At 42.8% G+C, this 135845-nt stretch overlaps 4 protein-coding genes across 6 annotated transcripts; 2 read left to right on the forward strand and 2 right to left on the reverse strand.

The window, feature by feature from the left end:
- The first annotated feature begins 37602 nt into the window (after positions 1-37602).
- On the forward strand, positions 37603-50265 carry Rpf1 (ribosome production factor 1 homolog). Its single transcript, XM_004653648.2, has 9 exons — positions 37603-37846; positions 39509-39565; positions 40566-40646; positions 44340-44435; positions 45353-45506; positions 48036-48118; positions 48920-49101; positions 49245-49371; positions 50105-50265. Exons 1-9 carry the CDS (start codon positions 37619-37621, stop codon positions 50144-50146), a joined length of 1050 nt encoding a protein of 349 aa, XP_004653705.2. The 5' UTR covers positions 37603-37618; the 3' UTR covers positions 50147-50265.
- An 846-nt stretch (positions 50266-51111) lies between these two features.
- Gng5 (G protein subunit gamma 5) lies at positions 51112-58345 on the reverse strand. Its single transcript, XM_004653650.2, has 3 exons — positions 58192-58345; positions 54983-55122; positions 51112-51338 (listed from the first exon to the last, which is right to left on the reverse strand). The coding sequence occupies exons 1-2, from the start codon at positions 58270-58272 to the stop codon at positions 54997-54999; spliced, it is 207 nt and encodes a 68-aa protein (XP_004653707.1). The 5' UTR covers positions 58273-58345; the 3' UTR covers positions 51112-51338; positions 54983-54996.
- A 215-nt stretch (positions 58346-58560) lies between these two features.
- Positions 58561-96179, forward strand: Spata1 (spermatogenesis associated 1). Of its 2 annotated transcripts, XM_045138311.1 has the most exons (15): positions 58561-58598; positions 61990-62166; positions 65618-65724; positions 67347-67464; positions 70053-70106; positions 70191-70416; positions 75325-75436; positions 76904-76961; positions 78337-78445; positions 79824-79949; positions 86220-86398; positions 88618-88716; positions 90026-90113; positions 94636-94706; positions 95454-96179. In XM_045138311.1, the coding sequence occupies exons 2-14, from the start codon at positions 62131-62133 to the stop codon at positions 94656-94658; spliced, it is 1335 nt and encodes a 444-aa protein (XP_044994246.1). In that variant the 5' UTR covers positions 58561-58598; positions 61990-62130; the 3' UTR covers positions 94659-94706; positions 95454-96179. The 2 variants fall into 2 exon arrangements, with proteins under 2 accessions (XP_044994246.1, XP_044994248.1); XM_045138313.1 differs by lacking the exon at positions 88618-88716.
- Ctbs (chitobiase) lies at positions 93666-109438 on the reverse strand. Of its 2 annotated transcripts, XM_004653753.3 has the most exons (7): positions 109290-109437; positions 107036-107174; positions 105094-105302; positions 102000-102171; positions 99569-99666; positions 98651-98812; positions 93666-94024 (listed from the first exon to the last, which is right to left on the reverse strand). In XM_004653753.3, exons 1-7 carry the CDS (start codon positions 109416-109418, stop codon positions 93824-93826), a joined length of 1110 nt encoding a protein of 369 aa, XP_004653810.1. In that variant the 5' UTR covers positions 109419-109437; the 3' UTR covers positions 93666-93823. The 2 variants fall into 2 exon arrangements, with proteins under 2 accessions (XP_004653810.1, XP_044994249.1); XM_045138314.1 differs by lacking the exon at positions 98651-98812 and having other exon boundaries at positions 109290-109438.
- Between the last annotated feature and the right edge of the window lie 26407 nt (positions 109439-135845).

Consider the following 135845-nt stretch of genomic DNA (forward strand, 5'->3'; position numbering starts at 1 on the left):
CAGCTTCAAGGACCCACTGGCCCGTCACCCCCAGTGACACACTTCCTCCAGTAAGGCCCCACCTCCCAAAGGCCCCACAACCTTCCCAAACAGCACCGCCAGCCGAGTAGTAAGGATTCAGACACATGAGGCTATGTGGGACATTTTACATGCAAATAACCACAGTGATAAAAGTAGAGAAGATGACTGACTAGAGCTAGAATATTTTTTTGTGGCAAGGATCCTGTTTCAGTTTATTAATAACAATGTCTATGGCTAAGAGCACATTGATTAGTACAAAAGCTTAAAATTAAGAAAATTCATATATTCACAAGGCTTTTTCTTTTGATTTCTGAATATATTTATCCTCCCTTGAAGCATGCACTCATTACATATTCAATAGATATATATTGAATGAGCAAATACTGAAAAACGTCTGTATTAAGCCATGGGACCATTAAGGACTTTTCTTACCATGGTAAAAGGCATACTCTTCTGAGCTCCTGTCAGTTACAGTGGGATATCTTCAGCACCATCACAGACTTTAAAAATTGATAGACTTGGAAAGATTGCTCAGTGGTTAAAGGCACTTGCTTGCAAAGCCTGTGTCCCAGGTTTGATTCCCCACTACCCACATAAAGCCAGATGTGTAAGGTGGTGTATGTGTCTGGAGTTCTACTGCAGTGGCAAAGAAGTTCTGGTGAATGCCCATTCTCTCTCTCTCTCTACTCACTCTCTTCTCTCTCCCCCCACCTTTCAAATAAATAAATATATAGAAGAAATTATCTCTATATATGGAAATAGTGTTGGAAAGGTTCACTCATCCTGGCTCCCTTAAAATACATGAAAAGACTCAAGCTAGAGAGACTTCCTAAGCATATGATATGAAAAGGTCTCTTTTAAGAACTGATAGATAACCTTGCTAATAAACAGCAATGAATAGGGAAAAAAGCTGAGTTAATGACTGCTTTGAGAGAGAATTCTATGCTATCCAAGTTGCAGCTCATGGACCACTTGTGGCCCAATATAGGTCCCACATTTGTGCGGGGGTGGCAACATCATGCCGTGTCAAACAGCTAGAAACCCCGGCAACAGATCTCACAAATCTAAAAGGCCCTTAGCAAGCTGGGCGTGGTGGCGCGCGCCTTTAATCCCAGCACTTGGGATGCTAAGGTAGGAGGATCGCCATGAGTTCAAGGCCACCCTGAGACTCCACAGTGAATTCCAGGTCAGCCTGGGCTAGAGTGAGACCCTACCTCGAAAAACCAAAAAAAAGAAAAAGAAAGAAAGAAAATAAGAAGAAGAAGGAGGAAGAGGAAGAAAATAAATAAATAATAATATAAAAGGCCCTTAGCAGCAGCACACAGGGCAACCACTGTCCACTCTTGAGCTTTGCAGTGACGGTGTTAAAGCTTCCCAAGCATTGTTTACAAAAATCAGATGAACAGCACTGGACAGTAATGGTCGCCTTTAATGTTCTAGGAAAATAAAGACAGCACAATGTAAACAAAGGCTTTGCTGGAAAGTAGGGCTGGTGTGAAAGCTGGTTCCTACACAGAGAAGAAAATGAGGTTTTTCTCATCCAAAGTGCTTCCTAGTCAAAACCTTGTCAACCTAGATGCACAGTCAAGGAGAGACTCTCTCACTTACACAAACTGTCCCTAAATGTCCTAAATTGCTTTCTATACAACACTCAAATTTATAAAATGTGATTTTTCTACCAACAGAAAGTGTTAATTAATAGCATGTTTGCATTTTTGCTCTGAAATGTGATCATTTGTTTGTTTGTTTTTTTTAAATTTTTTTATTTATTTATTTGAGAGCGACAGACACAGAGAGAAAGACAGATAGAGGGAGAGAGAGAGAGAGAATGGGCGCGCCAGGGCTTCCAGCCTCTGCAAACGAACTCCAGACGCGTGCGCCCCCTTGTGCATCTGGCTAACGTGGGACCTGGGGAACCGAGCCTGGAACCGGGGTCCTTAGGCTTCACAGGCAAGCGCTTAACCGCTAAGCCATCTCTCCAGCCCTCATTTGTTTTTTAAATAAAATTTTCTTCTGGGGCTGAGATGACTCAACAGTTAAAGACACTTGCTTGCAAAGCCTGCCATCTTGAGTTCAACTCCCCAGCCTCCTACATAAAGCCTGATGCAAAAAATGGTGTATGCATCCAGTCTTTTATTTGCAGTGGCAAGTGACCCTGGTGCACATACACACACACATGCACAGACACCAAATAATACATTCAATAATGCTTGGAAAAAATCTCCTTGTTGATTACTCTAAAATAGGATGTTGAAATACTATTTCCTACTTGAGTTCAACATGTTTACCATAAAACTCATTCCTGATTCTTTTTTAAATTTTTTTGCTTATTTTATTTATTTGAAAGAGACTGAAAGTGTGCGTGGTGGAGGGGGGGGAGAGAGAGAATGGGTGTACCAGTGCCATCAGCCACTGCAAATGAACTCCAGATGCATGTGCCATCTTGTGCATCTGGCTTACAGGGGCTCTGGAGAATCAAACCTGGGTCCTTTGGCTTTGCAAGCAAGTTTCTTAACTGCTAAGCCATCCCTCCAGCCCTGATAACCTTTTCAAAAAATATTTACTTTTACTTTTAAAATAAAATAGGGGAAGCTAGATGTGGTGGTACACACCTTTAATCCCAGCACTCGGGAGACAGAGGTAGGAGGATCACTATGAGTTTGAGGCCACCCGGAGACTACATAATGACTACCAGGACAGCCTGGGTTAGAGTGGGACCCTATGTCGAAAAACCAAAAAATTAAATAAAATAGGGGGCTAGAGAGATGATTCAGCACTTAAGGCATTTGCCTACAAAGCCTAAGGAATGGGTCTGATTCTCCAGTACCTATGTAAAGCCAGATGCACAAAGTGGCATCTGGTGTTCATTTGCAGTGGCTAAACACCCTGGCTTGCCCATATTCTCTCCTTCTCTCTCTCTCTCTCTCTCTCTCCCCTCTGTCTCTCTCTGCTTGCAAATAAATAAATAAATAATTTTTTTTAAATGCATAAAAGCAAAGAAAAAGAACATGAGAGAGGAGAAACGGGCATGCCAAGGCCACTTGCCTCTACAAAAGAACTCCAGATGCACGTGCCACTTTGTGCATCTGGCTTTACGTGGGTACAGGGAAATTAAATCTGGGTCATTAGGCTTTACAAGCAAACGCCTTTAACCACTGAACTATCTCCCCAGCCCCTCATTATTATTTATCTTAATCATAGCAAATATTTCTGCATGCTAGTAACAAGTTCTAAGCTCATAAGAACATACATATTCCACAACAGAAGGTATAATGATAATAAAATTAAACACCCTTCCTAGCAAGCAATCAACTGCATTTGCTTCCTTTCCCTCTTCCATTCTATTCTTGACACTGCAGCCTATTATAAAAAAAAAGATCTCAGAATGTTTCAAATCTACATAAGGCTTACAATTCCAAATCCTAACAGAGCCCCTATGACCTTGCCTGCCTTCTTCCCTGTGACTGGGCCCCAGCCATACTGATCTCCTTGTTCAGATAGTCTGGCACACGCTCCTTGGTCAGGACTTCTGCGCCTGCTGTTATCTGTGTGGGGGACATTCTTCCCTCACATGTCCCTGTGGTTTGACCTCACTGCTCATCCACCACTTCACTGAAGCGTCCTCAGCAAGGCGTTTCTGGTCAGTCTGTCTCCCATTGCTTGCTTATTTCCCTCTGTGGTCATATCCCAGTGCTTTCCCCAGTTTCAGTTGCTCCTCAGCATTCCTCACTCTCTGGTGTAATCTTTATTTCCTTCAGTAGCTGTCTTGTCAGTCCCCCTCCCACTGGAAACTCAGCTGGAGGGCAGAACTGGTTCTGCTTTGTTCTCTGAAACATCTGTCTTTGGTTCCTGAAAGTGTGCCAGGTAGCCATTCATGGTGGAATGTGCCTATACTCCCTGTGCTCTGGAGGCAGAGGCAGACGCAGAGGCAGGAGGATCTAGAGATCAAGATTAGAAACCTGGGACACATAACAAAACCCTATCTAAAAGCACAACAGGGCTTAGCTGTTAAGGCGCGTGCCTGCAAAGCCTAAGGACCCATGTTCGATCTCCCTCCAGATCCCACGCAAAACAGACCCACAAAGGTGAAGCAACCACAAGGTTGCACATGCCCACTAGGTGGCGCAAGCGTCTGGAGTTCTACGGCAGTGGCTGAGGTCCTGGCCAATTCTCTGTCTCTTTAAAATAAAAATAAAATAAATAAAAACACAATAGCTGGGCATGGTAGTGCAAGCTTTAATCCCAGCACTCTGGAGGCAGAAGAAGTAGAGGATGGCTGTGATTTTGAGGACAATCTGAGACTATATTCCAGGTCAGCCTGGACTAGACTAAGACTATACCTTGGCGGGGGGAGGGGGGGGTCACAATAGTCCAGCATGGTGGTGGAGGGGAGACAGGGTAATCCCTAGGGCTCGCTCACTGGTCAGCCATCCTGAACAAAGGCGGCAGCTCTGGCTCTGAGACAGAGAGACCCTGCCTCAAGGGAACAAGAGGAAGAGGAAAGCGGATCACACGATCCACGTCACCATGGGCATGTGCTGTACATACACAGACTCACACCGCACGCACACACACCAAAAGTAAAACAAAATAAAGGCACATTAAATTAACTTTAAAAACTACCTGGTACCTAACAGATATTTGTTTAATGAATTAAATGAAACCAATTTACTGAACCAAGAATAAATATTTAGAAGCAAAAAAAAAAAAACAATGGTGCTTGATAAAATTAGAAGACCTGAGCTAGAGAGATAGCTTAGAGGTTCAGGCATCTCTGTCTGGAAAGCCTAAGGACTCAGATGTACAAGGTGGTGCATGTGTCTGGAGTTTGTTTGTAGTGGCTAAAGGCCCTGGCATGCCCATTCTCTCGACAGGTAGATAGATAGATAGATAGATAGATAGATAGATAGATAGATAGATAGATAGATAGATAGATATCTGCTTCTCTCTCTCTCTTTCTCTCTCTCTTTCTCTCTCTCTCTCAAATAAATAAATAAAAATAAATTCATTAAAAAAATAGAAGACTGTATGGATGGAATCTTCATATTTTTATCTCCCACAGAACATTTCAAAGTTGATATAGTAATTAATGAAAGTAGTGCTTTGCTCTTGACCTATGTCTCTGCTCATTTTCATCAGTTAAAAGTCACAAGGAGAGCCGGGCGTGCTGACGCACGCCTTTAATCCCAGCACTCGGGAGGCAGAGGTAGGAGGATCACCGTGAATTTGAGGCCACCCTGAGACTCCATAGTGAATTCCAGGTCAGCCTGAACTAGAGTGAGACCCTACCTCGTAAAACCAAAAACAATAAGTCACAAGGAGACCAGCACTTGGGAGGCAGAGGTAGGAGGATCACTGTGAATTCAAGGCCACCCTGAGAATACAGAGAGTATTCCAAGTCAGCCTAGGCTAGAGTGAGATCCTACCTCAAAAAAAAAAAAAAAAAAAGTCATAAGGAGAGAGAAAGGAAGTATGAACAAAAAATCACAGATAAGAGAAATCCTTCTGGAACTGAGCTGATAACCTCCTCCATGTAGACCAGCTGACAGAAAACTGGAAGAAACCATTCTGCATGCAGTTCAATGGGATAAAGAGATACCACCAGTGAAGATACTCAACAGTGGACACTGCAAGTCCTGTATTTTGCCACCCAGGCCAAATGAGTGAATGGGTGCAATAGTGGCATGTCTGTCATGGTGGAAACCAACTGCCCTCTAATTGGACTGGTGGCCCACTCCAAGGGAGGTAATACATCCCTGATACTGAAAACTTAAAACATGGGTAGTCATGAACCCTAGGGGTGTAACATCTGCTGCTGTCTGGCTAAATGTATATACTATGCTCATCAAACTGCCCAGTAAGCATTTCTCTTAATGTCAATACCCATATATTAATGCTATTCTCACTTTCGGTAGAGAACCTTCTCTTTTCAGATGGCAGTGACCTTGGGATGACTCAGAAGGCATCATGGTGCTGGAAAGAAGTGACAGGAGTGCTCAGTACTGCAATATCTCTATCACACCTTCCAAGGCTCAGGGTCTATTGCAGAAGAGGTGGTGGAAAGAATGTAAGAGCCAAAGGAAGGGTAGGACTCTTTATACAAAATGGCCTGGATATCCATGACCTCACAGTGCCTGACACTACCTACACAAGACCATCATAATAGGAGGAAAAGATCATGACATCAAAATAAAAAAAGAAACTGATTGAGAGGGGGAGGAGATATGATGGAGAATGGAGTTTCAAAGGGGAAAGTGGGGGGCGGGAGGGCATTACCATGAGATATTGTTTACAATCATGGAAGTTGTTAAAAGATCACAGATAATATCTAATGGGACAAACAGTTCCTGAAAAGACAGTTGATTTTATCAGTGGAAATTATCAAATGTGAACAACAAGGAGACTTTCCCCTGTGAGGCACCCTATTTGCTTTAAGTGGTTGAAAGTGTGTGTGTGTGTGTGTGTGTGTGTGTGTGTGTATGCACACACACACACACACACACACACACTAGTAGATAGTTTTCCTTACACAAGGAGGCAGTGTTATGCAGAAAAGCCAGCCTCCTTCCTGAGACTGAATCACCCAGACATGAATCACGGGCTACACCCAAAGCCAGCTGAGAAAGGATCAGCACAATGGTCCTTGTGATCATTGGTCCAATGTCCCTCGACTTATCTTCTAAGAGAAAGCTGACGTCTGGAGAAGCCCAACCCCACCTCACAAACCCCACTGAAAAGTGGTCTGTTGAAGTAACTGGTAAGCATATAGCTTTGTTTCAGGTCAGGATTTTATCTTCCACAGGAATTTCTATTTCTATTAGGGTTTCTTTCAAGGAAGCTGTTATCACAGGAAGGTCTTAGTTTGGTTTGTTTTGTGGGGATTTTTCGGGGGAGGAGAAAGGATGGTGAGACAGGGTCTCTTGAAGCATAGGCTAGCCTGCAATTCAAACTCATTATGTAGCTGAGGATGACTTTGAATTCCTGACATCTTACTTCTGCCTCTCAAATGCCAGGCTTGTGGGATCACAGGCTTGTGCCACCACACTTTGTTGATAAAGGCAAGGTTAAGCAGTTGATTCCTATCGTTTAAATTCTACCACGTCTAATTGGTAAACTTGGTTCAGCAAGAATTCAGCTCCCCGCTTTATGTAAATAGAGTGGAGAGATTTCCCAGCTATGTGTGTGGTAGGGACTGGGGAGCTCCTGTCTCCTAGTCATGAGGATCTTTGGAATTCTCAGAAAGCAGGTGCTTGTGAGCAATCACAGTTCCCGCTCAACGAAGTCATAATCAACAAGAGCAATGAGTTTCGTTTGTAAAACCCACTCTCAGTTACTTCCTGTGTGAAGGACTTGGGTAGATTTTCCACGTGAAATGTTAATACCAGAGTAGGTTTCTCCTTCTTTCAATGCTCACCCAAACCTACCTCCGTGTATTCCCAAGCAGTGGGTGCTCCACAAAGGAAGGTCATTTTAAGGGCCTCCTGCCTAATACAAATCCCCGGTGACAGGGAGTTCTGCAGGACACTGTGTCTAAAGCTGATCTAGTTATTCGCTCTTGGCTTGGGGGAGCTGTCACCATAGTCTATTTCTCATGAAAGGAAAAACTGACTGCTGGTGTAATTGTGCCCTGAAAAGACAGTTGATTTTATCAGTGGAAATTATCAAATGTGAACAACAAGGAGACTTTCCCCTGTGAGGCACCCTGTTTGCTTTAAGGAGGTCAGATGCAATTTTAGGGTTATTCTTTGTGTGGGTTCATGGGTTCTGCGATGTGTGTGGAGATTAGAAGACAGCCACAAATATCACTCCTCAGGAATCTCCACTGTTCACCTTTTTTCCTTTCTCTTTGAAACAGGGTCTCTCATTGAGCCGAAGCTCGCCAATTAAGCTACACTAACTGGCCAGCAAGCCGCGGGGTCCACCTGTCTTCAGCCTTCCAGTGTGGCGATTACAAGTGCTCACTATCGTGCCCAGCATTTTGATAGGGGGTCTGGGGGCTCTAACTCAAATCCTCATGCTTGCAAAGCAAGTACTTTACCAACTGGTGGTTTGAATTAGGTATCCCCACAAACTCATGGGTTCCGACAGCTTGGTCCCCAGCTGGGAGGTGGAGCCTTGCTAGAGCAGGTGTGTTATTGGGAGTGGGCCCTCAGAGGTGTTATAGCCAGCTCTCCCTTGCCAGAATTTCGACTGCTCTGATGCTGCTGTTTCCACCTGCTGTGGCAGACGTGATGTCCAGCCTCTGCTCATGCCATGCTTTCCCCTGGCATCATGGAGCTTCCCCTCAAAACCATAAGGCAAAATAAGCAACTTGCCTGCCATCAGCTGCTTGAGGTCAGGTGCTTGGTGGAGAAATGAGAAGGCAGCTGCACCACCAGCTGCGCCAGCTCTTCATCCGGAGCTTGGCTGACCCAGGAGCTTGCGCTTTCCCACGCTGGTTCCGCACAAGGCATGATAAGTATAGAGCCCTGCTTGGATGCTTCCCATATGTCTCACATCCCCTCCTTTGTAATTAAAAATCTTTCATGACAGCTGGGCGTGGTGGCGCAGGCCTTTAGTCCCAGCACTCGGGAGGCAGAGGTAGGAGGATCACTGTGAGATCGAGGCCACCCTGAGACTTCATACTGAATTCTAGGTCAGCCTGGTCTAGAGTGAAACCCTACCTCGAAAAAATAAAAACAAAATAAAATTTAAAAATCTTTCATGATACTTGTTAAAATAGGCTTCATCGAGACGTGATAAGGAAAACATGTTCATGATTATCACAACATGGTCCACTGCAACACAGTGCTGCCGTGTGGAAGAGACTGGGCTCGACTCCAAGTACGGCAAGGGCAGGTGGGACTCTATCTAAGGAGTAGAGTTTAGAAATGTATATGTAGGTGTAAAATGTAAACATAAGGGTCGGTGGATGGAAAATTACAAAGAGGAATGATCAGGAGGCTAGGGAGGAGTCTGACTAAACCAACCAAGCTGAAGACATGGCCTGGAGATAGGGCAGGATGAGCTATGGAGGATAATCAGATATAAAAGCAGGGATTCTTGCCAAGCGGCCTTAGCAGGGCTGCTGGCTAAAATGAGGTAATGCAGGAAAGTGTACACACAGACCTGACCCAAGATTCAGAAGTCTGACTAAAGTCAGAGTCTTTGTCATCATCTGTGCTGAATCAGTGTTGACATGAATTCACACTTGATGAGAAGTAGAAGCCAGGCGTGGTGGCGCACGCCTTTAATCCTGGCACTCGGGAGGCGGAGGTAGGAGGATCACCATGAGTTTGAGGCCACCCTGAGACCACATAGTGAATTCCAGGTCAGCCTGAGTTAGAGCAAGACCCTACCTCAAAAAAAAAAAAAAAAAATATATATATATATATATATATATATATATATATATAATGTGTGTGTGTATATATATATATATATATATATATATGCATATATGTACAATATTTGAGGCTGAAGAGACAGCTTTGTGATTAAAGGCCTGAAGCTGTGGTTTGATTCCCCAGCTTTCCTACAAAAAGCCAGATGCAGAAAGAGGAACATGCATCTGGAGCTCACTTGCAGCAGCAAGAGGCCCTGGCATGCCAATACTGCCTATCTATCTCTCTCCCCTCTTTGCTTGCAAATAAATAAAAATATGTTTTTTAAAAAAGATTTGTTTAGGGCTGGAGAGATGGCTTAGCAGTTAAGCGCTTGCCTGTGAAGCCTAAGGACCCCGGTTCGAGGCTCGGTTCCCCAGGTCCCACGTTAGCCAGATGCACAAGGGGGCGCACGCGTCTGGAGTTCGTTTGCAGAGGCTGGAAGCCCTGGCGCACCCATTCTCTCTCTCTCCCCCTATCTGTCTTTCTCTCTGTGTCTGTTGCTCTCAAATAAATAAATAAAAATTAAAAAAAAAAAAAAAAAAGATTTGTTTGGCCAAGATGATGGCCCCTCGGATGGCAGTGGCTGCCTCATTAGAACACTTGGCACCCAGGTCGACATGACCACTACCGTTGTAGTCCCCAGTGGCGACAAAAGCCTTGAACCTGGCCCGCCGGCCAGCGCAAATCTGCTTTTGCACTGGCATGATCTTCAAAACCTTATCCTTAAGGGACGCACCCAAGAAGAAGTCAATAATCTCACACTCCTTGATGGGCAGGGAGAACAGATAGATCTCCTCCAGGGACTTGATCTTCATGTCCTTGACCAGGCGTCCCAGCTTGGTGACGGGGATCCACTCCTAGTCTTTGGCTTTCCTCCAGGAGCCCCGTGGCCTCAGCCCCACCACGGCCATCCCTTTGAGACCATATATCATATTCTTCTATGAAACAGAAATGAGAAATCTTAGCTATGTGCTCTTGACTAACAACAGGAACAAGAAAGAGGGGGGCTTATGAAGGGACCTGATACTCTTTTGTTTCAGCATATACACTAAACTTCAAAATATACACTGTGGGGCATCCTGGTGACTGTGATGTGGGCCCAGGTTGGCTACCCCAGCCACTGTGATAGCCACTGCTACCTCTTGCATTGAGCGACCATGAATATGTGACTATGGCATTATGTTCATATCAGATCCCAGGCACTTTCCAGAAACATAATTTTGTATAGTGTACACTGAACTCTCACTAACAGCTCCCTGGCTGGAAGTAATATTTAATAAGAGCTTTATCCAACAAGTGCAGTTCATTTCTATCTCTAGTCAGTGATTTTTTAAAAAGATGTTTTTAATATTTTTATTTTTTTAGTTATTTATTTATTTATTTGAGTGAAAGAGGGAGGGGAGAGAGAGAGAGAAATAGGTGTGCCAGGGCCTCCAGCCACTGCAAATGAACTCTAGACACATGCACCACCTTGTGCATCTGGTTCACATGGGTCCTGGGGAGTCAAACCTGGGTCCTTTGGCTTTGCAGGCACACATATTAGCCACTAAGCCAGTCCAACAAGCATGATTGAAAGGCAGACTTTCTTTGAAGTACCTGCATTTAGAATCATCCATATATAAGCAGATCAAACAGGACCCGAGGAAGGCTCAGAGCCCCTTCCATACCTGCTGTCGCCAGCCTCGGAGCCCAGAGACACCTCTGTTCAGCCCTCAGCTCTGCAGAAGTAAGTTGAACCCACTACTTAAGACTACTTAGGTCCTTGTAGAGTTAATTCTCTGAAAGTGCAGGATCAAACGTATTCAAATTGCATTAAGATGTCTTAGTATATTATATTGTTTTGAAAAAATTCATCTTTATTGATTTGTGTGTGTGTGCATTTACACATGCACATTTGCACAGACCAGGGTCTCTTGCTTCTGCAAAGGAATGCCTGTCTTATTGTTTTTGTTGTTGGTGGTAGTGGCTGAGGAATTGAACCTGGCAGGCAGACTTTGCAAGCAAGCACCTTTAACCACTAAGCTAACTTCCCTGTCCCAAGGTTCCTTATTTTAAGAGAATGAGTGTACCTGGACCTCCTGCCACTGAAAATGGACTCAGATGCATACACAACTTTGTGCATCTAGCTTTACGTGGGTACTGGGGAATCAAACCTGGGTCATCAGGCTTTGTAAGCACCTGTGACCACTGGGCCATCTCTCCAGCCCTCAATCAAACATGGTAGTAAGTGTCAGAGTAGGACCCAAACCTAGTTCTGACTACCCCCAGATCAATGCTCCTAAGTAGCTGCAAAAGATGACGTGTGTGTGTGTGTGTGTGTGTGTGTGTGTGGCATGCACAGGTGTCACACCCCATGCACACATGTGCAGAGGCACAAGGAGAATGTCACTATCCTCCTCTCCTGCTCTTCTACCTGGTACTCATGAGATAGTCTCTCACTGTACCTGGGGCTGGCCATTTTTTGGTTAGACTAGCAAGCCCTAGTGATCCTCTTGTCCCCACACACCCCTACTCGGTGCTGGGGGCACAGTCATACCTAGCCCCACCTGGCTTTATATTTGGGTACTGGGGATCAAACTCAGGTCATCGTATTTGGACAGCAAGTCATTTTCCCCAGTGAGCTATCTCCCCAGCTCCACAAAAGATGACTTGTGTGAAAAATAATAGGACTAGAAGGAAGAGTGGTGTCTAACACACTGCAAAGGAGGGATCTGTGAAGTGGATTCAATGTTCAAGAAAGGGAGAGACTCAGAGATGACTCACAGTTGAGGTGTGAGGAACTTGGAAGATGGTGACAATGTTCAAAGAAAATATTGATGTTAGGCAAAGCTCGGTGTCTAAGAGAACAAAGAACCTGTCCTGGGACTGCGCTCGTTCCTGGGCCCACGGAGCAGAGAGCCATGTGAGTTTGCATGGTTTCTCCATCAGTCTCCAAAGCCCACATAAAGGGCAGACTGGAGCTCCATACTTGGCTCTCTTGGGCAGGTTGTTCTGATCTCATTTTACTACTGGAACAACTGGCACAGTTTGCAAGGTGAATTGAGAAGGAAAAACTAAATACAGAAGGCCATTTCTTAGACAAGAGAATGGCCTTTCTCTAGAATGTTCTGATCTATTCTCAGCCTAGTACAACCCACCCAGGGCTCTGTGTGATAGCTACCACTATTTCACAACAGGAAATAGATTATAGGTATTGCCAGAAAGAAAACAAATGAGTTTTCCCTTGTTTATGAAAACTTCTGCTTCCTCCACTATACCAATTACTCCTATCAAAAGGTGAAGAAGCTGGGCGTGGTGGCGCACGCCTTTAATCCCAGCACTCGGGAGGCAGAGGTAGGAGGATCGCCATGAGTTCGAGGCCACCCTGAGACTCCATAGTGAATTCCAGGTCAGCCTGGGCTACAGTGAGACCCTACCTTCAAAAATCAAAAAAAAAAAAAAAAAAAAAGGTGAAGAAACTCATAATTAATAGTATCAAATGGCAAGTTGTGTGACCTAAGTTCACACAGTTCCCTCCTTTATAAACTAAATGAGTTGACTAGATTTAATTAAATTTCACTCAGTTTTAACTAACACTGAATGGATAACAGGATTCATTCAAACATTTTTATTGTTCTATTAGTCAAAGAGGAAGCCAGACATGGTGGTGTATTCCTTTAATCCCAACACTCAGGAGGCTGAGATAGGAAGATCACATTGAATTCAAGGCCAGCTTGGACTACATAATGAGTTCCAGGTCATCCTGGGCTAGAGTGAGACCTTGCCTCAAAAAATTAAAAAATAAAAAAAAATAGCATGGGGTTGGGGAGATGGCTCAGGGGTTAAAGGCACTTTTTTTGCAAAGCCTGTCAACCTGGGTTCAATTCCCCAGTACCCAAGAAAAGCAAGATGTACAAAGTGGTGCATATGTCTGAAGTTCATTTAGTAGCAAGAGACATTGGTGTAGAGCTGGGCATGGTGGCACATGCCTTTAATCCCAGCACTCAGGAGGCAGAGGTGGGAGGATTGCTGTGAGTTCTCAGCCACCCTGAGACTACATAGTAATTTCCAGGTCAGCCTGGATTAGACTAAGACCCTACCTCAAAAAAAAAAAAAAAAAAAAAGGGAGGGAGAAAGAGATTGGGGCACCCCATAAAATCTTTCTGTGTCTCTGTCTCTGTCTCTGTCTCTCTCTCTCTCTCTCTCTGCTAATAAATAAGTTAAAATATATATTTTTAAAAAGGAGGAAAGAAAGGACAAAAGGTCTGGGCCCTTATGGTGTTTCATCTCTGGTTGTCAACTTGGCCGGATTTAGAATCACTTTGGAAACAAATCCAGAGGCATGTCTGTGGGGGTTTCTAGATTAGGCGAGCGTTGGTTGAGTGGGAAGTCAGATACTATTGATGTATCAATCATGAGATTCTTTGCCTTTTGATGGGGGTGTCAGTGTAGTAGAGGAAGCAGAAGTTTTATAAAAAGGGAGAACTCATTTGTTTACTTTCTTGGATACCTATGATCTATCTTTTGTGGTGAAATCTCGGTAGCTTCACACCCTTACTCTGGGCAGCACCACTCCATGGGCTTGGGTCAGGACTGCTTTAAAAGGAGGGAGCTGGCGGAGAGCGGAAGTCACCACTCTCTGCTTCCTCCCTGGGGCCTGAATGAGACCAGATGCCTCAAGCTGTTGGCATGCCTTCTCCCCAAAATGGACAGTAACCTCAAGCTGTAAGTTGAAATAAACCCTTTGTCCTTACATTGCTCTTGTCAGATATTTGTCACAGCAATAAGAAAAGTAACTGATACAAACCCAAAAAGACCACAAAGCCCAAAAGCAGCATGGGAGCTCATGTCACAAAATTCCCTTCTCTTATAAACTGATAAAATGAGGTGGTGTCGATTCATGATGAATAAAGAGCTGGTTAGATGAGCCCTGAATCCTGACTTGCAATAATGGTTTTTCCCCACCGTATGATGGTGCTCTTCTAATTGACTAGTTTGGGAAATGTTTACCTTGCATGAACTCAGAGTGAGCTACAAGAGAAAAAAAAAAAAAATCTAAGTCTGGCTGACCTGAAAAAAAGATTTATGTGTTGAATTTAAGTTCTTATAAAATGAAATCCCATAGCACTTCAACTACAACATAAAAGTAGTGGACGAGGGGCATGCTTTTTATAGTACAGTATATAATAGCGAAAAGCCTCCGACAGAACTTCTGGTCCCAGTGCTGCAGACACAGCATCGCCTCTCAAAAGCCACTCTGAGGTCAAAGCTTCTGAGACAATGGCACCTTCACCACCTGGCAAGGGCACCCCACACATCTGTAGTTGGTGTGCATGTTGGTTTTGAAACTTGCTGGACAAAAAAAAGAAGGTGCCAGCGGGTGCTGGCCAAGTGCTCTGGCACCATCTGAGCTCCTCATCCTTAACTCACCATCTTCTCACATCTAACTTAAGAAGGATGCAAAAAGGAGAAGAATAGCAAATGTGAAACTCAAAAATGGAAACTCTAAGCCGGCCATGGTGGCACATGCCTTTAATCCCAGCACCTGGGAGGCAGAGGTAAGAGGATCGCCATGAGTTCAAGGCCACCCTGAGACTACATAGTCAATTCCAGGTCAGCCTGGACTAGAGTGAGACCCCACCTCAAAAAAAAAGGGGGGTGGAGAGATGGCAAAAAAAAAAGGGGGGTGGAGAGATGGCGTAGTGGTTAAGCGCTTGCCTATGAAGTCTAAGGACCCCGGTTCAAGGCTCGGTTCCCCAGGTCCCACGTTAGCCAGATGCACAAGGGGGCGCATGCGTCTGGAGTTCGTTTGCAGAGGCTGGAAGCCCTGGAGTGCCCATTCTCTCTCTCTCCCTCTACCTGTCTTTCTCTCTGTGTCTGTCGCTCTCAAATAAATAAATAAAATTTAAAAGAAAATGGAAACTCTAGTGAAAGTGTGCTTGGCACTGACAATGAGCTGTGAGCAAAGTTGACCATAACCACTCGAAGAGCTGATTCTCACAACAGCAAGAGGTCCTGGCATACCCTGTCTCATTTTTTTCTCTCTCTCTTACTCTCTCCTTACAAATAAATACAAATATATTTTGAAAGAAATGAAAAATCAACCTCTAGGCTGAGCTGTGGGGTTCAGGACTTGCCTGGCTGGTACCCTGGGATTCCCTAGAGACAGGCATTAATGACCTTGAGGGAGGGGAAAGTAATAGATACAACTAATTCATTGCTTTGATAGATCAGAATCTGTTTATCCTCTAAACTAAAATCTGTGAGTAACCAACTCTTCTCTGATCGGACATGAGGTCCACTCAGTGGGAGAGAACTCGTATCTGGTGCTGGAAACAAAGTCAAAATCCCTTTGTCAGGAAACTCATAGGCTCTAGAGAGAAGCTTCCACTGCTCTCTGGAGAAGAGTGGGCTTGCACACCAAAAAAACAAAATCTCTCAAGTTTGCATACCCCCTTTAACTCAAGATGCTCTCAGTCTTGTTTGGAAAAATCTGATTTATTTTACAGATGGCAGAGAAAACGGAGAAGAGCCAAGATCCATTGATAAGACGAGAAGTTAGCTGACCTCCCACTATAAGATGTGCCACCTCTCCATCTCTGATTCTGTGACAGCCCAGGATAAACTGCAGAGGAAGTGATGACATGAACACTTCTCTGACTGCTAGACTGACAACCAGCCCCAGACTGATGGTGACAAACATGATGATCAATCAAAACAGAAATCTAGATGCTACAGAGAACTCAATACTAAATCAGACTGCCAACAGGCCTTCCATGGCTCAGGGAACATGGAAGAGGGGGCGGAAAGATTGTAAGAGCTGGAGTGGGCAGGAATATCCTGAGGCACATCCCCTACTAAAACACAGGGACTGAGTGAGTCCTTCATGACCCCACAGTGAATACCATAATCCCACTGAGGAGGGTCTCCAGAGTAACAGGAGCTGGGTTGAGGGGATAAAAGAGAATAACCTCTTATAGTTAACATAAAATAAACATTTTAAGGACAGGCATGGTAGCACATGCCTTTAATCCCAGGATTTGGGCGGCAGAGGTAGGAAGATCGCCATGAGTTCAAGGCTGGTCAGCCTGGGCTAGAGTGAGACCCTACATCAGAAAACCAAAATAGGAGCTGGAGGGATGGCTTAGTGGTTAAGGTGCTTGCCTGCCAAGCCAAAGACCCGTGTTTGATTCCCCAGGACCCACATAAGCCAGATGCACAAGGGGGCTCATGCATCTGGAGTTCATTTGCAGTGGCTGGAGGCCCTAGTGTGCCCGTTCTCTTTCTCCCTCTTTCTCTGTCAAATAAATAAAAATAAAAATAATTTTTTTAAAAAAAAACAAAATACATAAAATTTTTTAAAGAAATGAAAAAATCACATGGCCATTCATTAGTTCAGTCAGCCATCAACAAACATTGACTAGCTCCTCTTTCCCAAGCACTATGAACAAAATGGACAAAACTTCCTGTTCATAGTGCTCATAATCTCTTTCTCTATTTCAAATGCTCAATTTCATACATGTTTTAGTGAATGTTAAATAACATGAGGCATATAAGACCTAAGAAAAATATGCTTACATTGTTAATTAAATGTTGAATTTCCTTTAATATCCCCCTTTTATATTTGGCTAGTCATGAAGTAGAGGTAATTGCTAAGAAGTATTTTTTCCTAAGACATACATGTAAAATAATAAAAGTGAAAGAGGCTTGTACAAAGAAAAGAGGGAGAGCCTGCCTCTGACAACCCTCATTGCGTAGATCCCTCTTTTAGAGACTTCACATTTCTGTGCCAAGCATTAAATTTTTAAAGACCCAATGAAATGGCATCTCAAAAGCCAGCACTAAAACAACTAATAACTGAGTACAAACTTACTTCAAGGTGGTTCAGAGATGACCCTCTTGAGTTCCGCCTTGGGGTTTCCATGTTGGTTTAAGTTCACCTGGAGCCAGCACAGGGTCGCTGACCCCAGTCAGGGCCACTTCATCTGCATAGTGACCTGGGTGGTGCTGCTGTAGAGGGATAAGATGGGCAAACCCAAGTGTTTCATAATGAAGTCAGGTACAAAGCATGTCCTTGCCTCTGGGAAGTGAAGTTACAAGGGTAAAAGCTTGTGAGGGAAGTCAACAAGAGCATGAAGGAATGACAGAACATATGGAGACATAAACATCAAAGCCTGGCTAATTATGAAAGCAGGTCTGCAAATCTGCAAAGAAAGGAATGTCATCCTTGGATAAATCCACTTTTCAGGCTTCTCTTATGAGCCAACTGGGTAAAAGAAGAAAGGAGGTGATTATTATTTGAGGAAGTAATGAGGGAGGAAAGGAAGGAGGGAGGAAGGGAGGGAGGGAAGGGAAGGGAAGGGAGAGAAGAGAAAGAGAATGGAAGGAAGGACAAAGTCAGTGGAAAAGGAAGGAAAGAGGGAAGGAGGGAGAGAGAAGAGAATGTAATGAAGAGAAAGATGAAGGAAAGAAAGATGGACGGGAGGAAAGGGAAGTGAGAAAGGAAAGAAGGGAGAAAGGGAAGGAAGGGAGAAAGGGAAGGAAGAGAGGAAGGGAAAGAAGGAGGAGGGAGGGAAGAAGAAAGGAAGGAAGGGAACAATGACTATATAACACCTCCTTGCCAGTGACCCCAAAAGCCAAAGCCAGAGTAGAGTGTGGACTGGCTGCATCCTGAGCATCTTGCCAGAACACGGCTTCGCTGTTCTGACAGTCTTCCAGGTGATTTGAAGCAGGTGTGGAGACTGTCATTTTCAGAGCATAGGCATTGCTGGAGTGACCGTGACCTAGAAGCACCACTGTGTAGCAATGAAAACAAACAGCCCATCACACTTGGCAGTAATGTACACACCCATCTGTCAGTAAAGTGCAGCACCAAAAATAAAAAGAGTTGTAAAAATAATAAATGATAATGTAGGTGGTTTCGTGATTATTATTAAAAGATTGGGCATTACTAGATGTTTTATTTTCCTTTTGCATCCTTTCTTTTTCTTCTGTCTGCATCCTGACTCCCAATTCAAGCACAGAGCTGTGTGTTTACAGCCTGTGAAATAGCCCCGGGACAAAATGGAAAGCAGCAATGGTCTGCAAGTCTTTCATTTCTCTTTCAAGGTCTTAAGAGAACACGGTGTTTTGTGGAGGGGCCGAGTTTTTTTTTTTTATTATTATTAGTTTTCTATTCAGCAAATACAGCCAGTTTGGTACCATTATTAGGCTCATCCATGACCTACCCCCTCCCCATTAGCCCCTCCTTGTTGAAGTATATGGGTCATGCCTTGTGGAGTTAGCCCACAGTTATTGGTACGACAAATGTCTCTGCATATCCTGACCCAACATGTGGCTCTGACATTCTTTCCAGAGGGGCCGAGTTTTGATATCAAACATAGACAAGGTGGCTTGGCCTGATAGAAAGTGAAAAGCCTTTCATAAGTACACAGACACTCCTTCTGTTCCAGACAGGTGGTGGAAGAAGGGAGTAGAAGTTCTGAGGACAGAGCAAACCTGGGCCTGTTTCTTGCCAGCACACTGGCCCAGCAGCAAGACCCAGAGAGCTGAGGGCTGCATGCTGTGTTCTAGGAAGCAAAAGAATTTTTAGCAGGCAGAAGTTCATCCTCCTCACAGGTGATGTATAGATTAAGGTTCTTAGCAAAGGACACCTGGTTTCAACAGACTGTTGCCTCAAGCTAACGTGAAATTTGCCGGGAGTTTACGGAGAGGTTGAGGGATTCCAGACAATCTGGGAAGGGCTGCCTTCATGAAGGAGAAAGAAGGGGCAAGTCTAGGAACCTGGGCCCTAGCAAGCACAGACTGCCCCTTCACGGTGCCAATGCTTGGTGCCTCTGGCCCGCTCTTGTCCCATCTTTCAATCATTCCTCATAAAACTTAAACTCCTGGGAAAGCCTTGCTCAGATCTCTTGCCAACCTTCCTTCAGCCAAAGGAAGTAAGACAATTTCTTTGCCACTTATCAGAAACTGTAGGTATTGGGAGACAGGTAACCCCTCAAAGGAAAAGTGGGTGTTTTTACCAAAGAAGAAGGGAAGGAGAGGAGGGAGGAAGGAGAAAGGAAGGAAAGGAAGAATGAAAGAAAGAAGAAAGGAGGGAGGGAGGGAAGAAGAGAAAGAGGGAGAGACAAATAATAGATGTTCGGGAGTCATAAAAAATATATGCTCACTACAGATGGTGACTTAATACATTTACAAATCTTACATACTTTACCATCTTTTTTCCGTGTCTGTAGTGTGTGTGTGTATGCATGTGTGTTCACAGATGTGTGAGCACATGGGCGGTTGCATGTGTATGCACTTGCATCGAGGCCAAAGGCTGCTGTTTGATGTATTCTTAAATTGCTCTCCACCTTATTGTTTGAGGTATGGTCACATACCCTTCCTTATTCCTTCCTGCTTCCGAGTCTATGACATTTTAGCTCATAAGTCATTTCCTTAGGAAAGTCTTCCCCAAACGAGGCAGGTGTCCCCTTGTTACACATATAGGGGACCCCGCACACTTCCTAACACCCATTGTAATAATGACACATATTTATGTAACTATTTTTTAAATGTCTATCTTCTCCATTAGTCTTAAAGGAGAGTCAAAGTTTTTTAGTTACCTTTACACTCCTGATACTCAGTCCAGTAGCCAGCAATGAGAAGGTACGTACACAAGCAATATTTGATTAATTAACCAGTGAGTGAATAGATAAGTATACTTACCTGCTTTTAAATCCCCAGCAGAGGCATCTCTGATTTCTTTGCAACAAATGAACATAGGGCTTATGCTTGCCTCAAACACTGGACGGACATGCCTTCACTCTTGATTTCTCTGAGAAATCTTCTGATTATAATAATGAACTAATAATAATAGTTGTTTGGTGAGACAATACTGAGTGCCAGACAGATCATGCCCCGAGCTGTCCATTTCGCCTGCCCTAGGCTAAAGGCCACCTGTTACAGGAGGGAGCGGGGAACCTAGAGCAGTTACGGGACTGCCCAAGACTGCATGACTGCCTGGAGTGAGCATGGACTGGAACCCAAGATCTGGATGACTCTAAAACCTTTCCTCTACCAGTAACCGTGCGCTGCTTCCCAAAACTCTGGATCTGTCTCTTTTCTAGATATCATGGCATTCATTGAGCATGTGTTGGTAAATGCCACCTTCTGACTCCAGAGGCTCTGCTCTTCCCCAGTGCTATTTAACCAGATAGAGATCTGCGGTGTCACACTTGTGTAGATTCTGCACTCTTGCTTGGATTCTGCGTGAGATTTTGAGTTGCTGGCAGAGAGAGGCTTCATACTGTCTTATGATTCCTTGGCTTTCTCACAAGGTCTATTGCCTGGTTGTGAATAAATATGTGTAATATGAATGCATGAGCACTGAAATAATCTTAATTGTTTATTGTCGGTCTAGTCCCCAAGATATGACCAGTGCTTCAGGCACCTAAACTGTCTGACAGTTTATATGTATGAAATGTGCATATTCAGTAAGCACATGTCCTTGTTTGGGAAGATTCCAATTTTTTTTTTTTTTTTTACTTTTTAAATTGACAGTGTTGTGCTGGGAATTGGGGATTTTATTGTTGTTGATTTTTGGTTCAATTTTCTGAGGCAGGGTGTCGTAGTCAGGTTCACGTTGCTGGTAGAAATCACCCAACCAAGAGTAGCCTGTGGGGGGGAAAAAAGAGGTTTATTTTGGCTTAAAGGCTCAAGGGGGAAGCTTCATGATAGCACGAAAAACGATAGCATGAGCAGAGGGTGGACATCACCCCTGGCCAACATAGGGTACACAATAGCAACAAGAGAGTGTGCCAAACACTAGCATGGGGAAACTGACTATAATACCCATAAGCCTACCCCCAACAATACACTCCCTCCAGGGGGCTTTAATTTCCAATTGCCATCAGTTGGGCAGACTAACATCCAGAACACCTAAGTTTATGGGGTACAGATGAGTCAAACCACCACACAAGGTTTCATTCTAGCCCAGGCTAGCCTGGAAATCACTTTGTATCCCAGTTTGGCATTGAACTCAAAGCAATCCTCCTATCTCAGACTCTGGAGTGCTGGGATAATAGTTGCAAGCCACCACACACAACTCATGCTGGGAATTGAACCTAGGACTATATACATGCCTGGCAAACAAGTGGTCTACCATTGAGCTATAGCCCAAGATCCTAAACCAAGTAATTTTAAATTCATTATCTCACCTCATGAACTCATAAAGATAACTACTTTCCACTTTTCTACACTTGGGAATGCCTGAGCGAAATCTCCATAGTTTAATTACAGAAGCAGAGAATGATGTATCACATAATTTTCCTCAATTTTACCAAAGTTCTAGATCTATGCAATAAAATGCATGAGTTGAAATAATTAAATCAAAAATAGATGCTGCTTTTACATTCACTACTCCAAACTTCAGACATGGTCTCTCATGAGGTGTTCAAATCACACTTCAAGTGCTTTGCTTCTGAAAACACATGGCAGAGTCAAGAGAGGAATGTGAGTTACATGAAGATAGATGTGTGAGATGTGTTCTTCTAGGCAATGTGGACCTAAGAGCATGTCATATGCCTAGTTAAGAGATAAGCAGCTGGGCATGGTGGCTCAGATCAATAATACCAGGACTCAGCAGGCTAAGGGAGAAGAATTTCCCTGAGTTTGAGGCCAACCTGAGGCTACAAAGTGAGTTCCAGGTCAGCCTGGACTAGAGTAAAACCCTACCTCAAAAACAAATGAAAAAAAGTGATAAGGAATGTCATAAGAATTATGATTGGTAGTTTGATCTGAAGGTTATTTTTCTCTCTGAATTTCCATTCTCCCACTGGAAAAAAATGAAGGTAAATGCTGCTTTGGATCCATTTATAGAAATTTTATAAGGTCTCAAATAATAAACTAGAAAAATTATAAAAAATCTCTAATGTTAGATGACTCATAAATCTTGATATTTTTAAATACATAGTTCACATAGATAATACTGAAGATGATCAGAAAGAAATGGTTCTATTATAGGACTTTTTAAAAAAGATTTTATTTTTAGTTATTTATTAGTGACAGATAGATGGAGAGGGTGAGAGAGAAAACAAGAGTGAGAATGGACATGCCAAGACCTCCAGCCACTGAAAATTAACTCTAGACCCATGTGCCACCTTGTGCATCTGGCTTACGTGGGATGTGGAGAATCAAACCTGGGTCCTTAGGCTTCACAGGCAAGTGCCTTAATGGCTAAGCCATCTCTCCAGCCCTATTACAGGATTTTTAAAGAGCTTCTCCAGATATAACCACAGCCATTTCAGGATAATATTTGTGATTCTTGATTACCTTGGGGAAAAAAATAAACAGCATGAAGAAGTAAGATGAGTAACCTTGTGTTTTTCTCAAATTTGATTCCAGAAATATTAACTTTACATGAACTATTCACCTTCCATCTTGTGTACCTAACTCATTTGGATGATTTGAATTTTTGATATTCTGGTTTTCACTGCATTTTGACAAGTACTGATGATGTCTATTCACTCTAGACAATTTATGCAAAACCCAACTTGAATAGCTGATTTTCACTTAATCCCCATAGAGTTCCTAGAACTGCCCTGATTAAAATTTAAAATATAATTACAGGTAGCACATTGAGTCAGTCAGTTTAGTCAGAGCTGAGCTCCGTGAATGCCTACTTCCTGCAGCACACTGCATTAAGTGCTCTGGAGGAGGGTGGGGGTGGATGGGAACAGTCACCCATGAAATGATTTAAGGATTATTATTATTAAAATAGTATATCACTGAGTTCAAAGTACTTAGGCAGAAACTCTCTATCTATATAAAAGTTCAATAAATGGAGAGTGGGAGCATACCTTCCCTGTTTTTTTTAAAATCTATCCTATATATTTAGCAAATGTATTTTGAAGCTCTCTAGTTTTGTGGGCATCTTGATGAAAGAAATTAAACTGTTGGTCGACCAATGAACAGGCAACCTGAGGTAGTGCAGAACAGTTCCCTAATTTTTCTTACCTGGAAATTCTAAAAGGTATTTTTGTTAAATGAAAGATCAGGGAGAAATGTACAGAAATCTTTTATTTTGAAATAATTTTAAATTAAATTTACAGAGAAGACTCAGAAATAATACAGCCAGCTCATTTATACCCTCCCCACAATTCTCCTAATGTTACATTGCCAAAGCAAGAGTTTCAACACTAAGAACCAAGGCTGAAGAGGATGCTCAGTGGTTAAGGCTCTGGCTTACAAAGCCTGACCACCTGGATTTCATTCCCTAGTACCCATGTGAAGCCAGATGCACAGTGGCACATGCATATGGAGTTCATTCTCTCTGTCTATAACTTCTCTGCTTACAAATAAATAAATAAATATTTTTTAAAAACTAAGAACCAACATGGGTGTATTACTATTATATATGCCTTAGACTTTATCTGAATTTCATCTTTTTCACTAATGTTCATTTGTTTTTCTGTTCTAGCATACAACCCAGGATATAACATTGTACTTAGCATTAAGATACTTTAATATACTGCTGTTGAGTCAGTACATTCAATTCACTAGTCAAGTGAAAAATATTAGAGGTTTAGAAAATTTATATCCACCATGGTGAATATGACACTTCAATATGTTGTGGGTAAAATTAGTAATTTTTAATAATTTATGATTTTAAAAATTTGAATGATGAAATGTGTCAACTTTTGGAAAACAGGATGAACCAGTATTTCCAAATGGCCAATAAGCACATACTGTTACAAAGTTATACACGTGTAAAAGAGCCATTCAAAATTTAAGACCAAATAATAGATTTTAATGTGACACAATATGAAAAATTCATTGATATGACTCAAATTCCACATAACAGTTAACTTTTAAGAAGCTTATCACTTGGGGCTGGAAAGATGGCTCAGCAGTTAAGGCACTTGCCTATAAATCCTAAGGACCTGAGTTTGATTTCAGTACCCATGTAAAAGTGGCACATGCATCTGGAGTTCATTTACAGTGACTGGAGGTCCTGATGCTCTCGCGCTCTCTCTCTCTCTCTCTCTCTCTCTCTCTCTCCCTCTCTCTCTTTCTCTCACTCACTCTTACTTTTATTGACAACTTCTATAATTTTAAACAATATCCCATGGTAATTCCCTCCCCCCCCCCACTTTCCCCTTTGAAACTCCACTCTCCTTCATGTCCCCTCCCCCTCTCAATCAGTCTTTCTTTTATTTTGATGACATCATCTTTTCTTCCTATTATGATGGTCTTGTGTAGGTAGTGCCAGGCACTGTGAGGTCATGGATATCCAGGCCATTTTGTGTCTGGAGGAGCACGTTGGAAGGAGTCCTACCCTTCTTTTTTGGCTCTTACATTCTTTCCACCACCTCTTCTGCAATGGACCCTGAGCCATGGAAAGTGTGATTGAGATATTTCAACGCTGAGCACTCCTCTGTCACTTATTCTTAGCACCATGGTGCATTCTGAGTTATTTAAAGGTCACTGCTATCTGAAAAGCTTCTCTAACCAAAAGTAAGAGTAGCATTAATATATGGGTATGAACATTAAGAGAAATGCTTACTGGGCGGTTTGGTGTGCATAGTATATACATTTAGCCAGACACCAGAAGGTGTTACATCCCTAGGGCTCATGACTATCCCTGTTATAGCTTTTCAGTATCAGGGATGTATTCCCTCTCGTGGAGCAGGCCTCCAGTCAAATTAGAGGGTCTTTGGTTTCCCCCATAACAGATATGCTACTATTGCTCATTTGGCCTGGCTGGCCAAATATAAGACTTGCAGTGTCCACTATTGGGTATCTTCACGGGTGATTTCTCTCTCTCCCATTGAGCTGTGTGCAGTGTGGCTTTTCCAGCTTTCTGTCAGCTGGTCTACATGGAGGAGGTGTTCAGCTCAGCTCCAGCAGGGTGTCTCAGTCACTCCTTATCTGTCTCTCTCTCTCTCCTTATATTTTATTCACTTATTTATTTATTTTTTATTTATTAGAGAGAGAGAGAGAAAAAAAATGGGCATGCCAGGGCCTCTAGCCTCTGCAAATGAACTCCAGATGCATGCATAACCTTGTGCATCTGGCTTACATGGATACTGGGGAATCAAACCTGGATCCTTAGGCTTCACAGGCAAGTGCATTAAGCACTAAGCCACATTTCCAGTCCTCTCTCTTCTTATAAATAAACAAATAAAATATTTTTTTAAAAAATAAGCTTATCACTTCAAATTTTGAGGTACTACCAAAGAATATAATTTTATTGGAAGAAAAGTTTTAAATACTTTTCCTGTGTCCAACCACATAATTGCTTGAGGCCCAATTTTCTTCATATTCTTCAACCAAAATGGTGAAACCCTGGGACAGAAGCATGTATGATTCCAGCTACCTTCTACTAAGCAGCATAAAAAGCATCTAAACAAGACGTCACTGAATACTCCACTTCCTTAATTTTTATTTGTTTTGGAAAATATAGTTGTTTTCATAAAGTATGTAAACCACCAAATAATGGTTATTTTATGCATATTTCCTTTTGACTAAATTTCAATTGTAATTTAATTTATATGGATAGATGTAAACCACAAAACCAAAGCTCTCAGGGGAGGATCATCAATAATTTTTAAGGGTGTTCTGAGACAAAATGTTTGAGAATAGCACATCTAGGTTAAGAGTTATACTTTAAGACCTTACATACTAAATATTTGTATCTCTGGCCTGAGTGATCTGATCACAACATATGGGTTTTGACAGGGGACTTCCCAGTATAGTCATGAGTCAATGGTGGAGATGTTCTGAGAAATGTGTTTGCTTGGGCTATTTCAGCATTTTGCAAACTTTATAGAGCATACTTTCAAAAACCTCAATGGCATGGGTCACTTGCTCAGTGAGAACTTTTGATGCAATCAAGACACGTGGTAAACATGGCATGCAGGAGGGTGCTGCTCATATTGTGTGGCTCAATGTGTCTACAGCAAACTTGTTTTCACAAACAGAAGTACATTGTAATGATAAGTATAGTACAGTAACCTCATGTTGCAGTCAGGTCGCATTGCTGGTAGAAATCACCCAACCAAGAGTAGCTTGTGGGAAAAAGGTTTATTTTGGCTTACAGACTGGAGAAGAAGCTGCATGATAGCAGGGGAAACGATGGCATGAGCAGAGGGTGGACATCACCCCCTGGCCCACACAAGGTGTACAACAGCAACAGGAGAGTGTGCCAAACACTGGCAAGGGGAAACTGGCTACACAACCCATAAGCCCACCCCCAACAATACACTCCCTCCAGGAGGCATTAATTCCAAAATCTCTACAAGCTGGGAATCTAGCATTCAGAACACCTAAGTTTTGGGGGGACACCTGAATCAAACGAGAACACCTCACAAACCAGTTGCTCAATAGTTTGTTAGCATTATTAAGAATAATCCATAACTGTTTTGCTATACTTTTATCTGACTAGCATCTAGGTGGGTTTGTTTACACCAGCATTTTCCACAGACATGTGACTAAGGTGTTGTGCTACAACATCACTAACCAATAGGATTCTTTCAGCTCCATTATAATCTTATAAGACCACATGTATATATGCAGACTGCCATTGACAGAAACATGTGGCACCGACAAGTTACTTTTCCTGAAGAGACGTGAATAAACATTCACCCCAGATAGAACACCAATGACAGACCCAAGAAACAATTCCACCCAGGTCAAAATTGAACCAATGAGTTTGTTTCATATCCTTACAGGAGCATGAGGGAGAGGACACGTAAAGGAGCATGGCCAATTCAAAAACAGCTGTATCATGAGAAGGTCCAAGTCCATCATGGGGCCTCGCCTGCAGGTAAGTTTCTACCTCCCAAGACCAGCTAGGGGGCATGAGGGAATGGTGGGTGTAATCTCAGGGGAGTGTCTGGTGACATTCCCTCCTTCCATTTGAAACTGTTAACTCTAGTACTATTACGACAGACCTAGCCATCATTATGTTATTGTGTTTACTTTATTGTCATGACTACTGGCAAAGGTTATCTCTTTTCCATGATGGTGATATGACTGGGAGGAAAACGCTGTCTTCTCTGGTCGAAAAAGATGTTCTACAATAGGTACCATGACTTTATATCTACTCTGGTTCTAGCCCTTCAAAGAAAACTCTAGAAGTCATAATTCTATATTTGACCTTAATTATTCGAGGTATCAGTCATAGAACCTCTCAAAATTATGCAGTTATTTGTGAACTCTACTTGTTGCTTTCTCACCACTGGAGTTCCCAAAGAGCAAGAAGTGGCTCCTTTTTGATGGCTAGAGCCAGAAGTTGGATCATAAAGTGACTTAAATATTTTTGAATGAATGAATCGACAAGACAGATACTGGAAAGCCATCCCAGGATGGCATAGCTCCATGCCCCTCCATGTCTCCTAAAGGTAACAAAACCGGTGAATGTGCAGGTCCCAGTAAGATAGCGCCATTCCATGTAAAATGGTACAATGGCCTATGCACATCCTCTTACCTCTATTTACACTACCCTATACAATGTTATGCAAATGGTTGTCCTATTGCATTTTTGTGGGATAATTAGAAGGAAAAAACAGTTTGCACATGTCCACTATAGGTGCAATTTCTTTTCTTTGTTTTCTGAGGTAGTTTTCACTGTAGTCTAGGCTGACCAGGAATTCACTATGTAGTTTCAGGGTGGCCTTGAACTCAAGGTGATCCTCCTACATCTGCCTTCCAAGTGCTGGGATTAAAGGCACAATTTTTTCAAGTATTTTTGATCTGTGGTTATGTTAGGAGGGTATGGGGGCAAAGTTATATTGTTTAATCTTAGATCTGTGGCAACAGGATAATGAGCCAACAAATGGTCACAAAACATGATCTCATGGCCAAGTCAGAAGACAGTGAGAAATCCTGGTTCAAACCAGATACAGATGGGAATACACACTGAAGTGGGGGCAGGTTTAAACTTTACAAAATAGCCGACTTCAAACTCACCAGTCAAAAGGGAGAGGGATATATAATGTGGCTAGATGACATTAAAAAAATATTAAAAGAGCGGGGCATGGTGGCACACGCCTTTAATCCCAGCATTCACTCAGAGGTGGGAGTTTGAGGCCACCCTGAGATTACACAGTGAATTCCAGACTACCTTGGGCTACAGTGAGACCCTACCTTGAAATTCTTTTTTATTTAAAAGAAGGTTAAGGGACTAGAGGGATTGCTTAGTGGTTAAGGCATTTGCTGCAAAGCCCAAGGACCCAGGTTCGATTCCCCAGGACCCACGTTAGCCAGATGTACAAGGGGGTGCATTCATGCCTCTGGAGTTCATTTGCAGTGACTGGAAGCCCTGGGGCTCCCATCCTCCCTCCCTCGCTCTTTCTCTATTAAATAAATATAAAATATTTTTTAAAATATTTTAAAAATTGGACTGGAGAGATGGCTTAGTGGTTAAGTGCTTGCCTGTGAAACCTAAGAACCCCGGTTCGAGGCTCGATTACCCAGGACCCACGTTAGCCAGATGCACAAGGGGGTACACACATCTGGAGTTCATTTGCAGTGGCTGAAAGCCCTGGCGTGCCCATTCTCTTTCACTCTCTGCCTACCTGCCTGCCCGCCCCTCCCTCCCACCCTCTCTCTCTCTCTCAAATAAATAAATAAAAAATAAACAAAAATTTTAAAAAAAGATTTAAAAAATGACAGCCTGAGACCTTGTCTGCCAATCCTCTCTCTCAGATTTACATGAGTATGACTTTACTTTAGTAAACAGTGCTTCCTCAGACTTTGTGTCATGTGGAAATCTTCTGAACTGGAAAACAAGAACTGGGGAAGCCCTGTTAACAATGGCTGTACTCTGAAGATGTGGAATTGATGCACATCAATGTTTGACTACATTGAAATTTGAATGATGGATGTTCTGTCTACAGAAACAGCAGCCAGAGAAGCATATACATTCTATTTATTTATTTAGCAGGGAGAGAGAGAGAGAGAGAGAGAGAGAGAGAGAGAGGGAGGGAGGGAGAGGGAGAATGGGAGCACCAGGGCCTCCTGCTGCAGCAAAAGAACTCTAAATGCATCTGCCACTTTTGCATATGGTTTTATGTGGGCATGGGGGAATCAAACCTAGGTTGTCAGGCTTTGCAAGCAAATGCCCTTAACTACTGAGTTATTTCTCCAGCCCTTTTAAATATAGAGGGAGGAAAGAGAGAGGAGGAGGAAGAGGAAGAGGAGGAGAGAGGGAGGGAGGGAGAAAGCATGGGTGCATGAGTGCACCTGCCACTGCAAACAAACTCCAGTTGCATGGGCCACATTGTGCATCTGGCTTTAGGTGGGTGCTGGGGAATTGAACCCAGACTGTCAGGTTTTGCAAGCAAGTATCTTTAACTGCTGAAGCATCTCTCCACCCCTGAAATATATTCTTAACAAGCCCCATAGCTTTCACCCACCCAAAAGCTAAGAATGTTATCAGACAGCACGTGAAACATAACAGAGATTCCCCAATTTTGCTGTAACCTACCTACCTGTGGTATCCACCAATTTATTTTATAAATGAAAGCCTCGATTCATAGCTGTCTTTGTTCTTTAACTAATAAAAGTTTATGTAACTGCTTCCATGTCAGAACATGTTATGTGGGGCAACCTCAGTCCATGTTCCTGGACCATGGTCACTAAGAATAAACTCTCTTCTCTTGGAGGTGAGCTGTTTTGCTTCAGCAATGGCAAGATTAGGGTTTACTGAAAATATAAATGCCTGAAGGAAATTATTTGAAATCATTTCCAAAACACAATCTGAGGGCCTATATATAGACTTTCTAATATAATTTTAGTTTTGCATTATGTCTATTTCACAGTGTGAAATATAGAGATGACGGCACTCAGCATGCAATCTCTCCCTAGGGTTTTGTCAGTGTAATTCAGTTTTGCATGGGAGGTGGTGTGACTCTAAAATCTCACACAACTGCATTGAATCTTTTCCTGCTGTGTAACTTCTTTCCTTTAAAGTATATATTTAAGATGCACAACTTGATTTGATGTACCCATATATACTGTATTGTAAATAAGCACATCAGTTTACCTATTACCTCACATAATTACTGTATGTGTATGTTTTATGTTTGGTGCATGTATGTGGTAAGATTTCTTAGGATTCTAATATAACATAAAACTGTCACCTTTAGTCAGCATGCTATATACTGAACCTTCAAAACTTACTCGCCTGTATAATTCAGAATGTGTACCATGCTACAGTTTGGATTAAATGTCCCTAAATGTTCCCAAACACACACATATTAAAGACTTGTTCACAAGCCTGTGGTTTTATCAAGAGGTGATCGCACTTTTAACTGTTGCTGGGGGGAGTTAAGTCACTGGATGTGTGCTCCTGAGGAAGATCCTGGAACTCAACCCTTCCCTCATTCCATTCCCCAGTAGTTAGAAGCAAGTTGTTTCACCATAACTTCCCTGTCATGGTGTGCTCCTCAGCACATGCTCAAGCAATAGGATCGAAACCTCTGAAATGGTAAGCTAAGCTAAACCTTTCTTCATTTTTATTGTCTCAACTGCATTGTTACAGTAACAGAAAACTAACAGATATCCTTTGATGAGCATCTTCCCCATCTTCTACCCCTAGCACCTAGTAATCTCCATTCTACTTTCTATTTGCCTTGAGTTTGACTGTTTTAGATTCCATATATCAGTGAGATCAGGTGGTGGTACTTTTTTCTGTGTGTAGTTTATTTCACTTCAGGTCCATCCAAGTTGCCACAAATTTCTGGGTTTCAATCATTTTTAAGGCTGAATAATATTCCACTGTATGCATATAATACACTTCATGCATTCATCCACCGATGAACATCTAAGTTATTAAAAGTCACTTCCCATATCTTGATTACCATAATTATCATTTTGAAATTCTAATTTCTGTTCCTTTGGATAAATACTCATGTGGAATTGATGATTCATAAAGTAGTTCATTTTTCTTTATTTCACAGGAACTTCTGTACTATTTCCATATTTAAGCAAATTTTCATTCTTACAAGTAGTGACCAAGGCCCTTTTTTTTCACATCTTTGCCATACAGTATGTTATCCTTTGTTTACATGGCCAGGTTGCCAGGTGTGTGGTGATGACTCACTGTAGTTTTGGTTAGTATTTCCTTGATGACTAGTAATGGTGAGCATCCTGAAATGGATTATTATATGTGATGGAATCATATTTGTGCCTCTAGGGTAGAATTTACTAATAGAGAGAGCTCAAATCACTATAATCATTTATTTCTGAATTAACTCTTAGTTATCTATAGTAATAGAAGCTAACAGATACACTTAGAATGCAGTAGGCTACTTTTTAATTTTTTAGAATTATTTATTTATTTATTTGAGAGAGAGGGAAAGAGGTAGAGAGCTAGAGAGAGCCAGGCATGGTGGCACATGCCTTTAATCCCAGCACTCGAGGGGCAGAGGTAGGAGGATCACCATGAGTTTGAGGCCACCCTGAGACTACATAGTGAATTCCACGTCAGCCTGAGCTAGAGTGAGTTCCTACCACAAAATATAAAAAGAGAGGGGTGGGGGGAAAAGGGTATGCAAGGGACTCCAGCCACTGCAAATGAACTCCAGAATCACAGGCCACCTGGTGCATCTGGCTTTTGTGGGTCCTGGGGAGTTGAACCTGGGTCCTTAGGTTTGTAGGCAAATGCCTTAACTGCTAAGCCATCTCTCCAGCCCATGCAGTAGACTATTTGGCATAGACAAATACTTGTATACATTAACTGTAATTTTATGTATGTCACTGTACAATATACCTAAGTCTTTATCATAAAATTTTTGAAATGTTAACCACTCTTCCATATTTTAAACAAACTGTTTTATTAAAGTATAAATCCAATATATTGTTGGACAAAGTTGGGTATTATTTTACTGTGTATTTTTAAATTGTGGTGTGGGAGATTACCTTGTGGTTGATTTCTCTTGGATTTCCTATGGTCTGCCATCATGGCAGCCTTCATTTCTTGTCATTATTTACCCACTCCTCACCTTCCACTGATTGAAGTTGTTTATATAAAACTGCAAATAATCCTTTTCAGTAAAACATTTCATCTCCAAAGTAAGTAAAATAAACTAGATCAAATTGCCTGAGCAACCTTGGTTAGGTTCCTTGAAGTCACTAGGAGTCTAAGAGTTGTACTGAGGGTCCCTAAAATGATAGAATCAAAACAAACCAGCAAGAACAAACAAACAAAAACCCCACATACTAAAAGTAAGTATCTTATTTTAAAAATTACATATACCAGCTGGGTGTGGTGGCACACGCCTTTAATCCCAGCGCTCAGGAGACAGAGGTAGGAGGATCACTGTGGGTTCAAGGCCACCCTGAGAATACACAGTGAATTCCAGGTCAGCCAGTAATTCTGGAATCCAGGAGCTAGAGTGAGAACCTACCTCGGAAAACCAATAATAGTAATAAAAACGTATACCTAAAGGGAGTACATAGAAAGGAAGGGAGGGAAAGAAAGGAAGGAGGCACTTAGAGGATGTACTGCATATACAACGTAGGTGGTAATATAACTGGCTCTAGCATACAACATGGACTCATAGATTATATAAAGTTTACAACATGGGCTCACAGTTTATATAAATTAAAGAAGATTTTGTAGCAGATAGATGAATCAAGAACTGCAAAGTATTCCTGTCACTTCAGTCCACCCTAAGTATTTATCATGTAGGATGTGAGCATTCTGTAGCTTAACGAGTATTGGTACAATCAACTTATTAAAAAATATGGTTTGTAGCTCACAGTTTTAGACGTTCCAGTCCACAATCAAGACATAGACTTCAGTGTGGGCTCTCTGGTACGGATGCCATGTGGCAGTCATGGAGAGTGCATGGTAGAGCATAGCATCTGTTCACCTCTTAGCCAGGAAGCAAGAGAGGAAGAGACTAATCTCATTCTCCCTTTTCAGGGCTTGTTGCCAGTGACTCTCCCACAAGGCCCTAGCTCCTAAAGTCACCACCATTTCTCAGTAGCACCAAGCTGGATCACACCTTTAATGCACAGTTTAAGGGGCTATTCCAGACCCAAACTAAATTAAGTAGCCATTAATATCTATCTTCTGAATTGACTAATGTTTTTGGAACTTCTTAAGGGTAAGGATTATTTCTTATTTTTACTTATTTATTTGCAAGCAGAGGGAGAAAAAGAGGGAGGGGGAGAGAGAGAGAGAGAAAGAAAGAATGGGTGTGCCAGGGCCTCCAGTGGCTGCAAATGAACTCCAGACACATACTCCACTTTGTGTTTCTAGACTTATGTGTGTATTGGGGATCTGAACCCAGGTCATTAGGCTTTGCAGGCAAGTGCCTTAACTGCTAAGCCATCACTCCAGCCCAAGGGTAAGGATTTTGTTCTAAACATAGAAATCCTTTCATCTAACCCATATAACTGACACTATCAAAAATGCATGAAGGAATAAAAAGGAAATCTCTATACCAAGCATATTGTAGGGTATTCCAAATAAATTTAAGACAGTTATTTCAATCTACTTCCCAATCATCATTTCTTGAGGAAAGGATCTATTACATGTAGAGATCACATACTAAAGCTGGTGAAAGAAAAATGAGCCAGTTCAACTTGTTTACTGAAGAAAAGGTTCTAGAATATGGCGGCATTCTGATGAGAAACTCATTCAGAATGTTTCACCTCTCCATTGTACAAATCGTGTTTACAGCCAGAAAGTAGTCATATACAGAAAGTCTGATTGGCTGCAGTTGGTATTTGCCTCGTTTATAGTCATGTTTTTAGAGCTTTCAGCCTCTACCTGGAAGCTCAATGGTTATGATTGGCTATGACTCAGCTGCTTGGTTTCAAGTGTGTACTTTTTGGTTATAATGTGCTAATACGACAAGCTAGTTTGTTGTTTATTATAATCAGAGGCCACTATAGACCAAATCTACTCTACAAGCCTAAAAGCAGGTTTATGCCAAATTAATTTTGGTTCAGTAAGTTAGAAGAGGCTTTCAAAATACTTTTTTGTTGGGGCTGGAGAGATGACTCAGTGGTTAAGACACAGGTTTGGTTCCTCGGTGCCCAGGTAAAGCCAGATGCACAAGATGGCGCATGCGTCTGTTCGTTTGCAGTGGCTAGAGGCCCTGGTGCGCCCATTCTCCCCCTTCTTCTCTCTCCCCTCCCACCTCTTTTCTCTCTAATTATCTTTTCAGTCTGTATTTTTTCAGTCTATCTCTCTTCCTTTTACCTTTTCTCTATCCACCCCTCTTCCTCTTCCCTATTTTTTGGTCTGATTAGCTTTTCTTTAAACTACTGGCACACAAAATTTTATAATTTATTGCAGCCAAATCATAAGTTAGTGATCTTGAAACTCAACATCTTTAAATTCACTTTTCATTTTTTATTGCATTTTAAAATTTGATCTGATTTTGGATCTAAATATGATAGTTTTCGTCTTAATCTCAACTTGGACTTGTGGACTAAAAGCAGGTTAAACTGTGTTTGTCTTCTGGGATACAAGTTATGACTTTCTACATTCTAATTCTTTTAAAGAAGTTAGATGTACAAAGACTGAAGTATGAACACCAAGTATTATCAAAACACTTGATGTAGATACTGTACCATAATGTGTGAAATCAAGGCAGTCTTTAGAAACTTGACTGCAAACAGTAAACCAAAAATGCTGCTTTTGTCATTTCATAAAGGATACTTTCACATTCTCTCTTTCTCTCCTGTTGTGGATTCAAACATCCCAACTACTTGGTATCAAGCCAATTACTTACAAATGTCTTAAACTTAACAATATCTAAAAGGATATGTGGCACACAGTTTTAATCCCAGCACTTTGGAGGCAGAGGTAGGAGGATCGCTGTGAGTTCAAGGCCAACCTGAGAGTGAATTCCAGGTTACCCTGTGCTAGAGTGAGACCCTACCTCAAAATAAATAAATAAATAAATAAATAAATAAATAAATAAATAAATAAATAAATAAATGAGAGATCTTGCTGGTCATGATAGTGGACAACTTTAATTCCAGGCTGAGGTAGGAGGATCGCTGTGAGTCTGAGGTCAGCCTGGGACTACAGACTAAATTCCAGGTCAGCCTGGACTACAGTAAGATCCTACCTTGAAAAAACAAACAAACAAAAAAAAAAAAATCAAAAACTGAGATTTTTGATCTTAAAGTTTCATCACCAGAAGCCTTTCTATGAAAATTGATGGTGTTTCAATCTTTCTGATGGCTTAGGTCAAAAGTTTTGGAGTCAGCAGTGTGTGGTGGTGCATCCCTTTCATCTCAGTACTTGGGAGGCTCATGAGTTCAAGGCCAGCCTTAGACTACATACTGAATTCCAGGTCAGCCTGAGCTATAGCAAGACCCTACCTTGAAAAATCAAAATAAATAGTTTTGAAGTCCTACTTGACTCTTTTTTTCATGGTACCCATTTAATCAACAGGAACTTTATCTTCCAGAAGTCTGAACATTTTTTTTTCTACCATTTTCATGAAACCCACTCTAGTTAACTATCGTTTCACCCTCCTGAGCCCCACCCACCTTCCCATAGTTTCTTCTTGTTGTTCTGGCTTTAAAGCAGAATCTCAGCCTGAACAGCCTGACCTGGACTGGAAAGCACTCTGTAGCCCAGCCTGGCCTTGAGCTCAAGGCAATTCTCCCTCCTCAACTCCCACCTGCTGGGATTAAAGGTGGGACCATCACACCCCACTGCAGTTTCTTCTTAAAGAGGTAGAGTGCTGTTTTTTTTGTTGTTGTTGTTTTGTTTTTTTAAGAAAGGCCAACAGACTGGCCTTTATTTATTTATTTGTGAGAGAGTGAGAATGAGGGAGGGAGTGAGAGACAGAAAGAAAAAGGGGAGAGAACTGGCATGCCAGGGCCTCCAGCCACTACACTCGAACTCCAGACATATAATATATATCACCTAGTGTGCATGTTGCAGCTGGTGCACTTGCATAACCTTATGCAAGCGTCTTAACCGCTAAACCATCTCTCCAGCCCAAGAGTGCTGTTTTTTAAATCAAGTCAAGAAGGCTGAGGACAACTTTGTGAAGGTCACTTGCCTAACTCCCACAAGTCCTTTTGTTCTTCAGGACTGTAAAAATAAAATGGAAAAAAAAAATGTAAAACTTTGAAAGTGTGGTAGAAAATAAGCTAAACGTTGAACTGATTCACTGAGTTGCTGAGGAGCTAAAACTTATCTTTATGTCAGCAAATGGAAAAATCCCAAGCAAGGAACTGTCCACAAAGGGCCCAAAGGGATGATAAGGAAAAACAGTTTAGGCTAAAACAAAGTAAATCGGAGTTCACTGTTAGGGTGGCCTAACTACAGAAATGATTGATATGCAAATTGCCACATCTTGTTTGTTCACTTACCCCTCCCCATGGCTATGAAGACTATAAAATGGAAATAAAACTCTCGGATCAGAGCCAGGCATGGTGGTGCACGCCTTTAATCCCAACACTTGGGAAGCAGAGGTAGGTGTATTGCAGTGAGTTCGAGGCCACCCTGAGACTACACAGTGAGTTCCAGGTCAGCCTGGACTAGAGTGGGACCCTACCTCGAAAAACAACAACAACAAAAAAAAAAACAAACACATAGCTCAGGGTAGGAGCTTCTTTGGAGGGCGACCTCAAACTCTTTGGCCCCCAGGGAAATAAACTTTTTGAAGTGATCTTTCCGGAGAATTTCTGCAACAAAAGACAGAACAAATCAGTTTTTACTTCAAAATCTTCCAGAAGATCTGAATCCCACAGGAAACAAAATCCTAAGCGTTTACAGAACTTTACAGGATCTAATTTCAATCTTTCTATCCCCTCCTTTTTTAATCTTTTGACATTACTGGTGTTTAGTATACCAGCCAGGTTTTCTGCTGAGCGGGGACCTCGGAGCTGGCTGTTTCCTTCCTCCAAGTTTCCCCCTCATAACCAGCTTTTTTCATTTTTCTTTCCAGTAAAATGCAATTATATGACACTGACACTCGTTTTCACTGTTCGAGGCTGGAGAGAGGCTTAGCAATTAAAGTGCTAGCCTGGAAAGCCAAAGGACCCAGGTTCGATTGTCCAGAACCCATGTAAGCCAGATACACAGGTGGCGCATGCGTCTGGAGTTCACTGCTCCCACAGGTAAGAAAGCCGCCTACAGTAGCTTCAGCCCTCAACTTGAGCATGTCCTTAACGCGACTAACACCAAACAAGAGCCTTTTTCCAAGACCTGGCGACCCCGGAAGCAAAAGCGCTGAGGAAAGAGGGAAGAAACGCACTTCCGGTTCCGTACAGACGCAGACAACATGGCGAAAGCCAGGGAGAAGAGCGGGGACGGCGGCCAGAAAAGGTTGAAAAGAAAAGCCGCTGCCCAAGAACTTCCAGAGCCTGCGGTGGCTGACGATGGGGCGACGGAAGGCGGCGTCCAGCCCCCGAAAGCGGCTGCCTTTCCCCCGGGCTTCAGTATTTCGGAGATTAAGAACAAGCAGCGGCGACACTTGATGTTCACGCGGTGGAGACAGCAGCAGCGGAAGGTACTGAGCGGCTGGCGCGCCTGCGTGCCGGGGCGGCCGGAACCGAGTTGTGTGCGCGCCGGGTGCACCCGGACGCGTTCCGCGGGGCTCGCCCCGCCCTGGCGACGCTGGGTTCCGGCGTGGGCCTGGGCGGCTCTTCCGGGACCCGCGCTCCCTCTCCGTCTCCACAGTGCCGGCTCCTCGGCCTTGCCCAGCCTCCCTCCCTGCCCGCGCTGCTTGCTTCCGAGGCTGCGTAAGCCGGGCGATAGCTGCACACCCAATCCACAATGCTCCTGCTCGGAGTCCTGCGGCAACTCCGAATGAAGTTAGTTTTGTTTGCTTTTTACAGCCCGGTTCGGGGAGGTCCCCGAAATGCAGGGGTTTCCACGGCCTTAGTGCTCTTTTGCGCATACGTTGAAATCTGAAGAAGGCCTTGGCTTATTCCTGTTTATTGCAAGAGCCTACACATTTCAATCTCTCCGACTCTTACTTGAGACCCTAGACTAATTCTTTCTGTTTGTAAAACTTTCTGCTGACAACTTCCATACACACGATGTACCCCGCCCTCCTTCACGGAACCCCTTCCAATATCCTGGACTGATTCTCAGTAACGGAGTTACTATTGCAGAGTTGTCGCTGGAGTCCATACAAGGGTCATCTGACCTACTCTGCCTTGCAGGGATAGGGAAGGACTGTCCTAGAAAACCTTTTTGACGGTGATTTCTAATCTGAGACTTGATGGGTTGAGCATTAGTGGGTGGGGGTGGTATTTCCTATTGTGTGTCAAGCATTTTATCTAGAAGTAAACGATACAGATTTTTTTTTTTTTTTTTTTGGTTTTTTTGAGGTAGGGTCTCACTCTGGTCCAGGCTGACCTGGAATTAACTCTGTAGTCTCAGGGTGGCCTTGAACTCACGACGATCCTCCTACCTCTGCCTCCCAAGTGCTGAGATTAAAGGCGTGAGCCACCACGATACACATTTTTAATAAATTATCCTAACTACCCTTGCATGTTCCTACTTACTTTCAAAGCTTATTTTGATTATGAAACAGGATGAAATACTCATCTTTTGTTAGTGCTTTCCAAAAGGACTAACCATTATAACCACAGCGTATAGGATGTACCTGCTATTAGCTTGTTTGGATGTTCATTTCATGCTTACACTGTTTTAATTTGAAATTTGTAATCATTTACAGCTAGTGAAAGTTTAAATGTTCAGACTTCCAGTTTCTTTTTGGTTATTTTCGAGGCAGGGTCTCACTGTAGCCCAGGCTGACTTAGAACTGTGTAGTCCCAGGCTGGTCTCCTACCTCAGCTTCATGAGTGCTGAGGCTAAAGGCATGCTGGCTGGACTTCCAATTTAGATTGTTAAATAACTCTTGATGATTAGCCTGCTCACTTGTGTTCGTCATTTAGCTCTTAAAGAAAAACTTGCCTGGCTGGGTGTGATGGTACACACCTGTAGTCCAAGCACTAGGGAAGCAGGAGTGTCAAGATTTAAAACCAAACCAGGCTACTTTAAGGAGGCTCTGTTGCACAGAAAAAGAAGTCTGGATGCTGAACAATTTAAAAACATAAGGAATTTATAAAATATTTACAGCACTAATAATTTGGGATTTCAGTATGTGTATGTGATAGAACTGATGGTTTCTCTTTTTTTTTTTTTTTTTTTAACCTTTTAGGAAAAGTTGGCAGCCAAGAAAAAACTTAAAAAAGAGAGAGAGGCTCTTGGTGATAAGGTAAATAAAAATTTTAGTCTTGTATTCTTTGTCTTGTTTAATATAAGACTACTACTTAATGTAGTACGTTATTTTGACTGTTTATTTTAGATGCATGAAAATAATGAAATGGGCTGAGGAGCTAGCTGGCTTAGTGGTTGAAGGCACTTGCTTGCAAAGCTGGTAGACCCAGGTTCAGTTCTCTAAGTCTCCACATGAAGCCAGATGCACAAAGTGGCACTTATGTCCTTTAAAGATTGTTGCAGTGTTTGCTTCACAGTAATAAAGTAACAACGTCCCTAGTAGTCTGTCAGTTCACATTTTCATATCTCTGCATGGTGTGCGTGTATTTTGAATTGTTTATAGTTACTGTGTCTTAGACTTACGGTTACTTGCTCCTTGGCACTTCATTTATATCATGCCTTGAGCTGAGTATGCCTGGTTGCAGATCATAACAGCATCCCTTGGTGTTCACGTACTGTCTTCAATAAAGGTCCTGCTGTTCGACCTTTGCTCTGCTCACTGTTTAATATGAGTAGTGGTACTAGGTATTCTTAAATGACAGCCACTCCTCCCCACCCCGCCATGCTCATTCATTCCTTACTGTAAATTCCCCAAAGTAGACTTACTAAGTCCCTTCATCGACTTTTGTCATACTGCCGAACAGTTTGCTGGAGCTGTTAACAAAGCTATACAAGTATGTACCTTTGAAAATTTCCCCTTATTTCCTCTTTTACTGTCTGACATTTTTCTTAGAGATACATAATTATTGGAACCCCAATTTTCTCTGCAATTTCTGCATAGTTTAAGGCATTTCATTCAATGTTATCCACTCTTCTAATATGTGCCTATGTCTATTCAGATTGTTAGAAAGCAGTATCATTACTCATTACTCAGCTTTGTTATTGGGATCTATATAACAGCACATGAGTTGATATGAAGACCAGATTGTATTTTAGGGTTATTTGTGCATTTCTTCTCCAGCTATAATACTTCTAAAACTTCATCTCTTCTTTCTTAGGCTCCCCCAAAGCCTGTACCCAAGACCATTGACAATCAACGAGTCTATGATGAAACCACAGTAGATCCTAATGATGAAGAGGTAATACTAGAAATCTTAAATGAATCTGAACGATTGCCCATACTCTGTTGCTGTTTTAGCATCGTGTTAGCTGCCAAAGTTATATGTTGAACCCATCCAGCTGTGATGTTGACATACGCTGTCATTCAACATAGTTCATAATGGATATTTCCAGTAATACTATAAATGTGTCTGTTTTCTACAAAAGGTATTGAATTTTATGCATAGATAAGCTTTTGGTCATTTACTCTCTAAATAGTATGCTTCTTGTTTTAAAAGATTCCTTCATACTGTATAGATTTTTGTAGTACTTGTTAGGTATTTTTGTATCTAAATACAACATTTGGTGGTATTTCTTAACGGGCTAGGAATCAAACCTACTACCTTGTGCATTATAGATGATCAGTCTTTGAGTGAACTTCATCCCCAACCTTGGTGGTATATTTTGTATCCTCATAAATTTCTTGCAAAATAATCTTCCACTTGGTGTGTTTCTCCTTTAAATATTGTGCAACAGTGCACTGAATCAGGGCATTGCCTTTGAATACTTCAAAATTTTTCATAAAAGGAAGTTAGTGGTATCATGTTTGTTTGCTTTTAAACCATCTGCATTTTTTCCTGTCTTCCAGTATAATTGTTTGTTCAATCTTTTGTGTTCTGTGTATCTGGATTGTTTTAGGACTTGAGATCCATCAGGGTACCTAATATTGTGTGTGTCTGTCTCTGTCTCCATCCCTCTCACACACACTCATAATTTTTGCCTGCCCAGATTTTATATTCTCAGATGTGAGTCAAACAGTAAACCTAGTTGGAAGGTGATAATTGAAAAAATGAAGGGAACTGGGGGCTAGCCGGAGCAAAGAGTGTATGTGATTTTTGTCTGAAGATGTATGTGTATGTAGTTTCATTTTGACCTAACTTCAGATAGAATAAAAAAGTAGCAACTCATTTACATCCATCACCTCTGTCCCCAGGATGCTATGCTGTCTCCTCTTGGCTTTCATTTATGTCTCTACAAATGGCCTGAGAGAAAGTGGCAGACATGATTCCCCATTATTCCCAAAAGCTTTCATGTGTTTAACATGTCCATAAGCAGTTTTTTTTTTTTTTAAATAGTCACACTATTGGTGTCAATGCCAGACAACTTGATACATGATATCACAAATAAGTTTTGGGTGTAACAGGCACTAAGCAGTAATCCCAGAGAATGTCTTTTATGTGAATGGCTATTTGCTTCAGGCAGTGATATACTGCAAACATGTCCTTTTCAGAGCCTCTTGCTAGGAATTGCATATTGGTTTTCCCATTACTGTTTGCTAATTCTGACCACCTATATAAAACAGTGCTTGGTAGCTTTTGCCTGTGTAAAGTTACATTTTTTTTTTTTCTTTTTGATTTCTTTAGAGGATGTTATTTGAGATCAGGCACATTCAGGGTGGTACAGCCATAGATGCTGCTCAGGGGTTTCTTTGAAATTATTTATTGGCACACACATTTGTGGCTTGTACCACTTTTTGGATTCAGCTTTGTAACTGTCTGAGGAATTAAGTACAGGTCAACAGGCTTTGCAAGCAAGTACTTTTTTTTTTTTTAACTGTGTTTCTTGGTTTATTAAACAGGTATATAAATAAAGTATCACATTAGAAGGGAACTTGTAAACCATACTCCAATAACAGTAAGATTCTGAGAGCCTCAAGTGTTGCAATTCGCCAGTATTTATTTTAGGGTGCCTTGGTGGTGCTGACATTCAAAGTAAGGGTGGTCTTGCCAGGTGCTGGAAGAGTCACTCGTTTCTTCATATTTGGTCAGACGCCACAGCATATGGAACACTGGGTGAGGTTTAGGGGAGGAAAACTACATAATATGTAGTTTATATATATATATATGTATATTATATATGTATATTATATGTATATTATATATACACACACATATATATATACACACACGTAACATATTTGGGATAGTTCCAAGTTTTTTTAATTTAATTTATTTATTTGCAAGCAGAAAAAGAGAGAGAGAGAAAGAGAAGAAAGATAGACACAGAGAGAACAGGCATATCAGGGCCTCTAGACACGCAAGCAAGTACTTTTAACCACTGAGCCAGACCTGGTTCATTTTTGTTGTTGATTTTGTAAACTTGCTTGGCATCTACTTTCTGGACAACGGCACAATGTCTGTACTGGTTTTGTTCTGTTGATTGTTGGGTTTTTTTTTTTCTTTTTTTGTTTGTTTGCTTATTTTTTTCTCAATTTTTATTAACATTTGTCATGATTATAAAAAGAATCCCATGGTAATACCCTCTCTCGCCCCCCCCCCTTTCCCCTTTGAAATTCCATTCTCTATCATATCCCCTCCCCATCTCAACCAGTCTCTTTATTTTGATGTCATGGTCTTTTCTTCCTCTTATGATGGTCTTGTGTAGGTAGTGTCAGGCACTGTGAGGTCATGGATATCCAGGCCATTTTGTGTCTGGGGGAAGCACGTTGTATGGAGTCCTACCCTTCCTTTGGCTCTTACATTCTTTCCGCCACCTCTTCTGCATTAGACCCTGAGTCTTGGAAGGTCTGATCGAGATGTTACTCAGTACTCCAGTCACTTCTTTCCAGCACTGTGATACCTTCTGAGTCATCCCAAAGTCACTGCTATCTGAAAAGAGAAGATTCTCTACCCAAAGTGAAAGTAGCATTAATATTAATATAAGGGTATAAATATTAAGAGAAGTGCTTACTGGGCAGTTTGATAAGCATGCTATATACATTTTTCCAGACATCAGTAGATGTTACCCTAGGGTTCATGACTACCCCTATTTTAAGTTTTCAGTATCAGGATGTGTGGCCCCCCCCCCATGGAGCGGGCCTCCAGTTCAATTGGAAGGCAGTTGGTTTCCACCATGACAGATGTGCCACTATTGCACCCATTGGCTCATTTGGCCTGGCTGGCCAATTATAAGGCTTGCAGTGTCCACTGTTGAGTATCTTCATTGGTGGTATCTATCTCTCCCATTGAACTACATGTAGAATGGCTTCTTCCAGCTTTCGATCAGCTGGTCTACATGGAGGAGGTTATCAGCTCAGTTTGATTGTTGTTTTTAAGCCACTGTAAAGATTGCTCCTGTGTTTACATGGCTTTTAATGATCAGCCAATAAGGCAGTGTTAGACACCTTGAGAACATAAAACATACACACACACATCTTTTTCCATCTGAGGTGTGTGTGCATACAACTGTACCTGTCCTAAAGTCTTCTCCTGCCTTCCACATTCAGAGGATTTTCAGGTCCTGGCATCAGCTGTGTAAGATCAGTCACCCCTGGGTTTGTGGAGAGATTATCTCAGTTTACCCATGGCTGTCACTTCAGAGCAGCACTCTTTCAGTTTCTGGCTGATCTGTCCCTGCTGTGAACTGGATCTGCAGCCTGACCCAGCTTTGTGCTCACCTCCCTCCTTCCTTGTCCTGCTACAGTAGGTTGGCGGATTTCACCCACCAAGACAATGGTCAAGTCTTGGTGTTCTTGCTTAGAAATAGCCATTTTTCAAGAATTAATGTGTATTAGCTTGTGCCAGGAAATGAGTTTTGATAACTTTGCCCGGTTTTCTAACCATATTCTGTAGAGGAGAAAGGAACTTACTCGTGCTGCCTGCCATAAGTACTGTCAACTAGTGTCCTGCTCAGGCCTGTGCACTGTGATACAGGAGTCTCTCCTCTGTCCTTAGGTTGCCTATGACGAAGCTACAGATGAGTTTGCTTCTTACTTCAACAGACAGACATCTCCCAAGATTCTCATCACAACATCTGACAGGCCTCATGGGGTAAGCATACTGATGTAGTCCTTGAATTCTTAATTTTCTATTTAAAATGCTCGATTCAGCAGTTAAATATTTAATTATCTTGGGTAATGCCTATGAATAAGCTAAATAAAAACGAAGTGAAACAATGTAGATTCACTAAGCAGGACTCTTCAGGATAGGGTTTTTGTTTTGTTTTGTTTTGTTTATTTATTTAACAGAGAAAGAGGGAGGGGAAGAGAGAGAGAGAATGGTTGCACCAGGGCCTCCAGCCACTGCAAAGGAACTCCAGATGTGCACACCCCCTTGTGCATCTTGCTGACATGGGTCCTGGGGAATTGAGCCTGGGGTCCTTTGGCTTTGCAGGCAAATGCCTTAACCGCTACGCCAGGACAGGTTTTGAAAACTTCACCACTGTGAGTATTTAGGCTCAGTAGTTCTTAAAGGTGCGCCATCCTGTCCATCCTAGGGTGCTAGCAGTATCTCCAGACCAGCCCATTACGAGCCAGCAGTGGACCCATGCCCGACCACCAGTCATAGCCACAGGGACATTCCCAGGTGTTGCTAGGGAACAAAAACCACACCTTAAGCCGGGTGGGGTGGCACACGCCTTTAATCCCAGCACTCGGGAGGTAGAGGTAGGAGGATTGCTGAGAGTTCGAGGCCACCCTGAGAATACGTAGTGAATTCCAGGTCAGCCTGAGCTAGAGTGAGACCCTACCTTAGAAAATTAAAAAAAAAAAAAAAAAAAAAAACCTTGTTGAGAAACCTTGCTTTAGGATGCTTAGCCTTAGGTACAAGATAAAACACTGTTCTGATTTCATTCTTTCCTGGGGCTTTGCTTGCAGTTGATAACACTTTTTATATTGATTCCTGATTGTTGAGTATGTACCACATTTTATTCTTTCTCACTTTTGATAATTTTGTTCTTTATCTTACAGCGAACAGTACGACTGTGTGAACAGCTCTCAACAGTTATTCCAGGTTCTCATGTGTATTACAGAAGAGGACTGGCTCTAAAGAAAATCATTCCCCAGTGCATTGCAAGAGATTTCACAGATCTAATTGTTATTAATGAAGATCGTAAAACACCAAGTATCCTTTGTTTTAAGAAAGTTTTCCCGTCCTTTTCCTCCTTTTTAAATATACTTGAAATATGACAGTGTTCCCTATAACCTTCACAACATTTTTCTATAAAATTATGTCTATCCAAGATTCTATCAAATGCTTTCTTTTTGTTCAGCAAATAGTTACCAGGTACATGTTACATCTAAGATACTTCTTTAATCCTTAGGAAGATGCAGAGAAAATATGACAGGCTGTCAGTAAATTCAGGTCAATAACAGGCATGCAGACTAACAAATACAGTGAGTGTAAAGCAGGTGAGAGACCTAGAGGAGGCTGTGAACCTCTGCACCTTGTACACTGCTTCCCAGGGCGTCAGGGAGGAGGGACTTCATAGAGACGCTCAGGCTGGGCCTCGCGGGTGTGGGTGGCTGAAGCAGGGTTGCAGAGCTGCTCTCTGCTCTGGGTATGGATCTCTACTGCATCTTACCGTGCAGAAATCTTAGCCCAGGATTGTTTCTGAGGCAAACACGAACCCCTATTACATGGTTGGTAGTGCTTCAGGTGCTAGTGACACTGACGCATTCTCTGTGGCTCAGATCTGTGGTAAATGTGTCTCCTTAACCCAAGTTATCTATGGAGATGAGATCCAGTAAGATTTCTTTTTCAATGGCTGCTACTTTTATTGAATAGTGGCTATGAATTCAGTTACTGTATGATGGCCAATGAGATGAGTCAAAACTACTCAGAAATTGCCAAAAATACCAACAGGGTTTTTTGTTCTACAATTTTTAAAAATATTTTGTTTTTATATTTATTTATTTTGAGAGAGAGAGAGGGAGAATGGGTGCGCCAGGGCCTCCAGCCTCTGCAAACAAACTCCAGACACATGAGCCAAACACCTTAACTGCTAAGCCATCTCTCCAGCCTGCAATTTTTTTTTTTTTAAATCGGTGAACACTCATTGTTTTAGATGTTTTAAAAGGCTGTACTCTAAAATGCTAAATAACATTTATGGCTTTTGTTGTTTTGTTTTGTTTTTCAAGGTAGGGTCTCACTCTAGCTCAGGCTAACCTGGAATTCACTATGCATTCTCAGGTGGCCTCGAACTCAGTGATCCTCCTGCCTCTGCCTACAAAGTGCTGAGATTAAAGGTGTTTGACACCATGCCTGGCTTATTAATGGCTTTTACTGTTTTTAATATAACTTAAATGTTTATTCACTTATACTAATAGTTTTCCACAAACTAAAATAAACAAACAAAAAAAAAAGCTTTATAAAATGTATTTAGTTGGCTATAATTTACCTTAATCATATTATTTTAAAGTACTTGCTGCCTCTTTATAACTGTTCCCCCCAAAATAAAATAGTGTGGTCTGTTTTATTTTCGGCATTTAAAAAGCCATCATTATAAGGCTACTGGTAACTCTTCACTCAGAAGCAGCATTCATCAATATAACAATTTTCTCTCTGCTCTACTGTATATATGTTCTTATATAGGCATACAATACTGTTTCTGGCTTTTGCATTTCTTTTTAAAAATTGGTCTTTTAACCTAAAACAGTCATCATTTTCTTCCTGCTTGTGGGCAGCAGCCACAATTTATCCATTATAAAGTAAGAGAGGCAGGGCACACTCCTTTAATCCCAGCACTCTGGGAGGGAGTTTGAGGCCAGCCTAGGACTAGAGTGAGTTCTAGGTCAGGCTGGGCTAGTCAGATCCTGCCTCAAAAATACCAATAAATAAAAAGTACAGAAGAAAAATCACTCAAGTTGTACTGCAGAAACATGAGTGGTAGTGGACAGTAAATCTGGTGCAGCCAAGATTTTGAGGCTCTCCTTGCTTGCTGTGGGTCAGTAGCTTGTGTTTCATTTGTAGTATGTCCCAGGCTGATCTCAAACTCACAGCAACCCTCGTGTATCTGCTTCCCGAGTGCCAGATTAAAGGTGTGTGCCACCACACCTGGCTAAATACAAACATGTAACAGTAGTCTTTTTAGTGTTGTAATAAGTGTTCGCTCTGAAGATGGAGGTAAAGTTATTTATGACTTGCAGTGCTACAGTGTACAGTATCATTCTTTTTCCTGCTTTAGTAGTGGTCATTAAATAGGTTTGATCTGGCGCTGTTAAGGCTTGCAAGCAAGCACCTTCTTTAACCACTGAGCCATCTCTCCAGCCCCAGGTTTATTTTGTCTTTCCACTTACTTGAAAATCCAGGATGTAAACACATAGGAGTACTTTAGAAAGTTTCATCTGCTTTTTTCAAGGTTTGGTTTGGTAGGAAGTGTCATTAACCTAGGATAAATGCATCCATGCAGTAATAGATTTCAGACATCTTTGGATATGTAGAGGACAAGGGATTTTTAAGGCAGGATCTCATTTTAGCCCAGGCTGACCTGGTGCTCACTCTGTAATCCAGGTGAGCCTTGAACTCAGTGATCCTCCTACCTCATCCTCCCAAGTGCTGGGAGTGCAGATATGAGCCACCATACCTGGCACAGAACAAGTTATTTAAGCAAGTTAAAATTTATGTTTTGGTATTTCTTGACTTGTCAAACAGATGGACTCATTTTGAGTCACTTGCCCAATGGTCCAACTGCACATTTTAAAGTAAGTAGTGTGCGTCTTCGTAAAGAAATCAAGGTAAGTTTTACGTATTCCTTATCAGTATCTATGTCCCATTACTAGATTTTTAGTGTGTGGTGTACACGTGTTTGTGTTCCTGTGTAATTACTTGTGAGTGGGAGGGTGTACATGTAACGTCTGTGTGTGGAGGCCAGAGGTTGATATCCTGTCTTCACAGTTGCTATCCACCTTGTTGTTGGAGGCAGAATCTACCTGAACCTGGAGCTCAGCCATTCAGCTAGAATTCCTAGCCAGCAGGCCCTAGGAATTGCCTGTGTTCTCTCCAGGGCTATTCTGTGCTTAGATTTGACATGGTGCTAGGATCAGAACTCAGGCTCTCATGTTCACACAGGCACCTTACTACTGAGCCATCCCCACTCCAGTCCCACATTATTTGTAGAGACTTTGTATTTGATTTCCTAATAAAAGCAAGTCTTGTCTATTCAAGTTTCTTTTTTCTTTTGGGGACTGTATGACAGAAACAGTAGCCCTCGTTACTAGGAAACACGCTGGCTTTACAGAAGAGCTCTGCAGCACGTAAACTTTGTAGTGCACTTAGTACACACAAAAGTATTAGACATCTGGGATCGTTTGTCATTTTCAAATCTGTTTTGAGCCAGCTCATACCTATAATCCCAACACTTGGAGGCCGAGTCAGAACAATCACTGAGTTGGAGGCCAGTCCACACCTTGTCTCAAAAACACAAATGGGGGGAAAAAAGTATTTGTTTTAAATTTTCAAATGTCTTATGTTTTTGTGCTTGCAATTGCATTGTAATGCTATTTTAAATGGTTATTATTTCTTTTTTACTTTTCTAGAGAAGAGGCAAAGACCCGACAGAACATGCTCCTGAGATAATTCTGAATAACTTTACAACACGGCTGGGCCACTCAATTGGGCGTATGTTTGCTTCTCTTTTCCCTCATAATCCTCAGTTTATTGGCAGGCAGGTTGCCACATTCCACAACCAGCGGGACTACATCTTCTTCAGATTTCACAGGTGAGGGACTCTTTTGCCCTTGCACTTGGTTATCAGCCTTGAAGTACATTTCCAGTATGAGCCTGCATCTTAATAATGACCTTGTCATCAGTGTTAGTGCGAGTGAATCCAATCGTTACTAACAGCAACTCTTGTCTTTGTAGATACATATTCAAGAGTGAAAAGAAAGTAGGAATCCAGGAACTTGGACCACGTTTTACCTTAAAATTAAGATCTCTCCAGAAAGGAACCTTTGATTCTAAATATGGAGAGTATGAATGGGTTCATAAGGTATGTGTTTGAAAATACATTTTAAAAAATGATAAGCTTTAAACTATAGTAGTTCAGACCTTACATACATTAAGATGGCAAAATCTGATGTGATTCTTAGCCTGATTAAACCTTGAACTTACCTAAAGTAGCCTAAACACCAGAGGTCTGTAAGTGGAACCAGCAACCTCATGAAAACTCTTGGGCTTTAGACCTATTAGCTCAGCCGCACACTGAGTGAGTAGGGCCCAGCACGCTGTCTGTAAGCCTGTGTCACGGTGCAGTTCCGCCCTGAGTACCACTGAGCACTAGGGCTGCAGAGGATTCACGAGCCTGGAGCTCATCTTAAGTCATAAGTGAAAACCTGTAAAACAGTCTCTTCTCTACTTAGTAGGCAGTAGTACATACCCTACATTTTGTTGTTTGGTTTTTTTGAGGTACAGTTTCACTATAACTCAGAATGACCTGGAATTTACTATGAAGTCTAAGGTAGCCTCAAACTCATGGCAATTCTACCTTTGCCTCCCTAGTGTTGCAATTAAAAGTGTGCGCCATACATCCGGCACCTTACAGTTTTACTTTACAATTATACACAAACATGAAATAGTAACTTCTAAAAAATTTGTTAGACCTAAAACTATTCAGGGTCTCAAACCGTTTTATGGGACTAGTGAGAAGTAATAAAGATCTGAGGAAAGTAATTTTTTCTATCTTACCTAAATTGTTCATTAAAATTTTTCCTACTCTCTTTCAGCCACGGGAGATGGATACAAGTCGAAGAAAATTCCATTTATAAAGCACTGGAAGAGGAGTACTGGACTTTGCTGGACAGGACTAACTTAGTAAATTATTTTTACCAGAACCCCCTTGTCACAGTGGAACTGACTGATTTCATAAATCTTATATTTGAATAAATGACCAAGTCTCATGAAGTGTCATTCCACCCAACAACTACAGTAATTTTGATGAGGATCTAGCTGGAAAACAGTTCTGTGTGACCTCTGTTCAGTAATACATTAAATCTGGGGTCCTGAACCTGGCATACAGTTAACATTGCAGCCCAGACTTTCAGGGTATTTGTCTTTCATCAAAAGGGTATTTAAAGATTTAAGACCAATATGATTTACCAGGACTTGAAGCAAATTTACAAAATTCCCAGAGCTAACTTTAGATTCCTTTACCTGTTGCCTAATATTGTGGCACGCAGGCTCCTTCTTCAGTTCTGAGTTTTCCTTAATGCAACTTTTTTTTTTCTTACTTGTAAGCAGAGAGAGAATGTGAAAGAGGAAACAGGCACACCAGAGCCTCTCGCCACTGCCAGTGAACTCCAGATGCATGGGGAATTGGACCCAGGGTGGCAGGCCCTGCAAGCAACTGCCGAGTCATCTCTCCAGCCCTATTGGAACTCTTATTTCCACTCTGTGGTCTGGCTTTATGTGGGTACTGGGAAACTGAATCCAATTCAACAGGCTTTGCAAGCAAGCACGTTTTAAACTGCTGGGCCATCTTCCTAGCCCTAGAAGGCATTTCCAGCCCAACTAACTTCTTAGGTAAATCTGGTAATGCTGCTAAAAGAACTTATTTAGAATATTTTTAAAATAATTCAGGATAGAAACTAAAACTTAGCATCCTCCTAACCATCAGAGTATGAAAACCTGAAATTGTTCTTGAATTCCCTAGTAACCACTCCCTATATGACATAAGTGCTTAAAAAACGGGATTGAAAATAGACTAATACACAATGAATGCATTTCATGGTAGTTAAAAGGCCAAGGATATTTATGCTGTTTTATTGTATTCTGCAGCCAGTGTATACAAAATAGCTATAACATTGTGAAGTAGAAATTCATGAAAACTCAGAGGTAGATGTTAAAGACTGACAAGTAGAAAACGGCATCTTATGGCACGTGTTACAGGGAAGCTTTTATACAGGCTTCGATTTAGTTTTCTTGAATATTCACTGGTTCATGAAAAGTAGTTTAGGAAACCTGACAAAAGAAAAAAAGGATGAATTAGGGCAAAGTGTCAAAGAACAGTTTTTACATTTTTATCACAAATACTTGAACAATTACCCTTGCTTTTCTACTTTTGATCTTTTAAATTGCTCATGCTGTCTGCCTGCTTTCTTAGTAGTGGTGCATCATGTACAGGTGGACCTCGACTTCCAACACTAGTGGGGTAGAAGCTGTACGCGTTCATGACAGTGTCCAGGCTGGATCGGCAGTTTGCCTGTTCAGTGCCCTGTGGGGTACTGTGAGCAGCACGGACCCAGACCTGCTAGCCTGACAGAAAGTGGGAGCTCAGGTGCAGCGGCTGTCAAGAGAAATAAGGTGGAGGAGCAGTAGAGGGGAACGATCTGACTTCTCTGGGGCACAAGTATCTGGGCACACACTGGACATATACCAAAAAGTAAAGCATTTAAAACTCAATGGAGGGACTGGAGAGATGGCTTAGTGTTTAAGGCATTTGCCTACAAGCCAGAGAATCTAGGTTCAATTGTCCAGAACCCACAGAAACCAGAGCACAAGGGGGCGCATGCATCTGGAGTTCATTTGCAGTGGCTGGAGGTTCTAGCAAGCCCATTCTATTCTCTCCCCCCCTTCTCTCAAATAAGTAAATAAAATATATTTTATAAAATTATTGCTGGGCGTGGTGGTGGTGGTGCGCACTTTTAATCCCAGCACTTGGGAGGCAGCGTTAGGAGGATCACCATGAGTATGAGGCCACCCTGAGACCCCGTATTGAGTTCCAGGTCAGCCTGGGCTAGAGTGAGACCCAACCTCAAAAAAAAAAAAAGACAAAAAAAAAAAAAAGAAGAAGCTAGGTGTGGTGCCACATAACTTTAAATCCAGCACTCAGGAAGAAAAGGTAGGAGGACTGCTGTGAGTGTGAGGCCACCCTGAGACTACATAGTGAATTACAGGTCTACCTAGGCTAAAGTGAAAATCTACCTCAAAAAAACAAAACAAAAAATCCCAAAAAACCTCAATGGAAATACCTAGTTCACCTTTGTAGTCATTTGAAAATTGCATTTCATAACATGTTGAAGTTTAAACAAATTCAGTTAAGGGGTGGGGGAGAGAGACATGGAAAAAAATTAACTTCACATAAAATAACAGCAAGCTAATTAATGTTTGGTTAAGAGTTCGGCAAAAATCTACCCATGTCCCAGGTAGAAGATCAAAGTATTGTACTAATTGTGTTAGCATGGTTGGTTATCAAGTATTAAAGGCTTTAAATATTCACCCTTGTTTACTACTTGTAATTTCTAGAACTTCATTTTACGAGTTAAAGTATACCTGTAGATACCAAGGAGTGTCTTCCAGTTTGGAAACTTTGAAACTAAATGAGGTAAAATGCAGGGGCTGGAGAGAGCTCAACAGTTACAGGCACTTAAAAAGCCTTACTATGGTCTGGGTTCACTTCCCTGGTACCACGTAAAAGCCAGACGTACACAGTGCCAAATACTCTGGAGTTTGCAAGGGCAAGAGGCCCTGTGTATCCATTCTCTTTTCTCTCTCAAGTAAGTCAATATTTTAGGGGGATAAAAGTTAATATAGTATAACTATGGAAAATATTGCAGTTACAGAATACTTAATGTAACAGCCGGGCGTGGTGATGCACGCCTTTAATCCCAGCACTCAGGAGGCAGAGGTAGGAGGATCGCCATGAGTTCAAGGCCACCCTGAGATGACAGAGTTAATTCCAGGTCAGCCTGGACCAGAGTGAGACCCTACCTCGAAAAACCAAAAAAAAAAAAAAAAAAAAAAAAGAATACTTAATGAATAATTAAGCCTTGGTATTTTTAAAAGAAGAATGTTAAAGTATTTATACCATGATGTTTATTTTTTAAAATATAATTTCTTTCTCTTAAGAGGAAATTGCATGACATCAGCAGTCACCTGTAAATGTATTGGTTGTGGTAATTTCATGCACTCCCTAATGCTAAATGAACAAAGGTGGGCTTTTTTTATTGTCATTTTGTTTGAATAGTAAGAACCACCTTTATTTTTTAAGCTCTAAGTATAGACTCCAGTGATTTTAAATGCACATGTTCACGATAGGCCTAAGACTGTGAATGGGAGCTTAGAAGAAATGCAGGCGCTAGAACCTCACTGGCTTACCATGAACATTTTATGAAAGTGATTTATATTATAGATTCAGTCAAGGTGTTTTATACTCTACTTTCCTTATCCCATACTACTTCAAATTATAACCAGTTTTCTTCTACTGTAATAAAGTCATTTAAACACATGTGTAGACTCTTATGAACAAAACCATTAACAGGCTTAACAATATATTAAATGAAAATAAATCACTTTGTAAATACACAAGAACTAAGTCTTAAAGAATACTTAATGATCTGTAAGATATGAAAAAACCAAAGCAAGGACATAACACTCTTACAAATACTAAATACTGTCTTTATGGAGAACATGCTACCTCAAGGTGGCTGTATTCCCCTCCTCCCTAGTCCTCATAGCCAGTCACTGTATTCCCCTCCTCCCTGCTTAGTCACTGTAGCCAATCACTGCATTCGCTGGCCCATGCTTACACTTCCTGACACTCCCAAATCCACAAAGCCTATGTAACAAGGTATTTTAGGAAGCAGCTTCCTGGACTTTTCAAGTCAGAATGTTCCTTAAGGGTGTGTGCCATATATCAAATTCTTTTTAGTTATGAAAGTTCGTCTCTGTTTATAAGCTACTACACACCCTAATGTAAAAGGATTAAAAACAAGAGTATCCTTGAATTACACTTGAAATTATCCAAAGCACATTTTTGTCACATCTCTTGGACAAACAGGTTTTTGTACCCATGATATTTGATCTGGAAGATAAAAAATTAACGACAGACAGATGCTTTCGTTTTTGTTGTTTTGTTTTAAAGGTAGGGTCTCACTCTGGCTCAGGCTGACCTGGACTTAACTATGTAGTCTCAGGGTGGCCTCTAACTCACAGCAATCCTCCTACCTCTATCTCTCGAGTGCTGGGATTAAAGGCATGTGCCACCATGCCTGGCTGATGAATCCTTTAATACGCTAGCAAATGGTTATTTTCTTAAGCCTCCAATCTATTATTTGCCTCCAACTCAAGTCCCTCATGTGTTAGCTGTCAAACAAATGAGAATAAATAGCAAAACCTGCTATTCCTTACTCTCAATGCCACTGTTTGTGGGCTCATCCCAGCTCAATGACGTGCTCTCAGTTCTCTGCTGTACAGTCCCATAGCAGGTCCACGACATCAGCACCATCAGAACTCATCCAGACCCAATGGAGTACTTTTAAGTCCTCCCTGTAAGCATCGTCAGTTTTCTGGGACAAAAAGAATCTAGTATCCGAGAACCCCAAATATCTGCCATTCAGGCCAACGCTGCGAACTGTCACACGCGGCTGTGACAGCAGTGGAGTCTGAGCCCCTCGTCCCCTTCGTGCCTGTTCAGGCTCTGCTACACCTCTTACCATAAAAGGGGAGCCATCAGTTTCGTGGCAATGAAGTCAAGGGGTGTCCCCCACAGAGACGATGGGAAATACAGACTGCTGAACAAAACCACAGCGGTGGACCCTGTCAGCGAGCAGACAAAAGGCCCAAATGCTGGTTCCCATTAGGGGGCGCTATTTAAGGAAACTTACCTCTGAAGATTTGACTACAAGAAGGAACAGACTTTCTGGGGTCTGAAGGGGTTTGTGCTTGAGGACACTCCAGTCAGCAGGGGGTCATGCTGCGCATTCTGCAGACAGAACTGTTTCAAGTCTGCAGCTGCCTGGGAGACCTACAAGGAACAGTGAGGGGGGAAATGGCGTGGTCAGGTTTTGATGGCTTTTCGCAAATCTTTGGAAATAGTTAACTACTAAGTAGCACTTCTCTTGCCTCAAAGGATCCATACCAATGGAGGAATTAACAATCACCCACATACTTAAGACACGTTAAGAAAGACTAGGTTGTGGCACGTTTTTACAATTTCCTTACTAAAATCATCAGAAAATTTGGTATCAAGTACAATTACATTTATCTACAAAGGACAGCATGTCTCGTTTCCTTTTTCTTCAGGTAGGGTCTCCTTCTAGCCCAAGCTGACCTGGAATTCACTCCAGTTCCTGGCTAGTCTTGAATTCATGGTGATCCTCCTACCTCTGCCTCCCAGAATGCTGGGATTAAAGGTGTGTACCACCACGCCCGGCTTTTTTATTTATAATCAGCTGTTCAACTTCAGACTTTAATATCCTGTTTTTATTAAAAACAGTACATGATATCAGAGGTTTATCAAAAAGATTAACGTTCTAGGAAACCATTATCTTGAAAGTAGTTATTACTGGAAAAATTTCCCTAAGCATAACACATTAGAACTTTGAAAACAAAACAGTACTTAAGAATGCATTCAGAATATTCCTCAAATTTAAACAGATTGGCGTATTTCTTGTATCTAAGCTAAAATAGGTTAAAAGGCATGCACTCCTCCACACAAGTATCTGTCATTTGTATGTCTTCTGGCTGGGTGACTGATGTAGGACATAAGCAGAGTCACCAGAGGCGTTTCATAAAACCATACTTGGGTAGGGCTACATACACACGGGCACTGCTTAGTCACACTGCAGGAAAAGAGGGTTTCTTCAAGACAGGCTATCAGAAAGGATAAACTGGGGCTTGCCATCAACCTTTCAAGTCACATGACCCAAGGGTGTCTCTACAACAAAATCAAAGAACTACAAGATGTATATCATCAATGACTCCAAGACCCCTACAGACAGCTAATGCCATTTACTTTAGTCTCACTCCTAGCTATAGCTAAGGAAGGTGACAAGTCTTATTAGTAGCATCACTGATGCTCTCGATTCCATAAGCCCCTAAGGTTAGAGCCAGATCTTGATGAAGGATCCACCATCCTGGGCACAGGGTAAACTCTGCTGGCTCCTTACCCCTCAAGAAAAGTGCAGCTCGAGGAGGGAGGGCAAGGCGAGTGTCAGTTTTCACAATGACACAGCAGTCACTTTCATTCACAATAACCAGCAGTCGGCATAAAGTGCCTGCCAAGTTTGTTTTCCATATAGATAGGAATTCCTTTTCCACAAACCTCTCCAGCATCATTATGTGCTGGCTACACTTCAGGCACTGAGAACAAGAAAGAACAGTGGGAGCCCCAATGTTCAGGAGAAAAAAGACCAGGTGCAAGGACTGACCTCTTAAATGGTAAATGGCTACTCACCTCAAAGAAAGGGAGTTAACATATATCTAGCCGAATATTAGTGGAAACAGCATTTCCAGCAGTGGGGAAATGTGAGACTCACTAACAAGCTGCTATCCCCTTTGGTATGATGATAGTCACCATCCAGGGGGTTGGAATTGCAACCCTGGCATAATTACTAGGACTCCTTTCCTGACCTACCTTTGGGACAGTCTGTTAAGCATTTGTGATAATTACTAACTGTACTCCGAGATGAAAGAATAATTAAACATAGTAAGATCATGCTTTCATAACTGTCACACACACAAAAAAAGCACCCAGCACACGGGCTTGGATAACAATGTAAAATGGAACCTTACCACATTTAGAAATGTGTTCAGAGAAACTTATTTAAAATCTCAAAATGGTCTATCCCTCCTGCCTTGAGAGAGCCCTGACATCAGGAATTGAGAACTCCAAAAACCAGATTATTTCTGTTGGTTTTAATGATTCCAATCAGAAATCCTACCCTGTCAGACTTGAGAGGTGGTCACCCAAGTAGCTTGGGTTTTCTTGGCAAAGGAAGTTTTTCCAGTGTGAGACCCTTTTTTCCTTTGTGACTGAAGCTAACCACCACTATGGTAACCACTGCCTGCACCAAACTTTTTTTTTTTCCTTCCCCAGCCCACCATTTTTTTCTCCCCAGCTCACTTTATGACAGCAACATATATGAGTGATAACAAAACGATTGACAAATCATTTCGTATTCCAGAGATACATCTGGCCAGGACTGCCTAAGCTACTGCAAATGAGGTCGGAAACAGGACATTAGAGATATGGACTGGAAACCAAGACTGATAGCAATTTCCCTTTTTCCCTCCTGTGGTTACCATAAGTAAGCTGGGGCCCAGACACTGCTGCCAAGAAAGCACACTTGTGTGATGAGTGTAAAAACCAGATCACCATGCAAATGGACAGTTTCTGGCAGGGTATGTGAATTACACTCCTGTTTATTTTTTTAATCACAGGTCTTTCAAATGTAACCTGACCTCTTGCATCAGAAAGAAGTTTTAAAGTAAGGAAGTATTTGAAACATGCCAGGTTGTCTTATCAACAAGGACAAAAGGCTTTTACCCCCAAAACAAACATTTCAAGACAAGGCCAATCCTAGCCAGCATGCCAAAATTAAGACAAACACTGGCCAATCACTTTCCGGGGGCATGTGGACTAGTGAATTGATATCCCCCGCCCGCCACCCCAAGGTCAGCTCCCAGCAAACTGTGTCCAGTAGGTTCCAAAAGCAGCTCTGCTCGCGGCTGTCCCGGCCAGGGGTAGTGTCCTTGGCGCCCCAGAAGGTTCCACAAACAAAACTTCCCCTTTGAAAGCCACGGTTCAGGTTACCCAAGAACCCCGGGTCTGTGTGCAGTGGGCGGGAGAACACGGAAGGAGGCTCTGGGGCTAATGGGAGCGGAGCGGGCTTGGGAAAGACCCGAACGACGGGGAGGCGAGTCGGAAAACACCCAGCCGGGCGTCCAGGGGGCCTGGGGAGGAAGAGAAGGGCACGGACGGCACCCGGAGGAGCCCGGCGGAGGGAGGACCCCGGAGGTGGAAGGGTCGCGGAGGAGGGAGGATCAGGCCCGGAGGACCGCGGCGGAGGGGGCACCGCCGCGGCCCGCTCACCTTCACGCGGTGGAGCCCGGCCTCCAGCCGGAGCTGCTGCACCACCTTCTTCATGGCGGCCACGCTGGAGGAGCCTGACATGGCGCGGGCGAGGGCCGGGCCGGCGGCGCGTCCGGGCGAGGGTCGGCAGTCGCGCGGGCGGGTGCGCGGAGCCGGGCTGCGGCGGCGGCGGCGGGGGGGGGGGGGGCTCCGAACTTTGTCTGCTGCGTTTCCGGTTCGGCGCGGCGCCGCCCCCGCCCCCCCTCGCCCCCCGCGCGCATGCGCCCCGCCCCCGCCCCCGTCCCCCGCGCGCATGCGCCCCGCCGCGCCCCGCAGCCGGCGCCCGCGGGAGGAAGAGGCGAGCCGCGGGTGGGCGCGACGCCGGGCGGGCGGCGTCTTCCGGTTGCCGAGAGGCGGGCCCGCCGGAGGTGAGGGCGGCGCGGAGGCGGGCCGGGGGCCTCCGGGAGCCGGCGGGCGGGGTCCAGCCGGGCGCGGCGTCCCCTCGGTCCGCGGGGAGCCGGTGGCGCCCGCGAAACTTCACTGCTGTTCCTGGAGTTTGTGAGAAAGAAACTGTGTACGTGTAGAGTATGGCAGGCACATCTATGAGAACCGTCTTCTTTCCCTACCAGAAAGTTAAATTAATTATTTTGCTGGCGACTCCGCTATTAATAGGCAAAGATGCCATTAATACTTAACAGGGGTTTTTTTTTTTTTTTTGTAAGATTAAATACACCTTATTCAATGTTCTATTTTAACAGTAGCCGTAAGAACTTATAAGAACTAGGTGGGGGGGGGTTGTTCTTGTTTTTTGTTTTGTTTTGTTTTGTTTGTTTTGTGTTTTGTTTTTCGAGGTAGGATCTCCCTGGAGCTCACGCTGACCTGGAATTCACTACGTAGTCTCAGGGTGGCCTCGAACCCAGCTTCAGTTGCTACCAATGAATACTTGGGATACTGAGTCCCAATTCTTTTATAATTTCTTAAAAATATTTTATTTGCAAGCAGAGACAGGCTGAGAGAATGGGCACCCCAGGGACTCTAGCTGCCACCTCAAAGGAACTTGAGACGCATGCACCACTTTGTGCATCCGGCTTCACTTGGGTACTGGGGAATTGAACTAGGATCCTTAGGCTTTGCAGGCAAGCGCCTTAACCACTAATTCATCTCTTCAGCCCAATTCTAACTCTTACAGGTTTATCCTTTCATATCATACCTGTTCGTTTGTTTTGGGCTTACCCAGAATTTTTATTTACTTGAGAGAGAGGGAGGAGCACATAGAAAGCGAGAATGGGTGTGCCAGGGTCTCCAGCCACTGCAGGCGAACTCCAGACACATGTGCCAACTTGAGCATCTGGCTTAAGTGGATACTGGGAAATCGAACCAGGGTCCTGTGACTTTGCAGGCAAGTGCCTTAACCACTAAGCAGTCTCTCCATCCTTACCAAGAACTTGGTACTCTAGTGCTGATCCATTTAGAAACGACAAAGTTATTATTATGGTTCAAAAGATGGCTTCTTTGGTTACCATGAAAGGAAGGGTGTGTTGGGGCACAGTTTACCATACAATAGTGAACTAGGGCTTTATTGAATTTTCTTAATTAAAAATTTGTTCTGAGTTAAAATCATATTAAATGTGCCTACACAAATTTGTAGTCCTCTAATTTGCCTGTTAATAGATTCATGTGAACTTTAATTAGTATGGACTATTATTACTTTTATTAAGTAGTCATAAATTTATCTGAAACATGCTGCTTTTAAGTTCATACAAGAGATTAATATTAGTACAAAGGCAGAAAGAAACAAATGGAATTACACAGATGTTTTCCTAAAGTACTAATCCATTTAAAGTAGTGTATAACAGTCAAAAATGATGAATCACATATAGGAAGCAATGTATGAAGCTAATTGGATTCAGAAGATTGTGTATACCAGGAAATAATCTTTTAATACCACTAAAACAATTAGTGGCGTCTAATAGGATTTCCGAGAGCTGGAGTCAGTACCAGATCAGAGGGGCTTTGAGTTGTGTTGGACGTGTACTGCTACTGTAATACAGGCCAGTGTGGAATGGTGCTTTGAAATCTAAACACAGCTTTAGTTGTGATTTTCATATAATCACTGTGTCGTTAGCCAACTTTGATAACTCCTTTGTAGACTAATTCAGTTTCCTTGTTTTTCAATTAAAAAAAAAAAAAAAACGCTTCCTTGGAAAAACCCATATAAGTCATAGTGAATTAATTTTTTAATATTTTATTTTTATTTGTTTGACAGAGAATGAGGGGGAGAGAGAGAATGGGCGCACCAGGGCCTCCAGGCACTGCAAACAAACTCCATACATGTGCACCCCCTTGTGCATCTGGCTAATGTGGGTCCTGGGGAATCAAACCTGGGTCCTTTGGCTTTGCAGGCAAACACCTTAACCACTAAGCCATCCCTCCAGCCCTGTTTTTCAGTTTTTATCATACATTTGATTCTAAATTTTATCATGCATTTTTATGAACTCCCATAAGTTCTGTTAGAGAAAACAGGAAGTCATATACAAATGATATCTGATATATTTCAAGAATATTATTTTCAGCTGGAATGATTGTTTACATTTAGGGGCATCTAAGTCCTACAAGTAATGCATATGGGGAAAGAATTTTTATCCTCCAGTATCCATTGAGATAAATTCAGCCTTGCTGGGCGTGGTGGCACACGCATTTAATCCTAGCACTTGGGAGGCAGAGGCAGGAGGATCGCCTTGAGTTCGAGGCCACCCTGAGACTGCATGGTGACTTGCAGGTCAGCCTGGACCAGCATGAGACCCTACTTGAAAAATTAAAAAAAAAACAAAATTCACCCTTTTTATTTCCAAAAGTAAAGTTCTACATTAAGTAAAATACTATGTATTTATCATTTAAAAAATATTTTTTCCCTTTAGTTTTTCAAGATACGGTCTCACTGTAGCCCAGGCTGACCTGGAATTCACCATGTAGTCTCAGGGTGGCCTCGAAATCATGGCAAATCCTCCTGCCCCTGCCTACGGAGTGCTGGGCGTCAGCACGCCTAGCTTATGCTTATTTTTTCACCCAAAGAAAGTGAATTGTTTAGAATAGTAAAATATGTCCTAGTCGTGGGCTGGAGAGATGGCTCAGCAGTTAAGGCGCTTGCCTGCGAAGCCCGAGGACTCATGTTCTACTCTCCAGGTCCCACATACGTCAGATGCACAGTGATGCAAGCATACAAGGTCGCACGTGCACACAAGGGGATGCACGTGTCTGGAGTTCACTTGCAGTGGCTCTAGGCCCTGGCATGCCAATTCTCTCAATCTCTCTCTCTATTTTTTTTTTCTTTCTCTCATAAAAAAAAAAAAAAATGCCTGGTCAGAAGTCCTGAGTAATGTAATGTACCAGTTTACCTTAATTCCTTTTTCCTTAGGATGGGGTCACATTCTCATAAAGCCGTTTTAAATTGAAAGTAAAATGTCTTTATTAATATGCCTCATCTACTGAATGTTCTAGCTTAGAACAGTACATTGTAAAGTATCTTGTTACCCTTGTGCCCCTGTGGCTGAATGAGAGCTTTGGCCTCTGGTGCCGCCCGGCGTGGCAGGAGAACATCAAACCATGTTTTGCTGCCTCAGGAAAGTTCAAACATCTAAATCTGAAGCATGATATGACCTTCACACATCATGGGTTGAGGATCCTCTATACAATTACCAGTCTGCATACCAGAGATACATCTATTTTAATTAGAATAATAAGATTGTATACATTCCTAAATTTACGTTTTGAGCCTGTATTGAAACTTTTATGTTTTATTTTCACTCTTAACATTCACAGAGAAGAAATAACTGGAATGCTATCTAAAACAAAACAGAAAAAAATCTGTTGTTATATTTATTGAACACTATTTAAATGAAGAAAGATTAAAAAACAACCATAATTCCATCTAACAATTATCCCATTGAAACACTGGTCAGTATGTCACTCAATCCAAGTCGACCCGCTTCATCAGAGGTAATTTTCTTGTTTAATTTTATTTACTTGAGAAAGAGAGAAAGGGTGTGCCAGGGCCTCTAGCCACTGCAAATAAATTCCAGATGCATGCGCCACCTTGTTCATCTGACTTTACGTTGGTACTGGGCAATTGAACCTGGGTTCTTTGGCTTTGCAGGCAGGCACCTTAACCACTAAGCCATCTCTCCAGCCCAAAAAGTTTGATAAAGCAAAAATATGTACTATGTAAAATGCTGGCTACTGAGACCACTATGGTCTTGACATCATGTGTCCTGTTATCTAGTTATGCTTCCTGCATCTCTAGCTCCTTTTCTCTGTTGTAACCTCCAATTAATTGATCCAATCCCTTTTTACTATTTCATAGCTCACTGGTCATGCCCTGAAGATCAGATCACTCTTCTACTCTTTTCAACTTAAAAAAAATTATTACTTATTTATTTATTAGAAAGAGAAGAGAGACAGAGAGAATGGGCACGTGAGGGCCTCCAGCCACTGCAAACAAACTCCAGATGTATGGTCCATCATGTACATCTGGCTTACGTAGGATCTGGGGAATCGAACCTGGATCATCCTTAGGCTTTGCAGGAAAGCGCCTTAACTACTAAGCCAGCCCTCCACTTCTTGTCCTCTTGCTTCTCTGTGCTCCTTCGCAAAGCAGCAACACTTGTTTATTCACTTCTCCACCTATACCCCTCCCCTAAGGAGCTGAGTGTGAATGGGGGAAAAAAAAACAGCATTCTAGGAACTGTTTTTCACTTGAAATACATGAACCTGTAGCTGGTATGCAGTCATACTGTGTGTCACTCATTGACTTAACTCCATTATTCTACACAAGTATGTTGTCCCTTCTCAAGCCCCCAGCAGCATCTCCCCTTCCTCTCTTAAACTGCCTCCAACTGGGCCTTTACATCTGTTGGCTTTTCTGTGCCCCACAGTTAAACATCATTCATCCCTCTGTCTTTGTTGATGTAATTACTTCAGTTTGCTTCTTGCATACACATTATCTTGGATTTCCTCCTGCACCCAGAGTTGCTCACCCCAAGTCTTCCCTCTCTATCTACATATTTTCCCCCGACGTCTTAATACTGGATTAAGTAAGATTTCAGCTCTTTACTCTCTGCTTTCACCCAAACTCCAGATTCACATACCTACCTACATACATGTGTACATACAAGCACAAACATGCATATAAAATATAGCTGGATCTTTATCCTGCCCCAGAAATTTGTACCACCTGCCACTTTTCTCAAATCAGGTGATAACAAATCTGTCCTTGTAGCACCTGAGGCCAAGTACGCGGGAGTCATGCTTGAGGTCCTTGCTCACTTCACTCTTCTCTGCTAAGCTTCACATCACATTATAGACTCTAGCTTCAGAGTATATGCACACTCTGACACTTCCATCACCTTCCTGCCAGCACATTGCTCCGAGTTCCCAGATCTCCCACATGAATTATTCCAGTGCTTCACAACAGTTTCCCTGTCTCACCCTTACAGTCTGTTCTGGCTATTATCCCAACAACCTATCTGACCAAACTTAGATATATGTAAGAGGAAGAGCGTTGTATGTGTCCTGATGGAGAAGATATAAAATACAGGGTACCACAGTAAAACAGTCTTGTCCCACATGGCTACCATATGTCATTTTTCTGAAGGCTGATTAACTGTTTATGGATAGACCAAGTGGAGAAACTTGTTCATTGTCATCTTAGAGGTAACGTCAAGCAAGCAAGCGTCTTTATTTTTTATTTTTTTATATCTTACTTGTTTGAAAGAGAGAGAACATGGGCACTCCAGGACCTACTGTCACTGCAAACAAATTCCACATACATGCATTACTTTGGGCGTGTGGCTTTACGTGGCTAGTGGGGAATTAAACCCTGACCCTCATACTTAACAAGCAAGTGCTTTAACGCCCTGTCCCTAGCCCATGACATAAATTTAAAATGTAGAATATTCTGTAATACAATTGGCCTAAATATCTCATAAAACTTAGTGCCCTGAAGAACAAAAACTAGGTCTGGAAATCTTTGAGATTATAGTTCTTTTTTTTCTTTTTTGAGGTAGGGTCTCACTGTAGTTTAGGCTGACCTGAAACTCACTGTGTAGTCTCAGGGTGGCCTCGAACTCATGGCAATCCTCCTACCTCTGCCTCCTGAATGCTGGGATTAAAGGCATGTGCCACCACGCCCAGCTTATAATTCTTAAAATATATAACAGTCCAGCTAGGGAAATGGCTCAGCAGATAAGAACCCTTGCTGCATCAGGGCCTGAGCTATCCCAATTCTGAGTGCAATTTCCCAGCACCCGTGTAAACAATTGGGTTACATGAGACCCTGCCTCAAAATTTTAAATTTTAATTTTAAAAATTTAAGTTAAAAAAAAGTGCTGAGGGCCAGGGAAATAGCCTAGCGGTTAAGGCTTTTGCCGGAGCCAAGCTTATTTCACCAGGACCCACGTTAGCCAGATGCATAAGGGGGCGCCTGCGTCTGGAGTTCCTTTGAGGTGGCTAGAGGTCAAAGTGCACCCATTCTCTCTCTCTGCCTCTTCCTCTCCCTCCAAATAAAGAAAATATTTAATTTTAAAAAAAAGCACTTGCTGAGCTAGTTTTCTTGGCTTGGAGGAGTTTTATTAGCACTCTGTAGAACGTACCTCAGGCGGGTGGCTCCTTTAAAAGTCTTCAGTGGTGGAGGTCCACAGAGCAGAGCTAGGTGCCCCTTACAGGTCCTCAGTGGCGGGGGTCCACAGAGCAGAGCTAGGTGCCCCTTACAGGTCCTCAGTGGCGGGGGTCCACAGAGCAGAGCTAGGTGCCCCTTACAGGTCCTCAGTGGCGGGGGCTTCAGTGAACGCTGGCCTATCCACAAGAGGAGCCATTGTTCTTTCTGTGGTAATAAGTTACATATTCTAAGCAAGATTCTAAGTAGAGTCACAACAATTTATCATTAACTGAAACAAAGTAGATGGTTTCTCATAAGCACAAACAACCTTTCAGTCATGCTGAACATCAAGAAGCGCTTCTTCCCAGGACTATGGGAGAGAAATATGTTCTCAAAAGTATAGTATTAGTCCTTTGTAAGCATGCAAGGTAGCAGCCCTCAAACTCTAGGAAACACTACAAGGAAAGGGACTCGGCAGGATCACTTCAGTGGAATAGAGAAGGGAGGGAGGAGGGAGTAAAGGCTTGTGATGGGAAAACTGGTCTCTAACGTCTGATACGCTTTCTGGGGGCCAAAGGTGTTGCAAGAATTTCTGAACCTAGTCATATCTGACCTTATTTCCAAGGAAAATGGTCTCTTAAGTATCAAGTCAAGAATTTTAGTTCATTTAATTCATTCAAACAGCTGTTTGTATTCCTTATTCCAGTTGTGTTTATTAAATTTACAATACTATAAGACACTAATTGATTCTTTTTCTATTTAGAAGTACTTTAATTGGTATTCTTGTCATTTCAGTTGGTGGAACTTCACGTTTTTTATGTCCCTGAAGGATCGTGGAACTATAAACTAAATACTATTTCAATAGAGGTTATTAACAAATTTATTTCTGCTGGGTTTATAAGGTAAGTGTTTGTGGTCATGTAACAAAGCACATGCAAAATAATTTTTGGGGCTGCAGAGAAAAGTGTTTTCATGAAATTTAAAATTTGTAAGTGAAGACTATTTTGTCCATGTAATGGATTCATTCTTAGTTTAACAGAGTTAATAAATAGCACTGCATGAGGCTGGGCTGTACCTCAGAGATGAAGTGCTTGTCTGGGATGCGTTACGCCCTAGGTTTACTCCTCAGCATGGCAATTCATAATCTGCGTGTGTCAAATCAAACATCGCTATAAGAACAGCTATTACTTGACCATACTACTACTACCCAGAAACTGCATGTAACCTGTGTATTGTTAGATTCTATATAAGAAGAATTAAGTGAAGTTTTCTGAAATTAAAAACCTGTTGACAAGCTGTGAATAATAGTTAAAGCAATAAATTGACAATGTCCTTTACTTATAATTGTTTGAAAGATAAAAACATGTATGCAGATGTTATCTACATTTAAATGTATCTATATTTGCATTTTTACATTCAGACATACATGACACTGTTCTTTGTCTTGGGTGGACTTCTCTTCCTAGTTTTTGTCACTGGTCTCTTCAGTCACATCAACCTCCTTTCTGTTCTAGAACATACTACATCTGAGCTATTTCAGGACCCTGTATTCTGTGTTCTTTTTGTCTAGAATGTGGTTTCTATCCTTACTTGTCTTATATACTTCAGGTTTTTATTTAAATATATTTTTGTGTGTACTCTAATTACTGTATTTTTTGTTGTTGTTGTTGTTTTTGTTTTTCGAGGTAGGGTCTCACTCTGGTCCAGGCTGACCTGGAATTAACTCTGTCATCTCAGGGTGGCCTTGAACTCATGGCAATCCTCCTACCTCTGCCTCCCGAGTGCTGGGATTAAAGGCGTGCGCCACCACGCCCGGCAAATTACTGTATTTTAAATAACAGGCATAGTCTCTTTATAAATTCCTTGCTTTTTTTTTTCTAAAACATTTAACACCGTCTTAAAGATGATTGTCTTTTTGCTATGTACTTTGCTAACTGCTGTCCTACCACTGGAAAGAGAATTTTGTGTTTTGTTGATTTTTGTACCCTTTTCATATCTCAGAACCATGTATGTGACACATAAATAAGGTCCTCAATAAATATTTGTTGCTAAAACAAGGGTTAAGTAAATATATTATATAATATGTCCTTTAAGATCCTAGAAAATAAGGACTTAGAGCAAAACCAGAATGATGGCTTTAAATGTTGAGTATTAAGGAAGGGAGAGACATAGATTCTGGCAGCTTTCAGTCACTGTAGTAATTCTGAACCATGAGCTCTACTTCTAAGCTGCCAAAATATATATTTGTGGCTGAATTATCATATCAATAAAAGTATATAAAGTCCATAGTAAAGTTTCACTGTGATCATAAAACTTGAAGGTGTATTAGCAAAACAATCATTTTATTTTTCAGTATAAAATAAGACTTACAAGCAATATTCATTATATAATTTTGAAAGACAGATATTTGATCACTTGTTGTGAAAACTACTTAGGAACTACAAAGTACCAGGCAATGTAGAAACAATGCATTAAGCTGCATCTGATATATTAAATCAGTATGTACAATGATTTTCTATTTCAGAGTATCTCCACAGCTTACTTTACAAGCCCTGAGGGAGCGCCTTGGTGAATTTCTTGGTGAAGATGCTGTTACAGAAAAGTTTTTATTTCTGAAATGCATCGGAAATAATTTAGCTGTGGTATGTTTTCTTATTTTTTCCTCTTAGTTAAAGGAAGGCATGCATTATCAAATTATGTTTCTTAAGTGCTTACCAAGTCAGTTCCTTCACCTACTCTGAGATGTGTAATCATGATGTGTAAGTCATAATGAGATGGAAACATTACTAAGTATATAGTTTGTGAAAATTGGATTTCATGGACATTTGTCAGGCATTGTAATGATGCTGGGATCTCTCTTCCCCCCCCCCTCTCACTGTGTGTGTGTGTGTGTGTGAATTCCCTAAAGAACAAATGGAGCACAAACTCAAAATGTGATCAACTAGTGTATATGTACATATGCATATATGTTAATTTAATTGATAGTTTTAAAAAATATCTTTTTTTTTTTTTTTTTCTGAGGTAGGGTCTCACTCTGGCTCAGGCTGACCTGGAATTCGCCATGGAGTCTCAGGGTGGCCTCGAACTCTCGGTGATCCTCCTACCTCTGCCTCCCGAGTGCTGGGATTAAAGGCGTGCGCCACCACGCCCGGCAATATCTTTTTTCATGAATGTGAAAATTATTTAATGATAGTAATCTTTTTTTTTCCCCCCTTTGGTTTTTCAAGGTAGGATCTCGCTCTAGCTCAGGCTGACCAGGAATTCATTATGTAGTCTCAGGCTGGCCTCTAACTCATGGCGATCCTCCTACCTCTGCCTCCCAAGTGCTAGGATTAAAGGTGTGCGCCACCACACCTGGCAATGATAATAATCTTGAATTTATACATTTCTAAAAAATCACAATAATCCTACAAGGAGATTTATTTCTGGGGCATAAAAGTATCTTATCTTAGCTAAGTATTTGTGTTCTAGAAGGAAATGGCCTTGGACCATAACTAGCCTTATTTGATGTGAAAATGACATGGCTCCAACATGTTTTGGTGTTAGCTATTTATTAAACATGCCTAATGGTAGTTTCTATGATTTAGTAAGTAGGTAGTCAAAATAGAGAACATTCTTAGCTGAAATTCCTAGTCTTTCAAAGTCATTAGATCTCAAAGTCTCTGCTATCTCATAGCTTTACATTATTTTTTTTAATTTTTAAAATATTTTATTTGGGCTGGAGGGATGGCTTAACAATTAAGGTGTTTGCCTGCAAAGCCAAAAGACCCAGGTTTGATTCCCCAGGACCCATGTTAGCCAGATGCACAAGGGGCCATACACATCTGGAGTTTGTTTGCAGTTGCTGGAGGCCCTGGCGTGCCCATATTCTCCCTCTCTCTTTCTCTCCCTCTTTCTCTGTCAAATAAATAAAATATTTAAAAAAAATTTTATTTTATTTATTTGTTTGTTTGTAATCAGAGAGAGATAGACAGGAGAAAGAGAGAATGAGCACACCAAGGCCTCTAGCTACGGCAAACAAATTCCAGATACCTGCACCACTTTGTGCATCTGGCTTTACTTGTGTGCTAGGAAATTGAATTCAGGTTGTTGGGCTTTCCAGGCAAGCACCTTAATCACTGAGCAATCTCTTCAGCCCATACATGATTTATTTTTAATCAATATTTTCTATATTTAAACTTCTAAAATGTAGTTTATTATTCAGCTCAACATGTCATTAGCACGTGTTCATTTATGAACTTATTTAACATTGAACTCAACTGTGACTTTATGTCCTTGGAAACAGTGGTCTTGTTTTATGGACTAAGAGATCTGCACTCACCTCCTACCAAGATACTGTGCACTTAGTGCTGTTTAAGTTAATTCTACAAATTACATAAATTATAGTGTCGAAATGAGGCATTTCACCTGGAATTATTAGTATAATTTGTAATAGAAGATTCTTGAATCAGCAGCTAAATTTCAAAAAGTTTTCAATCATTAGAATTCTATTTAATGTGCCATAATATTAATGTACTGATTATTGTTTTTTCTTTAGCAATAAGGAAGAAAGGTAACAATTTCTGGTGTTTGGTGTAGTGAGTATAAATAGGGTTATCTTCTACATTTTCTGGAGTCTAGCCATCGTTACTAGTTTTCTTTTTTTTTTAATTTTTAAAAAAATTTTCTTTTGTTTGTTTTCATTTATTTATTTGAGAGTGACAGAGAGAAAGAGGCAGAGAGAGAGAGAGAATGGGCGCTCCAGGGCTTCCAGCCACTGCAAATGAACTCCAGATGCGTGCGCCCCCTTGTGCATCTGGTTAACGTGGGTCCTGGGGAATATAGCCTTGAACTAGGATCCTTAGGCTTCACAGGCAAGCACTTAACTGCTAAGCCATCTCTCCAGCCCTACTAGTTTTCTTAATTGATAAACTATAGAAATATGCCTCTGGAGCTGGGTGTGGTGGTGCATGCCTTTAATCCCAGCACTCCTGAGGCAGAGATAGGACGGTCACCTTGAATTCAAGGCTACCCTGAGACTGCTGTGTGAATTCCAGGACAGCCTGGGCTAGAGCAAGACCCTACCTCAAAAAAACAAAAACAAAATAAACGAGCAATATGTGTGTGTGTGTGTGTGTGTGTGTGTGTGTGTTTGTGTGTGTGTGTGTATGCCTCTGCAAAAAGAAAAGTAGAAAAAAAATCACAGAATATTATCAAAGCTTTATTTTTTTCCCCATGTATTTATGTGTAGGTAAAAGAAAAGCAAGAATCGGAACTGAAACTCAAATCATTTGCTCCTCCATATGTATGTAACATATCTCGAATTCATACTAATTTTCAAATGTGAAATGCTTTTGTTTGTTCTAACTTTTTAACTGTCCTGTTTCAGGCTCTTCAACCAGAGCTGTATTTACTCCCGGTTATGGACCATTTAGGAAACGTGTGCTCGGCATCGTCAGCAGTGACGTTAGACGAGCCGCGCACTAGCAGCGATTTTGCTGGGACTGACGGGAGACTCCACAGACCAGCCAGCAGGGTTCTGCCAAGAGACAGCCTTGCGAGAGACCCCAGTTTCTTGGAAAACTCGTTGAAAGACTTTAACAAGACTCAGGAAGGTGATTTCAGCTCAGTGGGGAAAACAGTTTATTGTAGCAAATTTGAACACTAAGCATGTCACCAAATTCTGGTCTAATACTGCCTTACAAATATTGACAAGATAAAAGGATAGCTACAATTCAATTTGAGGATTTAAAAAAAATTGCCAGGTAGGGCTGGGGAGATTGCTCAATAGTTAAAAATGCTTCCCACACAAGCATGCAGGAGGGAAGGGGTCTCAGACCACCGAGTTCCGTTCCCAGAACCCAGATAAAGACCTTGGCATAGCCAGGGACTCCAGTCCTACAGCGAAGACTGGGGGATCCTGGGTTCACAGAACACCACCAAAGCTCTGGAAGCAATGACAAGACTCCCCTCGGGAAACAAGCATTCGGGCAGTGGAGGGGCGCCCAGCGTTCTCTGGCCTCCGCACACGCACACGGGGTACGGCGTATGCATGTGTACATTATGCACCACACATATACACCACATCACACCTGTGACACACACACTTGCCAGGCATGAAAGAAAATAAACTCAACTCAAGGACTATGTTGAAATAAAAACAAAATTAAAATAGCTACAGCTCTTAAGTAAGCTGTGCCAGCTTTATTACTTTCATGATAAGTTTCAAATTACAGAAGAAAGGAAAAAAGTGATTTACCATAAAATAAAACTCTATTACTCAGAAAGCAAAAACATCTTGTCCAGGAAAACCGACCTCATGTGTCTTTCTCTGGCTATATCCTCTTCTTTCAAGCCAGAGAAAAAACAACTCTAATGCTGAGGAACATAATTTAATTTTTTTTTAATTTTTTAAAAATTTTTTAAAATTTTTTTTAAATTTAATTTTTTGTTTAATTATACCTGGTATTTATCAATCAATCAGCAGTTTGATTCTTAAAAATTGGTAGAGAACTAAAATGCTTCAATGAAAATTAAACATATAAATGTTTAAACAAAACTAATTAGAAAAAAAATGAGCAAAACATATTTACCACATTACTTATGAAATAAACTGTTTTCAAGGCCAGAATGAATACTAAATATAAGTGGAGTAAATCCCCACAAAACTAATACAAACCTCTACTACAGCTGCAGAATATTAGTATCTAATGACATCATTCTCTAAGCTAGTTTACTACCTGTTACATGATGCCTGTGAGGAGCTCAGTGGGAATCTTTGTCTTTCTCTGAGCTTGTCTCCGTTTTCCATTCCAGATGGTCATTTTAACACTAAGGGAAGAGGGGGACCTAGGAAACACACCTTCAAAGCAGTCCTTATAGATCTAGTAGATTGTCATGATCAAAGGAACAGTTCACATCACCTTCCTGTATCCCCTTGGTTTCAGTTTAGTTCATTAGCTATCCTTAACAGTGTTAATGTCATTGTTCTTTTTATAATTTGGGTTGGTTATCTACAGGCTTTGTCCCATTACACTTGCACTCAGGCTGCTTACCATGGTAGATAAGAGCCTGTCATACTCTGTTCAGTCAAATCCAAGATGACAGATGTAGCCATGTGGATGGTTTAGTGCCCACCTGCAGAATGCATCCTTCCCCTATCTATGGCATGAATTGTGCTTTCAGGGCTCACTTACTGGGATGGCAGGCACAATAATTTTTAGCCACCGTTATTACTGACACTATTATAATCATAGCGTAAGGGGTGAGGGGTCCAGTACCATAAACTCAGGTTTCTGGAATCACAGGTAGAGACTGGAACGATAAGAACTTGCAAGGCTGAGAGTTTAAGTAGACAGTGGGATGCCATCTGGAGTATTTCAACAAGAATGCCATGACTGGATTTCAGTCCTTTAAAGACAGCTTAGACACTATGAAGAATAGTCTTTGCTAATAAAGACTCAAACTGGGGAAAAGGCCATGTTGGAGAAATCAGAACTTTATAGTAGACTTCCAAGGCCTGAGCAGTGTGCTTCAGCGCTGTGCCATTTTAGAGCAAAGGGAACTCTGAAGTTAGAGAAATGAGCACACCTAAAATCATACCTACTGCGTCAGCCCAGGGCTTGAGCTCTGTGTCCTTAAGCCCATGTTTACCACACTGGAACTAGAGGCATGTTGAATTTTCACTCTTGACAAATGCTACACACATCGTCAGTGCTCTGCAGCTTGCACAAGCCTTTGTTTATGTAACTTCTCTTTTGTCTTCTTTGTCGCACTCATAGGACAAAACTGTTTCACAGTTACTTCCTGTGGTGGTTTGATTCAGGTGTCCCCCATAAACTGAATGCTAGGTTCCCCAACTGATGGCAATTGGAAATTAAAGCCTCCTGGAGGCAGTGTATTGTTGGGCTCAGGCTTATGGGTGTTATAGCCAGCTTCCCTTGCCAGTGTTTGGCACACTGTCCTGTTGCTCATCCACCAAAATGTTGGCCAGGGGGTGATGTCCACCCTCTCTCTGCTCATGTCTTCGTTTCCCTCATGGAGCTTCCTCTGGGGTCTGTAAGCCAAAATAAACTTTTTCTCCCACAAGCTGCTCTTGGTCGGGTGATTTCCACCAGCAGTGCCAACCTGACTGCAACACTCCCTTTCTGTGAATGTGATCCTGTAATTTTTTTTCTCAAAACATTGTTGTTATTGTTTCAAAAGTAAGTGGAGAAGAACTTTGCATCATTCTTGTTATTAAGTTACATAGGTATTTCAGGAACCGTGCATCATGCTCTGTGGCACTAGGAATCACAGACACATGTCCTCTGTTGCTATGGCAATTTACTGCAGAGCTTTATGTTGTTTCTTTTCCAGGGTGGGTAAAGGGAATGGTATTTTACTGTTCCTTTTTGGCTTTTCTGTCTAGGGTATGTATTTGGTGTGTGAATTGTGTAATGTATGCATGTGTGTGTGCAGATGCTTGTGCCCCAAGTGTGTAAGTAGAGGTCACAGGACTTTGGGTGTCCTCAATTAAAAAAAAAAATATTTATTTGAGAGAGAGAGAGAGACTGGGTGTGCCAGGACCTACTCCTGCTGCAAAGGAACTCCAGACACACGCAACACCTTGTGCATCTGGTTTGTGTAGGTCGTGGGGAATTGAACCTAGGTCCTTTGGCTTTGAAGGCAAGCACCTTAACCACTAAGCCATATCTCCAGCCCTCAGCTATATATTTCTTTCCTTGACACAGTGTCTCTGCCTCAGCCCAGAGCTGGTGTCCAATCAGTAAGCCCCAGAAACTTGGTCTTGCCGCTCCACCTACACAGGGATTACAGTTGCACAGCAGCAATATTTTTATTTATTTGCAAAGAGAGTGAGCATGGGAAAATAGGTGCACCAGGGCCTCCTGCCACTGCAAACAAACTCCAGATGCCTGCACCACTTTGTGCATCTGGGTTTCATGTGGTCCTGGGGAATCAAACCCAGGCTTTCAGGCTTTACAAGCAAGCACCTTTACCCGCTGGTCCATCTCTCCAGCCCCACACCCAGCTTTTTACATGGGTTCTGGCCAAACGTAGACATCTCCCCAGCCTATTCCTTTTATATAGCCAATAGACCCAGCTTTTGCTCATGCTGCATTTACTAGATCATTTTAAAAATGTTTCCATTTGTTTGGCTTTGCTGATGTCAGTTGGGAGGAAGGAATAGAAGCCAACCCAATATGACCTCAAGTTGCAAAACATTTTGCAGCCAGTGTGGTGGCACACGCCTTTAATCCCAGCACTCAGGAGGCAGAGGTAGGAGGATCACCATGAGTTCAAGGGCCCCCTGAGCCTACATAATGAATTCCAGGTCAGCCTGGGCTAGAGTGGGACCCTACCTCAAAAAGCCAAAAGCATTTTACAATCTTTGTAGAGACTTTCCAAATACTAACTTGGCTCACTAATTTTTTGTAAACTGAAAAGAATTTATTTTTATGGAAAATAATCTACATTATCAATGTGAGGCTTATGGGTCTTTTTATGTATAGATGATGTTGAAGAATAACTGTTTTGACAGTATATATGACAAAATACTGTTTAAGCAAAGAGATTTTATTAATGAAGGTGTATTTGAGATAAATGACATTCACTGTGATGTTTTTAAAAATCTTTATTTGGAGAGAGAGAATGAGCACACCAGGGCCTCCTGCCACTGCACACAAGTTCTAGATGCATGTGTCACTTTCTGTATCTAGCTTTCTGTGGGTATTAGCGAATCAACCTTGCCATCAGGCTGTATGAGCAAGTACCTTTAACCACGGAGCCATCTCCTGGCCCTGCTGTTTTAATACCAGTATGTTCCTAAGTTGGTTCATCTTAGCATTATTTCAAAAGATGTTTTTGGCAAAAGGTTTCTGAAAACTAAGCTTAAATAAAACCCAAATGATGCCCTCTTGTATATTCATGTTGCCCATACACAGAGAAGTTCTACGATAGGAGTGTGTGTGTATGTATGTGTGTGTGTGTGTATCTGTTCGTATTCCTCTTTGGTATTGCCTAATTCAGTGTTTCCCCAACTGAGCTCACTAAGGAAATTTCTGTTCATATAAACTGATGTCTTGTGAAGTTCATTTTGAATAGTGTGCCCTTATATCCGTCAAGTATATAAGGATTCTGAAACAGGATAAAATTGTTTAATTCACAGATCAAAAACAAAATTTAGGCCTGGAGAGATGGCTTAGTGGTTAAGCGCTTCCCTGTGAAGCCTAAGGAGCCCGATTCGAGGCTCGATTCCCCAGGACTCATGTTAGCCAGATGCACAAGGGGATGCGCATGTCTGGAGTTTGCTTGCAATAGCTGGAACCCCTGGTGCGCCCATTCTCTCTCTCTTTCTGTCTGCCTCTTTCTCTCTCGGTCACTCTCAAATACATAAATAAAAATGAACAAAAAATAATAAAGGCATGTGCCACCATACCTGGCCTGGATAGATTTTTTAAAAATATATTCCTCTATTTTCTTAATAACTGAATTTTATTTGCCATGCATGACGTAAACATCAGCTGAGGGGCAAGCCACGCCCAAAGAAAGCCAGACTACACACAGTCTCATTGGAAGTTCTGAGTTGCTGGGCCCATTGGAAGAGTCGCTTGGTTATTTTAGAAGCCAAAACAGGTAATTAGTACAAATGTTGATTCTGCATGTTGGTATCTGGACTATAAGAAAAGAATATGATGTGAAGAATAATTTTATAATTACTTTTAATTAAAACAAAGATATGACTGAAATTATCAAAAATTACTTTGATGTAAGCTTTATTGTTAAATATTAACATCTCTTTCTAATACAAGAAATAGCAATAAATTCATTTCATTTCTGTTGTAACTTTTTTTTTTTTTTTTTTTTTTTTGAGATAGGGTCTTAGTCTAGCCCAGGCTGACGTGGCATCCACTATGTAGTCTCAGGTTGGCCTTGCACTCATACTGATCCTCCTGCCTCTGCCCCTGAGTGAGTGCTGGCGTGTGCCACCACAACTGCTCTGTTGTAGCATTTTGACATCAGGGACAACTTGTTGACAGAAAAAAATTCATCTTTGCTTTTGTTCGCATTTTCTTGACTCAGTTATTTGGTTATTAGTAGTTAGTATGCTGGTGTTTCACACTGGCAAAATTTTATCCAGAATTACAGTAGTTACCCAACAGTTTTTGCTTGTAGTCTTGAAATTAAGCAAGGATCTTATAAACAAGTATTCACAAAGAACTATAAACAGAATGTTTTTAAAATTTCCAATTATTTTTACCTTATCATAGCTGTCAGACTGGTTTTAGCTACAAAGTAGTGGAATATAATTTTATTTATTTATTTGAGAGATAAAGAGACCAAGAGAGACCATGCTCAGGCCTCCTGGCACTGCAAACAAACTCCAGACACATGCAGCACTTTGCACATCTGGCTTTACATAGGCACTAAGAAATTGAACCCAGAAGAAACACTATCTCACTATGTTGTTCAGGCTGGTCTTGAACTCCTGGACTCAAGTGATCCTCTGGAGAACCTGGCACTACAGAACTACAGATATAAGCCAAACCACTTGGCTTTGTATCTGACTTTAAACTTTTTTTTTTTTTTTCTGGTTTTTCAAGATAAGAGTTTTGCTGTAGCCCAGTCTAACCTGGAATTCACTATGTAGTCTCAGGGCGGCTTCAAAGTCACAGCGATTCGCCTACCTCCCAAGTGCTTGGGTTAAAGGCCTACGCCACCACACCCCGCTTGGCTTTAAATCTTTTATTTTAAGCCAGGCTGGTTATACACATTTATTTATTTATTTATTTATTTATTTATTTAAACAGAGAAAGAAAGAGAATGGGCACGTCAGGGCCTCCAGCCACTGCAAACGAACTCCAGACATGTGCATCCTCTTGGCATCTGGCTAACGTGGGACCTGGAGAATCAAACCTGGGTCCTTTGGCTTTGCAGGCAAATGCTTTAACTGCTAAGCCATCCCTCCAGCCTGACTTTTAAACATTTTTAATGTTATATTTGTGCTTATATAATACCGTAGTAAAACATAAAATACTCATGTGAAAGTTTACATTCATGGAATTATATTTTAATATGTATTTAAATTTTATTCTCTTTAAGTCCATTTCTTTGGAAAAATCAAAATGATACAGCCAGCAGTAGAAGACATGCCAAACAGGTATGCTATTAAACTTTCACTTAAGTATGGCATTGTAACATAGTGTTTATACATAAACTGAAAGATTAAATTGCAGATTAAATATATAAATTTTCTGCTTATAATACCAGAAGTATATTCCTCTAATATCAGTATTGATGGCCAAATTTTTGTTTCTGCTTTGGGGAAGAAACAATATGTCCAAATGAAAATGATTAAAAAATTTGGGCTGGAGGGATGGCTTAGCAGTTAAGGCGTTTGCCTGCAAAGGCAAAGTTTCCAGATTTGATTCCCAGGGACCCATGTAAGCCAGATGCACAAGGTGGTGCATGCATCTGGAGTTTTTTTGTTTGTTTGTTTGTTTGTTTTGCAGTGGCAGAAGGTCCTGGCATACCCATTCTTTCTCTCCCTGTCTCTCTCTCTCTGTGTCTCTCTCTCTTTGACTTTCTCAAATAAATAAATAAAACTTAAAAAAAAAAACAAACCAAAAACTAAAGAAATGTGCCAGGCTGCACATGCCTTTCATCCCAGCACTTGGGAGGTAGGGGTAGGATCACCAAGAGTTCAAGGCCATCCTGAGACTATATAGTGGATTCCAGGTTAGCCTGAGCTAGAATGAGACCCTACTTCAAAAAGTCAAACTAAAAAGAAAGAACAAGAAGAGTAATCCTTGAGGAGAGTTTACTGCCAGGTTGTGCTCTAAATGATCATATGTTCCTCAGACTAAAATGGATAGGTACACCAGTAAGCTCCTGGTTTGTGAAAACAAAAAATATTTTTAGTTTAAGCAAACAGAAGTCTACCTTGGGTAAAACCACATGGATCCTCACTCCCCTTGCTGAACGCACATTAGCAAGTTTATATGTCTGGAACCTTTTGCATAATGGCAGAGGTGGGTGTTCTTGAGGAAAGACCCTGTCAACCAGCCGCAAATCAACCTGCACTGAAATTTCTTCCTTTTCTTACCATGTGTGACTGTAGTGGGGGAAAGGTGGAGCCTAGACTTTTCAGCTGTGAGTGCCTGTGTTCACTCATAGGATGGAGTTTGGTGCTGTGCTGAGTGAGTTTGCAAATTCTCCCTACAGTTGTTTGCTGCATCCCTAAATCAAGTGTGAAAGGACTTGAAAGCTGGCGGAGTCCCCAAGGCTTCCGTGGCCCTTGCCGCATGAGCAGTAGGAGTATAAGGTGAAAGGATATGTTAAAATGCTTACCTGCTGCTTAAGGAAAATTAAAATCTCAATTTTGTGTTTCAAAATTATTACACGGATTTATACTCCTACGAGGAGTATTCAGCACAGTATGACCCAATCCAGATTGCTGGTCTGCATGAATACAGAAAATGTACAAAGAATGTATCCTCCTATCAGATTGTACTGATTCGCATGTTTGCTTACAGACAGGGGAGAAGGAGCACAGAACCTTACCAGACCTCACTGACTGTCCCTCAGTTCCTTGTCAGCCTTTTAACGCAAGAATCACTGACGCCTCTTTATTACAAATTGAGAGTGAGTACTGTGACATAAGTATAGATGATTCTGGAGAGATGAAGATATGTTAACAAGTAGTTGTTATTTAATAAACACAGAGGTTCAGTTGGGGAAAATAAAGTTCTGGGGATGGATGGTGGTCATGACTGTACAATTACAGAAAGGTACCTCACACCGCTGAACTGTGCTTAATTCACATGGTTAAACTGGTAAATTGTGTTATGGCTGGTAAGATAGCTAGCTCAGTAGAAGAGGGTTTGGCTCACAAGCAAGAGGACCTGAGTTCAGCTCTTGGTGCCCATGTAAAATGCTGACGTGGCATCTGTAACCCCAGTGTGGAGGAGGTAGAGACAGGCAGATATCTGGGGCTCACCAGTCAGCTAGTCTGGCCTACTTGGTGAGCTGCAGGCCAAGACCCTGTCTCAAAGGAGGTGGACAGCATTCCTGGGGATGACCCCTCTAGCCTCCACATGCACGCATGTGTATACATACCTCACACATATATGTGTGCAAAAAACTGTGAATTTTATGTTGATTGATCCATGTATTTAGTCACTTGTCTTATTTCACTCTGCAATGATATTTACCATGTAAGTACATAAACTTTGAGCCCAAGATAAATTTACTGAAACATGCTCAACAAAGATGGGCACAGTAGCTCATAACATAATCCCAGCATTCAAGAGGCTGAGAGAGGAGGATTTCCATGAGTTCAAAGCCAGCCTGGGCTACACAGTGAGTTCTGAGGGGGTTTGGGCAAGAATGAGACCCTGCCTCAAAAAAAAAAATCATAACAAACATATTTTCAGCCTGACTACAAGTTTCTACACAGAGAAGAGACATACTATATTATCAAATTTACTTAGAAACTGAAAAGGTTTCCATGTTCTCCATGATGGTAAGAACAGCAAAGAAAAACAAGAATTTGAGGGCAGTGGGTGGAATAAAACTTCTTCTTGCTTTTTAGATGCCTTCAAGTTTTGCTTGCTCTCCCTATCTCTCTGTCTCTCTTTTCAAACTCCAGACACATGCACCACCTTGTCAATCTCTGGCTTACATGGGTCCTGGGGAATCATACGTAGGTCCTTTGGCTTTGCAGGCAACCGCCTTAACTACTACCCTATCTCTCCAGCAATGAACTCTTTTCTATTGTATCTAGCCCTGAACTTTTTTTGCTTTGTTGGTTCTGTTTCTCGAGGCAGGGCCTCACTGCAGCCCAGGCTGACCTGGAGCTCCCTCTGCGGTCCCAGGCTGGCCGCGGTCTCACAGCCGTCCTCCTACTGCCTCCCGAGTGCTGGGGTTCAAGGTGTACGCCGCCACGCCTGGCTGCACTGCGCCTTTTATGAGTCTTCTTTGCCATTTCCGCAGTGATAAGTGTGGGTTACCATCTCTCTAGGAGAGAAGATTATTGAAAAACTGAGACAAGTAAAGGAAGAAAGAATATATCTGGAAAACATCAGGGAAGACCTACTTAACAAAGCTGAAAAGTTATTTGAGCAAAACAAGTCAAAACGACACCATGGTAAGTTTATTATGCACATTTTATAACTATAAAGAAAACTTGCATTTTGTAAAAATGATATACTTAATATAAATAAGGTGATTGTTAATATTTTACTGTTGTAATTTATGTGATACAGGATTGAGGTAAGTTCACTGTAGGACATAAAGTACCATCCAACAACGTATACAAATAGATGCATTGCAGACCAAAACTCAAGTACTCTTTACACTGGAATTCCTTTCTAATTTTCCCATTAATTTATTACATAAGCATTTAAGTGCCTACTGGATCTTGCACTGTTCTAAGTGTTTAGCAAGCACTGGTAGACAGATATATCATAACTCCTGGCTATTGTAAGCCAAGTGGGAAAATGATAACCAAGCTAGGCACTGATGATAAATTGTGTTGAGGCTATTATCAAAGAAGTCCAGGATCATGTGGATAGGAAGTCAGTGATGAATGCTTAATTGAATGGGAAAAAATTAAGGGACCTTCCAGGCTGTGATGGACGTGGCGTGACATAACGCGCTGCTTGGCTCCAGCCCTCAGGTGTGTTTCTCCATCCTCCTCACCTCCCCTCCCTTATCCTCCTCCTCACCTCCCTTTCCTTGTCCTCCTCCTCTTCACCTCCCCTTTCTTGTCCTTATCCTTCTCACCTCCCCTTCCTTATCTTCCTTCTCCTCACTTCCCCTTCCTTGTCCTCCTGCTCCTCACCTCCCTTTCCTTGTCCTCCTCCTCTTCACCTCCCCTTTCTTGTCCTCCTCCTCCTCACCTCCCCTTCCTTGTCCTCCTCCTCCTCACCTCCCCTTCCTTGTCCTCCTCCTCCTCACGTCCCCTCCCTTGTCCTCCCGCTCTCTTCCTCTTAGACACCCTCACTCTAGGAGCCACCTCTGCCTTGCCAGCGGGAATAGACGCAGGAACTTGGGAAGATGTGTCTTCTTGCCACGTGAGTGGGAGTTGTGTTGGTAGGAACGGTAGACAAGAACGGACATGAAACCAGAGAGAAGAAAATGCGGAGTTGTGGTGTGAGAGATGTTACGTGATGTTAAGCAGGCAGTAACCTACATGTTTTGTTGCATTTGACAGCTATCAAGATAAAAATTCTACGTTAAGTGGTTTTTGAGTACAGCAAAAGTTGTTTCCGTACTAGAACTGACTGAAGGCTGTAGACTTCAGATTTTGATAAAGATCATGCCTCATAATACCAAGGTGCTATCCTAGAAGTGGTGGCAATAGCGCAGCCTCTGTAAGGCTGAAAGATTTTAACAGACAGACTCGTAACCGTTCACTACAAATTACAGAACCTGGATTCTAATGTTAAATCACTTTTACCTGGGCAAGTTATTTTTCTCCTGTGCTTCTCTTTCTATATACAGAATGGAAATTATCAGTCATTTTCTACTTCAAGACAAGTATTTTGGGATAAAAGATACAAATCAAGCATTAAGTATTTAGTGAGCCTACTATGTTCCAGATGTGGTTTTCAGTACTGACGTGGCAGCAGTCAGCAGCAGACAGGGCCTGCTATCGTGGAACCTGCTTCCAGATGAGACACAGATGTGCAAGTAACTACGAAACACCAGCTGCCAGTCAGACCTGAAAAGCCACTTTAGAGAGCAGTCAGGAGTCAGGCAACATGAGACCTTTGCTAGGGTTTCCAGAGACAGCATCTCTGAGGAGATACTAAAATCTGATTCAGAGTAAGGCATATGAAGAAATTGAGAAAAAGCAATCTGGATAAAAGGAACACTCAATATCAAGGTCAAGAGATAAGAATGACCTTGTGGGGGCTGAAGAGATTGCTCAGTGGTTAAGGAGCTTGCCTGCAAAGCCTGAGGACCTGGGTTTGATTCCCCAGGACCTATGTAAACCAGACACACAAAGTGGTGCATGCATCTGGAGTGTGTTTGCAGTGGCTGTCCCTTGTGTGCCCATACATGCACATACACACACGTGCGCACACACAGAATGTGTGTGTGTGTGTGTGTCTGCTTTCAAATAAATAATGTTTTTAATAGAATGGCCTTGTGGTATGTAGGCCTTGGCATAAGACTAGTGTGGCTGGAGTATGGTCAATAAGGAGAAATGAGGCAGAAAATTAGAAAAGTAAGTCAGAGTCTGGATTTTCTTTTAAGTAGGTAAGAAACCATTTTAAGCTAGGAATTTATATGACTTAAAAATATTTTAGAGGCTGAGTTGTAGAACAGTGGTCTAGAATAAACAAAGTCCTAGGTTGGAGCCCCAGCATAGCAAAAAAGAAAGGAAGAGAGGGAGGGAAGGAAAAAAGGGACGGAGGGGAGAGAAAAGTAGAAAGAAAAAACACTGAAGGGTAGACTCTTTGTCATATGCAACTGCCTTTATGGGGGTAGAGAGACTATTTTGGAAAGATTTCTTGGCAAAAAAAAAAAATGATGACGCATTGACCAGAGATGTAGCAGTAAAGAATGTGAAATATGCCAGATGCTAGAAATATGTTGACCATAATACTGTAGAAGATGGCAAGTAGCAGGCGTGGGAGAAACAGCTACAGTCTGAGGTGAGGTTCCACACAACTACGTAACTCCTGTCAAACCACCTGATAGTGTAGAACATTTCCATGTCTGTGATAATCTAAAAGCAATAAACATAAGAGTATTCTGGTGGTATGTTAGGATGTAGACTATGTTCCTCTTACGTTTATATGTAGAATCTCACTGAAGTCCAGTGATCTGCTAGTGTGGAAGTTCTGCTGGTCTCAACCAGTGGCCTTAGATTTGAGAAACTGCCTGTATCTGTTACCTTCTTGCTGCTGTGACAAAATTCCTTATACAAGCAAAACAAAACAAAAAGGAGATATTTTAGCTCATAGTTTCAGAAGAAGTAGAGTTAGTTTATCTTGGTGTGGAAGGTATGGCAGTGAGAGCATGAGATGGCTTGTCACATTATGCCCACAGTCAGGAAGCAGAGAGATGAATGCAGGTGTTTCACTAGCTTTTCCTCTCCTCCTTTCCTTCCTCTCCCCCCTCCTCTCCTCTTCCCAGTCTAAACTATTCCAGGACATGGGCAAAATGCAGCCAGATTCCTGACCAGAATGAAACAGGAATGACTTCAAGCCCCATTCCCTAGAGTCTGTTCTTTTAAACACAGCAGACACATCACACACTTCCTTTATTTTATTTATGAGATGGAGAAAGGCAAAGAGAGAGAGAGAATGGGTGTGCCTGCCACTACAAACAAATCCCAGATACATGGGCCACCTTGTGCATCTGGCTTACACGGGTCCTGGGGAATCAAATCTGAGTCCCTTGGCTTTGCAGGCAAGTGTTTTAACTACTCATCCATCTCTCTAGCCCCCAAGCATCTTTTTAGCCCTGAAAGTCCATGAGCACACTCTCCACTGTCTGCATGTCTGTCAGCTTCCTGGTCTTCTGCACTGCCACCAGCATGGCCATCTCTACCCACAGCTCCAAACTGCCACGTTGCTCCCACTGGCCAGTGTCAAACGGCTGTACCACCGGGTCAGGTTTATTAAAGTAATGGTCTCACCTCCTCAGTACCAGTTTCCTATACTAGTTTCTTTTCTCATTTCTGTGAGGAAATACTTGACAGAAGTGACATCGAGGGAGGATTTATTTTGGCTCATGGTTGAAAAAAGGATAAAGTCCATTAGAGTGGGGGCTGGTGGCAGGAATATCGTTTCTGCAGTCAAGAAGCAGAGACGAATGCTGGGGTTCTGCCTGGCTTTTTTCCCTTTGTATTCCTTTGGGACCCCAACCCACGGCATGACACCGTCACATTCAGGATAGGTCTTCCCTCAGTTAATGGTCTGTGGAAACAGACTCATCCAGAGGTGTACCCCACGTGGTTCCAAATCCAGTCGCACTGGCAGGGCAGTCCGCCATACTACCAGTGGTGGTGTGCGCCTCCTCCTTTCTTGTCGCTGGGAACCTGAGTAGAAGCAACCTCCAGGAACAGCGTTGATCTGGCTTACTGGTGGGAAGGGCAGAGGCCTGTGGCGGGGGAGGCCTGGCAGTGCTGAGCAGGACCCCGTAACACAGCAGCAGGGCAGAGGCCGAGGGAGAACAGCAAGCTGGGCCACGTGGCAACACCTCAAGGCTGCCTCACTCCCCTAGCAAGTCTGACTCCTAAAGTTTCTGTGAGTTTCCCAAACAGCCTCTTTTCTGGGGATCAAGTGTTCAAACACTTGAATCTGGGAGGGAGGGCATTACATTCAAATACAACCCTATAGAATTTAGGGAAATATTCAGAGTAATTTTGATAAGTAATGAATATGAATCAGTTGATTTCACAAACCAAATCATTATGGCAGTTGAAAAGAATGAGAAAAAGTCTTAAATTTATCATGTCTTTCGTTTTAAAAAAAGCTACAGTAATACAGATAATATTTTTAATAAAGACATTTTTGTTACTTTTATTTATTTGAGAGCGACAGATAGAGAGAGTGGAAGAGGCAGATAGAGAGAAAGAGAGAGAGAGAGAGAGAGAGAGAGAATGGGCGCGCCAGGGCCTCCAGCCACTGCAAACGAACTCCAGACACGTGCGCCCCCCCGTGCATCTGTGTAACGTAGGTTCTGGGGAATCGAGCCTTGAACTGGGGTCCTTAGGCTTCACAGGCAAGCACTTAACTACTAAGCCATCTCTCCAGCCCCAATAAAGACACTTTTTAAACTCCATTTAAAAAAAAAACAAAACCTTGGGCCGGGTGTGGTGGTGCATGTCTTTAATCCCAGCACTCAGGCAGCAGAGGTAGGAGGATCACTGAGAGTTTGAGGCCACCCTGAGACTACATAGTGAATTCCAGGTCAGTCTGGGCCAGAGTGAAACCCTACCTTGAAAAACAAAACCAAAAACAAAGCAAAAAAAGAAAACTTGGACTGGAGAGATGGCTCAGTGGTTGAAGGTGCTTGCTTGCAAAGCTTGAAGGCCTGGCTTCATATTTCCAGTGCCCATGAAAAGCCAGAAGCACAGAGTAGCACAGGTGTCTGAAGTTTATAGTAGCAGGAAGCTCTGGTATACCCATACTCATGCTTTCTCTGTCAAGTAAATAAATAAATATAAATAAGAAAGAGTGGGGGAGAGAGAGAATGGGTGCACCAGGGTCTCCAGCCACTGCAAATGAACTCTAGACGCATGCACCCCCTTGTGCATCTGGCTAACGTGGGTCCTAGGGAAATGAACCTGGGTCCTTTGACTTTGCAGGCAAGTGCCTTAATCACTAAGCCATCCCTCTAACCCTCTCCCCCCCCTTTCTAGCAAATAAATAACAATAAAAAAAAAGTTTGTTTTGTTTTTTTAAGTAGGGTCTCACTCTAATCTAGGCTGACCTGAAATTCACTATGAAGTCTCAGGGTGCCCTCAAACTCAAGGCGATCCTCCTACCTCTGCCTCCCAAATTCTGGGATTAAAGGTGTGCGCTACCATGCCCGACTTCAAATAAATATTTTTTTAAAACTTATTATCTAACAAATAGTTCTCTCTTGGCTCTAATATATTAAACATATAAAAGATGGATGAGCTGGGCGTAATGGTGCACACCTTTAATCCCAGGCCTCAGGAGGCTGAGGTAGGAAGATCACCGTGAGTTTGAGGCCACCCTGAGAGCATATAGTGATTCCAGATTCCAGGTCAGCTTGAGCTCGAGTGAGACCCTCCTTTGAAAAAAAAGAAAAAAAAAAGGATGGATGAGAGTAGGAAAATGGTCCTTTCTTCCCTAAAACAATTTTATCATATGTAATGCCCCTCAACTTGTTCTGTAAATATTTTATGTTTCTGTATGCCCATAGATTAGAACTCACTTCTGGTCAGAGAACCCTCTTTTTGCAAGATGGTGGTGACTAGCAGCGAGAGTCAGAACTTGTCACAGTGCTGAGAATAAGTGGCTGCTGAGTGCTCAGCACCAAGAGGGACAGCTCTGCCATGCCCCCAAGGCTCAGGAGCCGCGTGGAGACAGGGAGGAGAGCCCGGGAGAGGAGGGTTCTGCAATGCTGTCTTCTAGGCTCGAAGAGGCGGGTGTTCCTGGCCTCACAGTGGTGCGCAAGACTTGTGCAGTGTTGAGTCCATCGGTTACTATCTTTCCAGGTGATGGAGGAGAAAACAAAAGACGTCAAAACAGAAACGGAACTCGGAAAGAGAGAAGGGTTCAGTGGGAGGGGCTGGGGAAGGGGAACAAAAGCAGGTACTGGAAGAGGGTTATGACTTAAATGCTTTATGTGCATGGATCAATAAATAGCTTTTTGTTAACCACATCAACATAACTTTTTGTGCTTTTGTTTTTGTTTTCTTTTGTAGCCTGTGACAGTTGGAAAAAAAAGTACTTTGAAACCAAGAGAGTCACAGCATCATTGGAAGAGGTTTTAACAAAACTTCAAGAAGATTTGGAACTTTATTATAAAAAATTGCTCATGCAACTCGAAGTCAGGGAGATCAAGATGAGACCACGAAATCTGGCAAATATCTCGGACTCTAAGGTATTGTGCCCACTTTACTAGAAAAGTCCTCTTCAGAAAACACGTTTGATAATTGTTAATATTTACTGTATTTAGGATGATTTGAGCTTCATGTATCAAAACCTTAACTCAAACATGATTAGACAGGAAAAAAAATGATGGCCTCATAGAATGAGAGAAGGGCTGCTGAGATTTATGTGGGTTCAAGGCAAAAGTGTTTCCAATCTTTCCTCCATATTGTTTTATTATTGGCTTCAGTGTAAGTCTGCTTTTTCTAATAATAGCAATAGAGTTGCCAATGGCAAATGGGGCTAAATCTCTCTCAAACAAGAGAACAAGCTCTTCCAAAATCATGGAATCTAGATCATTCTCGTGAGCCTGGTGTCAGCCAGTCATTAACTTTGAATCGGTAGCAATAGCCATGGAATGCTGTGACTTTCTCACACTAACTACATCTGCAAAGAGATGACACCATACCAATTGGAGCAGAGGCTAACAGTGTTCACAGCAGAGCTTTATTAATTAGAAGTATTGATATTCTAAAGAATTTATGAAAGTTTGATCATTTGTTTTTTTTTTTTTCTTGAGATAGTCTGGAGTCTTAGATCACAGATAAGAAGTTTATTTTATTGTTGAGTAACTCTACCAGATAATTAAACAGCAGACAAAAAAAACATCCCAGGGCCCATGTAAGAGTTTACTTTTTGAAAGTTTGATTCAACTTATGTGGAATATTTAAAATATATATTAGTTATAATAAAGTAAGAATTTTTCTTTATACATGACAAAATATTAAACTCAAACTATTTTGGACAAACTTAACATAAACTCAGTAAGCTCTAATACATATTTATTAATATTAGTTGATACTATTTTAGTGTAACCAATGCTTTTTTAAAAATTTTTTTATTTATTTACTTATTTTGGAGAGACAGACAGAGAGAGAGATTGGGCATGCCAGGGCCTCCAGCCACTACAAGTGAACTCCAGATGCATGTGCCACTTTGTGCATCTGGCTTATATGGGTCCTGGGGAATTGAACTGAGGTCCTGTGGCTTTGCAGGCAAATGCCTTACCCACTAAGCCATCTCTCCAGCCGGCCAATGTTTTTATCTTACAGTTCCATCAAGTTCAGAAAGAAAGTTTAAAATTCTTAAATAGTTTCTTTAGTAAAGACCACTGTTTCTCATAAAGTTTTCTGGAAAAGCTGGGCGTGGTGGTGCACACCATTAATCCCAGCACTCGGGAGGCAGAGGTAGGAGTATTGCCATGATTCAAGGCCACCCTGAGATGACAGAGTTAATTCCAGTTCAGCCTGGACCAGAGTGAGACCCTACCTTGGAAAAAAAAAAAAAAGTTTTCTGGAAAGAAATTAACTAAAATTATCTACCTATTTTTTGGAAAACACTCTTGTATTAAATAGGTTTTTATGTATAAAACATAGTGTGTTATTGTTAACTATTTTTAAATCTAATCTGATTCAGCTAGTAAACTAGTAAGCCAAGTCAATTCTTGCTAGTATATTAGACATAATAGTTAATGATCACTTTTTGATTTATTGATACTATCAAGTATAGTAATAATTAACTGTTTGTGGTGCTAATTTAATGATAAATTTTCCAAATATTAATTTTGTTTTGTTTTCTGAGACAGAGTCTCACTATGTAGCTGAGACTAGCCTCAAACTTGAGATCCTCTTAATTCTGTACCTAAATAATGAGATTTTTGTTATATACCATAGTGCTCAGCTCATTTCCTAAATAATGAGATTTTTATTATATACCATAGTGCTCAGATCATTTTTTTAAACAAGTAAATGGGGGCTGGAGAAATGACTAAGCAGTTAAGGCACAAAGCCTAAGGACCCAGGTTCTGTTCCCGAATACCCACATAAAAGCCAGGTGCACACAGTGGTACATGTGGCTGGGGTTTGTTTGCAGTGGCTAATGGCCCTGATGTGCCCATTCATTTTCCTCTCTCTTTCTCTCAAATAAATAAAATATTTTAAAATAAATAAATGAAGAATGATAAAACAGAAAAGAAAGTCATTCCTAAAGTGTAAGAACTCAACAGAAAGTAACACTAATTTATACTAAAATAGTAAGTTCACTTTATGCAACATTATTTTCAGGATTTTCTCTTTTGCTATTTATTGCTTCAGTTTGTGTTTCTGAGGCACTGGTTTTACCATCAACATCTAGTTATTATACTAAATAAAAGCATTTTTCTGTCTCACACAGAATTACCTTATCATCCAGATCACTGAGGTGCAGCATGCAATTGACCAACTTAAGAGAAAACTGGATACTGATAAAATGAAACTCATAATAGAAGCTAAGGTGACCTAAAGTTCATGTTTGATATATAGCCAATATTAAGTGTTGATTTCCAAATGAACTATCCCAAACATCCCTATCATCAGTATTCAGAACTAAGAGCAGGACTGAAGCATGAGTCCTTGCAGCCAGCGTGTTCCCAGGGAGCACAGGAGCACAGTGCGGCCTGAGCACTGCTCCTTGGTCTCACCTGGAAAACGCCCGGACTCCAGAGGCCCATGGAAACCTAAGGTTTCTGACCCCTGACAACTGGACCATGTCTGGAATAGCCAAAGCTCGGGGTCACTGAGCCACCTTTTAGTGTCTACCTTGAGCTCAAGTGTCCTTAACTGAAATGGAGATCAACAGAAGTTTTAAAAACTCAAAGATCAACACTTCAAAGAGTGCTTGGCACATAGTAAACACTATTATGCTCAGCTAGTTTGTTTCTAAACTGTTCAGTGATGCAGGGCTAGGGACAGTAATTTGTCTTAATGTTTTCTTTATGCTTGAGAGCAATAGATTTGAAGCTTAAGTAAAAAATAAAAATCCTCTTGCTCTAGCTTTTAAGGACACTTCAAATAGTATTATATACTAATAAAAGAAATCACCTCCTAGCATGTGTAGTTAGGTAAATATGCTTACTGAACAGAATTTAGGATCTATGTATTATTATAATCTAGTGAAAATGAAGGCACAGAGCCAACTGAGAAAAGACAGGTGTGGCTGGAGAGATGGCACAGCAGTTAAGGCACTTGCCTGAAAAGCCAAAGGTCACAGGTTCTATTCCCAGGACCCACATAAGCCAAATGCATAAGATAACACATGTGTGTGGAGTTTGTTTGCAGCAGCTGAAGGCCCTGGTGTGCCTGTTTTCTCTATCTGCCTCTTTCTACCTATCTCTCTCTCTCTCTCTCTCTTTTTTTTTTTTTTTTTTTTTGGTTTTGGTTTTTGGTATCTGGTTTTTTGAGGTAGGGTCTTGCTCTAGCCCAGGCTGACCTGGAATTCACTGTGTAGTCTCAGGGTGGCCTTGAACTTCCAGTGATCCTCCTATCTCTGCCTCAAAAGACAGTTAAGGCAGTTACAAACCTGAAAGTTAGAATGTACTGTTAGAGCCGGGTGTGGTAGCACATGCTTTTAATCCTAGCACTTGGGAGGCAGAGGCAGGAGGATTGCCATGAGTTCGAGGCCACCCTGAGACTCCATAGTGAATTCCAGGTCAGCCTGGGCTAGAGTGAGACTCTATCTCAAAAAGTAAAAACAAAGAAAAAAAAGAATGTGCTGTTAGGAGGGTAAGATCAAGTTCATTTTTGAAAAATAATTCTTTTTATAGATGAGAAAACAAGCTGTCGCAGATTTGCAAACACTGAAAGCTGAGCTGACGCCAAAGAAAATTAATCCATCTTTCCGATCTCAATTACGTATGTTCATTTAACTTATTTCTTGAAAAATACTTAAGTATTTATCTGAATGGATTTAACCACTGTTCTCCTTGGCCATGTTTTATATAAATTATAAGGTTTATGTATCAGATAAAGAAGAAATTGTAAAAAAAATGAGATTATGAAGTATAGCACAAAGCTAAATGATTTCAAATCTGTTCCTTATTGTTTTCCAGTACTTTATTTCATAATTATTTTAATGGCTTTAAAATTAAGAGCTAGTATGATTATGAAATGTAGTTACAAGGCAAACTATGTTTTAATAAGAATGTCAGGCATGGTGGCTCACACCTTTAATCCCAATACTCGGGAGGCAGAGGAAGGTGGATCGCTATGCGTTTGAGGATAGCCTAGAACTGCAGTGTGAGTTCCAGGTCAGCCTGGGCCAGAGTGAGACCCTACCTCAAAAGTACAAAACTAAATAAGAATGAATATGTTTGTATGTAAATAGATTTAGTTTTGTTCATTATATTTGATTGAAAACAATTGCATCTCAGGCTATAACAGAAATTAGTATCTAAGAAATTACTAATTTATTGTAGAAATATAAAAATAACTTAGAAATGTAACTTTTTTTAGAAATAGAAAGTAATTCAACATACACTATGTAAATGGCTTATTTTACTCTGCCATAAGTACGTAAATACAAACTACAATATTCTGCCAGGTGAGGTGGTGCATGCTTTTAATCCCAGCACTTGGGAGACAGAGGTAGGAAGATAGCCATGAGTTTGAAGCCACCCTGAGACTACATATTGAATTCCAGGTCAGCCTGAGCTGCAGTGAAACCCTACCTCAAAAAAAAAAATAAATAAATAAAAGAGCCAGGCGTGGTGGCACATGGTAGGAGGAACACCATGAGTTTGAGGCCACCCTGAGACATAGTAAATTCCAGGTCAACCTGGGCCAGAATGAGACCCTACCTCCAAAACAAAAAGAACAAAGAAAATATAGTATTTTCATAACTGATGATTGACTTATCACTAGTCTAATTTGGAAGAATGATGTGTAGAGAATATTGAATTTATGTTAATAGAAGTCAAGGATACAAATAGTCAATCTGCATTTTCAGGAAGTATTATCAATGGAGTATAATGTTCTTATCTTGGGAAAGAGAAACTGACTTCTTTACCCTTAGAAAATTCTTCCCATAAAATTAATCTATCAGAATAAGGAACAAGTTGAGGAAGCAATGTTTTTATATAATTAAAAACAAAATGCAAATGTAGAAAAAGACTAGGCTGGACATGGTGCATGTCTTTACTCCAGGCACTCAGAAGGCAGAGGTACAAGGATCATTGTGAGTTCGAGGCCACCCTGAGACTACATAGTGAATTTCAGGTCAGCCTGAGCTAGAGTGAGACCCTACTTTAAAAAAAAATAAAAGAAAGAAAGAAGGAGAGGAGAGGAGAGAAAGAGTAGGCAAGAAATGAATTACAGGTGTCCATAAACGAAGGAATATTTTAAGTATTAGTATCCTGAATACAGTCAAGTTTAACACACCAAGTTATACTTCCCTGTGTATGCATTTGTGTGTGCATGAGCTTATGCATATATGTGTATGGTGAGTAAAGGCCAGAGGACAATCTCAGGTGTTATTCTTAAGGAATACCACTCAACTTTTATTTTAATTAACTTTTTATTGACAACTTCTGTAATTATTGATGATAAACTATGATAATTCCCTGTCTCCCACTTTCCCCTTTGCAACTCCACTCTCCATCATACCCCTTCCCACCTCAATAAGTATTTTATTTTGATGTCATCATCTTTTCCTCCTATTATGATGGTCTTGTGTAGGCTGTATCAGGCACCATGAGGTCATGGATATCCAGGCCATTTTGTGTCTGGAGGAGCACATTGTAAGGGGTCCTACCCTTCCTCGGGCTCTTCCATTCTTTCCGCCATCTCTTCCTCAATGGACCCTGAGCCTTGGAAGGTGTGATATAGATATTGCAGTGCTGAGCACTCCTCTGTCACTGCAGTCAGCTGTTTCTGAGGTAGTGTCTCTCGTTGGCCTGGTGTTCACTATTAGAGTAGACTGGCTGGACAGTGAGCCTCCTGTCTGCACTTCCCTAGCTCTGGGCATATAGCTAGGCACTCCATGCCCCGTGGCTCATGTAGGTGCTGGGTTCAACTTGAGCTGTCAGGGTTGCACAGCAAGCGCGCCACGACCAGGCTGTCTCCTCAGCCCCAAGCCATCCTCTCGTGAAAAGAAACTCACGCACCAACTTCACCAGAGTTCGTTAGTTGGAAAATATTAGGTAGCTGTGTTTGCTATTCTAAAATATTACTTTTGTGTTCTCTAAGTACATTTAATATCTATGACTATCCTCCTCTCACTTTCTGCCCAGAACAAGTACATCATGGAACATAAGTAAGCAGTGTGAGGAGTCAGGAGACAGAACCAAATATTTACAGTCACTGTGGTAAATGTAAGCTTCTGGTTCAAAAATTAAGATTTGTTGGAAAAAACATATGAGACAAGCTGCTTCTAAAAGGCCAGTTTTTTATATTAAAAGGGGAATTTATTGGATTAGCTTATGATAGTCCAATAGCAGTTGCAGGCCCGAGAATCAAGGATCCTGATGGCGGCTCAGTCCACGTGGCCAGATGTTAAAGGACAGTTTTTATTTCCACTGTAAGTTATACATTTTGATTTTTCAAGGTAGGGTTTTGCTCTAGCACAGGCTGACCTGGAATTCACTATGTAGTCTCAGGGTGGCCTTGAACTCACAGCAGTCCTCCTACCTCTGCCTCCCAAGTTTGGGATTAAAGGTGTATGCCACAATGCCTGGATTGTCATATTTTAATTGTATAAAATACTAAGTGTCATTAAAATATACATGTATATAATGCTCTTTGTTTGTAGACATTTACCTACCTTTATCTTCTCCTGTCTATGAGATAAACATACTTTAAAACCAGCATTGATCTATAAGGGTATATTTTAATATCAATGAGAAAAATTTGCTATAAATTTTTGAAAGCAGTTTTTCTAATTATAGTATTCATACACAGGAATATTTATAGTAAGTTTCTTGCTTTTAAAATCTTACATATTAAAGACAGTGTGTTTTTTAAATTCAGAAGAGAATTTATTCTTTACCTGTTTGTTATGATAATTTGGCAAATACTTATATATATTTATATCTTCAAGAAACTAAATGTAGCCGGTCATGGTGGTGCACGCCATTAATCCCAGCACTTGGGAGGTAGAGGTAGGATCACCAAGAGTTCAAGGCTACCCTGAGACTACCTCAAAAACAAAAGAAAAGAACAGAAACTAAATTTATATTGATCACAGCTTCAGGTCACTGAGATGAACTTCCAGACCAGGCACAGTTATGGAGGAAGGGATTTATTGAAGCTTGCAGATCCAGGGAAAGTTCCACAGTGGCAGAAGAAGCTGGCCCTCTTTCACAGGTCCAAGCAGACAGACAGAAGCCACAGCCCAAAAGCCATACTGCACACTTCAGGAACTCCAGGCAGAACTAGGCACTTTGCATATCTTTAGATTGGAATTTCAAACCCACCACCACACCTTAAGATCTGCCCAGTGACACCTCCTCCAGCCAGGTGGCTATAGATCCAAACTACAAACTAATAAAACACTGAATATATTGGGGGCCATCTACTCAAACTACCACAGTCACTTTTCTAAACCTTAACAATCTGACAAAAGGTGTTCATCTCGGTGACAGCTTTGGCCTCAACACTTCCCACATCTCTTCAGTTTGCTGCCTGGCTACGGCGTCTCCTGAGTAGTCCAGACAGTTTGCATTCCACATCCCAAGGCCCCGCAAGCTGTGGTCTTGGACGTATGCTGCCTTTAATGAGATGCTCTGAGGGTTGTCGTACCACACTTGATGAAATTGGCCCTTGGGATCCTATACACATAAATGAGGATGGAAAGTTAAACCATTAAATCAGATGAAAAAAATGTTAAATTCAGTGATTCAAAAACCATAAAGTGAAATGTGAAATTTCTACAGCACAACACTTTGTTGCAGTGTTACTCTATAACTCTACATGTCGTCTTTCTAGATATTACTGTTCATGGCACTTAAGATTACACAATAGAGAGTACACAGATGTATTCCACCTAAGGACTTTCTCTTGTCCTAGGATTCTTCCCTTGACCACTGTAATGATGATTAACTAAGATGGATCATTGTGGAGCTGTTGAAAGTACAGACTCCAGAAGAGCCTGGCAGTGCACACCTGTGCTCCCAGCACCCAGAGGCTGAGGCAAGAGGACCATGAGTCCTAGGCCAGCCTAGACACACAGTGAGACCCTCTCTGGAAAAATAAAGAGTGAAGATTCATTCTTGTGCCTCAAGCCACATGAACTCCTGTAGGGCTCATGTGAAATCTGTGTTTGTTTTGTATTTCAGTGGTTCATTTGGTGATTCTGATATGCAACCAAAGTTAAGAAAAAAAAAAATCACTACTCTGGTCTGCTAAAACTATCTTATCTTACTTTTTGTACTCCCTACAGTTCCTGGAAATGTGCCACACTAAGAGCTCAAAGGATTGATTGTGTTTACAATAAATTGACCAAGTCAAAAGGTAATGGCAATGGAGGAGCAAAGTTACGCCTTCCCAAGGCTCACAGAACTGACCCTAAAAGCTGTTAGAGGGAAATCCATGGGTCCCATAACACATGAGACACACTAGACTCCAGTCTACACACACAGTGCCACTTTCAGGAAGAATACAAGTGAATGGGTAAGAGATAAAAGGAAAAAGAGCAGATCTAGGCAAAAAGAAAATGAATAAGAAAAAAGATAAGAGAACTATGACTACAAATAATTCTTCTTTTTTTTTTTTTGGTTTTTCGAGGTAGGGTCTCACTCTAGCCCAGCTGACCTGGAATTCACTATTTAGTCTCAGGGGGGCCTCGAACTCATGGCGATCCTCCTACCTCTGCCTCCTGAGTGCTGGGATTAAAGGCGTTCACCACCACACCCGGCTAATTCACTCTTTTTTTTTGTTTGTTTATTTGTTTTTGGCTTCTGAGGTAGGGTCTCACTGTAACCCAGGCTGACCTGTTATTCACTGTGGAGTCTCAGGCTGGCCTTGAACTCAAGGTGATACTTCTGCCTCCCAAGTGCTGGGATTAAAGGTGTGCGCCACCAGCCCGTCACTCATTTTTATATAGACCTGGGAAAGTTCTTGACAGCAATTCTTAATGGATGCCACTAATACTTTTATGGTAGCACTTTTGGAATTAGAACTGTTTTGTGTTTAAGTACAGCGGACTCATTACATCCAGGCATGACTTATTCTTGTGCCTCATTCTTGTTGCACTTCCAGAACTATACAGAGTCATGCATACTCTAGTGACTGCTGCAATTCCTGACAGAAGTGCAACCTGGAGAACCCGTATCACAGTGGACTCAGGAGCAAGCAGACTTAAAGACGTACACTTGAACTTGCCATCACTCTGGCTGGAACTTTGAACTTCTAAAAAATATTGTTAAGAAATTTGAAATGCCTGGAAATAGTGAAGGATCACATGGAAAACAGACTGATTGAATCCTGGTTAAAACACACGTGTTTCAGAATACCAAGTCCAAGGTGAAACTGCTACCACTGAAACAAAATGACAAAGCAAAGTGATTCTTTTAACACACCCAAAACTTGATTTTACTGTATAATTTTACAATGAATAACAAAAAGGGACATAGCAGTAATAAGAAGGCTTTTTAAGGTGCTATTAAAAGGTCTCTTCTGCTCATAAAAATGTTTTCTGAATTCTTTGGCCAGTAAACTTCATAGAAACTTACTGTATACTCAGGACTCTTTAGAGGAGAGGAGTTCAAAGTTCTAAACATATAGAAATGATACAGAAAAAGGGATGCTAGTGATACTCATTTTATCAGCCTGTGCTGTGTCTTGTGTTGAATGTCCTGCTGAGCTCCATTAATATATACAACTAGGGTTGGACAGACGGCTTAGTGGTTAAGCGCTTGTGTGTGAAGCCTAAGGACCCGAGTTCGAGGCTTGATTCCCCAGGACCCACGTTAGCCAGATACACAAGGGGGCGCATGTGTCTAGAGTTTGTTTGTTGTGGCTGGAGACCCTGGAGTGCTCATTGTCTCTCTACCTCTTTCTCCCTCTCTGTCCCTCTCAAGTAAATAAAAATTTAAAAAAATGTATATATATACACACATACACCCACACACATAGACAACTAATACATGATCATCAAAAGTATGGTAAAGTATGTCTAAGAAATAAAATAAGCATAATAACCTCACAAAATAATTTGGGGGCTGGGTTAGTAGCTTATGCCTATAATCCTAGCACTCAGGAGGCTGAAGTAGGAGGATTGCCAGGAGTTCAAGGCCATTCTGAGTGCCTGGGTTATAGAGAGTCCCAGGTAAGCCTGGGTTAGAGTGAGACACATCCAAAAAAAAAAAAAAAAAAAAGATGGATGGATGGATGGAAAGAAGGAAGGGGAGGAGGGAAGGAGGGAGGAGCCTGGGGGTGGAGAGAGCGCAGCAGCGAGGACCTGCCATGCAAGCACACAGACCTGAGTCGGACCCCACGCCCATGAGAAAAAGCCACACGTGCCCTTGTAACCCTGCACTGAGGAGGTGGAGATGGGTGGATCCTGGCCAGCTAGTTTAGTCTCATTGGCAAGGTCCACGCCAATGTTTTCTGAGCTCCTATGTAAAAAATAAATAAATAAAAATAAAGTAGACAGCATTCAGAAGGAACAACTCAAGGTTGTCTTCCAGCCTCTTCACCCACTCATACACACATGCATGCAAACCCAGACACACAGGTATACCCACCTGTACCTGTTCATGGAACACAAACGTACACACACCCAAATGCCCACACGTGTGAAAAAACATTCTATTCTTTCAGAGAAACTAATATAGTTGTTAACAGAGGATGTGAGTGGAAAAAACAATAGATAGATGTTCAAGGGTTCACTAGTGCACTTAGCGAACTAAATTGAAAAGATCCATTTACACACATTTGTGACTGTAGTTAGCAGCATATTTAAGTATTGCATATTTAAAAATAGCTGACAGGCAATTTTAAGTGATCTTCCCATAACAGAAGATTGGTGAAGTAAAGGGTAGGTTAAAGAATTGAGTTAACAATGTACACTAATAACAAAGCACATTGTATATCATAAATTACACATTTTTTCTTGATTAAAACTTTAGTTAAAGGATGTTTCTGCATCTTTTCTTTCTTTTTTTGTTATTGTTTTTGTTTTGTTTTTCAAGGTAGGGTCTCACTTTAGCCCAGGCTGACCTGGAAGTCACTTTGTAGTCTCAGGGTAGCCTTGAACTCATGGCGATCCTCCTCCATCTGCCTCCCGAGTGCTGGGATTAAAGGCGTGCGCCACCACACCCGGCTTGTTTCTGTGTCTTTTCATTAAATAAAATGTATGGCAATGATTACAGAACGCCATGTGTTGGGATGTGTACTATTATTTCATATGTATTTCTACATTACATGTAATTGATTACCGTAGCTGTTACCAAACTATGTCCATAGAACACTGCTCCCTGGCCTAGTTTGAGAACTCTAGGTTAAACATTTAAATGTCTTCATGTGTTACAGTGCTTTTTAAGTCCTTTAAGACAGTGTTGGACATCAGGAATCTCTAAGGCAGGGCTGAGAAGAGGCTTATGAGCAAAGAGGGCCTGAGTTTAATCCCCAGCACCCACATACAAAAAAGAAATCTACAATTTAGAGATATATTGTCAAGTGTATTCTAAATATTTTTGAGGTATGAAAAAGATTTCATTATGCTAAAAGTAAATTATAAAAATATGATTTTTATATGTCTCTAGACTAGAAATTTCTATTGCCCTTGCTAAACGTGTACCATATTCCCTTAGAATATGTAATATTTTTGTCTCCTTTTTGGGTTTTTTGTTGTTGTTGTTGTTTTTCGGAATAGGTCTCACTCTAGCTCAGGCTGACCTGGAATTCACTATGGAGTCTTAGGGCGACCTCGAACTCATGGCGATCCTCCTACTGCTGCCTCCCGAGTGCTGGGATTAAAGGTGTGCGCCACCACGCCCAGCTGTCTCTAATTTTTAGCAATACATATAGTTGTGAAATAAAATGTTGTGATATAGTTTTCTCACTCATAAAACTCATGATGGCTAAACCCATGTGCTGATTTCAGTCTCATTCCTTCTTATCTGACTTGCAGAACCTTGAGGCTATTTTGAAACAAAGGATTTCACAATATTAACCTACTTTGGCACAAAGCTATTTAAGAAGCAAATTATTTTAGCAGAATTGTCAACTACTAAGGAAGTCCTGTTGGTGACACCCACATTTTTAGAGCATTATTCAAAATGAAGTGGTCCAAGAGCACTACCCTGTGAACAATTTCAGTTGTCCCCAGGACTCGATGACAAGTCACCCATGCAAACAGCAGTCTCAATGTTATGCCCTAAAAGAAAACTTAAAGAAATTCTTAATACCAAATATCTAATTGTAAAATACACCATTAAGTTGTGACGTCTTACTTTGTAGTTAAAATAAGGAGCCTGTTGATCTGCATCCCACTGGCTTCCAGAAACTGAAGTGTTCACTTGCTTCATGATGGTCTTATAGGGCACCTGACGTCCTGCAGCATCACTGCATGGAGCCCCCCGGAAGGGGACCTTAGCAATAGTGCACACTCCACCCTAGAAACACAAGCTGTGTTCATGGTACACACTGTCAAACATTTATTGCATGAACTCTTTTTGGGGAGAAGTCAATGAGCTCTTACTCTGCCAGGCAGGGAACTTGTGACACTCAAGACCGATTCCACCGGAACTCACTCTGGTAAACTAATGGATTTAGTCACCTATCTTTCAAAGCATGCACAAGGTCTCATCCCAACATGGGTCACAGCCTCTCTGGGGTGGATAGGTGAAGCTCCTACCCTTCATCTTCCACCCTCTGAGACACTCTTCCCCAGAGGCCAGCAGACTTCATGATCAATGCCTGCAGCTTGTACATGGGGCAGCTGAGCTCGTGGATGAGGGTCTGATGGCCTCCCCTACCATCTCCTTCTATAGGAGAATGGGAGCAGGCTTAACTTGAAGAATCAAATCTCTTGTGTACAGTCACAACTGCTTCTGGTAAAAATAGCAATAGTTGTTTTGTTTCTTACACAGGACTGCATCCTCCAATGCATAGTATAAGAGCCAAATAACAAAAACAAGAAATCACATATTAAAAATAAAATATATGCTAGAAATAACCCACTTATATAGAATAAAAGTTAAATTTCATAATCAAATGCATGACTCAGAAGCTTCCATGTACAAAATTACTTAAAAATGAAATTTTACTCTCAAGGTATATTTCAGAAACTAAAAAAATTTTATTATGTAGTCATAGTGAAACAAAATGTATAATAGAATAACATCACCTAACAAGTGATCTGTTCTTACCTCAGAAAAATTCAAGCAGGTGTAATCATAACCATACCAGGGAATGCCCATTACAAGCTTCTTTGGATCAATGCCCATCTTGATGTAGTCACTATATCCTAGTCAAGTAAGGATAATAAAAACATCTACCTTCATTTTCTGTTAATATGTTCATATAAGCTATGCATCTACTCAGAATCTAAGATTGTAGAAATTAGTACATTTATGCAATATACTAATAGTGTTTTTCTAATATGATATTATAAAAGTCATCACTTAAGAACTGTAAGTCCTGTGTCTTGCTTCCTAAATCATTTCTTTTGTTAAACCCTAAGCTGTATATTTATGAGAGAGAAAGAGGTGTGTGGGGGGTGGGGGGGGAGCATGGACATGCCAGGACCTCTTGCCCCTGAAAACCAACTAACTCCAGACTCATGCACCACTTTCTGCATCTGGCTTTATGTGGGTACTAGGGAATTGAACCCAGGCTAGCAGGTTTTGCAAACAAATGCCTTTAACCACTGAGCCATCCTCAAGCCTACCGTTTCTTTTTGAATAAAACATCCGAAACAAAATTTACAAAATGTAATCCTAGGAGTAATGAAACATTGCAGGGAAGCACATCAATATCATATTGACTACTGAGGTGGTATGTTTGACATACTAGATTTTAACATTTCAGAGTTGTTCAAGAAGTCAAACATTCTGACAATGGCATACCCTGAATTCCTTACAGAAGTTGGTTTTACACATTTTTAAGTGTCCTGATGACAGTTGGTGATAAGAACTTTATGCATACTTACTTTGCAGTAAATAATCTGTATTTGGTAGGAAACAGAAAAATGAACAAATTCTACAACTATCCTTGTTCAGTGCTACAAAACATGTTTGGCCAAGAACAAATACATACAGACTATCTAATATGTACAGTTGGATAACTTCATGGCTTTCCAGAGCCTTTACTATTATTCTAACCTGCTTAATATCCAAAAGGGGTAGGAAAATATTTCATTTTTATAATGTCTGATAAGAGCCTTTTATTGACAGAACACAATAGCATGATTTCCATGAAATGGTAGTCACACCATTTGGGAATCTTGAATTAAATATTTCATCATTTAAACGTAGAGTTGAAACCGTCTTTGTCCTTCACCCCACTAGTGTATCTAAACAAGTCATGATTAAATTAGGCCAGATTCTAAGCTTTAAGCTTCTGTATGAAGAAAAAAATATTCATGTCACCAACTAAATCAATTCCAACCATCCCAGGAGCTTCAGTTGAGTCCAAAAGATAGATTTCAAGGAAACTTCTGATCAATTTATTGGTGAGAGATAAACCCACCCACTTTGGAGGGGCTAATAAAAAAGACCATATAGGGCTGGAGGGATGGCTTAGCAGTTAGAGCACTTGCCTGCAAAGCCAACGGACCCAGATTCGATTCCCCAGGACCCACATTAGCCAGATGCACAAGGGAGCACATGCATCTGGAGTTCATTTGCAGTGGCTGGAGGCCCTGGGGTGCTCATTTTTCCTCTCTCTCTCTCTCTCTCTCTATTTTTCTGTCAAATAAATAAATAGAAATAAAATATTTTTAAAAGACCATATGGTAATAGGTAAGAAGTGTTCCAGTAGGAGCACAACTTCTTTCTACTCCCAATCCTGTTACTCTGTGGTAGGGTCCCACACTGTAGCTATCTTTCCTATTAAATGACTTAACATTGATTATTTTAACAAAAATATCCTTCTAGATGTTAGATAAATATCTTTTTATTTGAGTAATATCACAAGTGCTGCATGTGAAGTTAGACTACCCATTTGAGTACCCAATTGTGTGTGTGTGTGTGTGTGTGTGTTTGTACACATACATGTGCATAAAGAGGCCAGAGATCAACATCAGGTTTCTAATCACTCTCTATTCTTTGACACAGGCTCCCTTGCTAAATCTGTAGCTCACCAGTTTAGCCAGACTAGCCAACCAGTGAGCCACGGGAGTCCCTGCCTTCTCCTCCCAGTGGCAGGATTACAGGAATGCACCAGTGCACCTCACATTTAACAAGGGTGCTGGGGATCTGAACTCAGGTCCTCACACTGTGTGGCAAGCACTTAAGCACTGAGCAGTTTCCCCAGAGCTATAGAATTAACAGCTGTGTAACCATTGGGCTCAAACTCCTTTTATCTCTTCTATAATAGAAGATTAATGATAATATATCTCTTAGACCAATTAAGGAAATTTTAATATTTAAAAATTTTTATATCTCTCCAAATTATTTATATTATTTTGTTTTATTTTCATTATTTTATCATTTATTGCATATGATGTTTTACTTTTATTTGTAAAGCAAGCTTTATAAATAGAAAGGGATATAAATAACCTAAAAATACTAAAGGATACCTTAGTGATTGATCTGGAATGACAGTTATTAACAAATGGTCATTTTCTTAGGTTCTTACCAGTTAATGTCTGGCTGTAGGGAGCATTGGCTGCTGCAATACATTCTGACCAGATCTGACTTTGTTCATCATAAGACATCACAAAGAGAAAGTCACAAGCTTCTGCAATTCCAGTGTAATTATAGCACCTCCTGTCTATGTTTTTTGGAGACCAAGCTACATCAAAGGTGACCTGTGGCAAAACACGTATCAGTTACATAACATGATAAACTTGCATAGTATGTCAGATTTTATTGTTATTATCATATATTCCCTTATCTCACTACCCAAGAACAAAGATCTGATTACACAATATGAATATGGGATTCAAAACTTACAGAGGTTGGACTGGCATTTGCCTGCAAAGCCAAAAGACCCCGGCTTGATTCCCCAAGACCCACGTAAGCCAGATGCACAAGGAGGCACATGCGTCTGGAGTTCGTTTGCAGTGCCTGGGGGCCCTGGCGTGCCCATTCTCTCTCTCTCAAATAAAAAAGAAACATACAGAATTAGAACATATCTAAGAAGTATATTTTGTCACTACGTTGAACTGGCCTAGAGTTGTGTATGAATGCACAGTGACCAGCAGCAAGAACTACACAGAAGAGTGGCAAGCCCAAGGCCGGGCTGGATACTCAGCTGACCGAAAGAAACAGGTTTAGCAACTATAGTGTGGTGGGGGCCTTAACACGTGGAAAATAAAAGCACACTAAAAGACTTTCAATACAGCTGGGTGTGGCAGCAACATGTCTTGAATCCCAGTACTCAAGAGACTGAGGTAGGAGGATCACTATGAGTTCAAGACCAGCCTGGGACTACAAAGTGATTGTAAGGTCAGCCTGGGCTAGAGTGAGACACTTACTTATCCAGAGACTCAGAGGTTCCCAAGACCTCATCACTGAAGTAGACCTGAAATGAACCCAACATGGCTCAAGGAAATTCACAGAACAGGGGGCACGACCCACATTCCCCAAAAAGGAGAGTCCCTTTGGAGGGGGGAGGACAGGGAGGAGGCTAATGATGGTACCAACATGGCTGTTTACACACTGAGTATGTACATAACTAGTAAAGAAAGAAAAAGAATTCCAATACAAAAGAACTATGCAGGCTGAGTATCTCACCAGTTAGCACCGCCTGCCTGTGCTGTGAGTCCCCGGTTCACAGTCTCTTCACTTCAGGTCCCATACTCACCAGAGACTTGTGCTTTACGACCCCCAGGTAGAGAGACCCATCAACTCAAATTGCTTGACAACCCATTAAAATGGTCTTGCTTTATGGAAATAGTCAACTGCAACTTGAGTAAAATATCATCTTTCATTTTGAAGGGTATTCCAGCATTCAATAAGGATGAATATTTAAAATAGCTATTTATTACCATAACTAAATATGAATGGAGGCCAGTTTAATATGTAGAAATGTTTTGTTGGGGGGAGGGGGTTCAAGGTAGAGTCTCACTGTACGTCAAGCTGACCTGGGATTCACTATGGAGTCTCAGGGTGGCCTTGAACTCACGGCAATCCTCCTACCTCTGCCTCCCAAGTGCTGGGATTAAAGGCATGCCCCACCATGCTCTAGAAATGTCTTAAAATTTCATAAAATATTTCCCCTTAAGTGAGCACTCTGTAAATGCCTAATAATCAAAATAAATAAATTTGAAACACTTTATATAAAACTTCTTTGGCCAGTTTATCCTTGCCAACTTCCAGACTTTCTCCCAGTTCTCACTATATTCTTGGAGAACTAGCACAAAGGAGATGCTGCTTTACTAATATAAGCTTTCCTCTGTTCTACAGCAAATGTCTATGAGGTGAAACGTTGACATGTTGGGCCCTGTTGTCACCACCTCCTGTTAGAAAGCAGGAGCTACATAAGAGAAAATATTGACCGCCTTTAAGCAGCTAAGTTTCAGCTATGTATCGTTACTCCTCACCTATCACCTCCTGCAAGCCAAGAGTACTTCCCACTGATTTGCCTGTCAAATGCTTGAGATGGTAGTATGAGCATTTACACCAGAAGACAAGAGACTTGGGTTCTACAGTTAGTGGCTGGGCGTGGTGACGCACGCCTTTAATCCCAGCACTTGGGAGGCAGAGGTAGGAGGATCGCTATGAGTTTGAGGCCACCCTGAGACTACATAGTGAATTCCAGGTCAGCCTGAGCTAGAGAGAGACCCTACCTTGAAAAATAAAATAAAAAATTGAATTCCATACTGATAAGCCTTTCCTGCTTGTATAAAGCCATAGGTATACAAATCCACATGTCATCACGTTACCAGTGATTCTTAACTTAATGATGGCCAGCCAGATCAGAGTCACATTGTATAAAAGCAGTTACCCCAGCACTTGGGAGGCAGAGGTAGGAGGATCACTGTGAATTCAAGGCCACCCTGAGACTATATAGTGAATTATAGTGAATTCCAGGTCAGCCTGGGCTACAGCAAGACCCTACACTGGGGGAAAAAATAATCAGTTCCCTGGCTGCTATCACAGCAGACCTGCCTGCTGAGTCAGTGTCAGGAAATGTTGACAGGCTTCCTTGGGCTGTGAGTGCTTTCCAAATATTCAGACTATGGAGCAAGAGAGAAGACTGACTCCCCAGAACTCCGTCTCTTCCTAGACGCCAGTTGTTTCTGTCCTGCACTAGTGAAAGCCAGTTCTGGCCATTCCGGATCCTTGAGGCCGTGCTGCCCACCCAAGGCTGAAAGGTGAGGCCGCGCGGCTGCCTCAGTGCTGGACTGATGTGAGAAGAGACTTGGGACCTTGAAACTCCTTAAACTACAGTAGGAAAGCGGAAGGAAGCCGGGCGTGGTGGCGCACGCCTTTAATCCCAGCACTCGAGAGGCAGGGGTAGGAGGATCGCTGTGAGTTTGAGACCATCCTGAGACGACATAATGAATTCCAGATCAGCCTGAGCCAGAGAGAGACCCTACCTCCAAAAACAAAAACAAAAACAACAACAAAAAAAAAAAAAAAAGAAGAAAAAGGAAGACAGGAAAATGTTTTAGGAAGAACACGCCATAATACTTTCCCATCCCACTAGTATACAACCAAGGTTGTATTAGTCATTCCTCCGTGAACACATACGAAGACTACAGAACAGAGAGGCATGTTTTTACCTGTGATCCCTCAATCTCATCATGGAAAGAGGCTGTGGTTTCTCTGACTAGAGCTGTCAGTGCGTCATACTCGGGGGATGAACAATCCACGTCTTGCTCTATGTCTATGTTAATTCCATCCATGTACTGTGTTTTGGCCAAGTCAACTTTTTGAGCTATCCAGGATGCTCTGAAAGTAGGATCAACGATATCCTTCAGGGATACATCTCCTGGGGGAGGAACAGACATCATCTTTACATGGGCTTTCCACAGTCAAATGCCACCTACCTCCCAAGCCATTCCCGCGGCATGCATTAAGACATTTCATTATTCTGCAGTCCTAAGCCTCTAAATCTTCCAAGTGGAGGAAAAATGTGCCAAAATAATAGAAAACCACTTCTTACAATCTCCACAGGAGTAACATGAGTAGTCATTCTCAAGCTAAAAGCAGAAATTGCAGACTGCAACTAAAGGGCAGCATGCTAACTAGGTACTCACATTTTGCCCAAAACCATAACATGGTACACTGAATACCTTTAAAATATCTGTACTTGGGGCTAAAGAGATGGCTCAGCAGTAACACTTGCCTGCAAAGCCTAACAATCCAGGTTTGATTCCCCAGTACCCACATAAAAACTGGATGAACAGAGAGGCATATGCATCTGGAGTTCATCTGCAGCCGCTGGAGGCCCTGGCATGCCCATTTGCTCTATCTGTCTCTCTTTGTCTTTGTCTGCTTGCAAATAAATGAAAATTTAAAAAACTTAAATCTCTCTTTGGGGCTGGAGAGATGGCTTAACGGTTAAGGCACTTGCCTGCAAAGCCTAAGGACCCATGTTTGACTCTCCTGATCCCACTTTAGCCAGACACACAAAGGTGAGGCAAGCACAAGGTTGCACATGGTGGCTCAAGTGCCTAGAGTTTGCAGTGGCTGAGGCCCTGGTGCGCTGGCTCTCTCTGTCTCTCTCTCTGCGTCTCTCTGCAAAGGAATCTCTCTCTGTAGAGGCTGTAGAGATGGCTCAGCAGGCAAGAGCACTCACTGCACAAGCCTGAGGACAGCACCCACACAAAAAGCCAAGGACGGCTACCCAGGCTTTTGGCTCCAGTGTTGGGGTACGGAGGTGGAGACAGGATTGCTAGGGCTCTGGTCAGCCAGTCTAAAAAAAAATGGCGAAAGTCCCAGGACCAGTGAGAGACCCTGTCTTGAGGAACTAAGATGGAAGTTCCACAGAGGACACCTAAGGTCCTCCTCTGGCCTCCACACGTGCACACAGAGCGTGGACATCCCACACCACATATATTACATACATCAAAAAACAACCTGAAAAAATATCTGTACTTGTGAAAGGTCTGTATTTATTTTTGCCATCTTTCTTGCTTTACAGTTCTTCCAGTTTTACCTTTGCTCTCTTGTATTAGCTAGTATGTGAGCATGGTTTTTTTTACAGGTTCCTTACATGTGTGCGTTTTTCTCTTCAGCAAGAAGGATCCTTTCAAGTATTTTCTGTAGAGCTGTTTTTGTCTTCAAATATTCCTTTAGCCTGCTTTTGTTGGGGAATGTCCTTATTTCCCCGTCTACTTGAATGAATAGCTTTGCAGGATAAAGTAACCTTGGTTGATAGTTGTTATCTTTCAGAACTTGAAATACATCATTCCAAGCCCTTCTGGCTTTTAATGTTTGTGTTGAGTAATCTGCTGTGATCCTGATGGGCTTGCCTTTGTATGTGACTTGAGTTTTCTCTCTAACTGCTTTCAATATATTTTCTTTGGTTTGTATGTTTGGTAGTTTAATTATAATACGGCGAGGAGAGGTGCTTTCCAGGTTTCGTCTGTTTGGTGTTCTAAAGCCTTTCTGTATCTGTACTTGTGAAATGGACTTAACAGCATCTAAGATTAACAAGACAGAAGCATAAAAAAGCAAAGAGCACTTGAGAGAGAAATTCATCAGCTGGCTGGAGCCTACCTTTCAGCACTACTCTGGCCCCTCGTGAATGAGCATGGCACATAAGCTCGGAGTCATACTTTCCAAAGGCTGCTACAGTTGTAATCTGTGACCAGTCATAAGACTTCCAAGTTTTCTGTCCAACATCAAACACAAAGACCTGCCAGAAGAACGGGTAAACATCGTGACTTAAACCAAGAACACCATGTTGGCATCCAAAATCGAGTAATCACCTCTGTGTGCCAGGCACTGTGAAGGGCACTGTGTATAGGAGCAAAGATGATAGAGGGGCACCAATAAAACTGGTGGCAGGCAGGCAGGCCTGAAAGCAGAGCATGATGGCTGTGGCACTCAATACTATGGCAGACACCCAGAATTTGCAGAACGTATGGAAAATCAGAGTGTGGTTGTGGTTTGAGTGTAAAATGTCCCCCGTGGCCTCATAATCCTCTCCAGCAGTAAGTGTACAGACCTGGGAGATTCTAAGTGGGGGGAGGAAAGAACAGGGCTTTGTGGCTAATAAGTAAGAGAAAAGAGTCTGTTAATGCTATGGAACCCTGAGTTCTATGCATGTTTTCTGGTGAAGCTGACTTACAAGAGTATGCAAGTCCAATTTTAAGGCAGTTATTTTTACCTACCAGTTTTCCCCATAGATAATTCTAGAAACACAAAAGACTTGCTGGTCACACTCCTTTTGTCCCAAGGCTTTAACTTACTGATTTGGCCAATATTTATTGAATTCCAATAAGGTATAAAAGATGTACTTTGCTGGGTACTTGGGACAAAGAGGTTAACCAGAGACCGTGGTCCACTAGGAAGTTAATTACAGTGATACCAGTGAGTGCAAGGGGATGCAGGGCCCCCATGGAGGAGGTCTATTAGCGAGGTGGGCAAAAGCACTTCCCTAAGGACTGTACTTTAGGGAGCTCTGTAGGGTTACAAAGGGAATGGGGTACCAACTAATAAAAGAGCATGCTCAGATGAGGGAACAAAAGCCCTACAGCTCACAGGAACTCTTGAGCTCCTGGAAATGTGAAGAAAGCAGCTAAAGAACAGAAATCCTGGAAGTGTGAGGAATCGCACAAAACCAGTCAGGAGGATGACGGTGGGGTCAAGTGACACTTTGCAGAACTTGAAATCCATCGGACTTTCAGGCAAGGTCAGCAGCACTTAGGACCTGCACTGAAGAAAGGTGTGCTGACCACTGAGGGAAGACGGGCTGGGAGGGGCAGCGGAGAGCACCAAGTGTAGAAGTAAGAGCAAACCTTTCTTAATTTACTCAGCCCCCCTCTAACCTTTCAGGATTAACCCTGTATAGCTCAATTTTCTGCTAAGCAGCTCACCAATGAAGTCTTACAAAACATCAGATTGAGCAGCCCATTGTCACTGGACTCAGATCTACCAAAACTTTTTCTATTTTAATTCTGGCCATTCAGTCTATTTAAAAAAAAAATACTGCAGTTGGGCTAAGGTAAGGGCTTAGCAGTTAAGGCATTTGTATGGGAAACCTAAGGACCACAGTTCGATTCCCCAGAACCCACATAAGCCAGATGCACAAGGTGGTACATGCGTCTGGAGTTTGTCTGCAATGGCTAGAGGCCCTGGCATGCCCATTCTCTCTTTCAGTCTGCCTACCCTCCAATAAATAATATTTTTTAATAAAAAGAAAAGAAAGTACTTAAAATGCTAGAGCTGGTGATAAAATGGAAATAACCACCCCTCACCCCCTGGGTTCAGCCTCAGCAAGCAGTCCGAAAGGCACGTAGGGAAGACAGCACACGGTCTAGTACACACTGTCCCACCCAGGCATTTAAACGTCCCTGCCTCAAAATTCGTCTACAAGATTAAGACCTAGGAATTGTTCCTCTTCTAAGAATTTGCTTTCAGACTGAATCGTCAGACTTCCCTCTCGTGCCCGAGTGCCGCTGGTAGTCATCAGACTCCAGTCACGCGGTTTCACCGTTGCTTCGGAAGGGGGGTTTGGTTCAAGCCGACGGAAGCCTTATAAGCCCTTAGTACAGGTAAAAGGAAAGAAAACAAACTACTGAAATCCTGCTTTTGCTAAGCGGGTGCGAGGTTCCCTAAAGGAACGGGCTGATGGGTAGGAAAGGAAAGGAAGGCAAACCGCGGGGCGCGGAGGCCTCCGACCCAGGGAACCAGGCGCGCATCCCCCGTCCCCAGCCAGTGCCCGCCCGGCCGGCCAGCGGGGGTCGGGGCGCCAGAGAACCGGGACGGGGTCCGCCTCCCGCCCGAGGCTCCCGGGGATGGCGCTGACCTCGAAGTCCGGGCGCCGGCGGATCGGACGGCAAAGCGCAGAATCGGAGCACGGGCATCCCGCCCCGGCCAGCGGCAGCAGCGCCAGCAGCACAGCGAGCCCCGGGCGTCCGAGCCGCGGCCCGGACATGCCGGCGAGGACAGCGAGGAGGACCCGGGGTACCGCTGCGGGTCAGACCGAGGCTCAGGGCGGGTGCGAGGGGGCGGGGCCTGCGGCTCGGGATTGCCAGGTGGGCGGGGCCTCAGCTCAGATGCTACCCGATAGGCGGGGCCTGAGGCTCGGGGATTGCCAGGTGGGCGGGGCCTTAGCGCAGATGTTACCCGATGGGCGGGGCCTGCGGCTCCGGGCGTGTCTAGGAGGGGCGGAGCCTGCGGATCCGGGCGTGCTCGGGAGGGCGGGGCCTGCGTAAGGGAGTGTCTAAGGGGGCGGGGCCTGCGGCTGGGGCGTGCTGGGCGGGGCGGAGCAGGTGGCTGAGGGGCCGTCGCGGCTCTGTGGGCGGAGCCTGCTTCTGGGGGCGGGGCCGGGATGAGTGGGCGGGGTGCTGCTATGTGGGCGGAGCCTGCGAGGAGCTCTGGGGCGGGGCCTCGCTGAGTCCACCAGGTAGACCGCCCATGTGCGGTTAAGTGAGCGGCAGTGTGAGGTCCTGCGGTTAAGCCGGCTCTGGTGGGCTTGGCCCACCTCCATTCCACCACTTTCTTCCTCTCCAGACCGCCCCGGGTACTGTTTTAGGGCCTGAGGGCAGGAGGAGGGAACTCACCGAACAAAAGCAAGTGGGGTGCTTTGGAAGCCTTGAACAACTGGTGGCTTGGGTACAGGTTTGTGATTTCATCCCTTTCCTTGTCGAAACTTCTGGAGCAAAGCCAGGGAGGATGTGCAGCTGACAGGATGGTAGCAGCTGGGAAGAGATTGGAGCAGTCAGTGGAAGGTGTGGGGGGTGCTGGATGGAGGCTGCCTTAAAGGCAGATTGCCCCATCCCTTCTCAGCCCATGTTGGAAGGTTTAATTCGCTGGTATTTGTGTTCTGCGCTTAAAATAAACACGTAAGTAACCATGTGTCTAGTGAAAACAAATCTCCAGCCACACCCCTGCTATGCTGACTCGATCTGATTGACTGAGACACCCACCAAGGTACTGACAACCATACACCCCATCACCTGGAATGAAATTCACATTTAGCCATCCACTCACAGCTTTCCCTTTTATTTTTTACTTTCAATCATAGCAACCAAGAAAGCCAAGTAATATGGAAGGAGAGGCCTTGTAACAGAAAAAGGAGCACTAGCCAACTGTGAATGAACTTCAACAATTTCCCAAGAAAGGAAGAAGATAAAGCAACAGCAGGATTCAGTGAAACCGGGGTGGCGGGGACACGCCCACTGGGAAACAGAAAGTAGCAGAAATGAAAAAAAAAAATCAACAGATCATAGCGTCCAGCGTGCAAAAGAAAACAAGAAAATTTTGGAAGAGGAGTTCGAGCAGCAAGAAATTAGTAGTGAAGGCCGCTTGAGAAGCTGAAAAGCACGGAGGGGAGGAAATCATTTTCAGTATTTCAACCGTGGGGCTGGGGAGGAGGTGCAGCGGGTAAAGTGTCCCCTGCTGGAACCTCCTCCCCAGACCCCACGTTTAAAAAGAAAAGCTACAAACCATGCTTTTTTTTGTAAAGCCAGCGTGCGAATGCAAGATGAAAGGCACAGGAAGACAGAGAATCTCCTAGAAACGCATAGCAAACAGCAGAGAGCACAGCGACAGAGAGAGAGAGACAAGCGAGCGAGCGAGCCTACCTCAAATGATGTGAATTGAAACTTGTCCTCTGACCCCGAAATGCATGTTATGGCACAAGCACACGCGCATACACACACCCACACGTGTGTACACACAAAAACTTTTAACAGCCAAAGGATTCCAGACATGAAGAGATGAGCTTCCAGGATGATGAAACAAAGACCAGATTCTAAAAGCATCTAGGGTTGAAGTTACACAGGACCAAGAATTTGAACTCCCAAAAGGAACTTAAAAATGTCTACTTAAAATTCTGCCGAATTATCAAGTGGGAAAGTATAATGACAATACTTCAGGTAAATATATTTACCTACCATACACCCTTTTCTCAAGAAACTGCTAGAGGGTTTGTTTATAACACTGAAGTCTCCTGCTCAGTACTGTGGGTGGGCCTCATGGACTCATTTCCTCCCCTTTGGTTAACCAGGTAGAGAACCCGTTCACCAGTCTGAATTAGGTCAGTGGTCGGAGCTGATGTGGGACAGGACCACGACATTTCCATAGTTTCATCACTATGAAGTGTCCCTAAATCTACAGAGCATAAAGTCACCTTACTTGAACTTTGGCTCAACCCAGACTGTAACCATCCTGGCAAGAATGAAGATATTCTAGAGACACTTGTGCCCTTTCCTTTGGCCATCAGACTATGGTGATGGCTGGTGCCTGGTGCCAGACAGATGAGGAACTTGTTTTCCAGGAAGAGATCTTACACAGTTCTGACAACTTTTCAGACCACCTTACAGGAGAGACTGGAGCTGTAGTTATGCATACCTCTTGCTGTCTATTTAAACATAAACCTTACAGCAAGACCCAAAGATGGATTTGAAGGGGCCACTGGACCTCTTTGTTCCTCTTCTGGATGTGGTCACATTGAACAAATCTCCTTGCTCTGCTTTTTAAAATTCTTTATTTCTTTAATTGTCCCATGGAAGTTGGGTGGCCAAGTCTAGGTTATTTAAGCTGCCAGGACCCAAGCTATGATGCTATCAAAATTAGTAGTACATTGAGAGTTTAGAGAAAGGTAGTTTACTAAACTTCTAAGTCTAAAAGCAGATTTTCCTCCTAATCTCATTTCTTGTCTATACTATAAAGCCTTAGTGTATCAAAACCTCTTACACGAAAGCACCGCTATTTGCAGTAGCAAAAGAACAAACCTTGAAACAACCCGACATCCATGAACAGCACAGGTAAGCGGTGGTGTATCCATGCAAAGGAGTGCTGTCCAGCAATGAGAGGAATAAACAACCCAGGCCAAAGGCATTAGCGCCGATGACTCCCATGTTTTGCGATAATAAAAGATCCATTTTCATGAATTTCCAAACTATAACAAGAAACCTTGATTTACTCGGGTAAAACTGTAAAGAAAAGCCAACAGATAATACACCCCCCAACACAACACACACACAAAAAGTCACATCGGTGCTTTCTTGGGGAGGGAGGGAGGAGGTTAGGAAGGTGGCATCTACCCAATGCAGAAGTGCACAGAGGAACATATGTCCCCTGTTGTGATTTAATAGGCTCATGTGTTTGACTACTTGGTCCCTAGCTAAGGGGTGCTGTTTGGAACAGAAGTAGAACCCTTAGGAGGTGGAGCCTTGCTGGAGGAAGTGGGTCAATGACAGTGAGCCTTGAGGTTTCACAGCCTATAAGCCCTCTGCTTCCTGACTGTGGTGCAGTGTAGGCAGCTGGCCTCTGGCTCCTGCCACCACGCTGTTGCCTACCATGGTGGCCTCTACCCCTAGAAGTGTAGGCTAAAACAAATCCTTCCTTCCTTTCTGAAGCAATTCCTTGTCTGGTATTTGGCCACAGTGATAAGTGATACAGCCCCTCAGCACAGCAATGCTAAGATGGTGGAATCCACAAGAGGTGATGCCAAACACCAGTTGGGGAGCAGCATCCTCGGAGGGGATTAACACTCTTGTGGAGTGAGTTCTTGGGAGAACAGGGCAAGAATCTATGTCTACTACTGAAAACCTAGTCAAAAGCCTATGGCTAAGGAGGTCATAGGCCCTACTACAAGATTTAAACAGGGCAAACATCAAACTCTGTAGCTCCGAGTCCAACAACTCTAATCAATGACAAGTCTCCAAGAACCATAATTCTAACCACTGACAAGTCTCTGGAGTTCCGATTCTGCTCCTTCAGCTAGGCTAGTCACAGTCCTGGAAAACTTCATCCAGAGCTGGCAGCTTTCCTTAGCAGCCATCTTGACGTCCAGAATCTCCACTGGGTCCACTGCAGCCCATGCTCCGTCCTCATGCCTCCATGGGGTCTCCATGCAGACATCCAGCAATTGCCCATGGCCATTTTCAAAACATAAGACCGTAGTGCAAATTTCAATAACCTTTTTTCCCTGAATTTTGTTTTTGTTTTTGTTTTGTTTTTTTTTGAGGAAGAGTCTCACTCTAGCCCAGGCTGACCTAGAATTCACTATATAGTCTCAGGGTGGTCTCGAATTCACAGCAATCCTCCTACCTCTGCTGCCTCTTGAGTGCTGGGAGTAAAGGTGTACACCACCATGCCCCAGCTCTTTCCTGAATTTCTTATACTCCATAATACCAGGTGGGGTGCCAATCTATGGGGCAATAAAGCAGACTTTGAAGAACAGGACACTCCTTGCACACTCAGGACCCTTCAAAAGACTGCATTCTTTCTGTTATCCCAATGTAGGTCTGCTGGCCCACTCTCAATGGTTGTAATCTCTCATACAATTGCAGCTCAACAGGCAGAAGTTTCAGCCCAAAGATTTCTTTCTGTGCCATATCTCTTTGCTTACACCAGTCCATTTCTACGCAATGCAACCCTGCACAAGTTCTCAGGACACAGGCATAGCAGCAAGCCTGTCACAGAAACTGCGTCTATTCCAGTCCAGGCAAAGCTCTTTCTCATCCTCTTAAGCCAAACCTCACAGTCCATAGTTCTTACTGTATTCAGGTATTTCAACTTTGACTAGAATAGTCCAAAAAGAAGTGCTTACAGCACTGCAAGGTGTTTTTTTAAGACAAGATTTCAAATTCATCCATATTCCTCTTGAAAATCAACTCCAAAAGGCCAAAGCCACACAGTCAGGTTTCAAGCAGCAATGGTCCCACTCTCATTACCAACTATTACTGTTGCAGTCAGGTTCTCATTGCTGGCAGAAAACACCTGGCCAAGAGAAACTTGTGGGGAAAAGGGTTTATTTTGGCTAACAGACTCAAGGGGAAGCTCCACAATGGCAGGGGGAAATGATGGCATAAGCAGAGGGTGGACATCACCTCCACACCAACATCAGGTGGACTACAGCAACAGGAGAGTGTGCCAAACACTGGCAAGGGGAAACTGGCTATAACACCCATAAGCCCGCTCTCAACAATACACTGCTTCCAGGAGGTGTTAATTCCCAAATCTCCATTAGCTGGGAACCTAGAATTCAGAACCCATAAGTTTATGGGGGACACCTGAATCAAACCACCACACTTATCTTCCCATGTGTTTGTGACTACTCTAGGCCTTCTTCTTTTTCTCTTTATGAGTTATGTACATACTCAGTGTGTACGCAGCACATGTTGATACCATCCTTAGCCTCCTCCCTGTCTTTCCCACTCCAAAGGAACCCTCCTCCTTGGGGTTGCCAGTTATTCCCATGGGGATTGTGGGTCATGCATTGTGGGGTTAGCCATCAGTTAAGGATAAGAGGCAATGTCTCTGTGCACAATGTTCCAACTGTGGCTCTAACATTCTTTCATTCCCTCTTCCATGTAATTCCCTGAGCCATGTTGGGTTCATTTTAGGTCTACTTCAGTGATGAGGTCTTTGGAGCCTCTGTGTCTCTGGATCTCTGGTTTAATAGGAGTTGACTGTTCTCTGTGTCTATCTCCTTCACCCTTGTGCTGGTACCAGATTCACTATGAAAGTAGCACTCTTGCTTGTTTTCCCAATCACTACTTTATGGTTTCAGCTGGGGCCCTGTTGAGGTACAATGGGCTGATTCTCTCCTCAGGCTCTGCGTCCATCTGCTGGTCCCAGCAGGAAGATCCTAGTCCACACATGGATGGTGGGTGGCTTGGACTTAAGCCTTCTTCCCATATCCTTATTTCCCTTAAATAAACCCCACAATTTGTGATTCCTCCCTAAATAAACTTAGTAATTCATAATTTATCCTTCTTGAGTCTGTTTTTATAATTTTTTTGTTAAAAATAGGAAAAGACCCAAAACTGGGCTTCATAAACTTAGAGGACCCTCTCGAACTCCGAAATCCTGCATCAATATGACAACGGAGGAACAATACCAGCCTAGTTCACATCCATGTGCTCATGGCATCAAGACTATCAGGTTCCTAGGCAGGGGAAAGTTGGTTCCACTGCCCAGGACAACCCAGTCTAGAAAGAGTTAAGGAAGCCCAGTAGTTGGGCTGGTGAGGGAAGGGAAGGAAGAAAAAGGTGATCATCCAGGGAGCCAAAAAATCCTCCAAAAGTGATTTATAATCATTTATTTAGTATTCCCGCAAAACTCAGCAGTGCTTAAGTATGCAAAAAGCAGAACTTAATACATTTGCTATTTATAAAATTCAAAGAATTCATGTTTCCTTTTTCAAATTCAAATGTGATTTGGTTTGACACCCTTAAGGGCATTCTTTTTGAAGTCTCAAAATGGGGTATTAGGAAACATTATTATGTTATAACTATTATATTAATTTCATAGTACCAAATACTCAGTTAAGTATGTTTTGTGATTTCCCAGTATAAAATAAAATGAAGGACCCAGTAGGTAAGAGCACTTGCTGTACAAAATGAAGACCTATGAGGACCTGAATTAAATCCCTGCCCCCCACAAAAAAAGCGTAGCCATGCATACGTGTAACCCCAGGTGTGTGCTGGGGAGAGACAGGGCAATCTCTGGTGCTTGCTGGTCAGCCAGTCTGATGGAAAACAGCTCCAGGTTCAGTGAGGACTTGGTCTCAAGTAAACGACACAGGAGAATGTGACAGAGGAGGACACTTGAACCACAGGCTGCGTGCATCAGCACACACACATACATACACTATACATGCACACCACCACACATACACACATGCCAAAAAAACAAAATAAACCAAATTTAAAAATGAATTCAAGTAAAGATAAAATGAACTCAGAGCAATGATCTTAGCGTGTGGACTCTACTTCACACAGATGGGAACATGATATCTGGGCATCAACGTGAGGCAGTTCAGGTGACTGGACCCCGAAAGTAAAAAGCAGGAATGTCTTCCGGCCTATCCTTGCAGAGTCCATTTTGTTAGAGATAGGGGATGGTAGCTTCTCCTTATGTCTTGCTAAAGGAGTTCCCTAGACCTGTTTTTCCATGAACAACCTGAGCTCCTCCCTGGGAGGGAGTTCCTCTTCCTAGAATTTAAATCTCATCATTCTAACATCGTGGATGGTTAAGCTCACCACAAAACTTGGTATCATGGTTGGCCTCTTCTTGAGACAGCCCCTAGGCCAGACCAATCAGCCCTCACTGTGGCTCACTGGAGCCTGAAGGTAAAGCCCACCACAATAAGGTGTAAGTAGATGCTTACAGGGAGGGGGGGAGGCCAGCACTCTTGGCTGGATGCTGACCTCCCCGGTTCTGGTAAGCCTTCCCTTGTCTCAGCCCCGCTGAGCTGAGCTGAGCTGAGCTGAGGGGAGACCAACCCGCACTCACACCCGGGCTCCGTGCCGCCTCCTCCACAGGGCAGGGGCTCTCTGCACCTCCTTTTCTTAACCTGATAAAGTCTCTCTAAACCTTACCTCCTGGGATATGGATTTTAATTCTTTAAATTTATAAGACAAAGTACAGGGTATCCGAAATTTATTGGTACATTGATGTATAGGCAAGGAACCCCCAAATTCCCATTTCAAACAGTTTTCTACCACTTCCTCAGGCATGTGGTCTAGGTTCCTCTGTGGATCCTAGAAAAGAGCATTTTGAAAGCTCTTGTGTGTCTTCAGGGATCCTCCTGTCTAAACATCAATAGGAATAAACATCCTCTTCATGACTATAAAGGAAATTGAATATCACAAATCTCATAAAATGACAATTAAAACATCTATTATGGCATATGAGGTTAAATTTATTTTAAGCCCCCTAAACACCAATGCAATTTTAAATGGTGTGAATTCCCTTCCTAGGGACCCAGTGTTATCACAGCGAGGACCTCATCGTTCCGGAGAAGACACCATAGCAGGCAGCAAGCAAGGGGGATGGACGGATGGACAAGCATTTCTCCTCTGATCAGACTGAAAGGCTGGGGTGGAAATAGGACCTCTGAGAGGATGCCAGATTTGCATTCCTCCCCCGCCCCCACACACACCGTCTTGACGTCCCCTGCTGGTCTGTGGTTTTAGTGGTAGTGAGCAGGACAGTCTTCAGTCCCCTAAACCCAATGCTTTGAGGGCATTTTATTACTTTTCTTTTTTTTCTATTTTGCATGTGTGTGTGGTACGGGTAAGCATGTTTGCGTGTGTGTGGGTGCATGTGTTCGCACATGCTTGTGGAGACCAGAGGCTGACGTTGGATGTCTTCCTCAACTGTTCCCCGCCTTCTTATTTTGTTTTCCTTTTTTACTTTTTGTGTATGTGGGGGGCTTTCGAGGTAGGGTCTCCCTCTACCCAGGCTGACCTGGAATTCACTCTGTAGTCTCAGGGTGGCCTCAAGCACTCAAGGCGATCCTCCTATCTCTACCTCCTGAGTGCGGGGACTAAAGGTGTGCATCACTGCGCCCAGCTACCTCACGATTTTGGACACAGGAGTCTCCCCACTGAACCTAGAACTCACCGATTTGGCTAGACTAGCTAGCCCATGAGCCCCAGGAACTCCCTGCCTCAGTCTGTCCAGCACGGGGGGTTAAAGGCATGCTACCATGCCCAGCTTTTGTGTGTGTTTGTGGGGGATCTGAATTCAGGTTTCCATGCTTGCCCAGTAAGCTCTTTGCCCACTGACCCAGCCACCCCCCCCCCCCCCGTCCCTGTTCTGTTAGCTTTTCCTCCCGTGACTTGCTCCGATGCGCACTTGGATCCTTGTCCTTAACCACAGCAGTGGCTGTGAAAGGTGACGGGGACTCTCAGCCGTGTTTTGTCAACACCGCAGCCAAAGCCCTCGGGTAGGCGGCCCAGGAGCAGGTGGTGAAGTGGGGCTTCGGCTTGCGGGCGGCTGGTCGATCCAAGTGCACAAGCTCCTGTTTCCACGTCCCGCAGCCTGCGAGCACGATCTGCCGTCCTCCCCCCTCTCCTGACGTTTACATGTGGCTGCCCACTGCGGGTACCGACGCCGCTTACCAGTCCCTGCTCCAGGAGCAGCAAGGTCCCTGAGTCAAGCCCAGCTTCCCTTCCCCTCACACCGTCAGCCTTTCTGCAGGGTCTGGCCAAGCTTGCACGGGAATGTCCACGCTCCTGGTTTGCTCTTCAATCCACCCAGCTGGGCTCTCCACTGCCCCTGCCTTTGGGCCACTAGTGACCAGACTTCTCCACACAGCCTCCTGGGTTCCATCTTTTTTCCTCTGCTACACTCAGCCACCACCCTACTTGGAGACCGAACTGATCTCCACACGCCTTATGTGAGTCACTCTTAGCTCCTCAGAAGGAGCTTATGTTAGGAAAATCTCTTAATGAAATTGTTTTTTGTTGACAACTTCCATAAATGTAAACAATACACCATGATCATCATCCCCTCCCAATACTTCTCTTTTCCCCCTCCCAAATCCCCCTCCACTGATTCCCTTCTTTCCAACTAGTTTCTCTTCCATTTTGATGTCATTATTTTCTCCTCCTATTATGCAAGTCTTGTGTAAGTAGCCACTGTGAGATCGTGACTATCTAGGCAACTTTGTGTCGGGAAGACAGCATTGTAAGCGCTCCTCCCCTTCCTTGGGCTCTTGCATTCTTTCCTCCACCTCTTTCAACATGGTCCCTGAGCCTTGGAGGGTGTGCTAGAGATGTCTCATTTATGGCGCTGAACACTCCACTGTCACTTCTCAGCACTATGTTGCCTTTTGGGTCATCTCAGTGGCCACCACTATCTGAAAAGAGAAGCTTCTCTAACCCCAAGTGAGAGTAGCATGAATATATGAGCATAATATAAGTATTTAGAGGACAGTTGGGTGAGCACAATATATCCATTTAGCCAGACAACAGCGGTGGTTTCCTTTCCAGGGCTTATGACCTCTTCAGCCATAGGCTTGTCATTAGGTTTTGAGTGGTAGAAATTTCCTCTTATGGAATGGGCCTTAAGTCCGATCAGTGAACAATTGGTTTCCCCCATAACAGACATGCCACCATTGCACCAGTGGGCACATTTGGACTGGCTGGCCAGCCATAGAGCTTGCAGGGTCCACTGCTGGCGAAGGCCATTGATGACTTTCCTCCTATAGTAACTAGTTACAGACTACCCATAATGCACCTGGATTTAATTCTTCATGAGTCTTGCAAACATTTTTTTTTTTGGCATTGAAAATCTGTGGGGCTGGAGAGATGGCTCAGCCATTAAGGTGCTTGTTGGCAAAACCTGACAGCCGGGGTTCACTTTCCTAGCACCCATGTAAATCCAGATGCACAAAGTGGCGCATGCATCTTGAGTTTGTTTGCCCACGAGGCCCGCCTGGAACTACAGAGTGGCTTCCAGGTCAGCCTGGGCTAGAAGGAGACTCTACCTCAAAAACAAAAAACAAGAGTCCGTTTGTGTCTCATAGGGCTGATCTTTTGTTCTCCTCTGTAAAACACTTAAATGGCTATTTTTAAAATCATTTTTTAAAACAAAACCTGAACTTGTTATCAGGCTTATGAAGCCCAGCCTCATTCCCCATGTTTTCTATTCGCCACTCTGGCCCAGTGGTAGTCTATGAGCGTGGTGCCTGGGTCGACACAGGACTGTCCCATGGGGAACTTATAAAAACTGGAAAATCGCAGGCCCGGTCCTGGGTTTAATGAACCCAAAACTCTGGACCTGTAACAGTCTTCTTTTTAACAAGGCCTCCAGAAATTCTATTTCGTGTTCAAGTTGGAGAACCGCTGACCTGGTTTATACTGAACGGCCTAATTCAGCCAGCCACACTAGGGTTTGGACCTCTACGCTTTTGCCTGCACTGTTCTCTGCCCAGAAATTCCTCCTATTCCTCTTCCCAACTACATCTTCTCTCTCTCTCTTTTTAATTTTAATATATTTTATTTATTTGATAGACAGAAAGAGGGAAAGAGAGAGAGAGAAAGAAAAAGGGAGAGAATGGGGATGCCAGGGCCTTCAGCCACTGTAAACAGGCGCATGCACCCCTTGTGCATCTGGCTTAAGTGGATTCTGGAGAATAGAACCAGGATCCTTTGGCTTTGCCAGCAAATGGCTTAACTGCTAAGACATCTCTCCAGCCCTCCACCTTCACTTTAAATCAGTTCCTAGCCAGCTCGTGGTGACTAACTCCTGTCTAGGAGATTGTGTTTCACTCCCGCCCTCTGCTTCCATGGAAACCAGTGAAAACACCCATCATTCATGGGCCCAGTTTCCCTGTGAGAGAGAATGGCCACCTCAGGGCCTCTAGCCGCTGCAAACAAACTCCAAATGCATGTGCCATCATGTGCATCTGGTTTACATGGGTACTGGGGAATTGAACGTGGATCTTTAGGCTTCGTAGGCAAATGCCTTAACCACCAAGCCATCTCTTCAGCCCAGAAGATTCTCACGTAGGGACAAAGTCTGAGGGACTACTCAAAGTACTTAGATGTAGCACCTAGCAAGATGGGCATGTTCTGCCAGGCATGTTTTTTGACTTAGGCCTGCAAGGTTCAGCATGAGCTCATGAAGCAGAGAAATGAGAGAGGAAGAGACAAGATTCCGGGCAGAAGGGTGAGGTCAAGGAGGCATGAACAGGTCTGCAGAAGGAAGCGCTGACCCCAGGGCTGGAGTGAGGAGTGTGTGCAGACACTTCCCAGTGTGTTCGGCACTCTGCAGAGCCAGGGACAGAGCCACATGTCCAGGGCGCATGCTTTGAAGCTCCCCTGCCGCCCAGGAAGGACTCTGCCCTCCACAGCTCTGGAGAAGACAGAATTGCCTTTCCTGGCATGGAATGGAATCGCCCAGGATGCGGAAGCCCTGCGCCTGGATCATGGCGCCCTCTGCCGGCGCCGTGGTGCAGTGCGTGCCGCCTTGGACCAAGCCCTGATGGGGGGCCCTGGGCTAAGAGGTCCTTCAGTAGCTTTCTGAGACATTTTATTTCAATTATCAATCAGCGTATCATCTATGTATCTATCTATATCTATCTATCTGTCTATCTACCTACCTATATGCCGGACATCTATCGAACCGTCTATCATCTACCCATCATCTGTGTTCATTATGGGGCTAGAGAGATGGCTCAGTGGTTAAGGTCTGCAAAGCCAAAGGACCCAGGTTTGATTCCCCAGCACCCACCTAAAGCCAGATGCACAAGGTGGCGCAAGTGTCTGGATTTTATTTGCAAGAGCTAGATTCTTAGACGCTCCCATGCCCCCCCCCAACACTGACTCTATATCTATTATTTATTTGTGTGTGTCTGTTTTCCCTCTGACTGCCTTTCCATCCACATTTCTTTTCATCAGTGGCTGGCCTTTAACTGCCAAGCTGTCTTCCCAGCCCCTGTGTCACTTTAAAAAGTCAATTCCAGAATTAAACTCTAGATGATGTGTCAGTCCTCAGATGCAGTCGAAGACTCAGATACCAAGACCTGACCAGCCAGAGGATGACCATCTAATTGTAACCTGGCGGAGCAACTAAGAATTCTTCCATGAACTCACGTGGCAGGTGCCTGGCCCTATTGCTACCATTCATCTTAGCTCTCTAGAAAGATGACACTTGAACATAGGACAGTGACACCTCTTCTGCTAGCAAAGTTTGTCCATGGCCCCCAAATGGGCACACTCACTTCCTTTATGCAGCGGAACTGGACTTTGAGGACATATGTCCTCCAGCCCCTCACACCCAAGCTCTTTCGAGGTTGTACATGGGCTGAGAAAGATAGGTACTCTTCTAAGTTTATGGGGGACACCTGACTCAAACCACCACATAGGAGGATTGCCTTGAGTTCAAGGCCACCCTGAGACTACATAATGAATTCCCAGTCAGCATGAAATAGAGTGAAACCCTACCTCAAAAACAAGCAAACAAACAAAAATGTTACTTATTTTTAAGGAGAGAGAGAGAGAGAATGGGGCACACCAGGGCCTCTAGCCACTGCAAACGAACTCCAGGTGCATGTGCCACTCTGTACATCTGGCTTACATGGGTACTGGGGAATAGAATCCAGGTTGTTAGGCTCTGGAGGTACTGCCTTAACCACTGAGCCATATCTCCAGCTCCTGGTACTGGCTTTGGTCCCTCTGCTATGAATGTATGTTAAATGGAGCCAACTTCTACCATGTTGAAGCTTCCCCTGAAATCTGTAAGCCTGAAATAAACCCTTTCCTCCCATAAAATAAAAAGAAAAAAAGAAAGATAGGTCTCCAAGATGGAAAACAAGAGCCAGAAATTACTGCCGGGGAAGAGCAAGGTGGAAGGGGAACAAAACCTAGAGGGCGGTGCTGAGGGTTCTTTTAGAATTCTGTGGAGGGTGTTTTCTTGCCTGTTGATTTCAATACCACCTACAGTGAGAATTTTCACATCATGATTGATTCTTCTTCATTGCGCAGTCATGGAGGGTCCTTGCAGGTTTTTGCAGTTCTGTTGCTGGCACAAAGCACCCAACCAAAAGCAGCTGATGGGAGGAAAGTTGTTCATTTTGGCTAACAGCCTCTAGGGGGAGCTCCATGATGGCAGGGGAAAAGATAACATGAACAGAGGCTGAACTGATGTCACCTCCTGGATAATATCAAGTGGACAACAGCAGCAGAAGAGTGTGTCAAACACTGGCACGAGGATGCTGGCCCAAACACCAATAAGCACGCCCTCAACAACACACCTCCTCCGGTAAGGCTCCAGTTCCCAAATTGCTACCAGCCAGGGACTTAACATTCGACACACCCGCACTTATGGGCACACCTAATTCAAACCACCACGTGGGCTTTCAGAGGGACCGTTGTGTTCAGGGTCACATCTTTTGCAGGCTGTCGCTCCCATTCACCACAAGCACAGTTTAAGGACCAGCGTGTACTCCCAGGCACTGGGAGAGAAGCTTTAGCCACTTTGCTGGAGCCCAGGAGACACCTTTCTCCTTGGGCTTCTTTGGAGCTCCCCCTTCCCACACGTCTCCTTTAAATGCGCTTGGCAACAGTTGGGGGAAGAGAGCTCTTCTGGGCATGAGGGCACCAGGTAGTATGTTCCTGTTGTTGGGAGTATTATAGTTACCTTCCTATTGCTGGGACAAGACACCTGACCAAAAACAGCCTATGGGAGTAAAGTTATTTCTTTTGGCTTACAGTCTCAAGGGAAAACACCATGGTGGCAGGGAAAAGCATGGCATGAGCAGAGGCTGCACATCACCGCTGCCACAGCAGGTGGAAAACAGCAGCAAGAGAGTAAGTTGAGCTCTAGCAAGAGGGAGAGGCCTGTAACACCTCAAAGCCTGCCCCCCTAAGAACAGACCTCCTTCAGCAAGGCTCAACCTTCCAAATTTCCACCAGCTGGGGACCAAGCATTCAGAGAACATGACGTTATGAGACACATCTGATTCAAACCACCATAGGGAGAGAGGGGAATGAGGTTCCCCAAACAATCTACCATAGTAAGCCAGTGACACTCTGTGATCTCAGATGGCAAATTGAGCCAATTACTTAACAGAGTGACTCACTGTGGTGGTAAATTGTATCCGTTTGATAGGATCTAGGATCACATAGGACACAAATCTCTGGCCATGTCTGTGAAAGAGTTTCTGCATTGGGTTAACTGAGATGAGAAGACCCACCCTAAATATGTGTGGCCATATTCTATGGGCTGGGGTTCCAGATTGAAACAAAAAGGACAAAGTGAGGGCTAGAGAGATGGCTTAGTGGTTAAGGCACATGCCTGTGAAGCCTAAGGACCCAGGTTCGATTCTCCAGGTCCCACATAAGCCAGATGCACATGGTGGCACATGCCTCTGGAGTTCATTTGCAGTGCTGGAGGTCCTGGTGTGCCCATTTTCTCTCTCTCTCTCTCTCTTTCTCTCTCTCTCTCTGTGTCATAGAAAAATAAAAATAAAATCTTAAAAAAAAAGTTGAGAGCTGAGCACCAACATTCATCTCTCTGCCTCCTGACTACGGACACGATGGGACCAGCTGTTTTATGCTCCTTCCACCAGGCCTTCCTCAGCCCAGCCAGAGGGACTGTACCCTCCGACAGGGAGTCCACGTAGGCGAGCCTTTCCATCCTTATGTTGCACTTGTCAGGTATCTGCCACAGAAAGGACAGAGAAGCGCATATACTTACGCTCTGATAATTCACTCTCACCCCCAGGGAGCTGCAAAGCCAGCGAGCTCAGCAGGCCGAAAGGCAGTGGGCTGCCAGAGCTGCCAGGCTTTTCCTGCCATCAGCACCACTGATCTGTTTGCTCAGGAATGAGGGACCTCACTTCTGACCCAGTCCTCCATCCAAGGCCAAGTGCAGTGGGTCAGGCAGCCTGTTCTCATGAAGGGCAGGAGGAAAGCTTTAACCCTTCACACCCCAGTGAGGATTTCAGTGACTTCAGGCAAAGATGACAAGCTTTGACCTGCAGGCTGAGAGCCATTTGGTTCTGGTACAAACCTGACCAATACCAGCAACGCCCTTGGGAGCCTGAGGTCTCGAGGTAGACAGGGTCTGCTGTAGCTGGTATTGTCATCCCTGCCCTTATGGCAGTAGAGGACTCTGGGAATGCTCATTATGGCAGTAAAGAAAAGAATAGTATGAATTCCAGGTCAGTCTGAACTAAAGTAAAACGCTGCCTTGGGAGAAAAAAAAATAAAACAAAGAAAAGAAGAAAGAAAGAAAGAAAAGTGGACTTTGAACTTTGAATGGTGCACTCTTCAGGAATACTGGAATGTGGATTATTTATTAGCTAGATATTGAGCATTATTTTATTATCACATAATCCAAATATTAAAGCCTTGTTTTCTCACCACACTGACTGGAATGAAAGAACGTGATGTGTACTGACATTATCACACTGGGAATTCCTCACAGAACAGCCATCGTGAGGAAGCATCAGCTAGAAGAACGAGAACATTTAAAATCCATCATTGGCTGGTCGTGGGTCCTCACTTTTTGCCACTGGTCTCAGATACACACCAGGCCTGATGGGCTTCCTACTCCAATGATTGAATAAGACAGCCCCAGTACTAAATTAGGTTTTTCTAAAGCCAATATGAGAAAATGCCACATGGAATTGATTAATTATAAAAGATTAAAAAAATATACCAGACAGAAATCTCTGCAAAGCCCCAAATGAACCCATTCCCTGGCAGACCTCCAGAAAACACAGGAAAAAACAGTTTGGCTAATATTTTATGAGCCCTTTTACCTCTGTTTCAAAAGTCAGTCTAAAGCTGGGGACATGGCTTAGTGGTTAAAGGTGCTTGCTTGCAAAGCCTGATGGCCTAAGTTCAATTTTGGAGCATCCACATAAAGCCAGATGCACAAAATGGCACATGTATTTGGGTTTTCTTTGCAGTGGCAGGGGCCCTCATGCACCCATGCTTTCTCACACTCTCTCTATCTCTCTCTCTCATAAATACATAAATAAAAATATTTTAAAAACTCCATCTAGGGCTGGAGAGATGGCTTAGTGGTTAAGCACTTGCCTGTGAAGCCTAAGGACCCCAGTTCGAGGCTTGATTCTCCAGGACCCACATAAGCCAGATGCACAAGGGGGCGCATGCGTCTGGAGTTTGTTTGCAGTGGCTGGAGGCCCTGGCGCGCCCATTCTCTCTCTCTATTTACCTCTTTCTCTCTCTGTCTGCTGCTCACACACACACACAAAAAAAACAACCAAAAAATTTTTTAAAAATCCACTCCATCTAAAAGGTATGGCTTTAAAATATATCAAACAAGCAACCCTCTGGAGAGCAGGCACGGTTTGGTGGTTCCTGCCCTCTTGTCAGTCCATGTCACTGCACATGAGTGTGACCTGTGACTTGCTTCCAACCAATAGAGCACACCAAAGGTGACAAGATGTGCTCGCTTCCCTGCGTGAAGACCTGAGTGTGACCACACACATGGAACTGCACACGGTGTGTTTTGATGGAATCCCTTGTTGCCGGCTTTAGAAAAACAGGCTGCACCAGGCATGGTGGTACACACCTTTAATCCCAGCACTCAGGAGGCCAAGGTAGGAGGATGGCTGTGACTTTGGGGCTAGCCAGAGGTGACATAGTGGATTTCAAGTAAGCCTGGGCTAGAGCAACCTCAAGAAAACAAAAACAAGCCTGACATCGTATTGTGGTGCATGCCTTTAAACTGCAAAGCTTAAAAAAAGTGTGTGTGTGTGTGTGTGTGTGTGTGTTGGTGGAGGGGGGGGGTTAAGTCAAGGGACCTAAAGGATAAGACAGCTGAGCAGCTGCTGAAGGAGAATGCAAACTGGACCAGCTGAGCAGATCCCGTCCAACTCCGGGCATCCCGCACAGCTTCCCTTCCCCCATCCGCCAATGCCTCAAACCGCCTGAGTTCTCTTCCACCTCCCAGTCACACAGCGTCCAGCAGCACAGCGGATCAGAACACCAGATCCAGCAACCAAGCAGCCTAACCGAGTCCACAGCACAACACAAAGGGACTGAGGCATGCACTCAGCATGGGTGAGATTGGGCGCCATTCCAAAAGATGACAGGCTCTACTTACACAAAGCCAGGTCACAGGCCTTCCGTGTCAGGGCAGGTTATGTGTTACATTTGACTGGTGTACTCTTGGTCAGCTTTACCATTCTCAAATAAGCTGCATTTTGGTATTGACTATTATTGCCTTTGACAGTCTTGATTTATAGGGTCTTTGTCTCTTTCTTCTGTCATTATTGGGGGCAGGGTTGTTACTTGACCCCAGGCTGACCTGGAATCCATTTCAGACCATTTCAGATCATCTCAGCTTCCCAGTTGAAAGGATAAAGGGTGTGGGGCAACCTAGGGACTTCGACTTCATTAGATCATCTTTGTTTGTTTTTGTTTTTGTTTTGTTTTGGAGGTAGGGTCTCACTCTAGCCCAGGCTGACCTGGAATTAATTCACTATGGAGTCTCAGGGTGGCCTCAAACTCATGGAGATCCTCCTACTTCTGCCTCCTGAGAGCTGGGATTAAAGGTGTGCACCACCATCCCTGGCATTATCTGTTTGTTTTAATCCTCACCCTTGCATAAATACTCTGTGCTGGTTTTGATTGAATGTGTGTGTGGGGGGGGTATGTGTATGTATGTATGTATGTATATGTATATGTATATGTATATGTATATGTATATGTATATGTATATGTATATGTATATGTGTGTGTATACACACACACACACACACACACACACACACACACACACACACATACACAACAAACATGTATATGGCACACTTGAATTTTAGAATCTTACTGTAATTTGCTCCACCCAGCCTACTAGAATACTTGAATATCAGGTGTGGTGGTTTGAGTCAGGTGTCCCCCATAAACTTAGGTGTTCTGAATGCTAGGTTCCCAGCTGATGGAGATTTAGGAATTAATGCCTCCTGGAGACAATGTATTGTTGGGGGCGGGATTATGAGTGTTATAGCCAGTGTCCCCTTGCCAGTGTTTGGCACACTCTCCTGATGCTATGCTCCACCTTACGTTGGCCAGGAAGTGATGTCCACCCTCTGCCCACGTCATCGTTTTCCCTGCCATCGTGGAGCTTCCCCTCGAGCCTGTAAGCCAAAATAAACCTCTTTTTTTCCCCACAAGCTGCTCTTGGTTGGGTGATTTCTACCAGCACTGGGAACCTGACTGCAACAGAGGCAAACTCAATGCCTAGGGTCACTTTTGCTAATACTCTGGGAGTATAAAAGCCACACCTGGCACCTTAAACTCCTACCCTGAAGATATATAAAGTTGGATTTACATGTGTAATAACACTGCAGATAATTACAAAATCCAAGTATCAAATTAACTCAAGATTGAAAAATCTCTACATTACAATACAAGAAATATACACACACACAAATCAAGACAATACAAATCCACTTGAAATTATAAATCCACCAGAAATGACTTCTAGTGAGACTGTTTAAGATGAAATGCCTGACAAAGATTTTTTTAAAAAATGATTACATCTATGCTTAAAGAAATCAAAGAAGAAAACAAAGTCCTGAAGGAGAGCACAGGAAACCAACTTAAGGAAATAAGGAGGTCAATACAAGACATAAGGAAATAAAAATAATGAAAAAAATTCCAATCAGAAATACTAGAAATGAAAAACAGAGTAAGTCAAAGAGAAAACTGAAAAATAGATCAAAAGGACAGAATATCTAAGTTAGAAAACCAGGTGGCAGATCGAATATAGTCTAACGACAATTGGGCTGGTGGTCCACTCCACAGGAGGGAATCCAGTCCTGCTCCTGAAAATCTATCATGTTGGAGGGCATGAGCCCTGGGGGTGTAACACCTGCTGGTATCTGGCTAAATGCATATATTGTGCCCACCAAACTGCCCGGTAAGCACTTCTCTTAATGTTCATAGGCACATGTTAATGCTACTCTACTTTTGGTTAGAGAAGCTTCTCTTTTCAGATGGTGGTGACCTCTGGGATGACTCAGAAGGCACCACAGTGCTGAGAAGAAGTGACAGAGGAGTGCTCAGCACTGAAACGTTTCTATCACACCTTTCAACGCTCAGGATCCATTGCAGAAGAGGAGGCAGAAAGAATGTTGAAGGGTTAATAGCCCTCCCTGAAAGCTAGAGGGAGCCAAAGAGTTAATAACTAACCTTCAGATCAGAAGGCCATAAAGGGAGTCCATTCTGCTAAAAAGCCTGTTCTGTGAAAATAACTTTGATGCCTTGTCTGTTTCCCTTGGGCCTGCAGTGCTTCAGTCTGTTGGCCTCAGGATCCCCCTTGTAAGCTTGAACCCCAGCCTGACTCAGTGCTTCAGCCTTGATCCCGCGGGAAGACTGAGGCCCCCGGCTCCACCTCTCAGTGACCAGTCTGTCTGCAGAGATCAAGTCCCGTGTTCTTTCTTGCTTTTCTCTTACACTTTCCTTACAAATGTCAGAGCCAAAGGAAGGGTAGCACTCCTTACAAAATGGCCTGGAGATCCATGACCTTGCAGTGCCTGGCACTACCTACACAAGATCCTCGTAATGGAGGAAAAGATGCTGACAGCAAAATAAAACAAGATTAATTGAGAGGGGGAGGGGATATGATGGACAGTGGAGTTGTGAAGGGGGAAATAATTATGGAAGTTGTCAACAAAATATAAATTAAAAAAAAATTTAAAAAAAATTTTTTTTTAATTTACTTATTTGAGAGCGACAGACACAGAGAGAAAGACAGATAGAGGGAGAGAGAGAATGGGCGCGCCAGGGCTTCCAGCCTCTGCAAATGAACTCTAGACGCGTGCGCCCCCTTGTGCATCTGGCTAACGTGGGACCTGGGGAATCGAGCCTCGAACCGGGGTCCTTAGGCTTCATAGGCAAGCGCTTAACTGCTAAGCCATCTCTCCAGCCCTAAAAAAAAAATTTTAAAGGCTGCGATGATGTGGACTGTCTTTCCAGTCATGGCCGAATGGCCCAAGGCTGTCTATCCCCCTCCACTTTGCACCCTGAAGGAACTGGCTGCTGCCAAGCGGGATGAGTGAGCTTCTTCCCCAGTGAGCCTCATAGGGACCCCAGCCTGGCCTCACTCTGACTGCAGCCAAGTGACCCACAACCTCCCATCAATGGTCCAGCTAGGCTGTGTGGGGGCTGGGGCCCTCCAGGGACAGGGAACTAATAAAAGTGCTCTTGTGGGCCTCTGAGTTTGTGGTCATCTGTCCTTTGGCAACTTCAAAGGACTACAGTGAGGTCTGGGAAACCAAAGTCCCCACGGGAGGCACAGAGGCAAGGAGGGGCCGGTGTCACCTGCCCAGCACTATGCCACGGGCAGGTGCTCTGCTCATTTCACCTTCAGTTCTTCTTGGTTCACACAGCATCTCTTATATAACTCATCTTCTGGGGTCATCATTTTAGTGCCTGTCCTTACCAAACCAAATTCTTCAAGGACAGTGAGTTAACAGTATTCACGTTTCTCTCCCTTCTAGAGCCTAAACTATATGCCCAAGCCCTTCATGGAAGAGCATTAAACAGACACAAAATAGTGTCCCTATTAGCAATGCCCCAAAACAAATGGCCTTTCCTTAATAGTCAGACAGAATTTTCTTTCTTTTCTTTTTTTTTTTTGGTTTTTCAAGGTAGGGTCTCACTCTAGCTCAGGCTGACCTGGAATTCACTATGTAGTCTCAGGGTGGCCTCAAACTCACGGCGATCCTCCTACCTCTGCCTCCCGAGTGCTGGGATTAAAGGCGTGTGCCACCACGCCCGGCCAGACAGAATTTTCTTTTCAAGATATTTTCTTCCACTCACTAGAACTAGGCTGTCTGACACACAAGCTTCTAGGCAGCCACATGTGCCTACTGGAGCACTGGGAAGGTGGCTGAAGGAGATGGGCTGTAGGTATAAAATATACACAGGGTTTGGGGGATGGAGAGATAGCTCAGTGGTTAAGGTGCTTGCCTGCGAAGCCTAAGGACCCAGGTTCAATTCTCCAGTACCTACATAAAGCCAGATGCACAAGGTGGCGCATGCATCTGGAATTTGTTTGCAGTGTCTGGAGGCCCTGGTGTGCCCTTTCTCTCTCAAATAAATAAAAGTAATTTAAAAAATATACTCAGGAATTCAACAGCTTGTATGAAAAATGGCCAATAAATTGTTAATTGTTTTATATTGATTATGGTTAAAAATGGTAATGTTTTCAATATGTTAGGTATTAAAACTAAGTTTAACTGCTTAATTTTACTCTTTTTAAGGTCTCTTATATAAAGCTGGAGTTGGTGTAGATTGGCAGTATGCATGAAGGGTAGGCTACCTAGCAGCCAGGTCCTGGGCTCAGGTTCAGCCTGTGCCACAGCATTTTCCTTGGCAGATCCACATCCATTACACCAGCCCCAATTTTTTTTAATTTATTTTTTTTTTGCTTATTTTTATTTATTTATTTGACAGCAACAGACAGAGAGAGGAAGAGAGAGAGAGAGACTAAGAGAGAGAATGGGTGCGCCAGGGCCTCCAGCCACTGCAAATGAACTCCAGATGCATGTGCCCCCTTGTGCATCTGGCTAATGTGGGTCCTGGGAAATCAAGCCTAGAAGCGGGGTCCTTAGGCTTCACAGGCAAGCGCTTAACCACTAAGCCATCTCTCCAGCCCTAGGCTCAATTTTTTAAAAAATTTTTTTATTTATTTATTTGAGAGCGACAGACACAGAGAGAAAGACAGATAGAGGGAGAGAGAGAGAATGGGCACGCCAGGGCCTCCAGCCACTGCAAATGAACTCCAGACACATGTGCCCCCTTGTGCATCTGGCTAACATGGGACCTGGGGAACTGAGCCTCAAACTGGGGTCCTTAGGCTTCACAGGCAAGCGCTTAACTGCTAAGCCATCTCTCTAGCCCTCAATTTTTTTTTTGTCACTTATATGTGTGTGGCATGTGTGTAGGTATACACATGCTCACATGAATGGGAACACGTGGGGGCATACAAGCACCTTTGTGTGCATGTGTGGGGAACTGAGAGGTCAGCGTCAGGTGTCTTCCTCAATAGCTCTCCACCTTATTTACGGAGACAGCGTCTCTCGCTGACCCCAGAACTAGTCCAGCTAGCCAGTCCCCCTGGGGATCTGCCTATGTCCACCTCCAGAGTGCGCGGATTACAGGTATGCACCACCCCACATTTGTGTGAGTCCCAGAAGTTCAAACTCGGGCTCTCGGCCTTCACACGCAAGTGCTTTATCCACCAAGCTATCACTCCAGCCCTTCAACATTTATCTCAGCCTCGCCTTGAACTCACAGCGATCCTCCTACCTCAGTCACCCCAAGTGCTGGGATTAAAGGTGTGAGCCATCATGCTCAGCCTTTAACCCTGATTTTAGAAACAAGCTTTTTATCACTCTTACCAAAATCAAATAATATTTATGTAAGAATATATAAATATGTATGCTTAGTTTTTTAAGACATAGATCTTGTTGGGTTTCTAATATCTACAGATAAATGAAACATGTTTGTTTTAGCTCCAGATCTTTTCCTAAAGGTTTGAGACCCAGGGGGCTGGGAAGATGGCTCAGTGGTTAAAGTCACTTGATTACAAAGCCTGTAGGCCCAGGTTCAATTCCCTAGTTCCCATGTAAAGTTGTGTTGAACCATTTTTGCCTTGGGGCAAGGCCATCCTTGTCTCAAAGGCCAAGTCTTTTTTTTTGATGTAGGGTCTCTCTCAAGCCCAGGCTGACCTGGAATTCACCATGTAGTAGTCTCAGGCTAGCCTCAAACTCACAGAAATCCTCCTACTTATGCCTCCAGAGTTGCTGGGATTGAAGGCATACACCACCATGTCTAGCCCCAAGCCATCCTTTTAAAAAGATATTTGAAACTTTTTATTTATTTATGTGAGAGAGGGAAAAAGGGAGAGAGAATGAGCACACTAGGGCTTCCAGTCACTGCAAACAAACTCCAGATGCATGCACCACCTTGTGCATCTGGCTTACATGGGTACAGGGGAATCAAACCGAGGTCCTTTGGCTTTGCAGGCAAATGCCTTAATTGCTAACCCATCTCTCCAAGCCATCTTTTCAAAATATATTTTTATTTGAGAGAAAAGAGGAGAGAAAGAGAAAGGAAGAGAATGAAAGTATCAGTACACCAGGGCCTCCTACCAGTGCAAAGGAATTCCAGATGCACGTACCACGTTGTGCGCAACTGGCTTGAGGTAGGTGCTTGGGGAATTTACCTCTGGCTGGTAGGCTCTGTGAGCAGGTGCCTTTAACCAGAGCCATCATCTCCAGCCCCAAGTTGTATTTGTTCCAAGAAGTATGCTACACTACAGCTGCGGTTGTTTCCAGGCACGTCAACATTAAAAAAGCCTGTGTAGAAACCCTCCTCTTTTTAAGAGCAGACCCCAAGAATGCCTGTGGGCAGGCAGCGTCTCTCTACTGGCCTGTCTGCGGCAGGGATGCCACAGTGTAATCTAGCCGTCTCTACTTCTGCCTTCTTCTGTCTCAGTAAATTAGTGCATCTGGTTTTATGTGGGAACTGGGGAATCAAACTCAGACCACCAGGCTTTACAAGCAAGTGACTTTAACCACTGAGCCATCTTCCCAACCCATCACCACCTTCCAGCACAGCACTTCTAGGATCTCTAATTCCTTCGTGACCTCATGTGTGCCCAGAGCTTTGGTAGCCAGATGTGCTGACTCACAATGTCCTAGTCTGGGCTTCTGTTTTGAGCTTACTTGTTGTATGTAGAAGTTACATTCTTTTTTAAAATATACATGTATTTTTTTTTTTTATTTTAGAGAGCAGGGAGGGAAGGAGAATTGGTGCACTAGGGCCTCAGCCACTGAAATTGCACTCCAGATGCACTGGTACAAAACATCTGACCAGAAGCATCTTATGGGAGGAGAGGGTATACTTCAGGCTTACAGCTGTGGCATCTGGACATGCAGGCAGAAAGCCGGGCAGCTCCATATACCTTTCAGTTAGTCAGTGATCCTTAAGAGCATCAAATGCTTCTAATTGAACTGCTTTTGTTGGATGCTAATGCCTTGATTGCCACATGGCAAGAGGCCCAACCCGAAGACTCACATGGCAACCAGTCATGAAAAATAAGGGTGCAACTCCTGCAATGGACCAATGGTCATTACTTATGGGTAGCATATGATGAACTAAGACTCAATTTCTATGTTCTCTCAGCAGGTACCATAGCAGTGAGGAATGAGTTGGAAATTCAGGGGTAGAAAGATAAGGGTGTTTCAGGTTCTGGCTTTCACCCTCACAGTGTGACCTTGGGTTTATCATTTAACATGAGTCTGTTATTAACTAAAAATGGAACAGGGTAATGTTTTCACAGATTGAACAAAAACAACAAAAAGTTCTGGGTTGGAGAAATGGCTTAGCAGTTAAGGCATTTGCCTGCAAAGCCAAAGGACCTCAGTTCAATTCCCCAGGACCCACAAGGTGGCATATGCATCTGGAGTTCCTTTGCAGTGGCTGGAGGCCCTAGCACACCCACTCTCTCTCAAATAAATAAATAAAATGTTCTGTGCACTGTGAGATAATTTAATGACTAAAATGCATAAAAACACCATTTGAGCATTTTTAATTTTTCTACTATGAAAAGATGTGCCTTAAAATTCATTATTTTTTCCAAAAAGAACATTTAAAGCCTTCACAATCCTTCACAAATTATGGTTTATTCTGTCATAGTGACTGCATGGCTGAAATCAACCACATTCAATAGCAGAGACTGACAATGTCATCCAATAGCTACCTGCCCTGTACTTAAAACATCCTGCACCTTGGGCTGGAGAGGTGACTTAGCTGTTAAGGTGCTTGCCTGCAAAACCTAGCTAGCAACCCGAGTTCAATTTCCCAGTACCCACGTAAAGCCAGATGCACAAAAGGGCGGGGCCAAGAAGCCCTGGTGCATCCATCATCTCTCTCATATAAAACATTTTTTAAAACAAAAAACCCACCCTGCACCAGTCACCCATTTCTTTTTATTTTTTGTTCATTTTTATTTACTTGAGAGTGAGAGAGAGAAAGAGACAGATGAGAGAGAATGGGTGCGAGAGTGAGAAAGAGGCAGATAGAGAGAGAATGGGCGCGCCAGGGCCTCCAGCCACTGCAAACGACCTCCAGACGCGTGCGCCCCCTTGTGCATCTGGCTAACGTGGGTCCTGGGGGATCGAGCCTCGAACCAGGGTCCTTAGGCTTCACAGGCAAGCGCTTAACCGCTGAGCCACCTCTCCAGCGCCCCATCTGCTCTTTGATTTGGCAGTGTTGGAGGCCGCGTGCTGCAGGGGACTAAGCCGAAGGTGGGAGTGCCCCAGCCGCGCTGGGCTTCCAGCAGAACCGGAGCTCATGTGGACGCTGCTGCCTCACCTCAGCTACTTGTGGCGTGGCCGATCCTACCCTAAGAACTGCAGAGCAGCAAGAACGGCTTGACAACCATCACCAAACCAGAATCCTAGTGACTGGAGAAGGCCGAGCTTCAAACCCAAATCTTACAGTCCTGCAATGGGGAAATGTGCAAGACCCATCAGTATATTTTAATGTTTCTCAAAAAATATGCTTTTTCTATGCTGTTACTTAGGTATCAAGGTGTTATTCTTGAGGCTGGGGAGACAGCTTGTCCTACGGTAAGAAGCACGAGGGCCTGAGTTTGATCCCTAGCAAAAACGCTGAGTATGGTGCCGTGTGCTGTGGCCCCGTGCTGGGGACGTGGGGGCGGGACGACCCCGGGGCTCACTAGGCAGAGGTGAGTTTCGGGCTAAGAAGAGACCCGTCTCAACAAAAGGTGGCAGTTCTGAGGATGACACCCTACATGCCTGAGCACACCTCCAGCACTCTACTCTCCCACAAAACATACCTGATGCAGATATTTCCAAATTTTAAAGAGAGGATTGTAGAGATAGGTCTTTGTCATTGACGTTACAGTATTTCCTGAGCCCTTAAAAATCCATTATTTGGGCTGGAGAGATGGCTTAGCGGTTAAGCGCTTGCCTGTGAAGCCTAAGGACCCCGGTTCCAGGCTCGGTTCCCCAGGTCCCACGTTAGCCAGATGCACAAGGGGGCGCACGCGTCTGGAGTTCGTTTGCAGAGGCTGGAAGCCCTGGCGCACCTAT

This window comes from Jaculus jaculus, chromosome 19 (assembly GCF_020740685.1).
Source record: "Jaculus jaculus isolate mJacJac1 chromosome 19, mJacJac1.mat.Y.cur, whole genome shotgun sequence".
In the NCBI taxonomy this organism is placed as follows: domain Eukaryota; kingdom Metazoa; phylum Chordata; class Mammalia; order Rodentia; family Dipodidae; genus Jaculus; species Jaculus jaculus.

Excerpts from the sequence above, each read along its gene's own strand:
- Rpf1 (XM_004653648.2), top strand. The coding sequence starts at position 37,619 with ATGGCGAAAGCCAGGGAGAAGAGCGGGGACGGCGGCCAGAAAAGGTTG. Across the intron at positions 48,119-48,919 it reads GTCTTCGTAAAGAAATCAAG|AGAAGAGGCAAAGACCCGAC; the intron begins GTAAGTTTTACG and ends TTACTTTTCTAG. Across the intron at positions 49,372-50,104 it reads AGTATGAATGGGTTCATAAG|CCACGGGAGATGGATACAAG; the intron begins GTATGTGTTTGA and ends ACTCTCTTTCAG.
- Spata1 (XM_045138311.1), top strand. The coding sequence starts at position 62,131 with ATGTCACTCAATCCAAGTCGACCCGCTTCATCAGAG. Across the intron at positions 67,465-70,052 it reads TCGGAAATAATTTAGCTGTG|GTAAAAGAAAAGCAAGAATC; the intron begins GTATGTTTTCTT and ends ATTTATGTGTAG. Across the intron at positions 86,399-88,617 it reads CAAATATCTCGGACTCTAAG|AATTACCTTATCATCCAGAT; the intron begins GTATTGTGCCCA and ends TGTCTCACACAG.
- Gng5 (XM_004653650.2), bottom strand. The coding sequence starts at position 58,272 with ATGTCAGGCTCCTCCAGCGTGGCCGCCATGAAGAAGGTGGTGCAGCAG. Across the intron at positions 55,123-58,191 it reads CCGGGCTCCACCGCGTGAAG|GTCTCCCAGGCAGCTGCAGA; the intron begins GTGAGCGGGCCG and ends TGTTCCTTGTAG.
- Ctbs (XM_004653753.3), bottom strand. The coding sequence starts at position 109,418 with ATGTCCGGGCCGCGGCTCGGACGCCCGGGGCTCGCTGTGCTGCTGGCG. Across the intron at positions 99,667-101,999 it reads CTACAGCCAGACATTAACTG|GATATAGTGACTACATCAAG; the intron begins GTAAGAACCTAA and ends TTACTTGACTAG. Across the intron at positions 98,813-99,568 it reads CCTGCTTGAATTTTTCTGAG|GGTGGAGTGTGCACTATTGC; the intron begins GTAAGAACAGAT and ends TTGTGTTTCTAG.